This window comes from Triturus cristatus, chromosome 11 (assembly GCF_964204655.1).
Source record: "Triturus cristatus chromosome 11, aTriCri1.1, whole genome shotgun sequence".
Taxonomy (NCBI): domain Eukaryota; kingdom Metazoa; phylum Chordata; class Amphibia; order Caudata; family Salamandridae; genus Triturus; species Triturus cristatus.
The window spans coordinates 886221633-886365811 of NC_140594.1; the positions used below are offsets into that span (position 1 = coordinate 886221633).

General features: G+C 45.2%; 1 protein-coding gene across 2 annotated transcripts; it reads right to left on the reverse strand.

Moving 5' to 3' along the window:
* Positions 1 to 8559: 8559 nt before the first annotated feature.
* On the reverse strand, positions 8560 to 79558 carry TIPARP (TCDD inducible poly(ADP-ribose) polymerase). Of its 2 annotated transcripts, none has more exons than XM_085634765.1 (6): positions 78535 to 79558; positions 67794 to 68776; positions 23784 to 23946; positions 21987 to 22168; positions 10810 to 11088; positions 8560 to 9265 (listed from the first exon to the last, which is right to left on the reverse strand). In XM_085634765.1, exons 2-6 carry the CDS (start codon positions 68741 to 68743, stop codon positions 8818 to 8820), a joined length of 2022 nt encoding a protein of 673 aa, XP_085490891.1. In that variant the 5' UTR covers positions 68744 to 68776; positions 78535 to 79558; the 3' UTR covers positions 8560 to 8817. The 2 variants fall into 2 exon arrangements, with proteins under 2 accessions (XP_085490891.1, XP_085490892.1); XM_085634766.1 differs by lacking the exon at positions 78535 to 79558 and adding an exon at positions 76198 to 76519.
* Between the last annotated feature and the right edge of the window lie 64621 nt (positions 79559 to 144179).

A 144179-nucleotide genomic window follows, 5' to 3' on the forward strand; every position in this document is an offset into this window, starting at 1 on the left:
TCAGTCCCTTTGAGTATTTGAGCTGATAGGCCAAGAAATCATTTGCTAGGATTAGTTACTTACAGTTAAGTATGACAATTCTTAAGTTAAAGCAAAGTTACTTACTTTTCATACAAAACAGTAAGTCAAACAGAAATGTTTTAGGAACAAAACTCGTAACGTTGGTTCCTATGGAAAAAGAAGGTTATTGGTTTGCAGAGAAGTAGACGACCTGCAATAATAGTTTTTGGGGGTTAGAACGAAGGTTCCCCAATGTTCAGGTAGGCACTCAAATTGCACCACCAGCAGCACCAGCGCGGCCGGGTGCAGAGTGCTGGATGTCAATGTTAGCCAATGGGGCTAGGGGGCACCTCGGATGGGGGCTGCTTACGGGCAGGCCACTCAGTCTCAGGAGCCAGCAGTGCAGGGGTGGCTGGATGGAGGTTGCCTTGGAGGAGTCGGCAGCCCAATGCAATCCTAGGGAGGTTGCTGGTTTTGGCTGTAGGCTCAGTCCAGGAAGTCTTCCAGGAGGAACCAACAACTGAACAGGTAAGCTGGAGGGCTCAGGGATAGTAGGTGCACCTCAGGTCCTCTACTCCAGGGTGCATGGTGGCCGGATGCAGGGGTGCCTTTTGAGGTCGGATTTCACCTTACCTTGCCACTCGCGGTTGAGGCGTCTACATGCAGAAGCTGCAGGCGATGTCGGGAAGTCTTAGAGGTATCAAGTCATGGTGGACTCTGAAGTTGGTTCCAGGCGTCGGGTTTCTTTGTCCTCAGCAGGCTCATAGCTTTTCCCTGTGGTTTCTTAACAGAGCTGCTGTTCGCAGGAGATTCAGTTTTTGTTGAAGGCAGTTAGTCCTCCCAGAGATTCTGGAGGTCTCTGTCTGCAGGACAAGTCGACTTTTGGCGCAGGATCTCGGGGAACTGCAGGCGGGTCAGTAGGGCTGGGGCCAAGTCAGTTCTTCCATCCTCCTTCTTTGTAGGTTGCAGGAATCTAGGGATGCAAGGTTCAGGGTTCCCCTAAATACCCACATTAGGTGCTTCTCTGGGGTGTGCAGTTCGGGACCAATGGGTCCCTTCCTTGGGGTGAGTACACCCCCTATTATGCCCCCCTCCAGCAGGAGGGGGGCATGAGCCTCTCTCTAATAGGCTGGTACCCCTCATCTTCAAGATAGAGGACACTGAGATGTGTGCTTCACCTCGCGTCCCCCACCTGAGGGGTGAGGTTAGCAAAGGTGGGCACACCTCTCCTCCTAATTTGATTTTCCATCCGATTCTCCCACCTAAAGTGGGGTGCAGAACTGGTGGGAGCCAATTGCTGTGGAAAGCAAAAGGCAGGGACAGCCTACAAAGGTGGCAGGCCTTTGAAACTTCCCCTTTGTGGATCCAGCCCATCCTGGGGGAGGAGGCATGACACCTCTGCCCAGGATGGGCTTTGTTCCTGGATCCGGAGATTGGAGGCCCTCTAACCACGGGTCCAGAAACCTGTCTCATGGCAGCAAATGGCAGGCAGTCATTTAGGAACCACACCAGGGCTAGCCGTTTTTCAAGGGGCATCTCTAAGATGCCCTCTGTGTGAATTTTACATTGAATCCCACACTGGCATCAGTGTGAGTTTAACGTGCGGAGAGGTTTGCTACCAAACTTCCCAGTTTTCAGTGAAGCCATTATGGAGCTGTGGAGTTTGTAATGACAAACTCCCAGACCATATACTCTTTATGGCCTTACAGCATTTACAATGTCAAAGAATGGACCTAGACACTGTAGGGGTACATTGCGCATGTAACTGTACCCTCACCTGGAACCTAATGCACCCTGGAAGAGGGGCAGCTTACCTAGGCCACAGGCAGTGGTTTGCAGGCATGGCACACATGGATGTGTGCATGTCAACTCTTCACTTTTCTCTGCACCAAAACACGCAGTCTGCAAAGGCAGGGTGTGGATGTTAAATTGCAGGGCCCCTAAGGGTGGCACAATAAGTGCTGTAGCCCTTAGAGGTCTTCCTTTCTCACATTGCCCTTGGTACCCACTGTACCTTTTACAAGGGGCTTACCTGTGGCCAGAAATGTGCCAATGGTGGGTACAAAGGCACAGTTTTGGGAAGGAGCACAGGCCCTGGGAACCCGATTGGCAGGGACCCAGGGCACATCAAGTCCAAGTGCATCAGAAACCTGGCAAAAAAGTGTGGGGGTGTAACTGCAACAGAAACTCACTTTCCTACACAGATGTCATTTCAGATGTCATCGGTGATGTCACTGACCAGGTCATCATTGATGTATTATGTGAGGTCATAAGCAGTGCTTTGCGGGGGCGCAAGTTATAGTTACCTCAGCTAACTAGAACTGCTGAATGACTCTGGTTTTGTTCGAGTGAAACCTCAGCCTAACTATAACTTCTCTATAACCTTTGGTTTTTTCAGTGATTTTCCAAGGTGTATTTTATTCCATTTCCGAATTATAAAGTCCCTGTAACCTTTGTTTTTTTCCAGTAAACTTCTAAGGTTTTTTAATGCTTATTATTAACTATAACGCCCCTGTAACCTTTGTTTTTTTCTGTGAATTTCTATGTTTTTTCACTAATAGTAGCGTTTGCAGAGTGGTGGAGAAAGGGGGCTCGGCCACCGACCAGCTCTCAGGAATCCCACAGTGAAGGACTTACAGAAGGTACCAAGTAGGCTTCTTGGCCCCCAAGGTCCCTCACATAAGTAAAGTGAACTTCAGCCCCCAACCAGTAGGGCACCACGTGCCACGTTTGCAGAATGGTGGAGAAAGGGGATGTGGCCTTCGAAGGCCTCTTAGCAATCCCACTGTGTGGGACTTATTGGAGAGAACAGGAGAGGTAGCTGGCCCGCAAGGATGTCCTTGGGGCCAACTACCCCTCCTATTACCTCCAGTAAGTCCCACACAGCAGGATTGCTGAGACCCGATAGGAGTCCACACACCTTTCTCCACCACTCTGCAAACGTGCCTGCTAGTGCACTACTAGTAGGGGGATGAAGTACCCTTGGCTATCGAGGATCCTAGGGGGGTAACTACCCCTCCTGTTACTACCAGCAAGTCCCACACAGTGTGTTTGCTGAAAGGTTTTTGGTGTCCGCGACCCCTTTCTCCACCATTCTGCAAACGCGCCTCCTGGTGCACTACTTGTTGGGGGATGAAGTCCCCTTGGCTATTGATGGGTCCTAGGGGGCCAACTACCCCTCCTGTTACTAATAGCAGCACGACAGGAAACGTGTTTGCAGAGTGGTGGTGAAAGGGGACAGGGACCCCAGAAAAGTTAACGGCTTTTTTCCCCTACTTTTTAGGAAGGGGGCAGCCTGGATCCGCTTCCCTGGGCCATTTTTGGCCCAGAGGACCCCATCCACCGGGGCCTGCCCCTTTTGAGTTTTTTGGGGAAGAACAGGAGGGGGGCACACAGCCCCTCTTCCGGGAAGATTTCAGCCCCAGGTACCCCATACCCCAGCCTTTTATTTTTCTTTTATATATAATTGTTAAAGAGGGGGCCACGCGGCCCACGTGACCCCATCCCCCGGGGTTTGCCCCCTTTTTAATACATTTTTTAAGAGAAAAGGGAGGGGGCCGCACAGCCACCTTACCAGGCCGATACCGCCCCAGGGACCCCACTCCCAGGGCCAGGCCTTTATTTTATTTTTTTTAATGTGTAGGGGGCCTGCGCAGCACCCCTACCTGGGCCAACTTTGGCCCTGGGGCCCCATCCCCTGAAGCCTGGCCTCTATGTTGGGGACCGCAGGGAGCCTCAAGGCTCCACGGGCCCAGCCAGCTCCCGCTGTCTGCAGGAGCCGGCATTGCTTTGGGATCCATGGAGCTGCTAAACATGCATCTCCCTGGAGCCAAAAGCAATGTCTGCTTCCCTACTTGCTTCACAGCGAGCAGCAAAACGGACAGGCTCTGCTTTCAGCAAGCCAGAGCCTTTTTGCTCTTGCTTGATGAAAGCAGAGCAGGTTTGCTATGGCATGGCGGGAGCGGTGCTACCGCCATGCCATAGCAAACTGGGATGTCCCGTGGTTGGGCACCCTGGGATATTGCTGGGGCCGGCCCTGGCGGTGTGGAGGTCCCCAGGGACATGTAGGGCTCCACGTGGGGGATGCACAGCCCCACTCCTTTGTAAAGTAAGATCCAGGGAGGTGGTGGTTCCCAGGGCCGGGGGTCTGCAACAGAACCCCTTCATTACTGGATTTGTGCTCCGGGGCGGTGTCGGTCCCTAGGACGGCATGGGGGGGCTGGAACTCTCACGCATTTATTTGAGCCCCGGGAAGGTAGCGGTCCCCAGTGCTGCAGGGGAGGCCGTAACCCCACGCATTGTTTAAAAACAAAATATTTAAAATATGTGGCCCGGGGAGGTGACAATTTCCCGGGACAGCGGGGGAACCGTGACACTGCCCCGCATATAATTAATTTACTGCCCCAGGGAGGTGGCAGTCCCCGGGGCTGCGGAAGAGGCCATAGGGCCACCCTCGCAGCTGGCAGTTCCTGGGGCAGCAGGTAAGCTGCGAGGCTCCCCCGAATATATTATTAAGACTGCCCTAGTAAGTTGGTGGTCCCTGGGGCTTTGAATAGCCCTATAAGGGGGCCCTGTTAACCCCCTCCTACATTTGCACAATGACCCTGGTCTGGCCCACTGAGGGATTATTCGAAATAAAGGGCAGAAGTGGCTTTTTTTCCTGCAGATTTGCCTATCCACCTGCAAGTCTGTATCAAAAGGTTTCTTTAAAATGCTGAGGGTCCCCCCACCGTATCTGGGGGGGGGGGGGGGAGCTAGGGTATTCCTATCCTGCTCCCTGTTATCTTTAACTTTTTTCTGGGAATCAGCTTTAAGTGGAGTCCCAAGATGGCTGCCAACACTTCCTGGTTGAAGTGTTGGCCGCCTATTAAATTTGAGTAGGATCCACGAGTCCACTGCAAGGACTCATATCCCCAGATATCTATATTGTTTGAAGTTACATATCTCAAAAACAACTGAACGGATTTACGCCAAATCACAAAAAGCTTGCTTTCTGGGCCAACGTCTAGCTTTCTGTCATATTTGGTGTAATTCCGTTTAGCAGTTCAGGCTGTAGTCATGTTTAAAAATGAAAACTCCTCATAAACTTAAAATGGGGAAAATGAGTTTGGGAACACCCTTTTTCCTGGCCCCCGCTTGAGGGATCACCCTGAAACTTTCAAAATAGCAGCTGAACCAAAGAAGGGACGTTTTGTGAAGATTTCATGAAGATTCGTCAAGCGGCTCCGAAGTTATTGACAAAACAAAAAAATATTTTCTTATGGAAACTTTGGTCCTAACTATAACTACCCACTGGCAAGTAGGAGATATATATATAAATATATATATATATATATATATATATATATTATTTTTTTTTCTTTCAAAGGAGGTAGATGTGGAGTTAAGAATAGTAATAATATATCTCCCTATATTCACTTACTTTTTGATGTTTTTGCCTTCAATACTTTGACTGGGGTATTAAGGTATAAGTATATTCCCTTCTCGATATTCCAGACTAGTCCCTGGATTTAAACACCTCCCTTGATTCACTGTGCTGAAGACAATTCCCATTTAAATCCGAATGCCCTGATCTCAGTCCTTGCTAGAACTTTCACTATACTGCAATTTAGTTTTTCCTACATGTTGCATTTTGTTCACCCGTTTATGAAATAATATTATCTTTGGAATAATTTAAAAAAGCGATCAGCCTCTGGCTAAGAAGCTCACAACGATGCTTGGTTGTCCAATAGTTCCATCTGAGTCCTTTGTTACCTTAAACCCATTATAAAATGGAGAGCTTGACAGTAAGACCCTTCCTGGTGTGATGAACTTAATAAAGAGATATACGGTGTGTGGTTCTCTTGCAGGCACTTGGAAGTCAATTGAGCCATTGCTTCGACAAGCAGGATGAATCCGGTAGCAAATTTGGAAAATCACCCTGGATATTGCAAGAAAGGAAACTCCTCCGCATTAACATGTAACCATCCCAAACAGTACAAAGAACACATCTCAAGATGTGCATGTCTGCCTTTTATGCTTAACTTCCAGCATCATCCATAGATTTAGTAAGTATGACTCATGTTGATGTAAACCACAAGCCCACAATAGCTAAGTATGCAAGGACCATCTTCATTATCTATGGTGGTGGGTTCAGAAGGAAGAAGATGGCCGCCATTGCAGGAACTGGTAGGAGGTACGTGATTCTTTGGAGTTCAAGAACCGCTGAAAATAAACCGTGAAACATGTTCCCGTGACATCAGTAAAAGTTGGTCACATTGCTAACCAGATGAAAAGTTTAAACAAGTATCCACTTGCAGGTAATGCCAGTAGGGTCTAGCTGTAATACACTAAGACTAGCAAAAACAAGCAATGCAAAAAGGTTCACTCCTCCTTGCCTGTTTGGCTCCACCTGAAGAGTGCCATATTTAATGATGATGTCACAACTGGCCTTTTGAGTGACTTTGTTAAATGTAAGTGACATTTTGGAGAAACGTTTTAACATGCAGAAAAACTTATGATGGGATAAAAAAATATCAAAGTTGGTTCGGGGGAAATACTTTGTTATCAGCTGTATGTACATTTGTTACATTAGTCACATAAAATGGACAGAGTGTGGGCAATATTGTAATATTGATCAGGATAAAAAGATAAACACAGGAACAGCTAAGGTTTTACTCCCAAAGAGTGTCATAACCACTCCTTGACCACCTGTTCCAAATGTACCTAATTTCGCTGCTTTTCTGCTGAAACTTGAGGGACAGGTAGGTTTGCGTTCTTGGCCTTCTCTATATACCGTTTATTTGTTCTATGGGCATCGACACTATCAAAATAATTCCTTGCAAATTAAACATATTGTCCTAAATAGGCAGGCCTGGCATGGATTGAGCTCTCAAGAGCAGAGAAGAAAAGCTGCAAACCTGGAGACAGACTCCTAATGCTAATCACAAAGCAGATAGTAAAGCTGTTCACTACTACTGTAAACTGATTGTAAATGGTTAAGAAACTTCAAATAATCAATGGCTTAAGATAGCTGACCCAAAGGAACCAATGGTGTTGACCCAGAGTCACCAATGGCTGAATGGGGCTGATGCAAAGCCCCTTTTCTTCAAGCTGATGACAAAAGGAGCGAGTTGTCACCACACCCAACCATAGCGAGATTTCAAAAAGGAAGCTATAATGTGGGCATTCATTTGTCAATGGAGTGCATAATGTTATGACACAATATACAAATTATTTCTCTTTGTCATATTTTAGAAATAGACACCGATACCAGGAAATTGTGTCTAACCAGTCAGGCTTAATTCTATTGTATGCAAAATTATGTTTACAAAAGTTAAAATTACTGTCAACTCGCCGTTCGGGAGGCCGATATCTCTTTTGCATTCTTCTCTGGGTGGCCAATCCTTTAATTGCAGAGTCGATCATTCAGATGAGACCTAAGACAATGTGTTTTCGTGATTATTCGGGTGTGTCCAACTTATCCTATGAGTTCTGTTTCATCATTTTTAGATTTCCAAACTGGAGGTGAAACAGAGGTCAAACCATTCCTTTCCTTGTATTTACAAATGGGAACAAAGACTGATGCACAAGGGTTGTATCCCCGCTTGACAGGGAAACTTTGTTATCAGCTGTATGTACATTTGTTACATTAGTCACATAAAATGGACAGAGTGTGGGTAAAGAAATACATTGTCTGAAGGCTCCATTGAACATCAGTCAAGTACAGTGTTAACACTGACACCAAAAATGGCGGCTGCATTTTGAGAATACAAACACAAAAGCCAAAATGATTTGTAAATTGAGATCTTGAACAAAGGTCTAGGCTTCACACTGAAATGTGTTGGCACACTGCTACTTGGGCATTGTGAGCATTGCCCGATACTGTTCAGTGGTACTGCTTGAAAGCTTTTTTATTAAGAAAATCTCCTGATTTACCTATGTCAAGCAGCAGAATCTAACAGTGACAAAGCCAATAGTTCTAACATCTGCCATTGAGGCGCAGACTAAATGACTTTCAAATGTATTTTTCCAAGATGGCCACCCAAGTAGGACTGTCGAGAGAGCAATGATATAAGTAAAGAGAGAGATTGAGCAACGGTAGGAAGAGCAAAGTGAGGGAGGGAGCTAAAATAGTCCCCTGTGAATTGAAATGGACACAACTTATCCAATCAAACCAAAGTGAGGTGGAATAGCGCCTCAGATAGGACAACTCCAAGAATAGGATAGAAAGCCATTTAGTCAAGAGAATGGTACTGCGATATAAAAAAAAGCTATTAAATCATTACTAGAGGATGAACTCAAACCTTGCAGTCTATATTGGGCACAATAGCTATGTTGCTAAGAGACAGCTTTACCTTTCTGAAGGCAAAATCTAAAATGTATAGATCTATTAAATTATTTTTTTGCCAATTCTTTTTTTTTCTTTTTCTGACGAAAAGGTAGTGTATGTTGAAATGTTGATATTTGAAATGCTGCTCATTGACATGTTTTTTTGATGGAATTGATGAACAGTAGCCAACCCCATCATCTCGAACCCAGCCAAACGGTGCACGTCAACAGATAAACTTACACCAAAGCTTTTTCTTAAAACATGAATATTTACTAACATAAATAAAAACACTGTTTTATTAACAAAAGGCACACATTAAACGTTAAAACAATGGAAATATATTTACAATATGCACATATTAGAAAAGTGCACCATTGGTCATTGTTAAACTATCATATTGTACTAGCAACAATTTATGAGTTAGATGAACCGTCGCAGGTATCGAACGCCGATTCCACATTCACGAAGCCGTTTTCAACCAAGAATTCAGCCAAATCAACCATTTTTCAAATGGAAACAGTGTTACCAACTTCTTCATATTGAATGACAAAGTAGGGAAAAGTCTGGTCGTCATTGAATATAACGAAAATCTGAGGCTCAAAGAAATTGTCCACACAGGAGTCATAGAGGTCGCTGGTTGTGATACCTGGATTAAGCGGGGGAGGCCTCCGCATCGTATGATTCCCAAGTGTGTACCTTCCAGTCAGTACTTTAGCCAGAAACATGTAATGGATGCCCTTAGAGGAGCGCTTTGAAAAGTTGTGAGAGTAACTCGCTTTTCTAGCAAAGTAACTGCCTTGTCCTAACATGGTGGCGTGTTTGCCACACACTCGAGGATCAAAGTTGTGCTTGCAGATGCTGTCTACTGCGTCCTGGGATGTCCCGTGGAACAAATGCCTTTCGTTCTGCATCTTAACCATTCCCGTCATTTTCCTAGACATGTATTCTTTTTTCCTAAGAAAGGGAAGAAAGGAAAATAATTCGTTCAGACATACAAACGTTTCCACTTACTTTAAAAGTGAACGGAAAAATACGGGGATTCTAGAAACAATTGTTAATTCAAATCCATATATCTTAACAATGTTTTTTTTAATTTCTAAATGTGGAACTTATAATGGACTCCCATATTTTAAAAAGTCGAAATATTATGGTCTGTTGTCTTTTGATAAGTTGAAGTTCTAGACAAAGGAATCTAACCAGAATCAGAGCCTCACAAGGTATCACAAGATAGTCTCTTTAAATATGCCTTGTGAGCATGGGTCTAAAAGCAGTCTTAAGATGTTTTTGTGGCCAGCACTATGGTATTCACTGTTATTTTTCCCTTGCACTGGAGTAATTCATATCTTAAAGCAAGAGTATTAGTTTTCTTACTTCCAATTCCAAAATTCAAATCATAGCATTACATTTATTTTTACTGGCAAGGCAGAAATAAATACTATTTATACACGCATGTACACACACATCTAGTTGTTTGTTTTAGTATGTCATATGTACAACGGAGATGGAACTTTGTTCTAATATATCTTTAGTATTGTTCTTGAATTGTTTTGAAGTTACACTACTGTACCTTTTCTGTATCTATCATTAGGATGTATTTTAGCAAAAAGGGCCTTAGTCAGGCGAGGCTTATTTAAGGGTCGTTTGACATGAATAAACAACGTTTTTAAAAAAGCTTCATTGGTATGACATTTTAAAGTAACTTTATATTGTCTCTCGAAAGTAAATATTGCAAGATATGGTGAAGCTGCATATCTTCTACAGAATAAGAGCACAGTTTTAATTTGAAAATGACATCTAACCCCTTGGGGGTGCTTGTTTCGATGGACTGTTAGACATTGTTTACACAAAACCACCCTAAACAGTTATGAATTATTCCTGAAATTGTTCAAATGTTTTTTGTTTTTTTTAAACCCCCCTTAATGCAAACCTTTATTGGTAGTGGGTATCACAAGTCAAAATAAACTGCCCACTCTTGCCAACTGGTTCTTGTTTATTGTGCAGGCTCGCCAACAGTGTGCACGCCTTGTCTACCCATCCTCTGGGATAGCAATATAAAGGTCAACTCAGAATGCACCGTTAACCTCTGCTTTATAGATCCTGTTGCAGTTGAACAGTGTGGGTGAAAGAAGACTTGGGTCTATGGAATTTAATATTTTCCCAGATACCAGAATGTGACTAATTATCCAGAGGTGAGACACAACCATGTTAAAACGGCTCACTGCAACCTTTCCCATATTTCTACCAAAAGGAAGACCTGTTTTAAAAGGGCCATCTAGGATAAATGAAACAAAACTGTTCTCTTTAAAAAATGGGTATTACAGAATCCTCCTTTGTTTGATGATGTTTGCTTGGGTTTTAAGACCATTTTTTTCTATCTAAAAATAGTACTGTCAATACAGGCTGTGGTTAAAAACACTCTTGAAGGCCACAAACGCTATTACTCCATGGGTAGAGTGTTCCCCTTTAACTGTTTACCTAGTAAGGTTGCAATCGCTCACCTCTTATACTTCTCCCAGAGGAAGAGGTTTTGCACTCGCAGAATCTTCAGAATGCGGTACTTGGTCTCTGGTATGGTCTTGTGGAACAGATTGTAAACCGTCCTAAAGCTCTTATCTTCCTTGGGAACAGGCACTTGAAGGAAATCCAGGTGGGGGTCCACCATAGGGACCCAGGTTTCAGGGTAAACATTTGGTGTTGCGCTGGCAGTGGGTGCTATGGTTTGCAGAGTTGCGGCTTCCACAGTGGGTGAGGCGAGGGGTGGGAGTGCACCAAGGGTCCTATGTTGGGAAAGAGCAAAAAAAAACAAGAGATTTTAAACATGTATCCATAACCATAGGCCAGTGCATCACAGTTCATTGAATCAGATATCTGCTATGTCCTAAAGCAAACAATGAGATTAGCAAATGTGACCTTAATTTATTTTCAATGTACATTTTTAGGCCTTGCTTTGTAAATGTATGCAAGAAAACCAAAGACAAAAATACTGTGCCAAAGAACTATCATATCCAATATTGACTACCAGAATATTGTGAATGAATATATATATATATATATATATATATATATATATATATATATATATATATATATAGTTTTCTCAAAATATGGGTAAGACGTTTTGCGTACAACATTTAAAACTCGATATTGTGGTATATTTTCCATACTTGCAGCTACCTTTTCCAGGCAAACAAGCATTACAGCAACGAGTTCCGCCATTTAGGAGGCAACTGTATGTTAATTCCCACAAATCCCCACCGTCTGGTGCAAACACAGGAGACTGTTACTAAGAATAGCATCGAGGAAGCAAAACATTTGGGAGCAGAGACAATTATGCTGCGCCTTTTTTCCACTTCTCCTCCTTTTCTGCTGCGCCTGGTGGAAAATGTTTCACCGTGCGCACATGGTTTCCGGGGATTATCTGTATATTGTGCATGGGGGGTGGGGGCCTAGATGCGCATCACGGGGGGCCGGCATCCATTTTTAGAACGTACGTATCAGTACGAACAAATACCTACGTTATTCCAAGCCTGCCTCAACAATTCCGTGCCACACATTGCATATATAATGTGACAATAAAACACACCGTGAATCAACCGAGACTCTGGGGAGGCGGCAGGTGGGCAGTGAAACTGCACGCGCTGAGGCACTCGAAGCCTTGTGGGTTTTTTTTCTTTTCTCAACCTGCGCCATTATGTTTTCAGTCACGCTCAACCCATTCCGCGCCCGCTCGCTCCAGGAGCATTTCAACAGTGTGCTGGGTCAGACTAACACGTTCTGAACCTGTGGGCGCCGCGCTACTTCCCCGAAAAGGAAAGAGAAATAACTGCAGCTGTGCGCAGGAAATTGTTTTGCTGAAGTGTACTCGGCGAAATTATCAAAGGTCATTTGAAGATTGGGCACAGAGATTGAGCTTCATAAATATAAATTTAAAAAAGCTGAAGAGAGAAAAATCAAGCAGGCAACCGAAGCCGGCAGGGCCTTCCTGACGACAGTGCCAGAAATATCCCTGTTCAGCAAGGCGGACTGGAAACCAAACTCAGCCCGAACAAAAATGTTCAGGCAAGCCCCACACTGCACGAGGCCTGTGCTAGAATGGGGCCATGATGGTCATGGCAGCCGGTCCTGCCCTGAAAGCCATCCTCTAGTCTGCCTCCCACCGGGACATGGAAGAGTGGTAAAATGGCCACTCTGGACCGGGACATGGAAGAGTGGTAAAATGGCCACTCTGGACCATGACATGGAAGAGTGGTAAAATGGCCACTCTGGACCGGGACATGGAAGAGTGGTAAAATGGCCACTCTGGACCGGGACATGGAAGAGTGGTAAAATGGCCACTCTGGACCGGGACATGGAAGAGTGGTAAAATGGCCACTCTGGACAATGACATGGAAGAGTGGTAAAATGGCCACTCTGGCCCGGGACATGGAAGAGTGGTAAAATGGCCAGTGGTAAAATGGCCACTCTGGACCGGGGCATGGAAGAGTGGTAAAATGGCCACTCTGGACTGGGACATGGAAGAGTGGTAAAATGGCCACTCTGGACCGAGACATGGAAGAGTGGTAAAATGGCCACTCAGGACCAGGAAATGGAAGAGTGGCAAAATGGGCACTCTGGTCCGGGACATTGAAGAGTGGTAAAATGGCCACTCTGGACGGGGACATGAAATACTGGTAAAATGTCCACTCTGGATGGGGACATGGAATGGTGGTAAAATGGCCACTCTGGCCCGGGACATGGAAGAGTGGTAAAATGGCCAGTGGTAAAATGGCCACTCTGGACCGGGGCATGGAAGAGTGGTAAAATGGCCACTCTGGACTGGGACATGGAAGAGTGGTAAAATGGTCACTCTGGACCGGGACATGGAAGAGTGGTAAAATGGCCACTCTGGACTGGGACATGGAAGAGTGGTAAAATGGCCACTCTGGACCGGGACATTGAAGAGTGGTAAAATGGCCACTCTGGACGGGGACATGAAATACTGGTAAAATGTCCACTCTGGATGGGGACATGGAATGGTGGTAAAATAGCCACTCTGGACGGGGACATGGAAAGGTGGTAAAATGGCCACTCAGGACCAGGAAATGGAAGAGTGGCAAAATGGGCACTCTGGTCCGGGACATCGAAGAGTGGTAAAATGGACACTCTGGACGGGGACATGAAATAGTGGTAAAATGGCCACTCTGGATGTGCTCTTAAGGCAGGAGTATTTTCAAGTGGGCCGCCTAAAGGGTGCCTGCACAAGGCCCCCCCTTCCTCGAACCCTCGCACCCACATCCCCACACTTATGATCAGTGTCCTATTTGGGATTAGGGTAGGGTCGCAACATTATCCAAAGGAGAAGCAGATAAGGGGTCGGGTGAAGGAACTCTAAGGATTTTTAGCAGGAATCAGGCAGGGAAAAGTCGAAGTGGGTTATTTAGGGTTTTGTGGAGTTGTAGCCCTGTTCTGAGTCAGCACCATGGTTGACACACCACATTTAGAGGTCAGGGAGCCTCCATGTTTCCAGTGATGGAACCTCAGTTGGCTCCAGAGAGGGAACCCTTCGTTTGAGGATCCATTCAAACTATGAACTCCCCCAGACACCTAGAGGGGACTCAGTTTGCCGTGTGTGCTACGGAATATTGACAATAACTGAATCACTGACTTCATCGTCTTAGGCGTTCTCGCACACACTGTTGATAAAGTGATCAGTGATGTAATCCTTTCTTTGCTCCTGTTGGTGGTCTGGCTGCCACATAGCCAATGGCTTTTATGGTTCCTAAGTTAGTTGTGGGCAAGTTAGTCAGCAAAGCACAATACAAACCCACCTATGACTGCGCTAAACGCTGAACCACAATATTAGGACAAAGGCGGCAATCTCCAACTGCCATGCATTCGTTTCCCCAGTGGGTAGAAAAAAATAAGCTTCCGCTCACCCTCAAGGCAAGATCACTTGTCAGTGAATTCCAGAGAAGGCAACTGCATCCATGCAGTGCTACTATACTCATGCAAGTCGGCTGCCTTGGATATAGCTGAAGTGCTGCTACACTTGTGTAAGAGTGCTGTGTCTGATACAGCTGAAGTGCTGCTACACTCGAGTAAGTGTGCTCTGTCTGATACAGCTGCAGTGATGCTACACTCGTGCAAGTGTGCTGCTTTGGATACAGCTGAAGTGCTGCTACACTCGTGTAAGTGTGCTGTGCCTGATACAGCTGAAGTGCTGCTACACTCATGTAAGTGTGCTGTGTCTGATACAGCGACAGAGCTGCTACACTCGTGCAAGTGTGCTGCTTTGGATACAGCTGAAGTGCTGCTACACTCGTGTAAGTGTGCTGTGCCTGATACAGCTGAAGTGCTGCTACACTCATGTAAGTGTGCTGTGTCTGATACAGCGACAGTTCTGCTACACTCATGTAAGGGTGCTGTGTCTGATACAGCGACAGTGCTGCTACAGTCGTGAAAGTGTGCTGCTTTGGATACAGCTGAAGTGCTGCTACACTCATGTAAGTGTCCTGTGTCTGATACAGCTGCAGTGATGCTACACTCGTGCAAGTGTGCTGCTTTGGATACAGCGGCAGTGCTGCTACACTCGTGCAAGTGTGCTGCTTTGGATACAGCTGAAGTGCTGCTACACTCATGTAAGTGTCCTGTGTCTGATACAGCTGCAGTGATGCTACACTCGTGCAAGTGTGCTGCTTTGGATACAGCGGCAGTGCTGCTACACTCGTGCAAGTGTGCTGCTTTGGATACAGCGGCAGTGCTGCTACATTCGTGCAACTGTACTGCTTTGGATACAGCTGAAGTGCTGCTACACTCGTGTAAGTGTGCTGTGTCTGATACAGCTCCAGTGATGCTGCACTTGTACAATTTTGCTGCTTTGGATACATCGGCAGTGCTACTGCACTCATGCAAGTGTGCAGCGTTGGATAAAGCAGCAGCAGTGCAACACTCGTGCAAGAGTGCTGCTTCGGATATAGCAGCAGTGCTGCTATACTCACGAAAGTGTGCTTCTTTGGACACAGTGGCAGTGCAGCTGCACCCTGGTAACTGTGCTGCTTTGGATACAGCTGTAATGCGGCTACACTTGTGCAAGTGTGCAGCGTTGGATAAAGCAGCAGCGGTGCAACACTCGTGCAAGAGTGCTGCTTCGGATATAGCAGCAGTGCTGCTATACTCACGAAAGTGTGCTTCTTTGGACACAGTGGCAGTGCAGCTGCACCCTGGTAACTGTGCTGCTTTGGATACAGCTGTAATGCGGCTACACTTGTGCAAGTGTGCAGCGTTGGATAAAGCAGCAGCGGTGCAACACTCGTGCAAGAGTGCTGCTTCGGATATAGCAGCAGTGCTGCTATACTCACGAAAGTGTGCTTCTTTGGACACAGTGGCAGTGCAGCTGCACCCTGGTAACTGTGCTGCTTTGGATACAGCTGTAATGCGGCTACACTTGTGCAAGTGTGCAGCATTGGATAAAGCAGCAGTGGTGCTACACTCGTGCAAGAGTGCTGCTTCGGATACAGCAGCAGTGCTGCTATACTCACGAAAGTGTGCTTCTTTGGACATAGTGGCAGTGCAGCTGCACCCTGGTAACTGTGCTGCTTTGGATACAGCTGCTGAGTAAATACACTTGTGCAAGGGAGCTGCTTTGAGTACAGCTGCAATGCGGCTTAACTCATGAAATTGTGCTGATTTGGACACAGCTGCGGTGTGGCTACACTCATCCAAGTGTGCTGCTTTGGAAACAGCTGTAGTGCTGCTACACTCATGCATGTGTGTTGCACTGGATGCAGCTGCGGATGTCGCGCAAACCATGAATCAACCATTGAGGGAGTAAGTTAGGGCCTCTGGAACTGTGCGGGAGGGGTAGACCAAATTCTGTAACAGGGTTGTATTGGCAAAGGTTTCACCTCATTAGTATCAGCTTAAAACTTAGACATCAATAAGCAGCTGCAAGGTGCGCCCAGTCAACCTTTGTTAAGGGCTTGTCACTGTTCGGCAAAAGGTTACTCCGTTTTTAGTCATTTTTAGCCCATATGTGATAAAAACTGTTTTTTGTAAAAAAATTAAAAAAAATCCGCAGGTTGTGCAGCAGCTAATGGATTATGTGTTATGGTATTTCATTTTTTTAACATTTACGTCCGTATTTATCCATATTTTTTGGGGCCATCTTATTGGTATTTATTCATGTTTTAAGAATAAACGGAGATGGAAAATTGTTTATTTCCGCATTTAACTGCTGGACATGCACACAAACATGGAGGCCTGTCACGTTTTAGCAAGTTCAGTAGCCACGCATATCAAAAGACTACACTTACAAGTATATATTAGTTTTCTGCTTTAAATATATGTTAATATACGCCTGTATTTAAGGAAATCTCATACTGGTGTTTAACTCTCCATGCTGTCTATCTGCTCAGCTGTGGCCTCGAATTCATGAAAGACAGCATGGAGAATGTCAGACAAGACGCACCATTTTCAGTATTTTTCTGCTGTTAAAAATAAATACAGACAAGAAACATATTGTTCTCTATCTGTATTTATCTGTAAAAAACATTAAAAACGGAAAACCGTAAACCCTAATTATGTGGCACGAATAAAGACAATGAAATTGATGCATGATCGTATTATTTCAGTGGCCTCGATTTTACCATTTTAAAAATATGGCTACGGCTAAGCATCAAAAAACTACAGCTTTCAAGTATTTTATCCCATTATATAATAATTTAATCCAGCATGAATTATTCACTCTAGTGTACTTCACACTGATGACAGTTTCAGGACATAATTAAACAGCATGAGGCATTAATCAGATTACACATTCCAGTTGGTCTGAGTAAGCCACAGCAGGGCTCTTGGGAAGCCCGGCATCGCTGGTGGGGCGGGGTAGGGAGGGTTGGAGGAGAGGTTGAGGGTGGGCGGAGTGGAAGGCAGTTCGGCAATGGTCTGGGTCATATCGTACAGTCGGCATCGCTGCAGGTAGGGGCTCCAGTGAGGGTGCACCACCAGTTACACTGGAGGGGAGTGTTCTGGCCAGGTGCAGGCTGGGCATCATTACAGTCGCGGGAACTGGTCAGGACTCCCATTGACTGGTCCTGATATGAGTCCACATGGATGATCATAATGACTTAATTGTAGATCAGGGCAGAACAGAATCATTTAAAACAAATTATCAATAAACCCACTGCTAAAGACTGCTGCTGGCTGCAACCGTGCGGGTTGCATGAGCCGCTCCGATTAGGGATTAGGACTATAAATGAACATGGTGGATTGGTGGCCGCCAGACTGTGCCGGCACTGGACTGGTCACATTGCTCTTTTTTCAGGGCTAGGGCATGTGCTGTGGAACATATGAAGAGTTACCAACAAGTTTGCTAATACTGCATCTAATTTTAACCTTAAAACAACTTAAGAGGGCACATTTTGAGAAGCAACAAAATGCATCGAAGACCTTTCTTTTCGCCGACTAAATCAGTCAATTTTATTTACTTCAAAGATACCTTATCATCCTTCCATATTGCGAAAATCAAAGAAGGTCTTAGCAATGTACATAGAGCTGTTTATATATTTTTTTGTAAAGTCTGATTGTAATGAATGAATGGTTTGTGGTACCAGTGTGTTTGGAGTGAAGAACTGTTGTGTGTCACGAATGTTTTGAATGACTGAATAGTGTGTTAAAAGATTGTCTTAAATATATCTCATTGTGGTGAGGTGTAACCTTCTTTGATTTTCGCAATATGGAAGGATGATAAAGTATCTTTGAAGTAAATAAAATTGACTGATTTAGTCGACGAAAAGAAAGGTCTTCGATGCATTTTGTTGCTTCTCAAAATGTGCCCTCTTAAATTGTTTTGAGGTTAAAATTAGATGCAGTATTAGCAAACTTGTTGTTAACTCTTATTACAGGCTCAGCTTTACTGCCTTTGGCCTACCTCCATTTTTGGTTTGGGTGGAACATATGAAGGGCATCCATCTCCTAAATCGAGGCAGAGAAATTAAGACTAAAAAACGATGCACGTACAGAGTGAATATATTAGGTGGTTTGGCCAGTGATCATTACTCCTGTACGTTGAAAATGCGTGACCCGGCAGGCGCACTGTGTTCATTCCCTGAAAACCATATTCAGTGGCTCATGGACTATGCAATGAGGATGTAGTCACAGCAGTAATGCCATAGACAGCTGGATGACTCTGTGAGGTATATGGTGGCGACCGAGCCATGCAGTGTGTGCAGGCCACGAGCTGTCCACGAGCCTTGCAGTCTTCAAGTGTTAGCAACTTGTGAATCATTTACAAATCACATTCGAGTGCCATGCAGCAAAATATGAAAAACAAGCAATTATTTCTCCGTCAAGAAGTTGAAAAGAACGTATTTAGATGGACCACTTAAATGTCGAATCCTTTGACTTCCTGACGTTGCCATTGTGAGTACACACACCTGGGCATTTGTCTGATTTCTGAGGTAACACAAACATCGCTTCCAGCACGCACAAAAAACGCACAAAAACAATCAGTGACATGACCATTGACAAATCTACCTACTCTTGGCGTACGCCATTCACAGTTCTTTATAGAAATAAGGAGGGCATTTATTTTTTCACGCTACAGAGCGTCATATTTACTGAGATCGGCCTGCTGCTACGATCGTCTCCCGGGCAGGCGCTCCAATGCGGCTCTCCTCTGCCCGGCACAGACCCGCGCCATGGGTGCAGAGAGGAGCCTTGTGCCTTCCGGAAGCACATCCCCTTTCAGCATGAATTGCAGTGCCTACTGGAAGTGTGCTGTGCACTTCAGCATTCATGCAAAGCATAGTGTTGGGGGCTTCTTTTTTTTAAATGCCCACATTTCCCCTTGTTCATAATTGCTTTAAGGCTGGGCTTTTTTCTGAAACAAGACCTGGACTGGTTATCTTAGTAGATCGTCACGATTAGAACTTGTAATCGAGCGTGGTGGAAATTCGCTGAAAACCGCGTGGACGTGCCTCCGCGCAGGCCTCCCAGTGCAAGCCTGAAAAGGCACTAGCTGGTAGGAAACGCCATTCCTGAATATGACCGCCATGAAGCAACTCTCGGTTTAACAAAAACACAAGTGAAAGTGGGTTTCCGCGGTGATCGTTTCCCAGGCCCCGCTTCCACATCGCCCAATGTGAAGTAACACTCGCGGACAATCCGCGCTCGGGCCGGGGAGCCCCCAGTGAACTCGCTTTTGATTGGCCCAGCAGGCTGGCCTGCCAGTCACACTAATGACTTCCACCCTTCCTCCTAGGGGGACAATGTGTTCCTAACTACTGGACTCCAACAATAACGCTTCCAGCTGTGCCATGAGATCACAGAAATGGCATTTTTATTGGTTCTAATCAAAAAGGGCTCAAAAGCTGCACTCCGCTCACGCGGCCTTTGATGCGTCAGCGCGCCCCGCGTCGCGGCGAAACGTGGAGGGGCTGCGTACAGACTGTTCACGGGAACGAAGGAAGTGTTTTTGAACTTTCCCTTCATGGATAATTGAAAACTCCTGGGCGGCACGAAACACATCAGGAGAAACTCACAGAGCCCACCAGCCCGATCAAACGGGAATGAAAGTCTGAAACGTGGGTAGTGCTTAATTTGTAAAATAATAACTGCCGGTACCCAAGGTTTTGCTCGCATCCTACATTTCTAAAGTCGGTGGGTTAGATAGTTTTGATTGCATCTAATGTCTCTTTCCTCCACCGGCAGACACTCCGTGCCCTTAATTCACTCTTGCAGGTTCTTTTACATCCATGTATTCTATCTTTGTGTTTGCTTTTCCGTCTTTTTCTTCTTCCTTTCCCCCTCGTGTGTTTTCCGTCTCAAAGTCTGATGAGGTAAAATAAGTCCTGGTGGGACCCACCTGCAGCTACCGGCTCAAATCAAGCGCTGAAACCATCATTCATTTACGCTTTGGCAGCCACACGGGATTAGGTCGCTGGTTTACTTTTCATTTACAATCGGTGTCTCTTTGTTGCAGCCCGTTTCAAAGTTTAATAATTCAAGCGATGTTACGCTCTGCTGGTTTTAGAACATGATCTTCCATGTTCAACAGACGTGCATGGGGAAGGGGGGGATTCATGGGTTTGAGGGTATATTCCATCATGAAGATATTGCTGCATTGATGTCATTTCGCATGAGAAGCCTGGACAAAATGTCAGCCTGTCCAGGCAAATAGAAATCTTTCTTACGCTAGCACCCTCCTGAATCCCTTCTCCTCCCCCCCCCCCCACACACACACTACAGAGCTGAGCTGCAGGGCGACAAAGATGAGGAAGACGCAGTCCTTCTTATGCCAGGCTTCGAGGTTTTAGAACCTTCTAGTGAATGAACTACGTCCACGGTGACTGGAATTATGCAATTTTGCAGCCATTATATTTCTCTCATAAATATGGATTTGCTACATAATCTTCTGCATAATCTGCAGATTGTGCAGAAAAAAGAAACTTACTGAAAGTGCAGCAACACATGCCAAGCAGTGCAACACTCTTTGCTTGGGTTGACCGGTCAGCTTTTGATTTCTTGTTGCTGTAGTTGGGTGTTAAACTGGTACTAATGAGGTGAAATCTTTTTTCCCAGGTAGTGTTAAAGTGTAAGAATGGCAATATAGTGAAGTAATAGGATCACAAATGTGTGCTGCACTATGCCACGTAATGTGGTCAACCCTGCAGAATAATGTGGTCCAACCTTGCCACATAATTCCCAGACTAAAACTCAATCTTAACTTGCTATCCTCCTGGAAAGACCTAAAAAACGGCATCTGTTTAGTATTTTCCTCATTTCCCCGCCCAGTTCTGAGCACCTCCATCAAGATGGCTTCTTGTTACATCAGTCAACTTTTATGTGAAGAGCTCAGTTGCCCTTGTGGCCAGGCCTGTAGTTTACAACATCCGTAAATAAGTAAGAAAAGGCTGCCCAAGCAAAAATGCACCTCAAAGGGATTAAGAGGAACCATCTTTTGGAGCAGTAATAATCCCCAAAAGCTCATCAGTTTGTGATTAAGGCAGAGCTGATCAATCTCACAGCTGTGCAAAAGCACTCCGCATTAACTTGCATGCAAACCTCTATCTGCTAAGACATAGCCTTCACACAAATGGACAGACTGCTGGAGGAAAGGTTTACAGGAGGGGAACAAAGATGGCCCACCAAGCCTCTATGTATACCTTCCCAGGGAGGACTTTCACAAAGAAACCTCTGTCTTATGTTTAACGCTTCCCTGTAGCCACTAAGCAAGTTATTTCAAGTTTCTATGCCCTGAGGTAGAAAAATGGCTGCCACTTGTTGCCACTGGCCTCCACAAACACTTTTCTTGGGAAATCCAAGTGGCTTGCTTGTAAGACGCGAAGCAGCGGGACAGAGACGTGCATCTTCTAATACTAGGCAGAGACTGCCTTGGAAGGATGATTGCAGGTCACCATCTTTCAAGGTGAAGGTCTGTCCTCCAATGGAGCGCATAGAGGAAAAGCGGATTAATGTTTTTATATACGTAAGCACTCAAAATAAAGTATGACCATATTTTGGTTACTTCTTGACCATGTGGCTATTACACTGGCGCTTTGTAACTCAAACCATTTCCAACAAGCATATGAACTAGTTCAAAATCACAACAGCCAGTTTTCTGCAAACGATTCTCATAGACAATGCACAAGCCAACAATCAAGCATCTATTAGTTACATCATCGCGCAGGTGAGTACTTACTGTAGATGGGGTGTCAGCATTACAGAAGAGCGGAAGAGTGGCCGCCTCTTAATCTCTCTCCGGAAGCACGCGTTCTGCTGGAAGCCGTCCTTGATGTTCAGGATGTACTGGTTGTGCCACGTCACAAAGCGGACCTCGTTCAACCCCCGGCAATTGGCCTCCTCGATCAGTCTCACAACAGGCTATTTTGGATACAACAAATGTCGAGATTAAATCATGACGTAGAAAGGAAATGTTTCGTAAACAACATAAAGGCCCTAGTACAAGCACTGCTAAAATAAACTAGCCCTTTGAGCTGTTTATCACATGAAGGCATTGACTTGGTTTATTAATGGTGCGGTCGGTAGTGATTTGACAATGGTGTTGTTGGTTGAATGCTGGGGGACTAAGAGAATTGAAGCTATAATGCCAGCAGGTTGCCTACATCTGTGGTTTTCACATGGAGTCTGTCTAGAAATGCAGTAAAATGCCACAAAATACTGGAAGGACGCGCAAGCTACTATCAATGTTTTTTTCTCTCTGAATTTTGTAAAAAGCAAAAATGAAACTAACCATGCGTTCCTCATATTTGTGTATTGTGTCTATTTTGTACTAGTGAAGTACATGCACTCGATTGGGCCACTTCAAAGATTTGCAAGGAAAACCATCAATAATTTAACCAACTGCAGTTAGATATCTTGTGGAGGTATCTTGAGCAACGGTTGCGGATCAATATGTGCTTCTCATCGTTTTGTCAAATGCAAGTTTTGTCAACTGCAGTATCGGTTGGTTTTGTAGTCAATGATTTCTGTTGCTTTTTGGGCGTAATTTCAAGAAAACGTTCCACAATACTATCCAATCAGCTGTCTGGTTTTTGACACATCATTTCGACCCATAGGATATGTATACTGTGTCATGTTGGTTACGTCCCCAAAGGAACAATTAATAAGAGTCCAACTGGTGCGACGTTATCCAGTCAAATATCCTGTGGACTGCACAGTTGGGCAGGAGACATATGGTGTGGACTAGTAATAGCTATTGTTGCGATTCTTACACAACCGCCTCCGGCATATGGTAGTTGTGCCAGGAATTCAGCAACATGGCAAACATCTATCTAGGGCAGAGGTTGCTGCACCCCTACAGCCTCCTAGGACCGTAGAGAGAGCTTAGTAGTAGGGGTGGTGTACTGCATATCCTATTGGGAAACTGGGGGTAATTGTGGTGGTAATGTATGGATTCCAGGTTTCAAAACAAAACAGGAACATTGTCAGACAGGAGTGGCCTAGTGGCTCCTATCGGCTGCCACTATCTAAATATTCGATTTTCTTAATTTGAATGGATTGGTAAATTCTTGCGGTCCTAATACCTCCAAGAATAGATGTGAGACTGTCTTCCACAGAAAGGCGGTCCATGTTTTTGGATATAGTTTAAAAGACAAAATTAGACATTTTGAGTTCTGTATTTTTTAAACACTGATGGTAAAAGCATGTTTCTACATAGACAAAATTTGGACATTATTTAATAATAGATTTTGTCGCGAGTGTATTTGCACATGTATCACTGTGTTACTGTATGTAGAAATATGCTTAATTCAGGTTCTAGGAAAGTGCCTACATTTTGCTGGAGCAGAATTCTTGTTTCTTTGACTAGTGTAGAGTAGACGTGTAGACGAGTTTGTGGCACACACATATTCATGGCGGAGACAGCAGAACTGAGAAAACTTACGTTTTTAGCTGTAATTCCACAACTGTGGATTGTTTAGTCTCATAGCAAGCAAACTATGTATGGAAATATTGTTGCTGGAGAAGACTGGCTTACCTCTGAATATTCTCTCCAGCCAAAGTGGTCCCTACAGAAGTACTTCCATACAGTGTGGTAAGGGGTGCTGGCACTGGAAGGGGTTGCCAGCCGCCGGATTTGGTCGAACTCATCAGAATTGTAGATGGTCATGAAATTCAAGTCTGCTGAAAGGTCGTGTCCCCTGAAACGAAAGAAAAACAAGATTATATCTCTGTTAATGCAGTGCTACTTGAAAAGCTAAGGTGAGAAATGGACAACAGTGACTCCCCTTTTCTTACTAGCATCATTTCATGGAAGAAAGACTGATTTTCAGACCCTCTTGGGTGAGTAGTGCGCTATATAAACCCCTGATTGATTGATTGATTGATTGATTGAAGTAAATCCCCTATCCTCTCATAATCTGGTCCTTTATCAGGAAACAGAGAACCGCTTTTTGTCCCTATATTAATTCCCGATTTTCCACCCACAACTGCTGGTAAGAAGCAGTAGGATTGCATTTCAGCTCTTTGATAGGCTGATCCGATAGCAGACTGCCTCCAGGGCGCCATCATGTCAGACCTGACACTTCCTGGTACCCACCATGGTAAACTGGTACTTGTAGTTCCATCAGTGACAGTGGAGCGAATGAAAACTTCAAGTCCCATAATGCTTTAGTAAGTTTAGTGAAATCCAAGATTTAGAAGGTTGTGGACACAAACTAGGGTAGTATCATAAGAAACAACTAATGGCTCTCCACCAGAACCACCACTGGAAGGTGCTGGATGATGGCAACGTTGGGCTTCTGGGAAGGGGGGAGGGGTGATTTTGGGGCGGTTCACAGGGGAACTCAGGTTCATATATGGGAACCTTTTCCTGCAAAGGAAGTGTCACAGAGGTGGGAAAAAGCAGTGATCGAAGGGTCACAAGTTTTCATCCACACTTTCCAACCTACTGAAGGCAGTAGGTAAATGAAGTTCCGTGAGTAACAGGTAATATCTCTTATTTACAGCACTTACAAACAGCAGAAGTGTGGTATGAAGTGCTATATAAAAATAATGCATTATTATAGCTCCAGTAACACACAAACAAGGAGTTAAGGGCATGGCTGTTGGAATAAATAAGAAATGGGTGTTGAAAAAGATCTTGGCAAGACAAGGAATTAGGAGGTGCCTACGGTGGGTGATAGGGGGTCCTTTTGTGATAATATACAGAAGAAGTGCAAGAAAATAGCACTCCGTCCTATACCACACGTATCTAAAGGAAAAGTGAAGAAAACATGTCACTGTTTTTCAAGATCAATATTTTTACAGCACATTTTTTATCACAAACCGACATAAAAACTGTAAGCATGTACACTAGAAGAAAAATGCCAGAATATTCAATAAATGCAGGTACTTGAATTTTTCAGTTAAGATTGTGGCAGTTTTTCTCTTTTACGTATGAGGACTACACATCACAAATCACTATTTTAGCTGATGTGGGTGTCATGACAACAGAAAGTGCAGCAATAAGATGGTACAAAACAAACAAAGGTATATACAATACACGTACGAGGGCCTCTTGCACCCAAATTACAAGTTTATTGTTACCCAACACAATTAAACTCTTTTTTATCGACCGTAGAAACATGAAATGCTGAGCATACACCCCTCTGACTAGAAGCTGTGACCATGAGGTCAGGCACAGATCTTTGGAGTGGATACATTAATCCACTGATGCTCAAGAACCGGACGTGACAGATTGTGAAGGGATACGTCCTGTGCAGGATCCTTGAAAACCCAGTTCTCTACTCATTCTCCGCCACAAAAACATTGAGTTCAACTTTTGGGAAACTGAAGAATGCCTTTGCTGCCCTTGGGTGTCCATAGTCTGATCCAGGAAGGACAGATTCATGCCAGATTTTCAGGATTTCAATATAATAACTACATCCAAAGAACCAGGCTTATTTACTTAGACGATGCTTATCCTCAAAATCTGGCATGGACCTAGGCCACCCTCAGGACCTGCAATGATGTTACCAACAGGGGATCAACTTCAAAGAAAACTTCTATTCCAAGCCCAAAGAGAAACTGGAACAAGGGGTGGGATAGAAAACTGTCAAAGGAATTGAGAAATTAAAATGCAAATAAAACAAAGAGAGAAAAATAATATACAAAAAAAAGACCGGATTGAAGATTCCTTGATGATGATCCAATTCTAACTTGCAGTTCCTGAACAATGTGGCCCTTTCAGCTATTGGCTTTCTTTGACCAGGCTTTTTTAGCCAATCGCTTGAGACTCTGTCCATCGCATCTCAGATCAGCCCAGAGGAGTATTCGTCTCTCACTTAAGGTAATGGCTGGTTAGATGCCGCCTTCCACCCCCACTCAAGTGCTTGGTTTGAACTGCATGAGGGATCACTTTCCAACTCGAGCCCTCTCTGCTGTCACTCTCCCTCTTGCTGGCTGCTTGCGTTAGCACAATAAAGTCAGAGCTATAGGCTTTGCCAGTGCTCGTTTGTTTTGTGTTTATTCCCTGATCGCCCCATTCAGTAACGCAATGCCAGGTGTAGTAGGACATTTTGTCCCAGGTTCGAGGCGCTGTTGACTTGGATTATCCATGAGAGACACTCTGAAGCCGGCACAATGTTCCCATCACTCTGCTCAATACTTGTAATCAAGCTGCCCAGCAGATGCAAAAATCAACAATTCCTTCTGATGATGAGGATATTGTGGGGGAAGGGGTGTCGGGGATCAAGACGTGGCCTCATCATTAAACACCTGCCGCTCATCTGCTCGAGAGGTGGTTTATAGCATGACGAATCTGCATATGCAGAAAGGAAAAAAACTGGCAGAATATGAAAGGAAAACTGATTTTATCGTTATGAGCTTTATGGCTCAATTTCTTTTCACAGTTTTTGCCTGAACATTTCCTGCTGTCAAATTAGCACGGTCATGTGCAGTCTTTCACTTTAGCACTTTCAAACAATTTGGAGGAAAGATGAAAAGATTGAATGAGCGTGCACAAAGAGGCGAAATAAAGAATGCAATCACAGTTCCCATTTTTTCAAATACACAAAGTTCCCGGACGCATTTTCAAGCAGGGTGTCAGATATATAAGAAGAGATGCATTGAATAACTAAATGTCAATTCATCAAAGACAGGTGCTTTGTTGGCAGCTTTAAGGCACATGAATCGACTGTTTGTCCATTCTACCCTCGAAGCATCCTTTGAGGGGTTTTTCCCCCACATTCAATGCATAGATAAAGAGACAGATTAGGTATGCCTACAACTTAAAGGAGCACTAGCAAAGCCAATATATCTCGCGTATCGGTTTTTCCAACGCACATCTTGTGGATTTAGGCAAATAGGTAAAAGAATATGTATTGCTGTTGCTCAACAGCATTGGCAAAAGAAAAAAGTGCAATTAGGAGTACACACGTTATCGAGGAAGCGCACCTTAGTTAGGTATCACCATGCTACAGCTTAGCATCATGAAATATTTGCATGCATTCATCACCACGCATGCACGGGCATGCGTCTCGACACAGATGCCGTTTTATTTGCTTGATATTTATTTACCATTCCAAGATGGCGGATGTTGGAGCTGTAAATAAAATTATATAGAATGTGCATGAAAGTGTGTTTTATTTAAAAGGAGTGACCCAGCAGTCAATTGCAGCTGTCAGACCTTTGAGAAAAGGAAGGAAATATAAAACTGAATCTATCAGAAGGATAAGGGAAGGACGGTGGAGCGTGCAGGGGTTGAAAGGTAAGTAAATGCTGCAGAGTGGTGAAAGAAATGGTGAACAGGATGGGGGTGCACTGGAAGAGATGGGGGTTAAATAAAAAACAAATCAAAGAAGCTGAGAGGGGAAATAGGGAGAAGCAACAGACGAACTTTCAACATGGATAGTGTAGGGGGTATGGGGATGGGAAGGGGAGGGAGAAGGATGAAATCAGAACAAAAGGGCAGAAAGTTAGACAACACCTTTACGTACATGGAGTGCTAAAGGTCAAAGACAAAAGGAGCCTCCTGAATTTGACTTGTGACATGATTCAAGTCATCCAGTCAAAAAGATCGCAATAAAGCTATGCACGCTGTACACAATCAGTCACCAACACCAAAGACTACAAGCTGTCTCCAGGCAAGACCTAAAAAGGTATCTTCAGCAGAAGGTTACTCCACTGGTTGATTCAAATCCGTAATAAAATATCGGTCTCTGGCAAAATCTGGTTTGTGCTCTTTTATCAGCATCCTTTTATGTACAGCCAAGGGCAAAATCGAGGTGATCTGAGTGTAGTAAAGGGCCTCTTTTCACCATTATTACCAAACTGTTCCCTGTTCCATAAGGCTCATTCTTGGTGGAACCCCAAAAATCACACTTTCCCCAACTCCCCTTCCGCCTCCTCATTGAACACATCACCTTACTCGACAAATGTTTAAACTGTTTTCAGCACTCCAATGGATTGGCCAAAACAAGGTCAATAGCTCGAAGCAGAGTGCAAGAAACATTGCTTGTCTGCCCCCAACTATGTAGGCCAGGTATGAAAAAGATAAGCAACAAGACCCTGTTCTTCTCGAAGCAGGGAGTGGTGAATTCTGGGGTCTCGGGGTGTCGTTCTCACCTCTGTTGTTGTGGCCTTATATGTGCAAGAAGAGATAGCCTTGCAGTGGGGAATTGAGTTTATGTGGCTTGGTGCACTCCAACTGCACTACAACCTGTGACTGGCTGTAATTGCAAATTATGGAAGGTCAACGATCATGTACCCTCCTCTGACCCAGTGGCTTATGTAATCATCCAAAATCAACAATGCATCAGTATGTCCAATTATTGAATACATACGTTCATTACACTAAACATGACAGGCCTTTACAAGAAGCCCTGTTTTCTTGTTTAAACACAGAGAAGGTTGGCTTTGCAGGGTGAATCTTTTCTGGATTCACATGCTGTGCATTGTTGCACTATATAGTGGTTGGGCCTGGAATACTTCTATACTTTGTACAGTGGCAGGTAAGTATCAATCTAGTTCACAATCTGATTTTGTACCTAGGTATTAATGGTGCCCTGGTACTTACACCATAATCTTTTACTAAAGTCGTCAAAGATTTTTCCCTATTGGCCGCATGGATCTTTGTTGGTTGATCTGAAGCGCTGTAAAGGGAGAAGACCTCAGCGATATGTTTCTGGCTTCTGAAGCCAATGTGACTCCACAAAAAGGACCAAGAATCACCAAATATGATTAAAAGGGATTTTATTGCAGGATACTAATCAATCCAGTATATAAACAGAATAAAAAATAAGTTCCAAAAGTACAACTAAGCAGCAGGTAAGCTGAAACATCTTAGTAGATTGAGACGTTATAAAATGAGATACAGAATAGCGACAGCCACAATAACATTGAAACAAATTAAAGTAAAATGGTGTTCCGTAAAGTAACTTCTGGTCTCTCTTCTGAACATAGATCGACTACAGGACCATCTATCATGCATTTCTATGTGGGGAGATCAGAAGCTGTCAGCATAATGTAGACTTCTGTAGTAGATTTCGAAAAGGAAATACATGTGTAGCCTAAAGCGTCACACTTGCAGGAAAAGGTAAGCAGCGAGCTCTGCCTTTCTCCAAGTCTAGAAGGAGTCTGCCCCCCTAACTGTGGGAACACCTCTTAAAATAACAAGAGTTTCAGAAACATTATCTCCTCCACACCACCAGGAACGAACCAAATTGTTACTTGAGAGGAGCATCCGCGCCCTCCCTTAAGTTTTCCACTGAACAGAAACTGGGACTGTAAACCGTAACCTTGAACACCCCACCCTCCTAGAACATAATGAACAGGCGGCCTTTTTGAGTTCTCAACGTTCAGGGCCAAGTTCCTCACTTCTAGCCTCACTTTCAACAGTCTGATACAAACAATACTCGTTTCTCCAACTAAAGAGAAGCATGATAATGCACCTGCCATAAGAAAGAAAGAAGATACTGATAAGGCTAAACCCTTTTCAATTGAGGCCCATAGGCTGGCTAAGCTAACTTAGCAGTCAACATGAACTTTAAATATATTAAAATACATAGACAAGTATAACTTTAAGACTAAGTGCCAAACGTGAATAAGAGATGATTACATGTTTCAACTGAACATTAGTGCACTCGTATATAAACCTCTAATCCGTACAATGATTCCATTTCATTAATACATTTAAATGCTTCACACAGGCTAAGGAAGTTAAGGCACACAGTGAATGCAATGTCAGATAGGAGTATATAATGGCAAAATTGTGACAAATCAAGGGTGGAACCTAAATTCTGCTGCTCTAGTATCATTATAGGCTACTGCGCAGAAAAGACGTAACGATACATCACCAATATATTCATTATGTACAGTGCATCATTCATTATACACAAAATTCAGATTTTTTTCAGTGCGGTGGAAAGAAAACTTATGTACATTAGCACTTGGCCCCAGGGTACAGCCGCTCAGAATATCAGCACGCCAGGAACAGAGGATATATTATATATATATATATGTTTGTGAACTTATTTCTGGTTAGTGTGTTTTCCTTTCCTAGCAGCTACAGCCTGACGGTGTGCGTTTCCGGTTTGGAGAGGAGCAGTAAAAGCAGAAATGTGAATCCTTTATTTCAGAGTAAAAGTGCTGGCGCTCCCGGCAGCTGTGTTCTGAAGTCCCGGTAATCCCTCAACGATGGCATGAGAGAAACAGCGGGATAAATGTGCTCAGAGGGCACAAAGTCAATCATGACATGATGTAACGTGTCTGAAACGCGCCATCTGCAAAAGGGCAGTGCTGTGCAAAATCTCAATTGCAGGCAGTGACCTGGAACAGGAAGGCCTCCTCTCACGCGATGGACTTTGGCTAATGGCGGTTTCCGTACCTGAGGCTCTATGGGACACAGCATACCTTACGGTGCGAAGTATTATTATGTCCACCACTCAAATTAACTCATATTTCCCTATACTACTCTACCACAAATGCGTTTGGGTTCCGGAGTAGCGTGCTACTCGCCGAAAAGTGCTTTGACGCCTCATCAGAGGTAGTAAGTGCAATATAATTACAATTATTAGTTGGTGAATGTGCCTATATGTGGGTCTCCGACATTTATTCCACTTCAAACCTGCTCGGCCTTGAGTTTCCTTCCCTTGGTGCACGCACTCGCTCCATAACCATGACAAAATGTCCGCCGTACACAGAAATCTCTGCTTTGATTGCAGGGGCTTTGAGTGGGCCCTTTAAATCTCGAGCGCGTGAGGCGTGAGAGTTAAAGGGGGGATTTGCATGAGAGACTCGGAAGGGACACGCGCTCCTTTCATGTGGTGCGCCGTGACCAGAGATTTCACAATTAATTCCGCCCTTGCTATGGCACGACTCCGGCTAACGAATCAATGACAATGCAACGGCTGCGGGGATAATTTGCGAGAACGTACACTTAACTTTGGGGCTGTACGTGTTGGAGGATGGGCTGAACGAAAATGCACGAACTGACTGAACCATGTATTGTAAAAAACATAAAATAAAGAGAATAACGTGCATTGTAAATGATAAATGCTATTACCCACTGTAATGATTACGAATAGATTTAATTCGGGATGAAAGCTTAGTTGACGTTTGCCAGGATTTGAACTCATGACCTACAAACAGGAACTGTGGTGGTTTTCAGTGCTCCAGACAAATGGGAGATTTGCCAGCTGGAGTGCTCTCAGTATTCTGGGAGAAAAAAACAATTTTCTGGCTTTTTTTCAGTAATTTCATAAAACCGCGCCCAAGGCAGAAAGTCTTTGTGCACCCATGCGTGACTCTGTGAGACATCTATCTTGTCAGCCATAGGACTGCATCTCCTGTGTAAACATAAGGGGAGGGTGCCCGGATTTTTTTTTAAATGAAAACATTTAAAAAACCGTAAAAATTCACTGAAAAAACCATAGGTTTCACACACGTTATAGTTAGGAATTAGCATTTAAAAAACCTTGCACGATATGGAGACATTGTCCCAGGACAAAATTAGGATGATTTTGAGCACACACTCCTTGCGTCTTTTAACTTCCCAGTGAAACTGCCCACAAGGGTGTCACAGTGCCAACTCAGTGTCCTGCCGTAGCGCATGGTCACCCAAGATATAGATGTGCTTTACAGTTAAACAATAGTGTGACACAAGTTCTTACACAGAATTGATAATTTGCTGAAGTAATATTTATAAGAAAATCTATTTTAACAGGTCCTTGGAGATGGAGAGAAGAACGAAAGGGGAGAGAGGAAAAGAGAGTGGTAAGGAGAGAGGACAACTTGCAAAGGGAGTAGTAGACCCATCGAAGGGAGGGGGTGGAATTGGAAGCCTATGGTGGGAGAAGAAGAGGGAAGTGGAAAGTGACAAGTGCAGGGGCAGAGTAGGGTGACGATAACAATTTATCTTGAACTCTGTTAGGTTACTAGCTTGGTTTAAGTTTTAGTTCAGTTTAGGTTTTTTTAAAGTTAAGTCTAGTCTTTATTAGATTACTAGTTCTTTAAAGAGAGTTGCATCCAGCAATTACTTGATGACTTAGCATTTCACATGCCTCAAGTGAGTAGTGACTGTTGATAACGCGACTTCAAAGGGAAGGACTCAGGAACATGTTACATATTAACACTACGGATAGAATGGGCCCCTTATTACGCCTCAGTTCACCCACATTTTGTCCTCGGCTATTACAGAGGGAAGTCCCCTCGTTGTGCTGCCTATAAGGGTGAGCGATCAGTAGACCTGGTTTAATGGTCACTTAACCTACATTTGTCTCTTCCAGCACGCCCCTCTGTGCCACCTCTTGAGACCGTCTTAAGGATGGATTTAGGGAACACGCCCTGCTAACCACCTCCTTAATCAGTGGTATCATTGCACTGAACCCACAGCAGTAGTAGGGAGCACACCAGGAACTGCTTTAGAGCTGGTGGCGCCCGGTGCGACAATGTTTGTTGGCGCCCCCAATGACCACCTCCACCACGGATTCCCTCAGCATCACACCTTAACAGTGTCCAAGTCTCCATAACCACTCTCTCTCTTCTATGCATATATAGCACACTCTCTCAGATACATATATATTGCCACTCATACCAGTGTAGGGTGTCGGAGCACTTTGCATTACACACACAATCAATCATACGTGTGTAACTCAGCGTATAGGAAATGTTACATAAGGCAGAGGACTACAAGGTGTAGGAGCCACATGTCATCCATACTGGTAGGCAGTATAGTTTATTATTGCTTGGTCTAGAGAAGCACAAACTCAGAATTAAAAAGGAATACCATAGTTGGGGGTTCTGTTTAATAATGAGAATAGATGTCTGCCTAAATTAATCCTTTTTGTGACACTACTCTGCTCAAATCTATACTTTGCAGGGTGCATGCAGTTCTTTGATAAAAGTTAATAGTGGAGTACAATTACAAAGTGCATAGAATGTAAATAGGTCAGTGGGTTACTGCTTTTAAAAGAGACATCATTTTGTTTCTTGCAATTTATAAATTCAAATCCTATAGTAGGATTTTAACCTATAAATTGCAAGTAACAAAATGATGTCCCTTTTAAAAGGACTAACCCACTGACCTACATACATTCTATGCAGTTTGTAATCTGCTCAGTACTTGTTTTCTGCAACAGGAACATTAACCCTCTGCACTACTTTATAGTGGGTCAAAACCCCAATTAAACCAAACTCAGATCTCTCTTCAGGAAGAACATTAATCCCAGGATTTATGCTGACATATTTTTGTTGCCGGGAAGTTGCTGGAGGAAACCAACGCAGCAGCAGTAGGTGCATTAAAATAACAATAAACTTGCAAACAACAATAAACTTGCAAACACGGCGCCCCCTGGAAGCCAGCACCCGGTGCTGTGGCACCGGTCGCACCGCCCTAGAGCCGGCCCTGGAGCACACTATCGACTCTATCACCCCATTTCCCAAATTACACTGCCCTAAGGGACATATGATCTCTTATCTAGCTCATAGATAGGACCACCTGAGTTGTAAGATTTCCAGACAAAGGATTTTCAGTATAACTATGAATTTACCACACTTGCCACATAATCCACAAACTGCTGGGGAATTTGGGCATTTAAAAAACAAATACATGCTTGCAACGCAAATGGGTTGCGTTGCAAAGTTACTTAACAAATCACCACTTGTGGGGCTGCACAATTGCATCCCCTTTGCAAATTACAACTGGTCTTCGGAGTTGCTTTTTGCTGGTCTGACTTTAAACTGCCACTACTGAGGTAAAACTTTTGTCCAGACAATATTAATGTGGTAGAACGGCAAAACATCATAATGCTGCCACAAAACTGCATAAAACCACACAGCACTCTGCAGTACTGCACAGGAATATTTGAATAGCCCTTCTTTTCGTGACCTTGAGGCTGCAGCATGGTAATAATGTACGGTTGTCTCTTGAATACAGAGCGGAACGCTGACGTTCTTATAAATACCATTCACGAACATTTTCTGTTACTTCTAGGAGCTAACAAAAAAGCAGGCCAGGATGAACATTGTGTGCTAGGCGCCGGCCGATAACGCGCGAGCGGAACTCGGCTGCGTGTAGATCCCAGGCCACGTGAGGGAATTTGCCGTCGGCAAGGCTAAGCCTTCTCGATAGGTCTGTGACCCGGTTTCAACTCTCCGCGTGGCGCTGAAGCACATGACCTCTCGCGCACACCATCACGTTTGGTTGTGACAAGTAAAGTGTTAAGGAAAGGCCAGCCACAAGCTCAAATAAATAAAATAAAACGTGTCTGCTACTCAGTCAACGCCAAACACAAACATGTCCTGCATCCGACCTCTGGCGTTTTAATTCTGCAATCAAAGCCCAAACAGACCTTGGCAAAGGTCGAGCCTTTGCAAGCCAGTTTTTTTTATGTATTATTTTTGAAAACTCATGTAATGCGCTTTAAACAGGTGGAATTAATAAAAAAAATTTTTTAACTGCTGCCGTCTAAAGATGGAATGCGTTTGTTTGCAAAATAAAGTAGGTAAAAATACATATCGCAAAAATAAATAAATAAGAAATGCGAACAGAAATTAAAGGAGAGCTAGGCCTACCAGCAGTGGCACTGAAGTGAGCAACTATCTAGGGGCGTAGGTGTGCATGTGCAAGAGCAATATGCCGTCACGCGCAGTGAAGAGTCCCAATAGCTTTTGTGGGCTGACCCTTGGCTGCATGGTGTAGGCTTTGGTGGGCAGAAGCAAAATGTGACCGACACTTCAACATACCAGTGGACGGTGAGGACACACACACACATATTGTTAAGATTTTTTGGCAAAACTTGAAAGTTGCAAGAACCTAAAACTATCTTTAGGCCAGACCTAAAAATAGCAACAGCAGTGACACAAGCGATCGCATGAACAATCCCCTTCTTCCTTGGTATAAGGAACAGCAGTTTGTGAGGGTGTAATGGGAACCAATAGCCCTTAATAGATGATGGTGGATCCATTCTCATGTTCTCCAGCACAATCTCCTGGTATTAAAAAAAAGTTATAGATATGGACGAGATGGAAAAGCGTAATTTTCAGGCCCTTCCTGCATTCCATGTTGTTGGTCTCTGCCCATTTATTGGTGCAGTATGAAATGAGGTCCCCGACACAGAAAATCCAGCGAGGGTTCCATAATATAGCATCCTGGCTGGTAGGTTCGTTGTTAAACTACTGCACTATATTAAGTAGGGGAACACCCTGTCGGGTGGGTGTCCCCTCCGCGGCCCCTCCTCACTCACACATCCCCAACTCCATAGGAGCTGAAGGGCCTTAGTCGCGCCCAGAATATCTGCAGTGAAGCCCTATTCTGGCAACTTCCAAAAACAAAGAAAATTGATGGCGTTTAATCTTTTTAGCTTCTCAGTATGTATTTGAAGCAGAATCTTATTTTGTGACTGGATGATTTCATAATACGGTTTCTAAATGATGAAGAAAACCTGCCCGTCACAGGATTCTCAACATTTAAAAAAAAATAAGTCCCTAAACACGAACCCTCCTATATATTTGTAGCTTACGAACTTTATCATCCGCCTCTCCCACACGCTGGAAACCTAACAACCAATTAAATCTGACATTATGCGGCGTGTTTAATCAATGCAAAGTGCACAAACTCCCACGCCGATTCCGAGGCATGTTCCACACCATTATTATCTGTCTGTTCCCGAGAAAGCGGAGGCCGCATGCGGAATGCAAGAATAGCACTGCATTCAGGAATAGACTACGCGGAAGCACTAAAAACAGAAACGGCAACTGCTGAAAAACATTTCACCAGAAACCTGTACTTTAAGCTAATGCATCACTTCCGGGGTAGTAACTAGGCTAGAGCAACATTTCTATTACGTCGGCATAATGTCACATAATTTCAGTAATTTTATGTCACCCCTTGTTACATGAAATTCCCAAAATGATGCTATTACGCCATGTCACGCAATAATGCGCCATCTGTGGCAACAATTTAGTCTGAGCATACCGGAACAACGTGTACAACCAGAAAGCGAGAAACTACTGTTTGCGGCACTTGTGTTTTTGTGTTATTTTTTAGTATGAAATGAGTCCTAAATGGACGTGAGGACACACTGCACGATAAAATACATTGCAAAATGCCAGTTTTTCCATGACTTTTAATTACACACGATTTTTCTATAGTTTTTCATAATTTTTCAAATTCAAATTATGCAAATTTCTCACACACCCCCTGTTGTAGCAGCAAGTCTAGCAGATGCCCCTTGGTTTCTCTCACCCACTGTTTGCTTTAACGCGTACTCTTCACCTTTGTTCAGATGGAATAATGGATGGAAATAATCGGTAGCGGTCCATGGAGGGAGTTCCGTGGGGCGGGGGAAGGGCAGGGTGGGGAAATGTAAACACCGGAATATGGATGAACGGAGGTAAGTACACATTTAAATAAATTAAACGAATTTCGTTGCGCGCGCTACATCGCATTTTGCGATGCAGCGCGCGCAAAGGAATTCGTTTTATTTATTTAAATGTGTACTTACCTCCGTTCATCCATATTCCGGTGTTTACATTTCCCCACCCAGCCCTCCCCCGCTCCGCCTCACCGCCCCACGGAACTCCCTCCAGGGGCCGCGCGCTACATCGCATTTTGCGATGCAGCGCGCGTAAAGGAATTCGTTTTATTTATTTAAATGTGTACTTACCTCCGTTCATCCATATTCCGGTGTTTACATTTCCCCACCCGGCCCTCCCCCGCCCGCCTCACCGCCCCACGGAACTCCCTCCAGGGACCGCTACTGGAAATAATGTTATGCGTCACAGTGAGCTAAGCCAGGGGAGTCCCATGTTGGTCCACTTGGGGTTGCCCCTCACCATACAATCGCTATTACACCTGATTACGTTATACATCAGTTGTATATACATTTATCTCATTATGATAACCTGATAATAATTCTTGGTTCTGACCTGGACCAACATTGCACACTCCAAGTCCACGCATATTTACAGTTACCGACCTAGCTGAGAGGCAAGATTTATTTGTTTTCTGCTAGCAGTTTCTACAGTTCCACCACCGCCCCCCCTCTTCCGCATCTTGTCCCTCTCTGGGTCAGCATAGTGAGCAAAAGACTCCCGTCTAGTGACAAAAGGCTGCCTTAATGAGAAGTCTGCACAATCCAACAGAGATGCATCACTTATCTCCATTGATGTCCACATGAAACCTAACCGAGACACCAATGCAAATCTACTCTTACACCCTCCTCCTTTGCGTGAACCACACACTTGAGCTTACCAGCCTCTTTCACCCACCAGGTTACCATTCACCAATTCTCGGCTCGTGAGACCTGCACAAAATAAAATCCTAACAGTCCTATGCCCACTTACTGCTGCAAGTGCAACAAACGTACCCTACCAGTCAATGCGCACTTCCAGCTGAAGAAATATTTCTTAACAGATTTATCCTCAATTCCTGCAGCATATGTAAAAATAAAAGTGCCCAGCCAGCTCTGTTTTCACTTTCTGCTGCCCGTACAAGAATATACCCTACCAGTCATACTCTCACATCATTTTTATATCTACTAGTCACCCACCATTTGGGGAGATCTAAAATAGTTGCATCATTAAATGGCTGTGGTCAAGTCCTCCCGCCTCAGGACACCAAAGACATCTGGCTTCAATGCAGACTACATCCTGGACCTAAAATGGTTTCCGCATGGTGCCTTTGCTTCGACTTGGTCTCCTATAGCACCCCAAAGAGAAGCCATGTAGGTAGCAACTTAGAAATATCAATGCATCTCCAAGCAGCACATATAGACAAGGATAATGAAATGATGGAGTTACTAGGTTATCACACAAAGAGAATCGTGGGGTATCGGTCTGAAATGTAGATAGGACTACAGAGCCAGAAGATCTTCTAAACAACAAGGTCAAAAAGAAATGATGCCAAGGTCAAATATTCTAACTTTCGAGAGGTCTCTTCTAAAAAGTGATCTAGTCAGAGTGAGGAATCAGGCAAATGGAATAACTGTGACCAACTAGTTTGTGTAAGTGTGTAGGGTCAACCCATGAGGGAAGGCAGCTGAATGCTAGGGTGATCCAGTGGCCCAGGGAGGTAGGGTGCTCCCCATACTTGACACGAGATCACAGTTTCTCTCAAACAAATGATTCAACGTGGATGCAAGAAGATTATCTCGACGGCAGGTATGTGGAGAAGCAGAACCACGAAGAGAAGAGGAAAATGGTAGCACTGCATCACTTTGCTCACGGGGCCAGTGAGTGCGTGCTGAGTCACCCCTTTTTAAGAGAAAACTAGAAGCTGAAATGATCGAACCAGAGGAACTGGAAGACTTCAGCACGTGGTTACTGACTCAAAGTAAAATATGTGCTCCCTTGTCCTATTCTAGGAAACACCAACAATGCTTGTCCCTATGCGAATAAAGCCAGTTTCGAAAGCACTACTGGAACATCATTTTGGGATTGATGTTCGTGCTACCTTCTTAAGTTGACTAAATTGCCATCAGATATACAAAAAAATTTCACACACCTCAAACAGTTTGTGCCCAATCTGCGCAAATCTATTTTGTGTGTGTGCGTGCGCGGGGGTCCCTATTGTTCCTACACAACATAAATTTGGCCCCATGCCCAATGGCGAAGTGTCAACATTTAAATTGTCCAAAGCAGCACAGCCTTCTCCAGAACCGGCCTTAACGAATGCTCTTATATCCTATCTAAAGCCCACTCCATAACCTGCTCTCCACCCAGCTGGAAGGAGGGCCCCACCGCCACCCTCCTCCCCACCCCACTGTCGCGAGACTTTGAATTAATCCATGACCACATGGCTGACATCTCTGGCCCCCACATTGCCTAGGACACAGGCACGGAGGTGGACGCCTCGCCCTCACCCCTATGTGTCATGAGGTAATGCAGTCTGCACAAAGCCCATTGTACTTTGGGAAGCTTGTCAGCGGCTTCTCAGAATGCAATTAAGCCGGTGAAGGGTTAATTCTGTGCCTACGCAATGACACCGCGTTAATGGGAGGAAGGCAAGTGCCAGAGTAATGATAAACTTGAACTACCTAAAAACTGGACTTGCACCATACACTTGCTTCTTTTTTGTCCGTAGTAGAACAAGCACTGGCAAAGCCAACAAGTTTGTCCATGGAAAGCCAGCTTTTTTCACAACCTATACAAAATGAAGTACATTTTTATATAGAAAGTCAACATGCACCTGTTTAAAGATGGCATGCAAACATCCTGCAAAACAAATAAGTACAAAAATATCCCACCATAAAACTACATTTTAAAATACATCAGATCAGAAATGAAAGCGGACATTGAACCACCAGCCTTGGCAATAAAGTGGTCTACTTTTAAACGTACATGCACGGTGAGGGAAGTCAATGACTTAATTTCCCCCACGTTGCAATGCATGGTGGGCGGAAGCAAAACGTGAATGACACTTGAACATACCAATGGATGCAGAGGGCTGACTGAAAGCCTGCATGCATGTGTACACAACTTAAACATGCTTTTTATATCAACTTCATAAGGATGAAAGGCAGAATGTATCACGCAGGATTCAAAACTATGACCTGCAGCTTACCAACACTGATCGAAGCAGTAAGTCCTGTGCCGCTGTGCTAATTTAAAAAACCCAAAGAAAACTAATTTCAACTTTTGTCCCATCCCTTCTCTCTACTATGAACCCCTAAACATCCTTCTCAAACTTTCTCTTCCTTTTTTTTTTTTTTTTTTTAGCAGTGTCACCCAACTAACAGGCACACACGACCACTACTTACAAAAACAACTTACACCTTCCCCTTTCAACTCCATTCCATTATTTTATCCCTACTCTAAACTCTACTAAAAACAGGTATTAGGGGCGCAAACCCAACACAACTGAGGCACAAAGGAAAGAAAGTATGAATCTACTACAAATCGCTTCAACGCCTCGTCAATGGTACCAAGCACTATATAAATACAATTTACAATAACAACTTTATGCAGTAGCATGCAGTTTCCAAAAGGTAACTGTCATGCCTTTCACTGTGATGAGGGGCAACGTTGATCGATAAGGTGATAAAACCGCAAAGGGTACCCGCTGCCCCCTGTGCTGCTGTTCTGCTGAGAGGGACCCGCTGCTTCTGTTTTTCCTGAGCAATGACTTGGCGCCCGCATCCTGACAATGGAAAGCTGGCATTGGTCCAAACTGCAGGAAGGATGCTGCTGTCAGCACAACCCTGAGCCGAGCACCTTCAGCCATGATCAGTGACGCACAGTCAAGTCGCTGCCTGCCTGTGCTTCGGGGCTACATCGTGGGAGCGTCCCAACACCAGCAAGGCCGGAAGAGCTGGAAGCCTATTCACAATTACAGGAGTAAGTCAGGGGTAGCACTGACTTACTTGTGGAATTCGGGAGTTAGTAGAGTGCTATTGATCATAATGTAATCCTTAAGGCTTGGCCCTTGGGCTTTCCTCTAAATATCTTTCGTGTATTACTGAGCTTTGCTGGTTTACGGCATGGTCACAAGTCAGGGACACTGGAATTATGTGATTGTGCATCTGCGTTTTCCGCATAGTTATGGATTTGCTGCGTTTGCCACTCAATCCATGATCTGCTGTATTTTCTACAGATTTTAACCAACTAAAATTGTTTTAAGCTCAATCGGTTAAAAAGTTACTAAAAACATGGAAACGCATGCTCCCGAGCAGTGGAAGGCCCTTCACAAAGGTTGACTTGCCATCTTTTAGTAGTTTATTGCTGTATTTTGTTGTAATACTGGTACATTACCCAAACAGTGTTACCAAATGTAAATACAAAATAATGAAGACATACTATTGCAAGTTGTGCGGCATTATGCCTCATAATTTGCCACATCATTTATTTAACCCTGCTGCATATTTTGGTCCTCCCCTGATGCATAATTCCAGTGGCTCTGGTCATAATATGCTGTTTTACTTAAAGTGAAGATGTAACAAACTCACCGTCTAACCTAGGTCGATCTCTGTTCCTTGGACATCCTGACAGGCACCTATGGATTTTGGTAACTATGACCATGCATAAACAGCGCATGGATAAAAACGTGGCTGTCACCAGGCAAACACATCAATTATATGGGTTAGCACCTAGCATACTTATACGCAAGACCGCAGAAGATGAAAAACTGCCTTGTGAATGGAATGTCCTGGTGTGGGTACAGAAGCCATGATCTTTCTTTGACGCTCTGCCTACCCATGCATTTTGCACTGGCCGTCAGTGAACCCATGTATTTTCTTTAACAATAATTAGTCTTAAATCATACAGTGATCTATGCAAAGGACTCACAATTCCTTATTCTACAATTTACTCCTTATAACCTTGGAAGGGCTTTGGGATCCACTAATGAAAGGCACAGAATGGCACCAAAGTGTGCCAGAAACAACAAAAGCCGGGCTTTCTCAGCTCTAGAAATTGAGGCCTGGAATACATACCCATCGACTTACCTGCATGTTTAATGTTCAATGATATTAACCCTCCTAAAACGCATCATACTTCTGTAAACTTCGATAAAGTTACCCTATTTGCAAATCTGCATCACCCTCCCAATTAATTGAATCGCTGACCGTCTTGAACCTCTGGATTCACCCTCAATCGAGAGCCATCAGGTCGACAAGCGGGAGAATACAGGGAAATTAAGAATGTTGATATCTTATCCCATTTACATGATCTCAATTCCAAGAGAGTGTGGTAGTAACCAGTTGTGACTGGTCATCTGGGAATGTTTGACAGAGTACTGTATAGTGTGGATTAACCTCTCAGCACAGAATGAATTTACATAAACATACTACCTCTCGTGCACACTTTACGTAATGACCCTGTATCCATCACAGCACTCATAAAAACAGATGTCCTGCTTTTCACTTTTCTTGAAAAGAGCCACAAAATGGGGCCAGCAACCCTGTGAGTCTTTGAACACCCTTCAGTGCTGACGAACAGATGCTTTTCAAAGGGATCACCTTTTCCCCAGCTCGTGCAGGCTTTACAAGTCACGTGCTGGAGCGGTTACTGAGCAATGAGCAATATCTGCTTCGCGTTTGTGAGATGATAAGACAAAAGCGAGCTATAAAGCGCAGATGTGGCTTTGATGTAATCAGCCACAGGTGCCTTGCAGGTGTTGTTTTCATATGCACCGCATAGCCGAGAACACCCAGCTCACTTCCTCCTCCCACCGTTGCGTGTCGGTCAAACCGGTCACATACTGTCCCGCAGGCTGTCAACCCACACCAAATCTTCAACCGATGTCACAGGGCCTCTTGTTCAAAAACTGAGAGGAAGGGTTGTGGGCAAGCATTGGTGGAAGGAATAAAGATCTAGGGCCAGGGTATTGCCCCCATCATACACTGACTGCTATCAGTCCTGGCCTAACCCGCAGTGCTGATGTGCACTCACCTCTAAGCTGCAGAATGCTTGCACTTGCATCCCTTGGGCTGCACTTGTTCGCAATGTCCTAACCAATCTTTTCGGCTGGTGCATGTGCGGCACCTAAGTCCTGGTCCGAAGAAGTAACAGTCCACCAGCTTCTTCATATGCAACCAGGGCCAGAATGGGAACAAAAATCAGCACTGGCAACATGGTTGAAACAAGCCCTGCAAGGCAGGAGGCCTCAACTGCAATGGGGCCGTGGGTGCATGGCGGAGTCAAGGCAGCCTACCCTTCTCTAAAAGCAGCCCCTTATCCAGCATCGTCCTGGAAAAATTCCAGATTGGCAGAACAGGGATTCTTCAACTTCACACTGTGAGATCACATTGGACACTATTATGAAACCAACTCCTCCATATTTGGGTGAGCCCATTACAGTAGGGTTATCCAACCTAGATCCTGGACGTGCAGAACCATGTTTGGGGATATCCAGTTAAGATAAATTTACAAGCAACTGATCCAAATACAATGAAAAGGATCCAAATGCAAAGAAACTAATTTAAATAGTCAGTGATTTTTCTGAAAATGAGGCTTGGATCCGCACACCTTGGACCTATATTGTAAACCCTGTATTACCTTGGATCCATATTGTAAACCCTGCATTACCGTACGGTGGTCTCAGATCAATGGGGTTTAAGAACCACCAACTAGAAGATTCTAACCAGTATCCCTTAAGACAGTATCACTGAATCCTTATGCCAATCCTGCATGGTAACATTCAGGAAGACATATTGTCTCACCTTATCACCTCTCCTTTGGAAAAGCGAGCCCTGGAATGAAGACTTATAAACACTCCGTGCAGAGTATTATATTTGTATAACTGGTCTCTGAGATTTTTCATGAAGCAAAATGGAGCTGTTTTTGGCTCAAGAGCATCAGGTGTTTTGTTGCGTGATATACGCACCTCTGCTTTAATGAGGAGCTGAGGGACCGGCATGTTACCTACAGTCAGTCGAGGTACCAGCTGCCATCTCAGTCCTAGACTGCAGTAGGCATGACTCAAGGGCAGATCTTCCACGACCTGCATTCTCCTTGGGTGTGAAACCATTTGCATGAAGACATCCTCAGAGATTGTTCCTCTTTGCATGCAACATCCGGGCTCTGTATACCAAGAATGCAGAAGGACCTAATTCCTTTGGTTCAACCTGGTGAGGTGTTGTTCCCCTAGCGTGAGGACTTTGCGGCCGGCGAGGATTCAATGAGAACCAGGCAACACGCCAACCACAGAAAAGCACAAGCACACTGCTGTGTTATTTACCTGGAAAACGGGTGCTTCTACATTCCAATATAGACAACATTGTAATTAACCTGGGTAGTCCCTTTGTGTTCATGGTGACACCGATGTTCGTTTATTTTGTGTACGATTATGCTGTGTATTGCATTTTTTGTCATTCACCTGCGCTGAGCTACTCAACTTAAGATACTTTTAACTAATTTTAGTATGATGGTAATTTTAATATTTTAACTAATTTTAGTATGATGTCAACTATAGTTTAGCAGAATTTGGCGAATTATGAGTAAGGCTTCCACTTTACCATTTTTATAGATTTTTACAGATAAATACAGACAGAAAGCAATATGTTTCTTATTTATATTTATTTTTAAAGGCGGAAAAAATCTGGAAAAATGTGCTTCTTGTGAATTGCTTCTCAATGCTGTTCTTAGTGAATTCCAGGACAGCAGCTGGGCAGACAGACAGCATAGGGAGTTAAAAAACAGGTTGAGATTTCGCTAAATACAGGCATATGTTAACAGATATCTGTAGTATAAAGCTGGTATCTACCTGTGGGTGTAGTGTTTTGCTATATTTGGCTGCTTAATTTGCTATCAAGGGGCAGGCATCAAAGTATGAGCCCATGTTTTTCAGTTAAATAAAGGTGAAAATCTACCATTTTATGACTCCATTTATTCTCAAAACACAAAAAATATATATACAAAAATAGCCATAAAGATGGCAAAAAATTAAATATGGCTAAATACAGATGGAAATGTTAGAAAAAAAAAATACCATAAAACCGGGAGCCTTAATTATAAGATATTATAAGTACACATTTTGTAAATAGATGAGCTGGTATTTTCCCATAAGTCCACGGGAATCCTGAATGACTAAAATAGAAGCGTATCACCACAGTTCTTCTAATGTGATATAAAAAAAACAAAAAGTGCACCTGAAAACATGTGGGTTCGTGCCTGCTCTGATGACAGCACATTTTTTTGTAACAGCACGCAGGGCCTTTGTCTGTGCCTGAAGCAACCAATGAGTGGGCGCCGCAGCACATACCAGGACTGCATGATTGTTTACGCAATATAAGGCTGGGGGAACCTGTAATCAACAGTGTTACTTACTAAAGGCCTCTACTTCTCTTCCAGACCTTGTTTATCAGAACCCCAATCCATACTGAAAGACGTAGCGCTAGTTCACTTTATTCATCCAACTGGACTAATGCACCAGATTGCAATGGTCTGTAAAAGGAAAGCAATGTCTGTAAAAGGAAAGCAATGATCTGTAAAAGGAAAGCACAGGTCCTGGAAATGTGTCTCTGATACCTGCGAGTTCTCAGGTCACAGGAAACGTGAAGGGGCGATGTATCGCGTTCACGGACATGTTGTAATCTGGGACTCACTCCATATTTCATACATAGTGACACTTCTCAACGATTTTGTCATAATATAGGACCAACCAATGAACAGCTAGATCTCAAAAGGGTGCGTCATGCAAATGGCAATTAAACATTTGCAGCGCTGGATTAATGAGCGTGATTTCCAAATAATATTCACAGGAATGCATGGTCTTAACAAAACAGATTAATATTATACTTTTATACGGTTTTGCATTATTTATATAGTGCTTCATTTAGTGTTTGCATGCGCATGACTTTGTTACGATTTTTTGTATGTTATTGCATTTGATGCGCGTGGCCGGAGGTCTCCTTGGGCACGTGGACAACATCCCGCTAACATGTATACAAAGCGCTCCCGTTCTAGAACACCAGGCAACAACCGCCAAAGTCAATGATTACTGTGGAGGGCAAGAGAATCTGCAACTGCAGTTACAGGAAGGACAATGAATCTACGCCGGATCCAAAGCTGAATGTAGGCCTCTCTTTGTTCTTAGGAGACAAAAAGTTTGATAACAGCCAGCAGGCCCGGTGTTCTACTGTAAACCACGGAAAGGAGATCGTTCCTCTATGACCAAGCACATATAAAGCTACCCTGGTACCTTAGGACCTTTTGGCAGCGTCACTGTTTTTACTTAGTCCTGGTCCCATTTTGAATAAAACTGTTCTGGGGCCGGTGCCTATTTTAAGTCACCTTGCACACACAACAATTCACCATTTTTTAGCCCACATGCACCCACCACATACGGCGCCCTCAGATCTGAAGAACTCTGCTAAAGAAGCCACCAGTCAGTCAATATTACTTTTATTTGATTTCGTTAAAAATCATAAAAGATTGGATAAAGCCCATAATACATGATACCTAAAAATAAAAGTCTGTGAAGTACAAAAGCATAAGAACTTTATACAGTCCTATGGTTCAATCTTGAACAATGGTTAAAACAAAATTGTTAAAATTGTAATCAGTACAATTTGTAATAAATACTACATATATAGTGTCAATGCAGATAAAAAATGACCAGGCAGTCATCACATAGCCATACGATTTGCTCATTTTTTGTGTCCAATTCTTTGGCTGCCCTTTTCCAAAAGGTGATGGCTCGACATGACAGTTGAATTGACAGGCCACCAAGGCATTGTATGACTGCGGCTCTGCATGTCCTCAATTGGTTTTTCCTAAAGATCTCACGGAGGACTGTTTTTCGAAATTCTAATAACGAGGGGCAAATGCATAGAAGGTGTAGTAGCGACTCTTCTTGTTCGCACAGGCGCCATTCTTTTGTGGGCCATGTAAACTTCCATTTCGGGGTCAGATCCTTCGTAGGGAATGAACCCAGCCGCACTAGCGTCAAGTAGTGCTTTTTGTGATGAGAGAAGTGCTCAGACAGGTACGTTGGGGTTTCAGAAACTGGTAGAAACCACCAGGCCCGTCACACATTGCAGCGCCGGTCTGACGAGGAGCACCCTATGATGAAGCCTGACACCCTAACAGGTGTGTGAGGGCATTATGATCTGAAATTCAGATCTCAAAGCGACAAAATTCCTAGCCAGATAGCAACCTTGAGTGCATCTGTTACATAGAGGAACAATCTCCTTTCCGTGGTTCACACGAGTACTTGGAGGAGCACAGGAGTAGGACCTCTCAAAATAACTAGCTCTTCCGTCCCCCTTCTGATTCAAAGCCTGTGTTCTACTGGATAGGCACGTTTCTGTGACGAGATCACGACCCATAAGTGCATTTAAAATATTCCACATCTGCTGACCTCTTTTATTTAAATTTAATTTCTAACGCAACTCAATCTGTGTCTGTTTGGTCTAGTGTAAATTACCCATACCCATTTAAAAATACTATTCCGCTTTCTTCTTCTTTTATTTCATTTATAAAAAATACACTCAAAAACCTCTAAAAAACTTTATTTTGGAAAAAAATACTGTTAGTTTGTTGTTTTTACTTTAAACACCCATTGGCACACAATGCACCGATTACATACTGTTCTCCTATGAAAACCTGAGCATTGTCGTCAGAGCAATAAACGGGTACCACCTGCCGCTGGCATGCTGCGGCTTTAATCGCTGGAGACCTTTGCACCTGCCTCGCCCAAGCACAAATGCACCTGCTTATCTGCTGTCTTGGCAGAGAGCTCACCTCAGGACACCGACCTTCCCTGGCACACAGCCTTTCCTCCAGTCACACACTCCGGATTGTGTCATTGTCTTTAGGGGTATTTGCGACAGCGAGTTTGGTTGCGAGCCCCCGTGTCGATGAAGGGTTCATCAGCAGCACAGCGTGTTTTTGTGTGCAACAATGGTGCAATGGAGTGAGTAAGGCGCGACCCGTGTTCTTAGAAACCTTCTAGAGGGAGAAGCTGTGAAGACCTGGCACTCGGCATAAAGGGGAGCAACCAGGACTCACTGTTTTAGTGTATGAAAAAGGCCACTTTATTGAAACCTACGTCATTTACCCCTCCTTTAATCATGCCCCTCTCCCTTGTGTGTGGCGCCGCGGCCAGGGCAAGTGACTCCGGAATCTGAGGATCACGGTTCGATCCCCAGCACTGGCGGCAGATTAGCCCAGCACCATGTGACTCTGGGCAATAGCTTGCTTAATCTTCCCGACGGCCCCCAGCGCCTAGAGACCCTTACGGGCGATTGTTCGCGCTTTACAAATGTGGATATTATTATTATTACATTTTTAACATGCACTTTGAGACGCCTGTCCTGTTATTAAACTTTGACCTTTATTCTCTTTCACTTTAACCTACGTCTATTAACCTCTATCTACTATCCTAAACCTTAACTTTTAACTTCTTACTTCCTCCATATGTTACTTTATTGCCACCCACCATTGCTGATTCACCTATTTTTACAGCAATCTCTTAATCTAGCCACAAGGCAACTGAAACCGCCAACCGCCTTGCACCTGCTTAAAGTGACAACGTATATATAAGCTAGCTCCCCTCGTGGGTATGTGTTCAACAAAACCACCTATAGACCATATTATCAGAGGTAAGCCCTTCCTATTTGGTGGGTGGGAGGGCAAAGAAATCTCCAATCGTGCGCTCTGGCCATTGTGTCACTCTGCTCAAAATGGTGGCCAGTGTGAGCAAAATGGCTGGCTAAATAGCCACCAGCAAGCCCCATCCCACAAAGCCCCAAAACAGCCCAAAGACAGCCTGGGCTGTCCCAAATACCAAAAAACTGTGGTGGCACCTCTCCCTAGGTCTGCTCCTCCCCAAAACCCAATGGCTGTCAAGCAGCTTCACAACAGGTGCGATCCAAACACTCCAGGATTTTTACCCGACCACACTTTGCATGCTGGGAAATCTAGTTTGGTTTACCCCATTATAGAGATAAAGCCATAAGGCTGAGGACCAGCTTATGCTAGGGCTAGCTCTACTAGAGGGCGGAATAAAGAACAGCAGATGAACCCAGAAATGATTCACTTTGCAAAAATAAATAAATACAATTACCTATTTATAGCAATTGTTTTGCAGCTGGATGTTTCCCTGGGATCACATGGGCCACCCTGCCATTTTGGTGAATTGATGTCTTAGCAATCTAAATGCACAAGCGAGTCCCCTGAAATGTTTAAATAGGCCTGGGGGTGAGGTGAGGGGCTGGGGGAAACAGGAGAGAATATGTAGCTACCCCCTGATCTGAAATGGGGGTTACTGGTCGGCATGCACGCAGTTATTTTAAATTAACACGCTAGCAGGTTAGTCTGTCGGGAGAGGTAGTGCCGACTTATTCTTTCTGAATAAATGGGAAATATTAATTTCATTTGATGGAAAATCTGAGTGCTGAATGAAATGCCAAAACCTAATCATATATATTTTATTTTAACATGCTTCTGGATCAAGCGCAAATTACTTTTTTTGAAAAGTAATTCTCTTTGCTAGCTGTAATTTAACAACTGCGGATTCTATCAGTGAACGGAGGACGTATATTAAACAGCACTTCTACCAAATGAAATTATCAATGGTTGATGGAAGAGATAAAAGGATTAAGCTGGAGCAAGAAGTACAGAAAGTTCTGCTAGAAAGGCCACGAATGCTTTCTGGAACGCATGCCCTACCACTACCACTGAAACGCATGTCCAGAACATACACATCCTTTGTGTTACTCATCTGGCGACCGGCATAAGGGCCAGTATTACCATATGTGGCATCCACCGAATAGAGGCAGATGCTGGTGGATGAAGGCAGTGACAGAGAGAGAGAACCCAGCAGAAGTGTGGTACAGTGGACCACTGCCAGAGAGAGCATGTAGTGGTCATTAACAGAGAAAGAGACTGGTGCTAGAGTGCAGTGGCATCAACAAAAACTGATAATCACGCAAAAAAATTGATGAGGGGCCCATCAACTCCCAGATCGCAGAGAAATGTATTGGTCTTGGGCTCAATAGGGACCCTCTGAACGGTTGGGCCCACCTACGCTGCAGGTGGCATGCTCGGGAAAGCAGTAATTTTCTCAAGTGTTTACCAATTTTTTAGTCTTTGTCATTGCATGCATTCTGCAAGGCATGCAATAACATGGCTTTGGGAGAAGGGACCCCTCCAAAACAAGGAGTCCGCCCCCCCACACACACATTGTTGGGGCTGCGAAGCCATAGTTACGCCCCTTCTAGAGTGATACAAGTGCTCACTGACACTCAGAGACCCCTAGTGGAAGCGTGTGGTACTTGTTGTTCCTGAGAGTGAAGCACAATTCTTCTTTTGGTGCTGCGGTTAACGACACAATGAAACACCTATAGGAATGTGGTGCAGGAGGTCACAGAGACCTGTGGGAGTGTGGCATAGGTCGTCAGAAACAGAGGGAAGGTGGAAGGGAGACACCGATACAGGTGGTCATTGAGACAGAGAGACCTGAGGGAGTGCACTATAGACGTTCATTGAAAGACAGAGATAAACCAATGGAAATGTAGTGTAGGTGGCCACTGACAGAGGGGGAAGAGACCTGTGGGAGCGTGCTATAGATGGTCATTGGACGAGAGGGAGGCACAAATAAACCTATGACGTTGTGGTACAGACAATGAGATCTGTGGGAGTGTGGTACAGGTGGTCATTCAGAGAGCGAGGCAGAGATACGGAGACCAGTGGAGTGTGGGAGAGAGGTAGTCACTGACCGAGAGCAATCAGCGGAAGAGTGGCATAGGCTGTGATTGACACAGAGGGACCAGCGGGGCTGTGCAATGTGTGCTCACTGACTGCGCGGCCTGTGGGAGTGTGCTAAGGGTGGGCACTGACAGAGGGACCAGGGGTAGTTTTGTTCAGGAGGTCAATGACAGAATGAAGCTGGGAGAGTGTGGTGCCCGTGGTAGGTGCTGCGTTCAAGGACAAGACAGTGCGTTTTTTATAGTCGATAACACGTGAGTTTCATGGACTTGCAAGCATGAACTATCAACAACTGACCACAGTATAGAGTATTTTCGTTCTTCGTCTGGGTTGCTTGCTTTTTTAATTTTCAAAACGGCTAGCTTAGGGATTGTTTGACTGCTTTCCTGTTCCCCTTGGTCACACCCCATGAGTCATGCCATAGTACACGGTGCTGTTTCACCAAAATGCCAAAAGTAGCAGAAGAGATGGATAGCATGTACCATTTGTCCAAAGATGACTTCACAGGGTTGATCCTTTGTACCAACCTTAACCCCTTAAAATTCCCCTATTTCCTCAGACAAACTGGTGAAAGGGCAAAGAGGGGAGTCTAGTGGAAGTATGGAAGTGGAAAACACAATCTGTGGTCCACTTACATTTGATATCTTCCCAGTGGGAGAACCGGAGTGACCATATTGCCTTGTAATTACGCCGTTATGTTGCACCGCTTTTTGTACAACTCAGAGTGTGCCTTTGGCAGAGTCTCTACGCACTGTTTTTTCGGTGTCAGAGAGCGTAATATATAGGATAATATACAGCCATGGATACATTGTAAGGATATTGCAAGTCACCAAGGAGCTCAGGCCAAATGCATTATTGAACTCGCAGAACTTTTAGTTTGATTTGGAATTGGTGAGCCATGGTTTCTGCACTTTCCGTGAAGGCCCATCTAACATTTTGTTAGTGCTGCCTGTCAGCTGGTCGCAGCAGGCAGCAACCTCCCATGAAGTATGGCCCAAGAGGAAGCAGAAAATGTAGTTTGCCCTGTGAGGAGCAAAAGAATCATGTGCAATGACCATCCACGGACAACAGGACTGCCCTCTCTTCTGAGCGAGTCACACTGAGACAGGCAGCAGCAGAAGGTGGTACATGCACAAACTGTTGTCAGAGCTCTGAAGATGTGTCGGGCTCCCTCGTTCCATGGGTGAGGTCATGGTGAAGGGGGGGGCAAGCAAAAGTAGTGGCAAGGGAGTAAGAGAAGCAGGACTGACGTCACTGCTTGCTTATGATATCTTATTACAACCGAATTGTGACATTTTTCTTATTGCTGGAGCATTCAGAGATCATATAGCACTTGCAATAAGAAAATACCATGTGACAGTTTATAAAAATATTAATATCTCCCACTTATAAGAAGGACTTTTTTTTTTAATTATGGTTATTAATCAAGGGCGACCCCCAGGTCTATGCGTTGTATGGAACAGGGGCTACTATCTCGCTTTTTATTAGCACTGAATGTACTGAATTGTGGCAGGATAGGACACTGAAACAAACTTAGCAGGACTCGAACTTGTGATCTAAAGTTCACCACCAGTTGAAATGAAAACAATTTAGGAACGTTGAGAATACTAATACAGACCAAAAAAGCATACACAATATTCAATACATACACCAATAGGTACAAAAATATGTATTTTTTATTCTTATTTTATACAATAATCATATTTCAATGTAATTAAAGAACAGAAACAGAAAAATTCACCACCGACTTCAGCAGAGAGCGTTTAACTGAGATAGCCCGCTGACATCTCGTTAGAGTGATGTTGCCCGCTCGAAGGTGCGCTTATGGAGGGGACTAAAGGACAGATTACACTAAAAAAACAATCGTTCTAATTGTCACAAAAGGCAGGAAAATGTAAAATTCGTCGACCCGAAAAATGATGTTGCCTAAAATATGATGTAATGTCGTTTTCATTGGGTAGGTACTAATCTGACAATATGTGCCATGAAACAAGTAAAAACGGCCACTTCTGAGGTGGGGGCGTTATTATTCATCACGGCCTGCACTTTGCTTGCCCAACACAACCTTCACGCACGAGCCGATGTGCTTTGCTCAGCAGCGAAGGCGCGTGCAAGGTCCCGTGGCGCGCGGTGAATGTACACAGAAGCAGTGACTCAGGTGTGAGGCACAGGATGTGAAACCGGACGCCCCTCTGCATGCGTAGACAGAAAAAGAGTTTCACAAACCGTAGGTCTTGGGAGCCCAGTACTTATATAGTGAAAAAAAGTATTCGATAATTCAACATGTTCCATCCCACAGAGGCCTGGCAATCAGAAAACACCGGCAGAGCAACCTGGTTGTGCCCCTGAGGCGAAACAAGGTTTGGTTGTCGACACTCGGGGTACAGCAGTCCAGTGGGCCCCTTCCCCACTGTTAATGTGGTTAGTGCAGGCGGACAAAGCCCACAACACAGGACGAGGCTCTCTGCCTGCCCGACACACATGACAACAGAGCAGGGGCTGACAGAGTGAGAAACTCTCCCATATAGCTGCATAAATTGGGCTATCCAGACACCGGAAAGGCACTTCCGCCCAAACAGAGTGGTTGCTATGCCAACACCTGCAGAACTTAGCAAATCTACAAAAAACTACAAAGGCGAATAACTCAGCTTGTTACATTCAGACGGCCGCTCTAATTTATTTTGAGGTCACTCATTTCTCTATTGTGTAGGATAGGTGCTGCAGCATAATTTTACCAATATGTTATCAGCTTCGTAATCCCATTTTATTTGGATTTCTCATCTGTTACCTGACATAACACACACACACGTATGTCAATAATATTCCAAACGTCTTTTATTTATGTATGTATTATGTATGTATTAGGATTGTAAAATGGCGCATCACGTTTCGCCTCGAGTCCACTTCAGAGTGTTAATTATCCAATAAACATCCAATAAACATCAATGCAGGAAAGAACATGAAATAGAACGAGTTCCCAGTCTGAAGTCCACTTAGAGGAATGGTTCATTAAAGAAGTATTTTCTAATGTTTAATAGTAAACAGATAAACCAGGCTACTTAAAAGTATAGTTTAAGATCTGGAGTTGAAATTAAAGACAGCATATGACTGACTACAATGCTAACTTGTTTTACAATAGTGCTTCACACCACCCTTTTGCGATTTCTAAGCACTGTAAACATCAAGTGCTAATATTACCCATTCAATGCCGGGGATAACCCCCAAGATGGTTCACGAGGGAGTACGACCATGGGGAGCAGCATAGTGATTCAAAACGCGTTCAGTGCCATGGCTGGGGGTCAGTATGTCCCCCACAGGGAGTGAGACCATGGGGAGCAGCATACTGATTAAAAACGCGTTCAGTGCCATGGCTGGGGGTCAGTATGTCCCCCACAGGGAGTGAGACCATGGGGAGCAGCATACTGATTAAAAACGCGTTCAGTGCCATGGCTGGGGGTCAGTATGTCCCCCACAGGGAGTGAGACCCCGGGGAGCAGCATACGGATTAAAAACGCGTTCAGTGCCATGGCTGGGGGTCAGTATGTCACCCACAGGGAGGGAGACCCCGGGGAGCAGCATACGGATTAAAAACGCGTTCAGTGCCATGGCTGGGGGTCAGTATGTCCCCCACAGGGAGTGAGACCCTGGGGAGCAGCATACTGATTAAAAACGTGTTCAGTGCCATGGCTGGGGGTCAGTATGTCCCCCACAGGGAGTGAGACCCTGGGGAGCAGCATACTGATTAAAAACGCGTTCAGTGCCATGGCTGTGGGTCAGTATGTCACCCACAGGGAGTGAGACCCCGGGGAGCAGCATACGGATTAAAAACGCGTTCAGTGCCATGGCGGGGGGTCAGTATGTCCCCCACAGGGAGTGAGACCCTGGGGAGCAGCATACTGATTAAAAACGTGTTTAGTGCCATGGCTGGGGGTCAGTATGTCCCCCACAGGGAGTGAGACCCTGGGGAGCAGCATACTGATTAAAAACGTGTTCAGCGCCATGGCTGGGGGTCAGTATGTCCCCCACAGGGAGTGAGACCATGGGGAGCAGCATACTGATTAAAAACGCGTTCAGTGCCATGGCTGGGGGTCAGTATGTCCCCCACAGGGAGTGAGACCCCGGGGAGCAGCATACTGATTAAAAACGTGTTCAGTGCCATGGATGGGGGTCAGTATGTCACCCACAGGGAGTGAGACCCCGGGGAGCAGCATACTGATTAAAAACGTGTTCAGTGCCATGGATGGGGGTCAGTATGTCACCCACAGGGAGTGAGACCCCGGGGAGCAGCATACGGATTAAAAACGCGTTCAGTGCCATGGCTGGGGGTCAGTATGTCCCCCACAGGGAGTGAGACCCTGGGGAGCAGCATACCGATTAAAAACGCGTTCAGTGCCATGGCTGGGGGGTCAGTATGTCCCCCACAGGGAGTGAGACCATGGGGAGCAGCAGGGTAAATAAAAATACATCTAACTCCATGTCTGATCCCTACCACTGTCCCCACCAGGGCCTTTTCTACCATTAGGCAAGACTAGGCGGACGCCTAGGGCGGCAAAAGGGGAGGGCGGCAAAAAACAGGAGTTTGGGAATATCTAATGCATTAATTCTTCTAGCCTGGATGACAGGAGGAGAGAGTGATGGTAGTAAAAGGGAGGGGGCGGCATTTTTCAATTCTCGCCTAGGGAGGCAAAACACCTAGAAATGGACCTGAACCCCAGTGAGGGGAACTGTTGGAGCAGAAAGTTGAAGTACACACCCAGCCACTGTAAGAGGAGGCCACCTGAGCGAAACTCTTCACTGACTCCACCAAGGCCACCTGCCTGCCGGCCCCCGAGGGCATGGTACTTGAAGGTTTTTAATGCGGTTTGGAGAACAGAGGCCATTGTCCCTAGATCTGAAGCCTCGCCGGAAGTCTCCTTCAAAGAGAGGCGAATGGAATCACCCGCACTGCAAAGGTGACATCCCCCTAGCAACCGGGCTGTGGAACAGCACCCGGAGGCAGGCGTCTGAATAGCTGAGGCTAGGGAACACGCTATCCGAGTCCTCGGATGACACCCTGCCTTGCCTCAGACATACACCCTGGCAACCGTAGCTATACACATCAGCAAAATAACCAGGGCTTCACGTAAAGAGGGCATTTACAAGGATTCTTAGCAGTACAGCCCAGGCACCTCCTTCAATCGACAACAATCATCAGCCCTTATTGACTGGACCAGTGCTCTGGGTGTATTTAGCGCACATCAAAGCGCAGGGATGTAATCTTCGTACACCTTGGGCAAACAAGCCTGCAGAGTCGCCTCTGCCTTTGATATACTCAGCTAACCTGGCTGTGAACGAGTCCTGCAGAATCTGTAGAAGTAAACAGCTCTGAGGAAGACCATAAGCCACGGGAGCGCGTCAGAGTAGGTTACCCCCATGTGACATGATATCTTGCAATGCGCGCTACATCCCACGCGATACGTCGTACGACAATCGCATCCGCTACATTGGCTACCACTCCATCGTCAAAGAAAGTAGATGTGGAGTTAAGAAGAGGAAATATATACTTACCGTGACAATGTAGTGGATGTAATAATTTTTTTAGGCCTCGATATAGCGATATGCAACCGGGCTGTGGCATACCATGCTTCCATGAGTATTAAGAAAGCATATCCCACAGTAGCAGCTGCTACCCCGTCAGGACCTTTGGTACTTCTGGCACTGCCCTTGTCAAGCCTGGTCTCAGGGGTCAAGAAGGCAGCAGGAGCAGCTAACTTCCTCCACTGCTTGCCCTTCCCATATCCCTGCAACTCGATACACGAGACAGCGAGAGGCCAATGGCGGGACATGGGTTTAACATGTGATGTCACTCCCACTCCACCACCATTTTGTTCAATTGACATCCATGAATGCTTCAAAGTTGGAGAAAGATAACAGAAGCACACTGGAAGAGGACACATGTCCAGTGTTTCTGAATGACCACGGGGACAGGGTGTTGAACCCCGGCCGCGTGCCCCTGTGCTCAACGAGAACTAGAGTCAAACTACGGTGAGGTCCTATCAGTCACAAAATTCACAGAACGCCCTCGACTTTTTTCTTCTTAAAAACAAACACATGCCACTGACCAAGTCAACGGTGATGGAGTGAATAATGTATTGCCTGGCTGGCGGTGGCATAATGAGTTGCTGGGGTGCCAGGCCCTATTGTCTTACTAGTCAATAACTTCAAATGGTAGCCCAAGAATCTGTCACGCATGAAAGCAGATGCCAATTAAATTGTTGTACACCAGGTGACACAAACCACCATGAATACTGTGGCATTTGGGATATGATGACATCTTTTCAAAATGGGTGTATCAAACCGGAGGGCATTACTAATGTGTGCAATGGATATTACTTAAACATCAGCTGTGGAGTCTACAATATTAAAAAGTTTTCATGTAATTAAAGTTTTCATGTTTTGTGATGAAAGTAAAGCTACAAAGTATCTGAGAGAGGGTTCCAGTGTGGACACATCCCTTGGACTGGAATCTTAAGCCGTTGGTTTATTGCCTGTTCCTTCCTAAATAAAGTCAGGCACTCAGACCAACGGAAGCCCCAGAGGGACAATCCACTGAGAAAATCACGCACATAGCACCACAGAGACACCCTAAATGATTATATGAAGATTCACGTAGATGGATGTCTCTTTATGGCCAAGAGGAAAGGCCAGAGGTACCCAAATCTTTTTTTTTTCTTCTTCTTTTATTGAAAACTTTGCAGCGATGGGGGCACGAGAGAAAATAAAAACAAACAAACATTAATCTGTCTGGTAAACTATAATGATGATAAGTAGAACCATACAAAGGAACAAAAAAAGTGCAGAGAAACAGTTAAACTGAGCAGCCACCACCAGTGTAATAAAGTCCCTTATCTATAGGAGGCTAGAGAACTGATAACGCCAGCATCTGGCAAAGTTCAGTCTCTGACACAAACATTAGGCAGTGTATCCAAGTGAGAATTCCTGGTGTATCTAACTGATTTTAGTGTGTAATGCTTGTGACTCTGGGATGTTGCCAAAGATGCTGCATTAGGGCCCCTGAGGGGGCTTAGCAGAGGCACAATGAACCTAACTGGATGTTGATGGCGATTTCCTTCTTGCATTACTCCATACAGATTTGTTTTTATAGTTTTCAGGATAAAGGACAGTGCTGGACTGGGCATTCCTACAGTCTGGCCCTGCCAGATAGGCCAGCTAAGAGGGAAAGTGTGCGGGATGCTTTTTTGGGGTCCCATTACAAGTCACTGAACCCCCAAAAAATTGCCCCACACACTGGTCCTTCAAGTTGAGCCACCTGGCTGCGCCAGACTGTCAGACTACTGGAAAGGCCGGTCCAACAAGGACCATAAGTCTTGATATTCCAATATCATCACAGATGTGTACTGTACGATTCTAGAGGCGCAAGGTGACTATATTGCAAACGTAATAATGTATCGAGATAATATCACATTCAGAACATCAAAGGAACCACCCCATTGCAGGGTAAGTCTGGGTATTAGTGAATATATACTTTCCTTGCAATGTAGTCACTGGGTCCATGTAGTGGATGCCGCGTTATTGTGGGCCTGTATCACCAACCTTGATATAGCCAAAGACAACTGGAGTAACAGACACGCAATCCACCCCGGGACCACGGTCTAGCAGGAAAGAACCAGATCCTTTACCAAGGACATAAACATCATATATCTTGCTGGGCACTTTGCTTGGCCCAAGGGTAGAGAAACTGGTGCATTCTCAAATATTCTAACTGAGGAAATATTTTTCACATAACAACAATCTGATCTTCAGCCTGACATGCTGGGGGTGCAAATGCTGATGAGAAGTAGTGCTGATTTTATATGAATTAAACAAAGCAAAAAAAGCAATACGATGCTCGCTGGGTATTCAAGCATCACACCCAGAGCCTTCATTCTCCATTTTGTGCTCATGAAGTTTACTCGAGACGTCAAACTCATTTTAAAACCACTTGGCAAGTCCAAATTGCACCAAAGGCTCACTGACACACTCTCCGGGGTTTGGTTAGCATTTTATCAAAGCTCAAAAACAAATAAAATAATTATTTGGTAACTGCTGAGTAGGGCAGTTGTAATTTTTGCTTATTGAAGTCAGAATATGTGCTAGTACAGTAAGTGCTCACACGACTGCAGAAAACTGAAAAATCAGCATTACCGTTGCCAGACGTTTAATATACTGCTTTACCAGCTCCGAACAAACACATGCAAAAGCCCTAATACCATAATATGCTATTACTAGACACCAAGGTTTATGGGGTTAAAGCAAAGAACTGTTCTTGCGAAGAATCAGGATGAGGTTTGAGAGCGCTCTGAGCAAACATTCTAAAGGAATGTGCATTTACAGCAAATAAGCTGCCTGTTCTAATAACTTCAATTTAGTACATGCTTGGCATAGACAGAACCATAAATCAAAAATATACTACACAATAAAAAATTCTGCACCATCTGCATTTCACAGATACTCACAGCTGTATTTTGGGTATGACTAACTCCACATGCACTAGGCCCAACAAGCAATTATGCCAAATGGAAGTGGAAGTAACACATTGTCTTTGCAAACTTGGAGAGTCCCCCAATTTTAGGTCACTGTCTGTTGCAAGACATTGTGGACTTACTGAGAACATACAGGGGCTTGGAGCCAGTCTATTGCTTTACATTGGTTTGCTTTCCTGTCACTCTCATTTGGCTGCTTTTTATTCATCATGACCCAGCATATCACTCTTGTGTTTGTCCCTCCCATAGAGCATAGCCTCTTTACCATCTCTTTTGACTGTCTGGCTTCTATGATTCGACTGCCTGCTTTTCAAGCACTACTTTTTTTAGTTAAGCACTCCATGGGAGTGCATGTGTTTTCCAGCTGTCTCTCTCTAGTACTTCACTCCCCGCACCGTGTTGCTCTCTGTTGCCATCTTTCTTCCAACCACCCTTCATGTTGTACTAGCCATTGTGTACTTTCCCCTTCGCTTTCTCATCCTACTGCTTCCTCCCCACACTCCACGTTGCTCTCTTGCTCATTGCTTCTCCTCCTTTCACCCCCCTGTGTTGCTTCTTGTGTAGCTTAATTATTGACTGCACCCCCGCTCACCCTCCCCGGGCGCTGGCTCTCCACAACACTTCAACCTGAGCTCATCTCACAGGGTACCGAGTCCACACAAAACTTCAACATGAGCTTATTTACACTTCCCACTTGGCCTAAATCCGCAGCCTGTTTTCCAGTCCAGGGAGGAATTGGTCACTTCGGGCTAAACTGTTGCCATGGGGATCAGGGTTGTGACTGATTTGCAAATGGCTAGATCCAAACTGGGGTGGCATGGTGGGTAAAAGAACAATGGATTTAATCCAGATCTCTTGACTGCGGGTGAGTGCTTGAAAAGTTTCAGAACTCCGTCGATCATCTTGTTGTTTTTGCTATGTTCGGCTTAAGTGCGCTGGGTATTCCCAGACGTGGGTCCCTTGCTCGCTGTGCCACTGGATTCAAGCTAGCCTCGCTGAGGAGGTGCGATACCCCGAAATCGGTACCAGGATGCTGGTTTCTGATCCAGGGAGGACCTGTTCTGAAAGTTTGGGCTTGACTGTTCATGGGGAGCAGGGTCAAGACTGATTTGCATATGGCTGGGTCCAGCCGGGGGTGGCACGGTGAGCAAAAGAACAATGGCTTTAACCCAGATTTCTAGAGAGGGAGGTGAGTGTTTGAAAAAGTTTCAGCACCCCGTTCATAATATTGTTGTGTTTGCTATGTTCGCCCTAAGTGGACAAGTGCATGCCCAGACATGCGTCCCTTGCTTGCTGTGCCACTGGATTCAAGCTTGCCTGACTGATTAGGGGTGATATCTTGAAACCGGTCCAGGATGCTTGCTTCCGGTCCATGGAGGAGCTAGCCTGGCAGTTGGGGCTGGACTGTTCCCATGAAGAATAGGTTCAAGACTGATTTGCATATGACTGGGTCTTCACTGGGGTTGAGTGTTTAAAAAGCTTCAGCACTCCGTCCACCATCTTGTTATGTTTGCTGCGCTGCTTCCAAATGCCAATTCAGGGGCACCTACAAGAATAAATACACCAGAGACTGCTGAAACCAGCAGCTTCCCAAAGACCCCGTTCACTTCCTGGGATTTAGAGACCAAAAACCAATTAGTGGTATTTGATATGTAAATAGCAACGCAAAAATGTACAAACGGGAACAAACGGGTTTTTATTCATTATGGCGAAGCTCTACAAATCGAAAAGTCACTTCAAACATTTGTACGGCTCCCACTTTTCCCTCAATGAGCCAAGGGATTTGTTTTACTCTCTAATCTCCAGCTGTGTATATTCAAGGCACACCAATGGTTACCAAGCGCCTTCCCTCATCTAGCGCTGTTAGAGTTATCGCAGGCCTTCTGTCATTGGCGCAGTGCAGAGTGTTTGTTTAATTCCAGCGTTCAAACAAACGAAACAAAAGCTGTCCCCGCGGCACGCAGATCCCATGAACAGCTTCTATATCCCAGGAGAAAGCGCCAATCAATGTCATGATTAAATAGTCCGATCTAGGCCCGGTGACGCAAAGCGGTTCATTGAGCAAAAGTTTTTTCCCCCAATAAAAACTGGCGGACACATTTTGCCGAAATCCAGTATATGATTGCTACCCCTGGCTTACGCCTGAATTCTAGGAGTGAGCCATGAGTACTCTTGACTTACTCCTGTAATTCAGGAGTTCTAGAAGAGTGAGCCATAGCAAAACCTTTGTGAACCCGGCCCAAAGCACTTTGCGTTCGGCATTGGCGTAGCCGCTGAGTCATGGGCGCTACTACAAGGAAGGAAATGGACCCTGGCTGTTGTTTTAAATGTGAAATACATCAATAAACAAGGTTCAGTAGGGCCCTCTTGGTCCAGGAGGTACTGTACCTACTGCACCAATGACCTTGCAGTGACAGCCCACAACTAGGAATGGTCGAACCAACAAAGGGGGTGCGAAGTAGAGAAAAAGTCACTTAGATTTAAAGAAAAAAATGGGCAAACTCGCAAAGTTCAAGCACTTTCCCAAGATTAAAAAAAAAAAAAAAAAAGTTTTGCGAAGCACTCAGCAATATTAGGTACTGTGAAGGGAGAAAACATAGAGAATTCACTAACGGAAGTAGTTTTTTTTTTTTACTAGAAAATTGTTCACCAAAAAGTTTTTTGTTTGTGGGAATGTTCATCCATCCACAACGTATTGCAAAGGTAACACATTTTCAAAGATCACAAAAGTGCTTAGTTTGTAAGAACTGGAAAACTGTTGATGGTATAATTAAAAGTCAACTCATCCTGGTTTTTAACATGCACTATGAATTTGTCACCCTCGGAAATTTATTTTTATAATTTCTTTTATTTACATCTCTAGAACATCTGTGCTTCTGTATCCAGCTGTTTTTGATTAAACGACTGCAGTTAAAAACTGCATAAACTTTTTTTTTTTTTTTTTAAATCCAGGAGTGGCCCAAAACCAGAAAACAGCATCCGGTGGAAGCTTTGCAGCTGGGGGTTACCGCTCCGCCTGCCAAATCCCCCAAGATGCCTTCCTGTTCCGATGGACGCTTAACAAGCGACCCCGTCATCGCCTCTTCCGGGATTCCTTCCTGGCGGGTGGAAACAAACCGCTTGTGTGCATTCTGACACGTACAGTCCTTCCAGCAGCAAGGCCGTGCAGAGAAACAGCCCAGAGGGCCGACCTGCCTGTAAAATCCGACCCCAGCTCTCCAATTAGACCGCTGGCCTGAAAGCATGGCCTCTGCCCCGCGCGCTGCTCCACTCGCATCCGCACAATGCCTACATTATGGCCACACAGTGCAACAATGAGTCACCCTTCTGTGTAAATTGTGTTCACAACAAGAGGCATAAACAGCTCCCACCTGCTGGCGTGGCTGGCCTCCCCAGATCACGCACAGGGCCGAACAGACGCTTGCTTGTGCGCATTTTGCCTAGATAGACCCGTAAAGCTAGTCCGACCACAAGAGATTAACAGCTTCGGCCAAAAATATGCGGTAACCATGCGAACCACGGGCTGCTCCGGCCTGTTTGCGCGCCTCTCAGCAAGGCCCAACATGCCGCTATCTGGATGATCCTGTTGCCTGGAAACACAACATCGCTGTGGAACACAGGGGAGGCCAAGCCGAAGTGACCATGAGTAAACCACATAAAAAGCGCGCTGGCCTACGTCAAAGAGCCCAAAAAACAAACATTTGCTTGTCAAGAATTCAACAACAAAGCAGCCTGCCCGCCAGCAGAGCACGCTTCTGTGAATGGAAGTCTGAATATAGTATGAAACTGCCCATTGATGGAGTCCTTGGCAGTACTCGGTGAGTTCACGCTACAGGTTGACATTTGCTGCGAGCCGCAGTTCGTGAGGGGGAATCCCAACAGGGCCATGCCAACCTATCATCCTTCCGAGGTCAGGAAATTTAGTACTAGTAATTTAGGCAATCGTGACAGCTGGTATTTGACGCGCTTATAAAAGGCAGAATCAGGCACTATTATTTTAAAAATGTTATGATTTCAGGAGGCTGGGATGAACACTTTCAGCATTTTTCAGGAGAATAAAACACTAAAGTGGTGTACCACAAGCACTAAAAATGACATTTTACAACCATTTCTCCAATCCGCACTCTTTTTAGCAAACACTGCCCCACGTAATGCACATATTTTGCAGCAATATTGTTTGGAGTTTCCACATCCTGAACTTTGACCCGACAAAGTGGTAGGTGCATGTGGATTAGGAACGTGATTGTCACAGTCACCCACCCCAACTGTGTTAACTTATACCTCCAAATCAGCACTGTATTAATACACGACACATTTCTGCTTATAGCTGTAAACACTGACCTCCCAATCATTACAGCAAGCTGGCAAGGGCTATAACTTATTTTAAAGGGTTTCTTCTACCCGAGCCAAAGCTGAGGGCCTATAACCGGGAGATGGTATTTAACAGCCGGTATAGCCTGCAGTAGGCTTCTCTATGATCTGATGCTATTAGAATGTTCCTCACCTGGATATGGATCTTCTAAATTAAAGAGGGAGAAACAAAGACATGAGCCTCACACTGACAACAGAGGTTTATACCAGCCATTATTGCCCCCCTTCCACTTCACTGTCCTCCATGGAGGTCTCACCATTCTAGTGCCGTAATCAGGTGTTCTGTGACACGCCAGGGCAGATGATGGAGAAGCTGCTTATTTACAGTGACACCGTATGTGCTCACACCTGATTGGCTACCTGTGAAAAAGAGGATCCGATTCAAGGCACTGGTCTTGGCACATAAAGCCCTACATGGAAAGGGCGCCACTTACCCTAGGAGGAGGCTATCACACTATGCCCCTCCTAGGACATTACGGTCATCTTCTAGTCATCTATTCACCATTCCCAGGGTCCGCCGGGCTAGAACCGGTGGTAGATCTTTCTCTTATCTTGGTGCCCAAGCCTGGAATCAACTCCCGCTGGCACTTCGGAACTGTCCATTTTCAGGAAGCAACTAAAAACTTGGCTATTCAGCAAATTAAGTAATTCCGTTCAGTTAGGTGTGCAGACTTCCTGTCAGCGCTGGGGCACTCTCTGGAGTATCCGTGCACTCTACAAGTGCCGTTTTCATTCATTCATGGACACACATCCCTGAGACGCAACCAAACCCTGACAATTGGCCTCTATGATAGTGTCCAACATGCTACGACTGCCGTCTGAATATATAGCTCTGTGAGCAACACAGGGCAGCTGGAACCACAGGAATAAGGAAAGGAGGGAGTCAGGAAGTGATTCCTGCTGAATGCAAATGGATGAATAAAAGATGAAAGTGTATTTTTTGTTTTCAGCCTCGAATGCCCTGAGTAAGGGATTAACCAGTAAAATTTACCATGCTTCATTTTTGACTCTTTCAAAATGCCTAACTACCCCCTTGAAGCCGCGGCCTAAGGTTAAGATATTCGAGGTACGGAGAGTTTGTAATTGCCGCTGATACAGACGTCTATTACAGGCGAAGTTAAACCTGTGATTGATCATCCCTTCATGGTCTCTAAAATAAATGGAACCAAACTACCTCTGGTTCAGGAAACTTCTGAAATCTTCAAGAAGTAATTTGCCGGAATTCGTTCCTCGGTGTATTGCGATTGTGGAATACAGTTAGACACTGCACTTCATCCTGCTGGTCTCTGCCAACCTGCGTTCTACTTTATATTGTTTTTCCATGCTTTCATATGTGCACAAATTTGCTATAAAATTATAACAAAAACACAACCTGTTTTTTATAAACCACGAAATACATCATAACATTAGCCACTGTTGGTAGTATTTGGGTCTCCTATGTCAGCAACAGTTGAATGGTAGATTGTCTTCCTCTGTAAACCTCTAAGAATGAGGACACATATAACAACCATTGGCAAAGCCAATAGGTCTTACTTATGTGAGAACTATTGGCTTTGACAATGTCTTTTGGCCATGTGGTAGAGCAGCTGCCAACTTTTTTTTCTTATGGTGGATGAGGACAACTCAGGACCAGGGAGAGAAGATGGGAAGAAATAAGCAACAAAGACAACAGGATGGTGGGAGGAAATAAGCAACAAGGACAACAGAAGGGTTGGAGGGAACAAGCAAAATGGGAAATGGGAGGGAAAAAGCAACCCGGACAAAGGGACAGTGGGTGGGAAAAAACAACACAGACTACAGAAGGGAACAAGCTACAAGGACGCAGGACGGGGGAACAAGCAACAATAATAACGATAGGGAACAAAGGAAGAAAAAGAATAGTACCTCGATCGCAGCACGATTAGTGGAAGAACACTAAACAAAATGAAGCAATCAGTACTTGATCCATGCAAGAGAGAAACAAAAGTAGAGGAAGTGAATCTGGCATGCCCTGGCCAATTAGGAGGCAGCAACTTTGAGTGACAATGAAGCCAATGAATGGTAAGCAATGAGCATACTTCAAGCCCCTTTTAGTAAACAAAATGTCTTGCACACAACACAACAGCGCATGCTCTGTTTCAGGTAAGATCTGAAAAGGGAACCTACATGCATATGTCAAATTAAATAGAAAACTATAAAATAATGGATGCCAAATGACTACCACCAGTTCAAAATCAGAGCACAACATGCACAGCTAGTGAAATAACCACAGAAATCATGGCAGGTCACATTTTACTGCAAGCTTTAGTGCCACTTGACTTGCGATCCTCCGAAAAACAATGTTTCAAAAATAAAGAATGTGCTTTAACATTACTTGCTATTTTTTGTTAAAGGACTGTATAATGTATGTGCTATTTTAAGATACCAATGTCTGCTGACTTTGAGAGGGCAGAGCCCATATGTCTTTGAGAGCATTACGTTTACTTCTGGTGACTAAACAGTCCTTAATGGTAGACTGCATAGGGGAGAGCAGAATTTGGCACTAACAATTCCTGACTGAATCGACTGTACTGGTGCCTGTGCATTAACATTAGAACTCTCAAAAAGTCAACCCTGGCCCGACTGGCCAGTGCAACAATTCATTACACATTTTATATCAGTCCAAATGCCTTGTTAACATCAGTGAAACTCTGCAGTGGCTCCCCTGCAACATGTAATCCCAAAATCAGAGCAAACTTGAGGACATACAGGTACAATCTATGCAATCTGTCCCAGCTGATACAAATTGTCAGCAATGAGCAAAGGAAAGTCTTCCTCTTAAAGGGGTGGGGCACCGTTCCCAACATGAGATTTCTAGGTGGAGATTTTCTGTGTGATATTCTGATTTTTGTAGTCTTATTTTGCTTCAATTGAACAAAATAGACAAACATACCTGAAATCATTGATTATTAGATGAAAGGCTCAGGGCTGGAGACAGGTTCCGGAATGTGATGTCCACCCAAAGACCACTACAGCAGGATATACATGCACCCATCTGAGAGCTGCATCGACAGATGCCAATGCACACACACCATGCACCAAGGTCCGCTCTGTACTGGAATAAGCAGGGTCACATCGGCCCTACACCAAAAGCACTCCACTGGCTCCCAGTGGTGCCTAGTATTAAAATCAAATATTCTAATCACCATGCTCGTCATACTCAGAGGTTCTGGCCCAGGATATGTGCAGAATTAGATAGTAAAGTATACCTTAAGAAGGAACCCCCAATCAAGCTTCATGCTAACCTCTTGCAAGCCAACACTCAAAAGGATATAACTCAGGGTAGGCTGCAAAGTAGGGTCATAACCCTTGTAGTACAAATTTCTAAGCTCCTCTCGCAAAAAGGGTAAATCCAAGTATGCATTCTTTGGGAAACTATTGAAAATACAATTTCCTAAAGACGCAACGAGGAACTCCGGAGGCCGCTTGTTGAAAGAAACTTGGCCCACTTAATAATTGAGTCCACCTTATATCTCCACTACCCGCAACAGCAATATTTGTCTCCGATAACCTGCTGTGTGTCATGGCCAGACAAGCCTGAGACTATACTATCCACTTAAGCATATAGGGCATGATTTATAGTTTGCGGAAAGGGTATTCGGTCAGAAAGGTGGCGGAATACCCTGCCCGCTAAACCCCCTACCCGCCCTGTCTTCCAATGGTATTGCTCCCCTGCTTCCCTGTTGGGAAACTCACTCTGATGGGCCGACAGAGTAGGGCCCTTCGGAGTAAGGCCATGAGACCGTCCACCCTGTTTTGAGTGGATTGTTGTGTTTTTTCTTCCCTGCCCGTCACTGCCAAGAAGTGCATCTGGCAGAACCGTTGAGAAAGAGAAAAAAAAAAGAACCTTAACACCCTGGGAAAACTCCAAGAGTGTGGGCATCATTCGTTTTTTGTTTTTCAAAAACAAACTCCCGCTTTGAGAGACAAGCAGAGCCGACAATGACCTATAAATATGATGGCAGTAGTCCATCAGGGTAGTGGACGTAACGTCCTCTAAAGCCCTGACGGTCGGCGGGCCACCTGCCAATCTTCAAGTCAGGCCATTAGAGTTCCAAATGTATTAATGATCAGTCCTTGTTTCCTATCTTTGCATCCACAGCTCTTGGATAGGAGGGAAAGGTTGCATTGTGCTCAATATAAAACACTCAAATAAATTAATAATAGTCTGTGAAAGGGCTTAGGCCTCTCATAACCACCCGGAGTGTGCTCTGCACATGCTAGTTAAACAAAAAAAAGGAGCACATACAGATGAACTTTACAGCAGATTCATCCACGGTGTCTTTAACACCGGCCATAAGCCGAGCATGCCAGAATCATTCATAGTGATGCTAAATATAATGTAGGGAAAAATAAGAGGATTGTTCTGCCTGGATCAAGCACGTTCTGTTCTATTTGAAAAATGTATCTGTGTAGGCAATGGGAGAGTCTGTGATTGAGTGGCGAGTGCTGAGAGGGGATGCTGTACAGGCTGTTCATCACGTAGACAGGACGGAGAGGGTACTTACTGATATTTCAGCTTGATCCTGTCGCTGTCTGGGTTGCAGTAGAGTCGCTCCAGGTGCTCATGTGAGTCGTCGTTCACGCTCTGCCAGGCGCCGGTGGATCTACTTTTGACCTGCCAGTGGTAGGGGAGCACGGTGTGGTGCCTTGGGCAGTCCCTCCCATGGAAACAAGTCCCCTCAAGGAAAGCCACACAGATTTCTATGCCATCCTCCTGATGGATGTGATACTGCAGTTGGTTCAGAAGCTCAAAAAGAAGCAGAAGGGAAGCCTCCTCTGTTTGGCCTTGGAATAGTCCAGTGTTTGTGTTAGTACTGTGGGTTAAACTGCATGGTCCCAGGCAGCTGCCATCTTGGAACAGTCCCGCTGTGCAACTGGCTGTAGTCTTGTCTGGGCAGAATGAACTGGCAGCATTCGTTGGGCTCATTGGCAAGTGGGCATCTTGAAAAGGAGCATTGGTAGCACTAGCAGCAGTCGCATCAGGCGTTTCGGCCTGAAACACTTGGTCAGAAGACTCAATGAGGCCACACTGGTTATTTGAGGAGTCCTGTTCCTGCAACACAGACGATAGGGGGTCTACCAGGGACCCGAGGCCTGGAGGCCCAGAGATCACTGCACTAGTTTGTGGGCAAGGGGATCCCTTTTTCCCAACTGGTTCACATAAATTGTTAGGACTTGTGCCCTGGCTCCTGGGCACAAACACCCCATCAAGTGAACCGGCTCCTAACAAGCTTTTAAAGAATGGTTCTAAAGCCCGAAGGGTCTCCTTGTCCAGCCGTGCTTGGGCTTGCTTCTTTTTAAAGCAGGGCTTCACGGGTGGGATCTTCTCGACCAATCTCCGCTGCTGGGGGAATGCGCCATCCGCAACCTGGGTGCACTTCATCACTGCACAGGGAGTTGTGCTGATGCAGGTGGCTGCTGACTCCGATGCCATCAGGTGCAAGCTTTCCGCCATGACGCTACAAATCCACAGCTGCGTAGAATGAACCTGTGGGGGAGCAAAATCAAAGAATTAAACTTTCAAACATATGCAGACAAATGCAAACAACACGCCCATATAAGGTGATTCACCTCTAGTAGACCTCAACAGGCATACAAGTTGTTAAACAAAGCAAATTTAGGCTACTAACTTCCAACTTTTTACTAAAGTGTACGTTCTTCAGCACCGCCACGTGCACACAGTTGGTGGCCAGTGGATCCCCAAGCACTTCTACAAGATCTCACAAGCACAGCGGTATATCAGGCAACGACGAGTGCTATTTCATGCCAACAAGCTTATATATAAAATTGTTCACTTTTGTGACGTTTCTCCATCTGAAAGGTGTGATGAACAGTTGGCTGGGAAAAGAGGGATACGGAAGCCATGCATGTCCTCAATGCATCTATCCCCATGAGACAGGCTTCAGTTATTGAACATGTCACCCCAAAGGGTCTCACACAACACGTTAGCACCCTCTTTCTTCATTGTTTCAGCTGCAATATTTTTGCATGAGTGTCTGACACTAACAGAAGAACCCCGTGCACTGCCCCTGTGAAGACCAGAATGCCTACTTATTTTGTTTTCTTTATTTCATTTGTTTTGGTCTAGTTTTTAGGGAATTGACAGGGGTTGTTTCAGTGAGTTTAGCAAGGGTAGAGGCCATGACAGGGGATCCCACGGAGCGGGATGTTGTCTATCGAAAGGTGGATAACAGTAGTTCCAATAAGTCAACACTGCAAGAATTGTAAGAGTTGTTTGTGTTACAGTACAAAATAAAGGGTTAAACAAGGAATGCACAGCAAACTGACCGCGGTAGACATCAGTTATCTTTCAAACCAGAAAGTCTATGATCCATGAACGTTTTATAAAAATTAAAATATACTGAAAGAAAGAGACGCAGGCGTGATGTTGTCGGGTGAATACTAAAAACAAAGCAGCAGGCGTGTGACCTTCCACTGACGGCCTCGGGATACACGGGACGGCGCAGCGCTTTGAAGTCACATAAAAAGCCGAGCTCTTGATTTCTGCTGAAAGGGTTAGAATTTAAGGCCCGACAATGTACAAAAAACACTGCAGACGTCTTTGAAAGCACTAAGCTTCTCGCACTACAAAGATGGCCTTCGAGGCGCTCAAAGGGAGCGCATGAGCTACAGAAAGAAGTGCGCCGGACCTTGAAGTGCACATTCATCTTAGAAGGAAAGCCCCCAAGTGTCAATTAAAGGTAGGGGTGAAGTTCAGAGTGCTTTGAAGTTTGTGCTAGGACTGGTGGGAGCTAGATGGGTGCTGACGGTGGGTACACAAAGAACTGCCAGAAATGTATGGTGGTCGCCCGGTGCCCCTTTCACACTCGCAGCGAGGAGGCCTACAAAGTGCAGGGCTTTGATGTGCTACTAGCAGTGAAGCCCTTTCACACACAGACTCCGCGAAGATGATGGGGTCACTCAGAGTGCAGGAAGCCAGGCACAGCTTTGAAGCCACATATTTCTTGCACTAAAGAGGAGGAGCCGTGGGCGTGGCCCAGAGAGGAATGTAGTGGGCTTTCCTCTCTCATAATTAACGCACCACACTTTACGGCGTTCACGCTCCGAGGGGGCTGAAATGCGCAGGAAAATATGCACGAAGCGCTGGAGGTCACATACCTCCTGCACCAGGAGGCGGAGGCATTTTCCGACGCTCCTTAAAGAGGCAGACATTGCACAGAAAAACCGTGAGGGCACTCAAAATGTCTGAGTGCGTATATTTATCAGTGGTGGGGGAGGGAGAGGGAAAAATGCACAAAGATATGTAAAAGTCTTGCTTTAGTCACACACACTAATCTCTCCCTTTTACTGCCCCACCTAGTGCGTCACGGGACTTTCAAAGGAACCATGCTGTCCATCAACCACTGCAAAACCAAAGGGGATGATGGGCGGAGTGTTGAACATTGCAAGCACTCACCCCCAGTCAACAGATCTGGGTTTAATCCATCATCATTCTTTAGCTCAATCCTGCCACCCCAGTTCAGACATGGCCATATGCAAATCAGTTTGACCCTGTGCCTCATGGGAACAGTCCAGCCCGAACTGCCAAGCCATGCCTTCCCTGGACCGGAAACAAGCTTCCTAGGACCGGTTTCTGGCATTTCAGCCGTCTTCAGCCAGGCTTGCTTGAATCCAGTGGCAAAGTGAGCAAGGGACTCACGTCTGAGCATACCCTGCCAACTTATGGCGAACAAAGCGGTACAACAGGGGGTGGTGATGGACGGAGCATCAGAACCAATCAAACACTCACCCCCAGTCAACTGATCTGAGTTTAATCCATCTTCATTCTTTAGCTCACTCCGCCACCCCTGTTCAGACATGGCCATATGCAAATCAGTCTGAGCCTGTGCCTCATGGGAACAATCCAGCCCGAACTGCCAAGCCATGTCTTCCCTGGACCAGAACCACTGCCACTGCCTGGCTATATGTCCATCAATGCGCGCCAACAGGCCTGTGACGCAACAAGCATTTGGCCTTTTTAGTTTTCACAGAGTTGACTCAGGCAGGGCTCGAGTCAACCATTGAGCAAGACGACACTTCAGCCCACAAGCTTATCACTTATGGCCAGATTAGAGGCTAGAACGCCAGGAGAAGTGGTATCCGTAAATTACCACGTCTCCTTCAACAATGGCGAATAATGTTATATTGGATAACCACAGGCTAGAATGCTGGGTTCAACTCTAACATAGCCGATTTAATCTTTCGGTGATCCATTTTTCTCAATTAGTGATGAAAGAAGGCCTGCATTTTTGAAGAGAGGATCCCTCCTTTTTCTCAACATTAAAGAACTGCTTCTACTTGGGAAACTCTGGGGTTCCACCGGCTGAAGATGCATATTCAGCTGGACAAGAACTGGCATGATGTTTGCCACAGGTCCTTGTCACAGCTCAAATTCTTCATCAATACACTTGGCAGGATCCTGTGACTAATCCCTTTGCAAGTCTTCCACTTATATTTTCTCAGTAGCCGGGAAAACCAACAAAAATTTGGTTGAGAGATTGGGCAAATAAATCTCACAACTTTGCGCTACTTGGGAACTAGTCCCTTAATTTGCAACTTTATTCTCATCTCTTATGATATCTTTGGATACAGGATTGAGGATTCAGTTCTGTCACACTGTTAAAGTTAAAAAATTAAAGGAACGACAATTTTGCTGGCACGGTGGTTTGATCCCAGTCTGCCTAGATTTCAATCTGTAGTATGAGCCAATGAAAAATGCTTGTGGGCGACAATAATCTGGCCACACTAACCGTCTATGAATTGCTACGCACTACATACAGGTCTCGATTAAGGCAAACAATGAATAAGATGCGGAAAACTTAAAACTACTGGAACACAAACAAAAGAAGAGCTTTCAAGTTATTTTTGGGACTAACAGTTTTCAAGGCTGCATCCAAGTATATTACCAAGGCACAACAGCTCCATGACCAAACACTGCTTTTCATTCTTCAGAAAGTTGCTTTTATTTGCTGTAATATGAAATGCAGCTGATCCCAGATCCTACTCTTAGACTGGACCCACTGCCGAAATGTATGGTCAAGGTGAAATCTGGCTCACACTTGCACCCATATTCTGGTCAATCTACTAAAAAACGTGCCTGCTACTGGCCTGCCATTTCTTCTGGAGGTTTTCAACCTCAATTTACAGGAAGTGTGTCTGATCAGAGAAGCGGTCACTTGGCACTTAAAAAGCTAACCACAGACCCTGAAAATCTGTCCAGTTGCTTGTCCATTCCTTGGCGAGATTAGAGTGAGGCTGGTGAATTGTTTCACTATCCTAATCAGGTTGGATTCCAACCACACTAAGGGATTTGCATGGTGGAGCTCGAACCACACTTAACTCAGGCTTACAAAGGACAATATAGTCCCAGCACTGTTTTTTACTCAATTAAGTGCCTTTGAAATTGTTGAGTATCCTGTCCTGCTCAAGGTGACTGAAAGAGACAAGATAAATAGTCTCAGACCTGTCTTTGATACAATTGTATTTGTCGGGTTAATCACATTCAGCCACGATCGGCCATTTTTTCCCCTAATCTAGCCGCATTCCATGTGGTGCACCACAAGTTCACTAAGTGTCATCCATCTTCTTTCATATTTCCATCTAGGATGTCATGGTCAGTAAATTGCATTTTTGTGTTGCACTGATGACACGTATGTAATGAACTGATTGACAGCATGACTTCAAGGTGGGTTTGTGTTAATTCTTTTGGGGGCCTGTGACTTGATGGGCAGTCACTGGCTGACTCTCAACTCGGTTAAATCAAACGTGATGGAGTTTGAGGGCAGCAATAACTTGTGATCATATCAGAACGGAGGGAGGAACTGAGGGTTTGCTCCATTTGCTCTTATGCAGCCCAGACCCTGGAGACTGAAATAGCTTTGTCTCTGGCGCATGTTTTCACCAGAAACCATATCCTTATGAATATTACGTCTTCTTCAGCTAAGAAGGTAAAACTTCAGCAGTTACAAGTGTGATACACTAGTGTACTCATTATGCAAGGCCATGACCATATATCTCCTGAACAAATTTCAACTTGTTCAGAATTCTTTAACTGGGCCAGATATGGATGTAAGGAATTCCAAACTAATTTCCATCACCTGTTGAGCTCCGCACAGGTACCTGAAGCTTTTGTAGAGTGTTAGCTATTGCCCTGAAGATTGATATTGGACCTGCAACAGCATTTCTAAACACAAAATTGCAGTTCTGTCACAATACTGGTGTACTTCTTTCTGCTCATCAGAAGCTACTTGTGAGTTCAGGGCCAGGAACAAAATGAGAGACAGCCTTCCCTTTTTCAATGATGGTACTCTCATCCCAGAACTTCCTTCTGCAGAATATTTATGAAGGAGCAACAGCCACTAACTTTTAGAAAGACAATACAATCGTACCCGTGCCCTAAACAGTCATCTGCACATTGGTGTTTTCAGTTACTATAGTGCAAAGAAAACGCCGGGCTGCCAAGGGAGACTTGTGTGTCCACCATCAACCACAGAGCTTGTGTGCCTCTGCAGGCTCCTCGTCACAAAAGTGAAGTGAAGACAATAACACTTTTAAAGTCGAGCCTCACCGAATATTTCCATGCGCAAGGATGTGGTGGTTCCTGATCGGTCAGCAGCAACTGACGAGGTTGAAATTCCACAGATGGAACACAAAACACACACAAAGGGCAATGATAACATAATACAGGTATGTGACCGTGAGAGCCACGTGAGAGACTTTCCCAGAAATATCATTATGTGCTTAATCAGAACAAGACATGAAGGTGCGGATAGAAGGGAACTGATGCTAGCGCACCTCGGTGGCACTTATAAGTGGCGTTGGGCCTTACTTCCGGAGCTACCTCAGTGCGGAGCCACACAATGCATCCTCCCAGTGCTCCAGAGTACTGCTTTTGAGTTTTCTGGATCCAGTCTGATGCCTGGGCGAATATTGACATGGTGGGGAATCTGCAGTTAGCTAGAGTATCCACCAGAAAGAGCGCCACCGAAGACAAGCAACTTGGTCATTATGCCATGGTCATTGTTAGAAAAAAAATAGCAATGAACAAACCTGATCTGCCATTGTTCAGTGGGTGACCAGGTTTTTGCTGGCAGAAAGATGACTTTTTGGTCAAGGTGAATTTCTAACATGCCCACAGACAGTTGGGCATTGAGATCCTGAATCCAAATGCTTTGGTTTTCTCCAAGAGCACTGATTAAATAATGTGAGGCGTGACATGAACTGGATTTGGCCAGAATATCCTTTACACAGAGCGACAAAACGGATGTATGAATAGCATTAGCTCGGGCCACACACCGGCACTTCTTTTCCACAACCCTGGGTTTTGGTCATTGGTCACTTTCCAGACTTTCTTACTCACTCACAGAAATGCAAAGCTCTCTCATTATGGTTTGCATACATTTTCAAATCTTTTGCAAGGCTTAGAGCACACAACACAGGTATTTAAACGTGGCTTCCCATTTGTTTGCATAAGTCACATCCTCAGGCAAAATGGCAGCTCATCGACATTATTTCTGTGTATACAGGGTGGTCTGAATGCAAATGTCTACCTTTTCAGTTATCCTGCATTTGTAAGAATACTAGTTCTCACGTAAAATCCCTTCCTTTTGTGACAGATTCAAATGATCTCTAACAAACGTTGTCACGCACCCTGCTACAAACACCAGTCCCATCTCCTACACACACCCTGCCTCATATGAAATCCTCCTTCTCACTGTTACACAACCTGTCTGACACATAATCGTCTCTCACAGCAGGTCATAAGAATCCTTCTGTCTCGCTCAGTCCAAGACACTGTCCCCTATCTAAGCCCTAGAACATCCCGGCTTATTAAATACAAACAGGTCCGGTCTGTTCCGCAGGGCTTGCGCTGACGTCTCTTGTGACATCAGTGATCTTCCTACAGGCATTTGCCCTGCCTCAGGTTAGTACACACAGCACATTAGCCACACCGGGCACATTTTTTTGCCATCTCACAAACACGCTATCGCATCAGTGGATCTAGCAGTGAGAAAGGCATTATGAAAGGAGAACGGCTTAAGGGGACAGAGTGAAAACATTTTCATATGGCATACCAGGGGTAGAGACGGGTAGCACGTTCACAACGTCCTCTGCAGTGTGCATCAGGAATGTATCAATGTTTTTTTTCTTTCAATACCAGGGGGAACCTATTTTTTGTGCCATTATGTTGTAAATCTCCATTAAAGGTTCACAACTCTTTGAACTATCAATAGAAGCAGCTGCAGGTTGGGAAGGGGGGCTCTATCTACCCATTACAATCTCACATATAGTTTCCTTTGCTCTAAACAATCTCACAACCACACCATGATCTACAACAAAAAATACATAATTTACTAGAGACACTGAGTCACATTACATGTGTGAGTACACAAGGCAACTAAGGTTCTACCCAAGTTATTGTCTATCTGGAGACTCTGCCATTTGCCTTCTACACTGATGAAGAACACATTTAGCTGTGAGAAGTAGTGTTGTCCCTTTCCAAACACACCATCGCAACTTTACCAATGCAAAAACGCACAACCTTTTTTTTTGTTAAAAACACAGTCATGCTATCCAATAGAGACACACAATTATGCAATGTGTTACAGACACAAGATTCTGCTACATGTTATCATCACACAATCACAAACTGCTTTACAGACACACCAGTGAGATGCCTTTTAAACACACACACACACAATTATACTGTGGCATGCTGACGCACATATACTTTAAAGGCACAGCATCACACCATAGCTTCCAAAGCAGAGACTAAAAGTCAGATCTTTACACATGCTAGCCACTTCCCCAGTATTAAACAGGCACAACGATACGGGCTCATTTACAGACAGCAGTTCCGTGCCAGCACATATATCCTTACGGACGTGACGCCAATATACACCCACTTACCTCCACTATCACTCATCAGGCGCAAGTCTCGCCCCACGGGGCACGACACAGCCTCACAAACGGCCAGCTCGAAGCTCTCATTTCCTCTAAAGTACTCGAGGGCGGACAGTAGACACGCTCACTTCCGGGATGAACTCTTGGCCCGCAGCCGTCCCATCTCCAGAGATCCCCTGTGCGGTCACGCTCTGGTGTGCTCGCGCTCTGTGCGCTCCCCAGCTGTCGTGAGAGGTTCACGTGCCACGCTTTTGTTTCCCAGCACGCAGCCGCCTCCGGAGCACGCAGAAGCCCGAGGTCACGCACCCGCGACACCCAGCCCTGCTCTGCACAGTATCACTCTGTCTCCCGAACACACCCATCCTTTCATGCTCACATGCACGCTTCTCTTTCTCAACACACACACACGCACGCACGAAAAGAGCCACAAGGCCACCTCGCTCTCCACCACTGCAGCGCTCCGCGCGCTGGCACGCGAGGAGTTTCACAGACCCGGGTCACGCAAAACCCCGCTCTCGGCCCAGATGTGCACGTGACTCAGGGCAGTTGTCAGGGGCGCACTCGTTACTTCTGGGGCTTGAAGTTTTGCGTCTGCAGTTAGACGTGCAGAACTAACAAGAAAGGTCTGGTTGGCAGCCCTGTCAGATTTTCAGAGAGCCAGGGAGTTGTAATAACTATGGTATATCTCGTCCAGCGCTTCAACGCCTTGTCAGGGGAATTTAGCGCTACATAAATGCAATTACTAAAACTGCCCTGTTTGGGATTTGTCAGTACGTGATATACCGAGTAAATCATTTCAGATTATTGCAATGTGTAGTTTAAAATATGCCTTCCACGTGACATTACATTCTTACACACCCCATGCCCTTCAAGATGTTTCAGGTGCTGTGGTGCCCTTCCTACCAGTACCTGCAACGCTCTGGCTGCACTCAGACCAGGGGTGGGGGCGGTCAGGGATGGGAGCTGTCTCTGTGGGGACCATGCCATCTCTTACCACCCTGATCTCTCACGTAGGTGAAATCCGACTCTCAACAAACACGGCCATCCACCCCTGGCGTGCGAGGGGCCGTCAGCACTCAGGGAATACGACACCCTCTAGGGACAGGAATGACAATGCGAGTGAATCACTAATGCCCCCCATTTGTGGCAGCCCCTAGGGGGAGGGGGCAGTTTACTCTCCGAAACATCTACGTATGATTAGATAATTCATTTTAACAATGTGATATCATCTCCACAATGAGCACACACAACTTATTCTGTACATCTAGATGCCAATAAACATATGTCATCCCCTTATTTTCCAGAGTTCAAGACACACTTAAGTAAATTACAAAGATATGGTCCATACATGCAAACACAGAGAAAACATCAATTTTGCGGTGCGCCCCAATATTTAGTGTGCTTCGCCGCGCAGTGTTAGGTTGTTTGTCTACGAGATGAGAAGTGAACAAAAGAACCAGAACTCACATTTTCTCTTCTAGTCTACACTTAGGTGTGTTCGCTTCGGCAGCACATATACTAACATTGGAGCTGGGACTTAGGTAATATGAATAAATTATAAAGATCGACTTCGTCCAAGGGAGACACACCGTCCAGGTTTCTAAACTGTACAACTTAGAAACTGAAGACTCGGTTAAAGTTGGCACCCCGTTAACCATGTGTGATCCTGAGCAAAACTCTATTGTGAAAATCCACAAAGCTTTTCTGCAAGAGTGGAGCGTGTCTTGGGGAAACTTAGGGTTTACACTCAAGTCAGGAGTACAGACATTTTCGGCAAGGACGCCTCGATCATAAGTGTAGCAGCGCATGCGCAACTAATACGAATAGTAATCTTTTTTTATATAGCGCTCCGTTGACCACTTCTTAGTTTTCTATACGCTTTACATAGCTGATATTCCTATTACACTGTTTTTGCGCTACTCAATTTTTAAGGGTGCTCGAGCACCTAGCCTAGGACGGAATTTGGGATGCAAAGGGTTAACATGTACAGGCGGTTGACGCCGCTAGACACGCACTGGGCTGTAAAGACTCGCAGACTCCAGCCATGGCTCTTTCATTTGGACGTGAATGGAGTGTACAGGAAACATGTGGATTCGCTCATCGCTGGGTTAAAATACAGATGTGCCGAGTCTAGATTGGGGGTGAGGCCCCACAGGAAATGACTGTAATGTTTTTTTTAAAAAAAGTTCTGTCCTAAAATACATTTGTCTACGGTGAATGTGAGGGAAAGATGGGATAATACGAATGTTTAATATATATATATATATATATCAAAAACACAGCCAACACAATAACAATCAGAGCGGTCTGAAACACTGGAGCAAAGGCAGCATCGCACATTACCTGACTACGGGCTCGCTGGGGGCAGAGGGGAAGGCATGCCCCTAGCGCTTAGTAACCCCCAGTATATTTCTCTGGCAAAGCGCCTCCTTCTCCGAGCTGGAGGTGGTGGGGGGCCCTCAGGCCAGACCTCCCCTGAACGGGATATGCAGTGGAGCGGCTCGCCCTGGCCAGCCGCTCTCTTCCCGGGATTTGCGCCGGGAGGTGCTTCGATCCGTCAAGCGCTTCCTTCCCAGGTGTGGGCGCAGGCTGCCCCGGCTCTCTGTGGTATAACTGGTCTCTCCTTGGGTTAGAACTGTAAGGGTGGCATGTGGACAAACGCGTACAAGCTGGAGGTGCCCCTCTCGTGTGGAGCGACCCCCTCTCAGGAGTGTGTGCAGCAGGTTGGATGAGGTCTCTGCCAGTACACTTCTCCTGAGTGGTGTGCAGCAGATCGGAATGGCTTTTGTGCAAGATCGTCGTGCACTAGACTTGTGTGCAGCAGCAGGCTGGGAAGGTTATTTGTGCACTAGCGTCTTGTGCACGGGGAGTGTGCACCAGCAGGCAGGGAAGGTTCTCTGTGCACCAGCTTCTTGTGCACCAGCAGGTCCGGACGGCTCTTTGTGCACCGGCTTCTTGTGCACAGCCGGCCGGGAGAGCTCTCTGCGCACTGGGTTGTGAGCACCAGCGGGCAGGACAGACCCAGGACTCAGTGTGTGACGTGAGGCAGCTGCCTGCTGGGCCAGCTCTCGTCAGTCGCCTCCCTCTGCGAGCCGTGTGCGTCTGCAGGGATGCACTCAGGAAGGTGTCTCGTCTCTCCACGACCTGCTGGTGTGTTCGTGACAAACCACCCATCCTTCCCTCCCTCCCCCACCTCCTCCTCCGCAGCGCACAGTGCCGAGAGAGGGGGCGGGGGCTCCGCTCCCACGTTGCACTGGGTGTTTTAAATGTGGCTTCCAGTAACCACTGCGAGGGCAGCTGCACGACTCGGGGCGGAGCTGGAAACACCTCACGGTACCAGGAAGTGATGCTCCGGCCTGTTAAATGTGGATCGGGAGGGAAGGGCAGTCTGGCTGACATATTTTCCCTCTGCTGTGCCTGCGATAATTCTATGGCCAGTGCGCAGAGCCTCTGCTGCTCCCTAGTGGACGAAGACTGGAAGCAGGGTTGCGTGCTACATAGGGGCCACAGACACACATATATATCACTGTGATTTTAAACAGGGTGGCAGGTATCATCAGTTCAGCAGGTGCAGCTGTACCAGAGCCCAGGAGTCTGAGAGACCATCAGCTGAAGTGGGGTTGTTTTCACTACCAAACCTTGGGGAGACAAGATTCCTTCCTTGCATAAGGGTCCATTGCGTCTTTGCTACTTTTAATTTACATTTTTACAATTTTATATAGTGCAAACTTGACACACAAGTATTGAAGCGCTTTACAATGAGAACCAATTATATTGCACAAGGGCACATTCAGATTTTTAGGTCGAGCCTGGGCAGCACATGCGCTGCGGCATGCTGTGTTGGAGTATGGAATAGAAGCCCCGCCCACTCTCCACCTATATTGGTCATTGGCTTGTCTCATTGCCCTTCGTAAATGCTGGCTTCTGATTCGTTAATTGGCTTGTTAATCCCATCTTTGTACCACCTTGTCACCTCCCATAAGAACTGTCCCTTTTACTTCAGTTGTTACACAGTATGCCTTTTTAGTCTGTAAGCACTATTTTCTTTAATGAATTTCTCCTACTGCAGGCACGACATGCTTTCCTGCAACATTCAGCGCTCCATGCGTGCTTTCACATTCCGAGCAGCCAGGGACCATGGCGCCCGCTTCTTCGAGTAGGTTTTGCATTTATAAGAGTTTGAGCTGTTGCCATCGTAAATGAAAATGCCTTTTATTTATGTGTTAATTAGCAAAACAGATTAATGAAAGGCTTAAACTCTCGCAAATGTGAGACCTTCTGCATTGCAAATACTTGTTTTTTAGGCACCGGTTGATTTATCCAGACTCACAGGATGTTGACCCAACACCCTGCAGACTCAAACCTGCTTCCCCAGTTCCAAAACCGGCAGCTGGCCACAGCCTCTTTCCTTGATTATAAAATCATTTTCATTCAAGATGTGACTGAATTTACTCATGTAATTATACCATAAAGTTCTTACATTATGTTTGCATAGTTTTTCTCCATGCAGCCTGTTTTGGGCATTCCATTGCAGGACTACTCTGTACCTGACTAAGCGCATTAGCACTCACATACATGCAGGTTTCGATCATTATTATTCTTGTGAAGGTCAAGAGTAAATCTATATGCAGAGCAGGGCAGCTGTGCAGGAACGATTTTCAGAGTGGGGGTGCTGTCATCAATTTTACAAAAAGAACAGTTGATGTACAGAATACTGAACAATGTCAAACATTCAACCCAATACAGAGATCTGGGCATACATCCATAGGTTTGTTTTTGCTCCCTGTGCCATTCCAGTTTAAACTCAGCCATATGCCAATCAGTCTTGACCCTGATCCCCATTGGAAGAGTCCAGCTCGAACAGCGAGGCCAGGTCCTCCCTGGCCCGGAAACAAGCATCCTGGGAAAGGTTCTTGGGTATCATCCCTCATCAGCCAAGCCAGCTTGCCTCCAGTGGCATGGAGAGCACAGGACCCACGTCTAGGCATACCCGTCCCCCTTGGGGTGACAAATACAAAAAGAACAATTAATAGACAGAATGCTGAATAATGTCAAACATTCACCCCAGTACAGAGATCTGGGCCTAAATTCATCGTTTTTTTTTGTTTCCCATGTCATTCCACTTTAAATCCAGCCATACGCAAATCAGTCTTGACCCTGCTCCCCATGGGAACAGTTCAGCCTGAACTGCCAGGCGAGGTCCTCCCTGGACCGGAAACAAGCATCCTGTGACCGGTTTTGGGGTATCACTCCTCATCAGCCAGGCTAGTTTGACTCCAGTATCATGGCGAGCAGAGGACCCACGTCTGGGCATATACGGCCCACTCGCGGTGACAATGCAAAAAGAAAATTGATGCAAAATGCTGAACAATGTCAAACATTCACACCAGAACAGCGAGCTGGGCCGAAATCCATCATTTTGTTTGCTCCCCATGCATTCCATCTATCATCTGTGTGTCTTTTGCTTTCTCACCTTAAGTGCGCCGGGTATGCCCAGACGTGGGCCTATGCCTCACTGTGCCACTCAATTCCAGCTAGTCTGGCTGAGGAGGGCTGATACCCCGAAAACGGTCCCAAGATGCTTGTTTCTGCTCCATAGAGGACCTGGTTCGGCAGTTTGGGCTGGACTGTTTCCATGAGGAGCAGGGTCAAGACTGATTTGCATACCATTGGGTCTAAACTAGGGTGAGCAAAAGAACAATGGATTTAATCCAGACCTTTTGACTGGAGGTGAATGTTTGATTTGTTCCACATTCCGTCCATCATCTGTGTGTCTTTTGCCATCAATTTTACATCACTGAAGTCATAGAGATGTGAAAAATCCAACCAGTAGCGGCGGGTGTTGGGGATGAGTGTTGGGGCGGGCGGGGTGTGGGCATAGGGGTCGCGCGGGGAGAGAGGGGCAAAATAAAAAAAATAATAACAAAAAAACGTGCAGCCTGCCATGTCATGCTCATCTGCTCCTCTTCTCCAGGCGGCACAGGCTCCCAGAATGCCCTGCGGCCAATCCTAACTCTACTCTCATACATGAGAGCAGCTTCAGGATTGGCCTGAGCACCCTTGCTATGTGCTCCAGGACAAACTGAGCCTGTGCCTGCTCTCTCCAACCTAGCTGCATTGCTGGGTTGGAGAGAGTTTTCACTGCGCATGATGGTTTGGCCTGCCTGAGACAGCTGGCCAAACCATCATGCGCAGTGAAGGGAGTGCACATACCACTCCCCTCAGTGCCTGGCACTCCCAGGCCCTGCCCCTAAGACACGGCACGAAAAAGGGAAAAAAAGTGTTTAATATTGTTTTATTTTTCCTTTCCTGCCATTATTTGGAGGGGGGGTGACGCTCCTCCGCCATAGCGGAGGAGCCGCCGCTGAATGCCAGCATCACACAAAGAGCAACTGTAGTAAATGAACCACACTTATTCGGAAAGAGGGTGGTAAAGGTGTATTATGTAGTTTGCAATACATTTTGGAGCACACTGTTGCAAATATATTACTGAGGCATGGGATGGTAGCATACTGTCATTTACAGAATGGCTATTCTCCATTGAAATGGCCACTAAATTTGCAAAGGTATATCGTTTTACTGATAACACTATATAGCGCACAAACAATAGTGTGTGGCTATTGGGTTTCAGCAAATGTGTCCTTTGTGCATCACCAAGTGTCTTGATTTGCTTTGATACAATTAAAATCTTTGTTTCCATAATACTTCAGAATTACAATAAAAAAGTGCTTCTTGTGTGCTTTCCTAGCTGCTGATATATTTTGAAATATTTGTACAGTTAATTTATAGGTATTTAATTTTTGTTTTGTGTTTGAAAAAAATGACATCCTGCTGCCTTTCCTTTCACAGCAGCAAGACTGTCACATAGTTCATTTTACAAAAACCCTCTCACTTTTCAGTCAGAGAAAGTAAAGTAACCACCAATTACCCTGTTTTGAAAATAAGCGGGAATCTGTCAGAAGACATAGCCTGACATTTGACCTATGCCTCTGAACCCACTGCAAGCGTTACAAGATTAAAACACAATTTACAAGCATCTTTATTGCTTATTTACCTTCCGAACTTGGCATTGTTATTTTGGGGGTTCTGTAGCACTCCCACACCCTAGTTCCAATGCCTATAGAGCAGGGGTAAGAAGGGAATAGTGACTGGCTGCGTCATAGCGCTGTTTTTTTACTGCGGGACGGGCAGACAGGAGACAACACAGAGGGAGGGAGGGAATGTGACGGGGGCAATACAGATAGCCTAGGTTGTATGTGTATTTGTTAAGCACGACACTCATCCCGAGGGATAGCACGGCGCTAGGTAAGCTATGACCTGAAGTGAGGATGGTATGATACTGGGGACATCTGCGAAAAGAGAAACCTAGGCAATAGTCTGCGGAATGTCAGCAATTACATCCTAGGAAACAGATGTGTTTTCAGCTTTTTTTCTGAATTTCATATAGTCGTCAGTAAGGCGAAGGTCCAAAGGAAGTTCGTTCCAGTGAGCGGCCACCAGATGACAGAAACAGTGGCCCCTGCTCTAGCTTTCTAGGAAAAAGTGCTGTTACATTGCCAGCGCAGTGTCACATTGCTTGTTTAGGTCTCGCCTGACCCAGCGCATGCGCTGGTCTGGCGAGACTTATTGAGAGGGCTCCAAAAAGTGCTACCAGGCCAGCCTAGAGCTACAGTGCATGTGCGCGGGCGCGCGCGCTGCGTTTTACCGCGATTACTTTCACTTTCGCGGCCACACGGTCGCTTTGCATAGCCAATAGGTCTCGCTTTTGTGACTTATAAGTATTTAGTTATGCAACTGTTGCATGGCTAAACACTTATAAGGTCCCAAAGGCGAGACCTATTGGCTATGCCAATGCTTGTTTTTATTGTCACGTGGTGGGAGGCATGAGGTGACATGGAAGGAGGGGGAAGGGAGGTGGCGCGGAATGAAGAAGTTATTGGAGAATCTTTTAATTTTAGAAAATTTTAAGTGTTGGCGCTTCGTAAATCTTTATACTCACCATCTTGTGTTGAGCTCAACTCGATCATCTTGAGCTAGGGTGTGTGCACTTAACATTTTAAAAGAGAGTTTGCATGTATTCATTTTTAACATCTCTAACTTATAAGTAGGGCTCCCGGTTTTATGGTATTTATATTTTTGTCATTTCCGCCTGTATTTATCCATATTTATTTTTTGCTCATTTTACCTGTATTCATCCATATTTATTTTAGGTTTTGTGTGAAAAAGTTAAGCTGAAATATGTATATTTCTGCATTTATTTAACCAGTTAATGTCCACTCGTGCCTCAACGCCTGACAGGTTTCAATGATATATACACAGTCAGATAATAAAATATGCACTTGTAAGAAAATCGTACACTTTAGTATCAAGGTTGTGCTAAACTACTGCTGTTTAAGGCTCGTTACTAAATCCCTATTTTGTTTTGATCCCCTCGCTTGTCAATCCGCACAGCTATTGGCCTGGAAATAAACTGCAATGAGATGGAACAGAACAACACATACATGAAACAAAACTACCCAGAACTGTAAGAGAACCAACATGATCTGAAAACGACCAAAAGAAGTGACCCATAAAATTACCATAGCAGAATCGTCATCATAGATCTGAAACAGAACTGGAACACAACGGACACATAATTAACAATGGCAAAAGCAGAATCAAAATCAGAGTGGAACCGAACCGAACCAACACAATCTGGAAAACAACTTAGAACTGGGACACAACCACCAAAAGTAAGAGTTGGAAGTGCACACAAAAAGCAGAGAGCTACCTTTTACATTTAGTATTGCAGGATCATATAGTGTGTAAGCCAGGCCAATCAGGCATCCGAGTATATTATATGCAAATGATAACACGTGGCAAGCAATACATAAATACAAGCAAAATAAGTCAAGAGCAGGCATTTTAAAGGCAAAAACAACCTATCAGAGTAAAACATACTAAAAAAGTTTCCAGAAGCACTGCAACACAAAAACTTAAAAGGTTTCATTCGTTAGCCGCGGTTTTGTATTTAAAAATGATGTCTTACAGTAGTGAATTGTCAGGTCTTGATTCTGTATATCTAATATTAAAGCAACAGTTGTACAGTCACACTTGTTTCACAGCAAACCAATTCATGCACTGGCATAATATACACAACATCTTTAAAATCAAATAGTATATTATACAATCCTTTTATTTTATTAATGTGTAATGTAAAACACACAGTAAACATCAACCTCATAACAAAAAGTACTAAATATTCAAAGACCATGATGCACATATAGCATCACAGTATACTTACATAGATATACAGATAGAAAATAAGATACAATTACATTCACAATTGCAAACAGAGTCTTAGATTGGTTGCTGGTTGTTTTTATGGATAGTTCGACTTTTAAAAAAAAAAAACTCAGCAAAGGACCCTCGTTTCTGTCTTAAGTCTTAAAGCTCAGCTTTATTTGAAGGGCCTGTCATCTGTTTTATGGGATCAAAGAGTTTTTTTTAAGATGGCTTGTTGAAGAGTTCATCTGTATTCTGTTATAGGAGAATTTAACTATGAACGTGTGCCTTTTGTAAGTTTTGTTCTCCCACCTGAAGTTTCAAGATAAGAATTAGACTGCCACAGTCACCATGTCAATGACTTCTCTCTAAGAGCTTTTCTCCCTTCATTTTGTTCTTTGAAGTACCACTAGGCTGATTGTTTAGATATTGTTATTTAAAGGTGTGAGGCAGTGCTTAATTTGTGAAAGAAAGCGGACCAGGGCCCAAAGCTCTGTGTAGAAGCTTGCCACCGCCATTAGTAAACGTTGGTTTGCCGAATACCAAGGCTGCACAGTCTTAAACCCACCTCAGGGTCCTTAATCCACTACCAGACATCATGCCCCTTTACCTCCTCTTGTTGGTTCCTGCTTTCTACCTTTGTGACGATTTTTCCAGCTTTCTCTGACTCTCAGATCTCTCTCTCTCTCTCTCTCTCTCTCTCTCTCTCTCTCTCTCTCTCTCTCTCTCTCTCTCTCTCTCGCTCTCCCTTTCTCTCTGTCAGTGGCGTAGCTAGGCCTTTTGCCGCCCCTGGTGACCCCTGCATTTGCTGCCAGCGGTAGGCGAATATAAGAGTAGGGGGTGCTGGCGATTATCCTGTGACGGCTGCAGGTATGTAACGCCCTGAACGTCTCAGGATCGTTTAACAGACACGACAATGAGGACGCAACCACTTGTGAAGGGTTAGTTCTTTTAATGAAGGCAAATAAAATACAAAGAACAAACAAAAGTTATAGTCACTGGAATCCTCCAGGCTAAGTACGTTACCAGCCCACAGCACGGATGGTCCTAACCGTCCTCTGCATATACGCCGATCCCGGCGTATGCCAACAGAGGGCAGAAATGAAATGGCCGACAATGCCAATCGGTAGGCTGTGAGGGGCACGAAGAGTGTTGGGGAGAATCGAGGAGTCAGGGAAACACCCAGCCGGGGTCTCTACCTGAAGGGAGCAGCCGCTCAACCTCTTCCTCAGACTGCACCGGGACGCGGAGTCACCTCCTGGTGATGCGTCACCGATACCCCAATCACAAGCAAGAAGACTGAACCGAGAGCAGCCGCTCGATCGATCCTGTGGACTTCCGAGTCTGTAACGCGGCAAACACCTCCTGGTGTGCGTTACAGCTGGCAGTCCCTGTGTCTCTGGTCGGGCTGGGAGTTACGACTCCAACCAGCAAAAGCGCCACTGCGCTTGGACTCAGCCGAGTCAAAAAGCGAAGCTCAATGGTTGACCGGTAGAGCTTCCGGGTCCTTCACAGGTGACGATGGGGCAAGACACGGCCCAGGGAGTAACGACTCGACCTACCTCCGTTCTTGCCTTACTGGAGCACCACTCCGGAACACTGCTCTTCACGAAGCAGGTACGTCGGTGTAAACACAATATCCGACAGCCTTGTACCTCCCGGTTCCTCCCTTTATAGGGCGTGTTTTCCTTGAGTTATGTAACAGCTCTCCTGTTTACATAAGGGCGTGTTTCCCTTGAGTTATGTAACAGCTCTCCTGTTTACATAAGGGCGTGTTTCCCTTGAGTTATGTAACAGCTCTCCTGTTTACATAAGGGCGTGTTTCCCTTGAGTTATGTAACAGCTCTCCTGTTTACATAAGGGCGTGTTTCCCTTGTATGACAGGAATTCTTGACAGTACATCCTCCCTCTCAGCGGCTCCCCACGGGTCCAGTGCTGGCAGGAAAACGCCGATGGAACAAGGAGACCAAGCGCGGAGCATGAACCCCTTCAGCCGGTTCCCATGACTGCTCCTCCGGGCCATAGCCTTTCCACGCAACCAGGTACCACAGCTTCCCCCTGCGCCATTTGGACGCCCGTATGCCCGACACTTCATACTCCACCTCCGACTCCACGCATACCGGCCTAGGTGTCCCAGACGGCTTGGAGGGTGCTGGTTTGAGCAATGATACATGAAAGACAGGGTGTATCCGCAATGACTGGGGCAAGCACACCTTCACGTTCACGGGACCCATACACTTGGTAATTCGATAGGGGCCCATGTACTTGGGATGGAACACACTGTTCTTTCGAAACCTCATGTTTCTTGTGGATATCCAGACGTAGTCTCCAGTGCGGTACAGTGGCCCGGGCCTTCTCTTCCTATCTGCCGCAGCCTTGTATCTTCTCTTGGCCTCTATTAGGACAGCCCTTGAGCGCATCAACGTGTCTTTTATGTGTGCCACCCTGTCCGCTGTGGCGGGAATCCTGTCCTCTCTGAACGGATGTAGAAATGGCAAGAACCTGGGATGTTGGCCATAGTTGCTATAGAACGGAGATGACTGTGTGGAGCTGTGAGTGGCGTTGTTATAGGCTATCTCTGCAACCCATAGCAAGTCGACCCATTCTTCCCTGCCCTGGTCCACAAAACATCGCAGATACTGTTTGAGCGTTTGGTTCAGGCGCTCGGTTTGGCCGTCCGTTTGAGGGTGGTAGCTGGTGGACAGGGCGGTCTTAACATGCAGCGCAGTGCACCAAGTCTTCCAGAATTGCGCAGTAAACTGCGACCCCCGGTCCGACACGATCACCCCAGGTAATCCATGCAGTCGTACCACATTCTTTAGGAGTAGTGACGCCAATTCCCCGGCCGTAGGGACTCTCTTGCAGGGGATGAAGTGCCCCATTTTCGTCAAGTAATCCACCACCACCAGTATTGCCGTCATCCCCTGGTCTACCGGTAGGCCCACCACGAAGTCCAGTGATATGCTATCCCATGGTCTATCCGGGGTCGGAAGTGGATGTAAGAGCCCTTGGGTTCGGCCATGGTCGGCCTTCATGGTAGCACACGTAGGACACTCCTGTCCCCACCTCCTGACATCCACTCTCATGGTTGGCCACCAGAAATGCCGTCCCATGCTAGCCACCGTTTTTTCAAAGCCCAAATGACCTGCGCATGGAGAGTCATGGCACCAGATGAATGCTTGTTTCCTTAGCCTAGGCGTGGGTATCAATAGGCACCTGCCCTTCAGGGGTATCCCGTCCTTCAGCTGCCATTCTCTGTGACTGAGGAGCCACCTCCGCCATGCGAATGACCTGATCCCTCTCTTTATTCCCCTCAGGAAAGTATCCGGTTGGATAACCCCCAATACCATCCTCGGGGAAATGATGGAACGCTCGGTTGCAGGCAATGGTTCCTTAACTGCAGATTGACGGGACAGGGCGTCCGCCTTCCGGTTTTCCGTCCCCGGCCGATATGTGATGCGGAAGTTGAACCCCGCAAAGAAGATCATCCACCGCAGCTGCCTGGGAGAAAGGTGTCTAGTGGCCGTCATGAACTGTAGGTTCCGATGGTCCGTGTACACCGATACCACATGTCTTGCCCCCATCAACCAATGCCTCCATTCGGTGAAGGCGTCCTTGATTGCGAGAAGCTCCTTCTCCGCAATATGGTAGTTGCGTTCGGCGTCGTTGAGTTTGCGGGACATGTACGCAACGGGATGAAGCACCCCTGTGTCGTGGTTGCGTTGGGACAAGATAGCCCCCAGCGCCACATCCGACGCGTCCGCTTCCACCACGTAGGGGAGATCCGGATCGGGGTGAGCCAACACCGGCGCCTTACCAAAGGCGCTTTTCAGGGCCTCAAAGGCTTTGTTCGCTTCAGGGGACCAGACAAACTCCTTGGACTTCCTCAGTAGCTGTGTGATTGGGGCCACCACTCCTGAAAATCCATCTATAAACCGCCTGTAAAAGTTGGCGAAGCCAATGAAACTTTGGACGTCCTTCACGCTTTGGGGCACCGGCCATTCTTTCACCGCCTTGATCTTTCATTCTGCCATCTCCTGTCCCTCTGGACTCAGCATCACTCCGAGGAATTCCACGGATGTGACGTGGAAGTCACACTTGCTGAGTTTACAAAACAGCATGTTTTCCCTCAGCTTTTGGAGCACAGCTTTGACGTGGTGTACGTGCTCCTCCACACTGGACGAATAGATGAGGATGTCGTCGATATATACGACCACGTAGATATCCAACTCCTCTCTGAATACCTCATTCAAAAAGTACTGAAAGGCTGCCGGGGCGTTGCACAGACCGAACGGCATGACGAGGTACTCAAAAAGGCCGAACCTGGTCTTAAAGGCGGTCTTCCACTCGTCTCCGTCCCTCATGCGCACCAGATGGTATGCCCCTTTCAAATCCAACTTGGTGTAGATACGAGCTTTCTTGACCTGTTCCAGAAGTACACTGATGAGAGGCAAGGGGTACCGATTTTTTATGGTTATCGCATTCAATGCCCTAAAGTCCACACAGGCTCTCAGCTCCCCATTAGCCTTCGGGATGAAGAAGAGTGGCGAGGCGGCCGGAGACTTGGACGGGCGGATGAATCCTAGCTTGAGGAGTTTATCCAGGTACCCCCGGAGATGCACGTTTTCAGGCTCCGTCAGGGCATACAGCCTGCCGCTGGGAACGCTGGCCCCTGGCACCAGGTCGATCTGGCAGTCAAACTGTCTATGTGGTGGTAGCACTTCCGCCTTCACCTCATCAAATACATCCTCAAAACTGTGATAAGCCTGGGGGAGAGCCACATCTTTTTCTGCCGCTGTAGCCACCGTCTGACTCCCGCTCTCATCTGCGTCAAGGGATTCCGTTCTTATTCCACAATGCAGGATGCAATACGGTGACGTCATTTCGATGCGATGTGTTGGCCAATCCACAAAGGGGTTGTGTTTCTGTAGCCACGGCAATCCCAATATGACGCCATATTGGGGCGCTCGGATGATGTTAAAATCGATTTGTTCCAAATGGTTCCTCCCATATCTCATCGGAAGGACCCCCGTGTGCTGTCCGATGGGCCCCGTCACCAATCGCCTTCCGTCTACCGCATAGACGTCTTCGGGTACTGCTTTGGGAAGAAGCACTAGCCCTAGCCTGCATGCCTCGTTGTGGTCCATAAACATGCCAGTGGCCCCTGAATCCACCATGGCCACAACGGGTATCCACTGGTCATGCACTCCCACGTGCACCGTGATAAACAGGTGTCGTTGTCCCTTAGTGACCGAGTTGGAAAGTGAAGGGATGGATGAGTGACTCCGAGATGCCCCTTCTCTGGTCTTGGAGTCCTCTAGTTTTCCGCCGGTATGTCCACCACGGCTGTTACCGACCGGTTGGCCCGATAACGTGACGTCTTCGGTTTGGCAGGGCATTCACGTACGTAGTGGCCTTTTTTGCCACAATATAGGCACAATCCTTGTTTACGGCGTGACTCTTTCTCCGTGGCTGTGAGGCTCGCTCGTATTGCGCTGATGTCCATGGGTTCTCCCTTGGATGCGGTGGAAGTTTCAGGACTTCCCACCGTCACATAGGATGGAAGGGATTTTCCTTTTCTCCCATGATCCCCCTTTCTTTCACTTAGCCTATGTTCCAGCCGTAATACCAGGTTGATAAGGCCCTCACATGTCTTGGGTTGAGGGTCAATATGAGCCACGGCGTCCTTGAGCTCATCGCACAGCCCTTGATGGAAGAGCGCCGTCTGTTTAGCAACAGGCCACTTGGTTTCCGCAACCAGCCTTCGGAACGCGTTGAGATACTGCACCAGGTCGTTGGATCCCTGTCTCAACTCAAGCATTTCACGGTCCGCCGTGTACGAGTCAGCCCTTCTGTCGAATACCTTCAGGAATTCCTCGCGAAAAGCACCCCAATCACATAAGAGGGGGTCGTCCCTGCTCACCAGAGGTACGGCCCATTGTGCCGCGTTTCCAGCCAAATAGGATATAAGGAAAGCCACACGAGCCTGACTCGTGGGGAACGCCTTTGGTTTGCACGATAAATGTAGCGCCACTTGTGTGAGGAATACCTGCACTGTGTTAGGATCCCCACTGTACCTCTCTGGGGTTGCCAAGGGGATGGCTACCGGCATTTCCACTACTACCGCAGGGGTCTGGTTCGTGAGGGAGGTGCTGGGCGTGAGCGGGTCCAATTGGATAGCATCCAGTCTGGCTTTTACATCGGCTGTTTCTTGCCTAGAGGCAGCCACTTCAACTTGCATGGCCGCTAAAGCAGCCAGCACATCATCAAGTGTTGCCATGTCTGTTATCGACCGGGAGACAGTTAGTGTTATTAAGGTCGGATATTTTGTAACGCCCTGAACGTCTCAGGATCGTTTAACAGACACGACAATGAGGGCGCAACCACTTGTGAAGGGTTAGTTCTTTTAATGAAGGCAAATAAAATACAAAGAACAAACAAAAGTTATAGTCACTGGAATCCTCCAGGCTAAGTACGTTACCAGCCCACAGCACGGATGGTCCTAACCGTCCTCTGCATATACGCCGATCTCGGCGTATGCCAACAGAGGGCAGAAATGAAATGGCCGACAATGCCAATCGGTAGGCTGTGAGGGGCACGAAGAGTGTTGGGGAGAATCGAGGAGTCAGGGAAACACCCAGCCGGGGTCTCTACCTGAAGGGAGCAGCCGCTCAACCTCTTCCTCAGACTGCACCGGGACGCGGAGTCACCTCCTGGTGATGCGTCACCGATACCCCAATCACAAGCAAGAAGACTGAACCGAGAGCAGCCGCTCGATCGATCCTGTGGACTTCCGAGTCTGTAACGCGGCAAACACCTCCTGGTGTGCGTTACAGCTGGCAGTCCCTGTGTCTCTGGTCGGGCTGGGAGTTACGACTCCAACCAGCAAAAGCGCCACTGCGCTTGGACTCAGCCGAGTCAAAAAGCAAAGCTCAATGGTTGACCGGTAGAGCTTCCGGGTCCTTCACAGGTGACGATGGGGCAAGACACGGCCCAGGGAGTAACGACTCGACCTACCTCCGTTCTTGCCTTACTGGAGCACCACTCCGGAACACTGCTCTTCACGAAGCAGGTACGTCGGTGTAAACACAATATCCGACAGCCTTGTACCTCCCGGTTCCTCCCTTTATAGGGCGTGTTTTCCTTGAGTTATGTAACAGCTCTCCTGTTTACATAAGGGCGTGTTTCCCTTGAGTTATGTAACAGCTCTCCTGTTTACATAAGGGCGTGTTTCCCTTGAGTTATGTAACAGCTCTCCTGTTTACATAAGGGCGTGTTTCCCTTGAGTTATGTAACAGCTCTCCTGTTTACATAAGGGCGTGTTTCCCTTGTATGACAGGAATTCTTGACAAGGTAAGAGTACGGGAGAGAGGCCGCTGTCCCAAAACCTGTGCCACCTTTGGTGGACCGCCTCCCGCTTGCTACCCCACTGCTCTCTCTCTCTCTCCCTCTCTCTTTTGTTTTTAATCTGTATTTATTGGCATTTGCTAGAATGAGGTCTAATGTAGCTCCTTTCATATGTGTAGCAGGTGGTCACTGCTCAACTGGGTCATTAGTTAAAAAGAAGGTGGTAAGATTTGACACCGCATTGTCAACAAATGAGATTAGAGCAGACTCACAATGAATGCAAACCAAATGCAAATCATGCAGCTTGGGGACAAAAAAGGTTATTCAATTGATCCCTAAATGTTGTACGTCTTGAGTCTGTGGTCTTCCATAAATATCTGAGAATGATAATGAAATTAGTAATAAACAACATTTCTGAAATCATGTACAGCACACCTTGACTCAAAGCAGATTATCGCTTATAGGCTTACTCTGATTTAAAATTTACTACGGTGGCCATTTTTAAAAGCTTACTCCTCAAAAATTGAATCAATTTTGTATTGTGGCATGCCCATGTTACTAATAGGAGAATCTTCTGATTTTATAATATTTGAAGGGTAGGTGATTAGTTAACTTTATGCTTACCATGATGTGTGCACTTAATATTTTAAAAGAAAGGCTGCAGGTATTCATTTTGTACTATCTCTAATATATGAGGGGAAAGCTACTAAAGTGAAACATTGTCTACGTACTAGTTTGAGCACTTATGCCCGCAAAAGGAGAAGTGAAGTTGCAACCTTATTTAAAGGCTAAAACATGCATAATACTTAAATAAACAAGCATTTGCACTGCAATCGATCTCGCCTTTGGGAACTTATATGTATTTAGCTATGCAGCACATTAGCCTGGGTGCTGAAACATCTACTGTTCTTTAACATGGAGGGAAAGTAAGCACCAAAATGCGTGACACGCCAGGTATGGGAACACATGGAAAGAAATATTGCCTTTCAGCAGGAAATGGTATAGTTCAAAGCTCGGTTTTTAATATAAAATCAGGGCCTTCGGTGGTCTTATCACTGAAAATACAAGATTTAAAAAAAATATTATTGTGTACAGGTGCTCGTGGAAGACAATTTCTCTGGACTGCAATCTAGATAATATTACAGTGATTCTGGTATTTTACTGACCTCTGCTGGTCGTTTTCTGTCAAGAAGGTTAAATAAAGGCAGTTGCCAGAAACATTTAAAAAAGAAAGTCCCTCAGCAGAAAGCACTTCTGGTATTTTACTGACCTCAAATGGTTCTATCAAGACAGTTAAATACAAGCAGTTGAACAGAAAAAAAGTCCCTAAGCGGAAGCAAATGTGAAAGAAAAAATCCTCTTGGACATACGCATAAATCTACCTATAATTAAATATTCACTCATTCAAGTTCACACCAAATATACATTATTATATCCTGCATGCAAATACACCCATCTAAATAAAGACACAAATCTGAACCCAAAGAGGCAACCACATAGTACACAAAGATAAAAAAAACTCAAATATATAGCACAATCAGAATTTATTTTAAGAGATAATATTAAAATAGCTATGCAAAAGGACAATAATAAAATACATAGATGTACACAGAGAAAGGGTTTAAAAAAATTGAGAGACAAAGACATGTATGTGAAACACTTAAATTCATCAAAAAAGGTTATTTCCAACAAGAATCAAATACATAAACACCATCAGTCTATTCATTCATGTTTATATTAGACATGAGGCTGTTCCTGGATATAACCCAATACGGAAGTTGGCGTCGCCGCGTTTCAGTGGTAGAAAATTATTGCAGTAGCACCTTCATCAGGACATAAGGAATACTTGTCTCTTTCGTTACAAATTCAAATTTAATACACTGCTGATCGTGTAGGGAGGCGGGATGCTGATAACATCACCAGTCCTTTCACAAATAATGTAAAAGTTGCACATAGTCTGTTTAGATCCAACTGTGTTTACACCATATCGGTGACTTTAGGCCTTAGGTGGTTCGATAAATGCATATAATGCTGCAAGTTAAACGTCCGGGGTAGTTCAAAACGGATTTACATTAATGATATCCGTTATAATGTTCCCATAGAAAGGCCACAGGTTTCGCACCTTAAAATACAGTGAAAACAGATAACCGCGTGTCGGTGAATCGTCTTCCCGGCGTCTCGTGTTTGGAGTTAAAATCAAAGCGGAAGCAGACAAGTCCTAGGGATGATCTCCAGAGCCCACAAAGTACATACACATATAAATATATATACTAAAGTATATACAAGAGGTCTCGAATGCTCGACCTAAAAATGATCACCTAGTAACCATTTAACTATGAACAAAAATGTTCTTAGACATCAAATTAAGGAAAAATCATTTCATGCTGACAGGCAGTCTATAGAATTAAAAAGTACAGAAGCTCACTTGTATATGATTAAGCTGCATTTTAAAATAGTTTATTATTTGGACACCATTTTAAATTCTATACAGTGCTGTAATTTCCTTTATTTTGTTATTGTTACGATTGCCTGTGTACAATAATATTTATTGTAAGTGTAACAATGATATTAATTTCTGCCTGTGTTATCACAACCCGCTTCACTATTTTACCTATATGAAGATACAATATACCCTGGCTTTCAGGATGAGGAGAAATTATATTTACCTAGTGAGCTGGTTTGCAGATGGTTAGTTCTATATTTGATTAGTTTACAACTGGATCAAGTTGTGGTAGCAGCTGATTTATTTCTTGATGGTATTTTACACATATGTTTTTCAATGTTTCAATTTCAATTATATATTTGCTTTTTCTATTGATTGAAACCTTAGTTTTATCTTGTCTGATTTTAGTGTATGTTTCCATGGAAAAACAAAGTCTGATAAGTTATTAGAACTGAGATCAGAAATAATGGAAATAAATATACTAGGGCTGGAAAATATCCAGAACAGATTGTGAAAAGAAGCACCTCAAAGTTAGAAAAGAGTCAACAAAGAATTGAAAACAGAGGCAGCACATAGAAGAGAACCAGTAAAAATGTAAAATAAACCACATTGATCTGGAACAGAACCGACATACATTGGAAAAAACTCCTCAGAGTTGAAACAGAAAAAAACCTAAATTTGATCAAAATCAACATAAAGCTATAAAAGAACTAGGAAATAACAAACGACTGAAATAAAACAAGCAAAGTGCTGGAACAGAACTAACCAAGAGCTGGCGCAGAGCCATAATATTACTAGAAAGAATTGCAAACCTGGAACAGAATAATTACAATACTGGATGAAAATCAGCACACTACACGTAGATGTAACAGAACCAGCATATTATTGGGACAGCTATAACAAAGGTATGAACAGTACTAGCACAGAGCCAAACCAGCACAGGACTGGTTTACAACTAAGCCTGGGCAAAGCACTACGCAACGCTCACGTAGTTTGCGAAGTTCGCGCTACTTCGCACTACGCGAACTGCACGTAGCACAGTGCGAACACGCGTAGCGTAGTGTTGCGTAGTGCTGCGGTCTTTTTTTGCTTGCTCGCGGTCCTCAACGTCAAGTTGGCGACCGCGAGCAAGCAAAATGACATCCCGGCGAGACTTTTTCCTTGTTCGCGATCAGCAACATCAAGTTGGCGATCGCGAGCATGGAAAATAAACCTCCCGGCGAGATTCCCAACGCGAGGAGGTCAGGTTTCTCATTGCGAGTGGTCGCGCATGCTCGCGACCGCTCGCGATGAGAAACTACCAGTTCGCGTTGAGAAAGCTGCCGCTCGAGTAAAAATCTACTCGAGCAGCAGAAAACTACAGCTCGCACTGTGCAAGATGCCATTTTCAATGATTGCACAGTGCCGGTTGCTTGTCCGCACTGTGCAATCATTGAAAACGACATCTGGCACAGTGCGAACAAGGCACTACGCAGTTCGCGAAGTGCTACGCGTAGCTCGCGTAGTGCGAACTGCACTTTGTGTAGCTTCGCAAAGTGCTACTTCGCGAACTACGCCCAGGGTTATTTACAACTAGCAGTCAAAGGAAACAGAACCAGAACAGAGCAGGAAGAGAATGTGGACAGAGCAGCAGCAGAACGAAAGGAAACAAAGAAACAGGAGTCATAAAGCACTGTAAGAAAATCACCCATGAACTGGGAGAGAGTTAGCTCAGAACTGGAAAAGAGGCAATCATGAATCTAGAGCTGGATAGAAAATTATGGCAATATAGTTAGCACAGAACTGAATGCTCAACACAATAGTGCCAGAATAAACTAAGAAAGAGCTGAAAAACAACTACAAAAGATGCAGCACCAATCCTACTTGAAAATAGACAACACACAGAGGTAGAAAAGAGCCAGTACAAGCCTAGAAGAGAGGCAGAAAATATGAAACAGAAACAGAAGAGGGATTGGACAAAAAACAGTAAAGAAATTGACAGAATCCACACAGAGCTGGAACAGAACTCGCAAAAACTGGAGCAGACCAAACAGAACCGAAACGGAATCAAAATTCAGTCGAAAAAAAGTGGCACATAACCACCACAAAACCGGAATAGAACTAGCATTCAACAATAACATAGCCTTTACAGAGCTGCAGCACAACTATAATAACAATGAAATAGAACCAACACAAAGCCAGACGGAACCAGAAATTGATTGGAAAAGAACCAACAGCTAACCGGAGGAGTATCTGAAGAACGCTGGAACAGAATCTGTAATGGGCATAAAACAAATTAACAATTGGGGAACAATTACGATGGCGGTCAGATCGCAACCTATGGCTCGTCGGTTGAAGCTCGACCGCCATCTGCTGTGGTCCGACCGCCGCATTACAATGCGTGCGGTTAGAGGCAGCAGGCAGAGAGACCGTCCGACACTTTCCGACGGGATCAAGGAGCCCATCGGTGCACTGGAACACACCTTAATCCCCTTATGAGGGCGGAGCCAGGCTCAGGTCTGCCTTCGAGATTATGATGGCAGTTTCCTACAGCCTTTCCATGTCAGCCTTTCCAACATGAAAAGGCTGTCGGAAAGTGACTTTGGGGGTCCCTAGCAGGGCTGCCTTCCCCCCTGGCCCTCCTCAATGGGGCCTGGGGGCACCTATGGTACAGCCGTAAACATCCATGCACCACGTGGCAGGCACCACATGGTTCCTGCCACAAAGTGCAGGGATGTTTGAAAACATAATTTTTTTAATGGAAGCTTGTGTTGCGGGCCTTTTCCGCCCGCCGCATAAACTATAATTGAAAAATTGATGTTTCCGACCTCTCTATAGGCGGTCGCATCCATATGCTGGGGTCAGAACCGCCGATCTAACGTCGGGCGGTTCCCAATCCGCACGTCTGCCCGATGTCGTAATTAGGCCCGATTTGGAACAGGGTCAGTACATGGAACATCCTCAGCACAGAGCTTGACCACAGCCAACACAGAACTGGAATGGAGTCTGCATAGGATTGGGTAAGAACTAGATTTAACCTAGAACACTGCAGATGGTAAACTGGAAAAGAGGGAGAAATTAGCTAGATTGATTCAGCATAGAACCCAGACTAAGCTCAATTTTAACTAGTCTACAACACTTCTTTCTCTCACTTTCCCATCTAAAAACGTAACACCTGAAAGCATCTAACGCTAAATTGCTTCTATGCTCTTATCTTTGCCATTTCTCCATAACTCTATGATATGGTCATTAGTGGCCATGGTGCTCTGAGTTTCTCAACTTTTAAAGATGGCTGACTTGACTCTACTAAGCAATAGGACCTTACCTAAGAGTGTGTGCACCTTTGCTGTGAATATATTAATAGTGTCTCAACTTCTGCTTACTATCATGCGATAAGGCCCCCACAAGAATCCTTATAACGGACATGTTTTATGCGCATTCCGAGCATGTTTCATTACATGTAGGTTCTTATTTAGAGGTTGCTTTATCCTGACAGGCAGATAAGGAACTCTGCCATTAATGTGCCAAACCCTCTCTTCATTTAATTAGAGTTGAGGAAACCATCATGTTTCTGCCTGCTGGGACCTCACTGACTCTTCTAGTGGAAATCATAGCCCGACAGCCACACGGACATTGGGCCCTCTGTCTAGGTACCACAGAAAGGTATGCCATAGTGTAGGCAGATGTTCTGACATACTTTTTTCCTGTTCGGACCTTCCAGGGATAGCCAAGTGTCTGGGGGTGTACAGAACATAAAACTGTAGATGAAATAGCTTGCCATAATGGGGGGTTTCGTACTTCTGGGTTCCAAGTGACATAAAACAACTCGAGTTTCAGTACCTTGCTGAAAAGTAACCCCATTGAAATCCACCAATGTATAGTTTTACACAGTGATTTAAATGGGCCTGTACTGTCCGGTACTGAGTACCAGCCCTTTTTTATTTTGAGAGGGAGAGTACCTGCACTTCTCAGAAGGAAGCAGGTACTCTGGTACCTGCACTTCTATGTTTCCATTTCAAGCACTAGTTTTATATATTGCAGGCATATACCAGATTCACTTCACAGAAAGCAATTACACCACCTACAATAATTTATGACCGGCAACTAATGATGCCATAATAGCAACATAGTTAGTTCCCTCCTGACTTCTCAGCAACCCAAACCGAGAACACAGGGAGCTTGCCGCTTGTTCTCTGGGACCAACACAGGTATGTAGGTTGGGCGGGTGAGACGCGAAGAGGGGGTGCTTTGTGCACGTTTCTCCGGTAGTGTACAGGAAGAAACTGGCAGTCACAGTCATGAATACGAGAATGGCACAGGCACTAGGTAGACACGGATGCAGGTCACTCACTCAATAATTAACATCCCTCCCACTTACTAACTAAAACCTCTCCCTTGTCCAGTAGCTCAAGTCATACACTCATTCACCCAACTACCTCCTCACCCACCTACTGACTCATCAAGTTGCTCATTTACTCTCCTCACCACTACTCACTAAACTCATTAATTCAAGCACTATTACAATCACTCATTCAACCACTTTCTACTCACACTTCCTCTCAGCCCACTCAAACACCTACTCACTCTTTCAACTCAACGCATTCATCTACCCCCTCACTTTCTCACTCACTCCATGTTTTCTGTTTGTTTTTATTAATTTTAAAGTCCATCATGCTTACAGGCTCAAGTGAAACAACAACAAATAACTACCCAATATAAAACAGTGCATATAATTCTAATGACTAAAAGTTGTCCAAATAAAACAATTATTAAACCGCCTACTAGTTTGCCCCCAGAAAGATATGCAACAACAGACTCCCATTCAGTCACCCACTAAATTGCATGGTCACTTGTGCACTCACCCAAGTATCCATTCTCTCACTGACTCATTTATCCAACACCACGATGAAACATATGAAATTGTATTTTTGTGATTACTACTTTGCTCCATTGGGGATGAACAATCAAGAGAAACAACAAAATGCACCCAGAAAGAAAACACAACATACACCCCACCATCAATACCAACTCTCCCCCACACACAACAGGAAAGTGCAAAACATGGAAATTAAATTAGCACATATCAACTGTGCACCATTGTGTTTGCAAACAGTTATCATAAAACAGTCTCACGTGCACATACACACAACACACTCACACTAAATATAAAAATACACAACCCATCATTAATACAAATCTCTTCACACACACAACATGACAGTGCCACAAATGGAATTTTAACTGTCACATGCAAAGTTTGAACCATCCTTTATGTTCTCAAACACTTATCAGAAAATAAAACGCAGATAAACTGACAAGTACACACAAAATACATACAACACACACCTTACCATCAATTTTAATGCACTCACACCTACAAGTCTACAGTGGAACATATGCAATTTTGATGTTCACATTACAACGTTGCACCATGCACCATTGTTTGTGTTATGGAGTACACACACAAGCTACATATAAAACATACTCCAAGTCAGTGTCTTGTTTTAACAAACAATTGGCACAGAAGGCACATGAAAGACACACACACACATGCACAACAACACAGAAAACACACACACAACAAAAATTGGTGAGGCCTAGGACTACAGGATGGCAGAACATGAATACTCACATCAGTTTTCAGCGAAAGCTGTTTCTATTTTCAACAACAGACACACTCCTATTAAGGGAAATCCTCTCAAATCTATAACACCACATCTATTTACATGTTCACAAACTTTGGATTAACTGTGCACACAAAAGCAAATAACACACAATCTAAGCTATTTACTAATATAGATGTTCACAAACAATGAAAACATGCAATATATGACATTGTAAAACAATAACATATTTCATTGATTTCTAAACAAATCTTTTGTTTCTCAAGGCACTTTTGACCCTAGGGGATCAGGTAGGAGCTGTACTAGAAGAGGGATATGGAAAATGTCTCTTTCATTCTGGGTCACCTGTCCAGGGCCGTAAGAGATGAGGGTTGAAGCTAATATTTTCCCACTCATAGTCATGTTTAGGATCTAAGCAGAGTGTAGCTCGACAGAAGTTACAGACGTCAGACACAGTGAAATTAAAGTTTTCTGCACAGCTGTTTAGGGCACAAAAAAGATTACCACTCAGGTACACCATCTGGGTAGGTGCACTCATGGGGGCTGCACCAGGAGCAGACAATCTAGCACCAGCCTCTTCATATACTCTATTTTGTTGGAGATAAAAACCAACAAGCCACTTCCAAGTGTTTGTACATTTCGAAACCAAGGGCTAGATGTACAAACAGTAGTAATAGTGATGACCAAATATCGTTTTTTTTCCAATTGTTTGGTAATCGCCATTACTAATGTACAAAGGTGTGTTCTAGTTCCTATTGCCTAAATATCATGTCGTAGTGGGTCACAAATAGACCTAACTCATGAATATTAATGAGGTAAGAAGCAATGTGCGACCCTCTAGGATTTGCTGCCATTACTGGAATGGTGGACTGCTGGGGTCAGCAGACCATCATGTATGTGACAGTTGTTTTAATAAAGCCAACTTTTTTTTCTTATTTCCAAATGCAAAGAAAAACGGGATGAGTTTAAAAATAAAAATGAAACATTTCATTTTTAAGAGTATGCAGTGGTCTGAGAGGCCATTGCCTGCTCTTAAAAAATATATTTTAAACACCCTTAAAGGGGAAGGGGTCCCTTTGGGACCCCTTACCATCTGCCAATGGGTTACCACCATCTCTGAGTTGGTGGCTAAGTGTGAATGTTTTGTAACCACATTTTGGTCGCAAAACATTCCATCCAGTTTCCCTATTTTGAAGGGGGGCCCTGAACACGCCCCTTCCAAATATTGATTACTTTTGTGTTCGCAAACCCACACTGCGATTCAGTAACAAGTTACTGAATTGCAATGGTGTTTGTAAATGACAAAAAGCAATTTTGTGGTCGCAAATGGCCCGATTCTGCGAATAGTGCCGGTGACGACAACAAAAATGCTTTGCACATCTATCCCCAAGTGCGTAAATGCTGATGTAAACTGCATTTAATACACTCTCAATGCTGTAATTGTATACATTTCTGTAGAGTTGTGAAGTCTTAATGGTATTTAGCCAAAATGGCATGATTAAAAAATCATCACATGTGATGCAACCAACACAATCCATTAAATGACGGTCAACATTTGTGCATGGTGGTAAATGCAACCCTAGCCATGAGTCATGGGGTCCTCTTCATCCAACAGTGGTGACACCAGGTCCAGCACCTCAGTCCACAGCTACCATATCATTGGGTCCATTTTGGTCAGACGCTACCGCTGTGACTCGCAGGTGGGGGGCAGGGGGGTAGGTTTAATTTAAAAATATATATAAGTTAAGTTAACTTACCTTTGCCAGCCCGTCCCGCGTGGTCGGTCTGCGTCATCCTCTCTACAACAGGAAGCAGCTGCAGGCATCCTCCACCCCTCCCCTCCCCTAAGCCAATCACAACACTGGAATGGCAGCGTTGTGATTGACTGGGATGCCGACCCCACCAGCTTCTATTGGGAGGCCACTTTCTCTATCTAGGCTGCATGGTTTGGTCGGCCCTGGAGCCGACCAAACATTCAGCGCCCACAAAAGTGGGCAAGCCACTCCTTCCCTGTACTCGAGCAGGACCGCCCACCCGCCCCCAACCAAACCCTGCCTTCTGCATTTTCGTAGTGCGAGAAGCACAAACATAAAATGTTTCTGCCTCTGGCATTGCGAGAAAGCAGAGGGGCGACGCTCCTTTGCCCGCATGGCGGAGCCGCTGCTGGATTTGGTACCCACTCCCAGTTCTAAGAGCCTCTTGTCCAGTGACTTTGTCACAGTACAAGGCACAAGGAAATCGGTACAAAGCCTTTGCTATGTACTCATGCCTGCTCATTGGAATTACCAGCAAGCAATGATAACTACAGGAAAGTTCAGAATTCTAAATTACACTATCCTAACCTGCTGTTAAAGTGACAACATTTTAAATTGTCTACATATGTAGCTTCTAAGGCAACACATTTCGTAAAAAGTACACATTAAAGAGATTCAATAACTTAAGGTTGAAGAACACTTTTACTTCACTGAAGATATTTTTGAAATGGAATGCAATAAAACGTGTTCAAATATTTTTGGGCTGAAATTAAAAATGTACTGAATTAAATATTTAAGGGGAGGAATCTTTCTTGAACAGGTATGTAAAAAATACTTTATTTTAAGTAAAAGAACACTTTAGTTCTTCCCCACGCAGATTTGCTAAATATATTTCACCCCACCTTCTGACCGACGTTTCACTTCCTAAGTCACATAGCTCAATGGCAAGGACGTGCTAGGAAACAATCCTGTTTCACCTTCATACTTGTCACTAATTGTGGCTTGGGTTCAGCTTCCTAAGCACTGTGGAAATGTAATTCTAATGTTCCAAACTCACTGTCACTGAGTGCATTCTTGGGAAAGAAAGGGTGACAGTGCTCCCAGAATGTTGGCACTGCTTGGCGAAGGGCTTTCCATCTTTGGAGGATACACTTCCGAATACAAACTACATTTCCCATGAGTGCGCAGAACTCTCGAATCATTTGGAAATGTCAACCACCATTTTGCAGATTCAAGTTTAAGTTTTCTTCTGGTTCAGAGCCTCCTTGCTAAGCAATCAAGATACATTGTTGCTGCTGCAAGGACCCTGCTACTAGAACTTATGAAAACGTTTAGATTGCTTTGTTCTCTTTTCAAAGTGTGTTTTGAAACTGAAGCTGAATACAGATAATTATTCAAAAGGATATAAGTTGTGTTTTGGAAACAAACCTAAAAGATTGAAGTACTGATTGTGAGTTTATGTTGAAGAAATATAGAACCAGGTTTTGTTGCACATTTATGGATCTTATATTACATGAGGGGGTGGAACGGATATACTTCACCTTTAAAGTTGGTTGAAATATTCATGATGCATATGTTGTATTTAAAGGTAGTAGTGGTGGTGTGAAGGAAATGGATAATGGGAATCAGTGAGAACAATACAGTTCTGTTTCCTTCTGATTCAGAACTCCATTGATAGAATTGCTCCTGCAGTCAGGACCTTGCTACCAGAACTTGAGAAAACCTTATGGGTTGCTCTGTTCTCTTTTCAAAGTGTCCCTGGGAACTGAAGCTGAATAGAGATAAGTATTCTTAGGGATATAAATTGTGTTGTGGAACCCAACAATAGATTTAAGTACTGATGCAGAGTTTAAGTTGCATGAATATAGAAGTACATTTTGGTTGCTCATTTTTATTACACACTAAGATGGAAACTATACACTTCACCTTTAGAGACTATTGAAATATTCACCGTGCATATGTTGTATTTAAGATATTGGTGGTGTTAAGGGAAGTGTTTAATTGGAATCAGCAAGAACTATATAGTTCTGATGACTATTTTATATTTACAGTTTTACGAAAGTACAACATTGAATGTATATAAGAACCTCAGAGAGTGTACTTAAAAAACAGAAGGTAGTTGTCTTATTCATCAAAGAGAGTGAGATTATGTTAAAGACTGACCCAATGTTAATTACAAAATATTGTTTAGATTCCTTTTTCAGGAATGTGAGCGCTCCGCTAAAACATGTAAGAGTATGAGACATAGAGATAACTTGAAGATCTATAATTTCTATATCAAGTAATAGAGGACTCACGAAATCAATATTAATCTAAAGATTAAATCTGGGTGGTGAACTCCGCTCCTATCGCGGAGTTTGCAGAGTTTTACGCACTCCAAACCACTCACTTGTGTTCGTCATCTTCAAGTTGGCGAGCTCAAGCGTGGAAAATTAACCTCCCTGCGACATTTCTCAATGCAGGTGGTCAGATTTCTCATTACGACTGTCCGTTCGCATTGAGAAAGCTGCAGCTCGAGTAAAAATCTATTCGAGTGGCAGAAAGGAAGCAGCGCCCGCTTGTGCTGTGCATGGTGCCATTCGTGATGATTGCACATTGTGGACAAGCACATGGCACTGAAAATCATTTAATTAATGTAAATGTAAAATGTAAATTTGATACTTGTATAGCGCACTACTCACCCGCAAGGGTCTCAAGGCGCTTGTACGAATACCGCTGTGGACCCCATCCTGGCTTTCCCTGTGAGGCGTCCACTCCTGGGCACCCCCAAGGTGGAGGCCAGGCATCCTTAGCGTTGTGGGGGCCGTTGTGGAGATTAAGCAAGCTATTGCCCAGAGTTGCAGAGTGGGACTCCATGATTGGAATAGGCACCGAGGCGAGAATTATCAGGTCCGTGGAATTTTTGAGCCCAAGACCCGCCGAGGCGGGGAATTGAACCCTGGTCCCGGGCTAGATCTCTGCATCAGGGTCTGCCGCTCTAATCATTGAGCCACACTTCACAATTAACACAATTCGCCTCACGCGGAGCTCCGCGTAGCACGGCAGAGTTTTTTTTGCACTTCGCGGACGCGGAACTCCGCAAACTCTGCCCAGGTTTACTAAAGATTCATCTTGTCTTCAGGCATCCTCTACGACTTGTAGACGTCAGCGCCTAGACTAGTGATAAGTCAGAGTGTCAATATACAGTGTCTTTGTTTTCTCTTTTATCCCATTCCGATTTCCCTGAGCCTACTTCTAGCCAACATATTGCTGTTGTGTACGGTTGGCTGTGGATACAGGGATACAGGGAAGAGCAGTAAGATCCATCGCTCCCTTTGGATCTGGACTTCAAGGTTAATGTATTTGACGTTATTTGCCAATACAACAACTTATATTTTCTAACCTTTTTTTTTCTCTCATTACTGATCACAAGGCATCAGTCACACCTTCTTGTGAAAGCTGGCTTTCATTTAGATTTTAGTCTAACATTGGTTGATGGCTAATGCTGGTTAAGTTCTACAGTACATGCAAGCAGAAGAGAGTAACATTGCAAAATCTGCACCTTTGGTATTTGGTCCACAGAACAACATAGTACCCAGCCAAGTAGTGATAATTGATTGTTCTGAGCCACCACAATGTTGGGTGTGGCAGTTTTTTGAACCTTTGAATGGTGCTGTTCATAATCATGTAAAAGGATTAATCTAATGTTAATATTGAAAAATATGAAGTTGATGTATGCCATGATATATGTATGTACAACAACAAACTCACATCACTGTTGTAAAATCCACCCAATATGACCTCCCCATCAACCCCAACTCAAAAATATGTGGTCAGGCAGACCCTGCGACCTAAGCCTGAAGCAAACGATTGACAGATCACAGGTGGGGTGACATGTAACCCTTAGACTAACGCGCGAACAAGAAAACCCATATCAATCCCACAGATACGTAGCGACAACACGATGGACTTAGGAGATTGGCCCCAATAAAACACGTTTGGCTGGAGGAGCACGCGTTCCTAAAACACCATTAAGTCAGATACCACACTAAGTTAGGAGTACTCAGCCAATCAGAACCCTGCATGCACATTACACGCAGTGATTATGCGCTCCCCATGTCAGACATCTGGACACATACCCACAGATTGGCAAACTCAGACAATACCGGCCTCATCCCAGTTTGTGCCATGATTCCCCAAAGTTCGACCCCCCCATCCATCGTATGCAACCCACCAAGCCCCAATAATGTGGGGAGCCTGCACTCCATCCCGTCCGGTGGAGCGCTCTCAGGTAACTGGGAGGTTTGTAGCAATACTGAATAGTTATAACACCAGTGGGGAGACGAAAAGAGGTTGCAGCCCTCCGGGGACCGACATTGAGGGGTGAGCCACAGGGTACACTTCCCCAGTGTGTGCTCAGGCAGCAGAAGAAATGCCAGAAAGTGAGCTGGAGCACAAGTCCCTACCAAGGAGAACTGCGCCCAGCACAGAGCGAAGGAGGCAGCCTAGGTGGGAGTTAGAATAGAGGGGCCTGTTGAGAATAGAGAGAGAAAGAACTCTCGCCTGGGAAGGACAGATGGAGAGCAGAGCAACGCACCCTTCCCCAGAGAAAAGCTGAGATAGGCCCTGGGTTCCACATGAAGAGGAGCCCAAAATAAAATCAGAAGGGAGGCCCCTACCGGGAGCGAAAATGCCACCAGGTCATCAAAGTGAGGGAGGGGCTGACCAAGAAATAAGAGATCTGGGTAGCGTTGCCCAAATTCAATTAAGATATATAAGAAACAACATGGCACCTCTGCATGAGCGTGAGGAGAGCAGCGACGAGGACATCTGCCAGCCCCCCTGAACATGCTGGTCAAACAAGCGGACCCCTAGAGAGATGGTATCTAGAGAAGAAGGTGAGGTCTTCGTGCAGCCATTTTGCCACCTGCTTGCCCCTGGACCGAAAGGGAGGACCCTGGCAGGTGGCGGTATTCTTCGAACCAGAAAACATGGCCATCGCGGAGGACTGCCTCCGGCACGCAGGATAGAACTTCCTTTACATGCAGTAATGCCTGAGAAGATGGGAGTACTATATTGGAGAAAATTCAGTGGAGCTGCTCCAAGCCAAAATATGCCTGTTGTTACAGAAAGACACATTAGGAACCATCTTTGTGCCATGGGCGCAGATGGACAAACAAGGGCTCGGAACCAAACTGCCCCCATTGATGGACGGGTTAGGAAAATGAATCTCCTGTTTTGAGAAAAACACAGTGGGACTAAACCTAGCAATATGCAATATCAAGAGTCTGCTGAGCAGCCTCTTCGGAGAGCAGACCCACATGGTGTTTTCCTGATCCTGCATCCCAGCAGTCATGCTGAGCAACACCAAGCATGACAGCCGCATTCAATCCATTCACACATCAGATCTGGATGGCCCAGAAGAAAATGTTCCTTAAACAACATCCTTAAAAAGGGACTGCCCACCGAAATAGAGTGGACTGGACATCTGTAGTAGGATTAGACACCAAATCTTGGCAGGAAATACAGGCCCACAAATTGCATTACTACAGGAAGGAACAGGAAAAAGACTGGTAAAAACAGGAGCAAGACCAAAGAGACACCTCTAGCTGGTACAACCTAAGTTAAAATAGACCACCCTTGAGGGGGCCGCGTTGGTCCCAAGCATGCAAATAGCACCAGTTTTGAAGGGAGCTCTGCCGCCGAACCCCAAATGGTTTCCACTGAGTGCTAATGGCAGAGGTCAGGGGGGATGGCAGCCACCAGACCTCAGACAGCGCTACTACTGTCACCGAAAGGAAGGCGTACCAAGAGCAAAGAACAATTGGCCTGGGCCAGTCCTCGCAAAATTCCCATCCACAAAACCAAGCCCAGCTCAACTCGAACATGTCACACAATCAGCCACAAATAATTCAGTCAGCAAACACACCACCACAACAAGCACTGGGTGGTTGGCCAAACACATGGTAGCAGAAGCAGGCAGGGAACCACAGCCATGACAGGGAGGGGTGACTGTCTGGGGAGGTACTGCCCTCATGCAATCACCCAATCCAAATACGCAGTACATCTAAACCCCCAATACGACACTTTCACTTCATACACACTTCAGACAACTCACCACAACAATAAAGACTAGTGTCACAGCATTAGTAGTAAACTCAATCCTTCACTTGCATTCAGGAAGAACTCAGGGCTGTCATTTGTTCTGTAAACCAGAAAACCTATGCTAAGATCCGCTATTTGGGTGACTGCAGGGTGCCTAGGCCCCACTCTGCTGCTGGTCCCCCAGGGCGGAGTTGACTAGCCACACACCCAAGGAAAGCCCCATCTAATGAGGGGGAGAGGCGACCCCTAACAGTGTATTAAAACAGGAAGCCAGGTCCCTTCCTCTAAGTCCAAATGGGACAGGTTCCTATTACGAGATCCCATTCTCCACCATCTTTTGGCCTCCAAAACGAGGCAATGCTCCAGTGCCAGAAGCCATGTTTTGCATGTACTTGGGATGACTGTAGTCCACATACGAACAGCAACAATTTGGCATCAAACTTAGCAGGGAAATACACCAGGGCAATCCGTCGTCCCAATCAGTTTCCCGCAGCACGGCAAATCTCTGCCACACACTTGACTCCTGTCTTAAGCAAGATATTTGGTCTCCTTCTCTCCCCAAATGCTGCCAAACATCCAAAGTCTGCTCATCGGGTCATGTCCCTCCAAAACAGCAGGAGTAATGTGTCACCGGGTAGGTAGTCCCTGATTCCCACCGAGGGCGGCAGACTCCTAGCATTCTGCATCTGAGAGAGAAAAGGATGACAGAAGGGAAAGGGGTTTATGTTTATGACCATCACAGCCTCCACACAAGGTACACGGATACGCTCACCAAAGCACCAAACTTGTCGAATCAAATAACACAGGTCCTCATGAACATCATCCAATGAAGCAATAGGCCCAATCCCAGTCATTGGCACATCCGAATCACACGGGGCCACAGAGCAGCTTCTCAACCCCCACCGGTAGGCCACAATGAAAACAACACTACATGAGACCTTAGCAAGGTGCCCAAAAGCAAAGCTTCCAGAAAAAGTGCGTAGTCAAAACACCTAACTCCATTACAGAAACCCTCATTACACGCCATGTAAAGGAACTAGTAAGTAGACAAAAAAACTCTGCTGTGCTATGTGGAGTTCTGCAAGTGGCGTAGTGCGTTTGGTCGCACCATTCATGCTGATTTTTGGCGCTGGGTGTTTGTCCCACGCTGGAAAATCAGCACAAATGGCACTATGAGAGCGCAAGAGAGTGCTGCTTCTTTCGGCCGCTCGAGTTTTGAGTAGCAGCTTCCTCAACGCAAACGTAAGGTTTCTCATCGCGAATGGCAGCGGCCATTTGTGACCGCCCGCTTTAAGATAAATTTGAAGTAAGATTTTCCTTGCTCGCGCTCGCCAACTTAAAGTTGGCGAGCACGAGCGAGGAAAAAACTACTCTCCGCTCTGCGGAGGGGAGTTTTTTGAAACTCCGCACGCTGCATGGAGTTGGAAAAATTTAGCGAGCAGAGCAGAATTTCATGCCCAGTCCTAGCAGGGACCAGAGTGTCATACAGGTGTCCTCAGGACACTTTGCAATTACTCACAACCCCCAAACTGAGACATGCCCTCTTCCTTTCACAGCACATGCATGTGTAGGTCAAAAGGTACCATTCTGTACTAATAAAACTACACACATACACACACAAACACAGACACATTAGGGAAAATAGGGTATTAGAGGACCGACAACGCCCATACAAACGATAGGAAAAAGAGTCATCCGTGCACCCACGAAGACCTCTGTCATGGCAAGGGGGAGGGCCAAATGACCCACAAAATAAAACTCATGCGACCCATGACCAAAAACGTCCGATTCCTAAAATGCTGCCCAAACTTGGCCCCCCATCCAGTACCTCGCCAAAGATTGTGCAAAATGGATGCACAGAAATGTCCCAAAAGGACAGGTACAGGAATTTCTGAGACCGAATAATGGTGAATGTTGTTCTTAAAGCTAACCGACAGCCCACAGCTCTTATCCAACAGGTCTGCAATTGAGCCGTAAGTGGACCACTTTTACTGGGGCCCGTCACCTCTTCAGTAGCAACCTCCAAAGTCCTAACAGGGCCCAAGAGTTCAACCCAACAAACACCATGGGCTATTTTATATGGACATTTAAAATAAAAAAGACTATTTACACTGTGCCAAGCGAATTCACCCCTGGATGCCAGAAATCTGCAGATGACCCATCCAGACACCTTCCCAAGACCTGAAATGCTCCAAATGTTATGTATTATTGCATTTTTGTACACCATCTGCTTAGCATGGGTGTAGCCGCATCCACCCGAAGCAAGAAATCTGCCTAATAATATGGAGCCTACCTCAACATTTCTACAGCACTTGTGTAGGAACCTCAACCACCTCACTTACACTTACACTGAACCAAACACTAGTATTTTACACGCACTACACAGCGCACTCTTGCACAACTAATGGTACCACCACATGACTGCCGCGGGCGGCGAGATGTCAGCTACGTCGTGCTATGTCTGCTCACTGATAACGCACGCTGTGGGCAAAGACAGACCCTATTTATCCTAAGAAATAGCCCTTGAAAAAGAAAATGTCTCACCCACCTGTACCTCGGTAGGATTAGGGACAAGATACAACCTAGTAGAGTAGAAACCCATAAAGTAATAGTAAATGCCAACCGGTATGAGACCAATCCCACCGCACTGTGCCTTCTCTCTGAGTCTAGCGATATTCAAACTGAGCTAGACAGGATGCACAGGCAGGTCACCTTCGGGAAACACTCTGCTAGCCCTGAGCTTTTCAGAAAAGAGATTCTTGGAAGTAGCTAAACCACTGCACCAGTGCACAAATACGTCCACTCCAGCCTCTGCCTGTGGTCCCAAGGTGGCCCTTAGCATGTCTGGGGCAGTCTTCTTTAATAACAAATGGACCCCGGCCATGGAGTTCCAGTGCAAGGCCATCCACCCTATGATACAAGGGGAAATGAGTCTAGAAGGGAAGGGTTGAATGCCAGCATAGATACCCTATGTCAGGAAATATGGGACACAGAGATAGATAGGTACACATGACTAGAAGGGAAGGGGCAACCTCTAATTGTACAGAAACTTACGCTCAGCTCATCCCCGGATGGTAGGGCCTCTGCACGCTCGTAACCATACACACCCCGGCCCTGGTCATCCCTGGAGAAGCCCTGTCCAAGTTGTTCAAACATCCATTACAGAAGAAAGCAACTCTATTGCAAAAGGCTAAAAAAAAGAACAACTGATTATTGTGGCCGGGCTCAGTACAAGGATATTACAGAAGAATTGAGATTGTTTTCTTACACTCAAGTAAATGTGGGAGGGTCCTTACCTTTCTTCACCTTGTAAACAAAAGCGAACACCCGCTGGTTGCAAATAACCAGGTGGGAATAACTGAAGATGTTCAACAATACTGAACTTGGCCTAAATGCTATAAAGGACGAAATAAGAGCCGCCTGCCTCGTGGTGATGCAACAACGGTATGTGTTGGACTTAATGACTGCGATGGAGGGTGGGTTGTGTGCCAAGATCGGTGCGTCCTGATGTGCTTTTATCCATGGAAATGACATGGATAATGGGACACTGACTCTTGCCATCCAAGCATTGCATCGCCTACAATCTAACATGAGGAATGAGGGGAATGCCCCTAAGCATGATTGGTTTATTGATTTGTTTTCCTGGTTCCCCCAGTGGGTGACCAGACTATGTACGTCATTGATTTTGATTATCATTTTTGGGCTGTTTTTGTGTAGTTTTATACATATGATGGTTTCCTGCTGTAAAACGCAGTCCTCAAATTAGGTAGAATGCAAGTAACTAGGGAGATAGTAACAGACAGAGGATACAATTTAAATCACTCTGCATTGTCTTCAAGGCACTGCATGGGATGGGACTGATACCGCTGCAGTCTAAGTTCAACTGGTATAACCCCACCCGTAGCCTTCGGTCCTCCTCGAATAATCTGGTGAATATACCCAAGATTAAGAACGTTAAATCAGGCGGAATAGCTTTTAGCTATACGGCAGCACGCCTTTGGAATAGTCTGCCAGTTGAGCTAAGACAGATGCAGGATTTGCTGAAGTTCAGGGGAAAAATTAAAACTTGGCTTTTCCCTAGAGTACAGGCTTAGCCTAGCAACCTGCTAGCCCGGAAGCATGGTGATAGAGTATATGTACTACAGCGCCAGGATGCCCGTAGGGTTACAGTGCGCTATATAAGTCTGAAATACAATACAATACAATACAAGACACAACAGAAACACACCAAACCTCAAATAATGTCACTGTCATGAAATGTGGGACAATTGATGTAGTTTTAAATTCAAATAGAGGGGGAATGTTCATATATATATATATTTCTTTTTTATTAAATGTTTTTATTGATTAATAACATAATCATAATAAGCACAACACTGTTTGACATATACAGATTCCAGAGCTGGACATTTAGTAAAGAAAATTGATACGTTACATACAATCTGCACTTTCTGTACGTTTACGCATTTCCAATTCAACCACTGGGGACACCACAGGATCACCTCGAAAATCGAAATGTATTCCACTTTGACCATTTCTGGTCCCATTTTTTGGGGCACCCCCTTGCTACATAGACTTCTGTTTCCGCCAGCATGCATCTGTCAAGCTCATTCACCCACTTGTGGACGCGTGGTGTGAATGCTCCCCCTCACCCTCTCGCTATCTCCTGTTTGACTAGTATGTAGCCTAGCGTCGTGAACTGTTTTTCCACTTCCGTAAGGTCAGTTGCCTCCCAAATATTCAATAATCCCAGGTGTGGCATTAAGTCAATTTCCTTTTTTAGGGCCTTGTGCATTTGTTCCGATGCCTCCTCCCACAGGACACGTATCTTTGGGCAGTTCCACAGAGCGTGGTAAAATGTGGCCTATTGGCCACATCCCCTTAGGCAGAGATCGTCAACTCTGGAACCTATTTTCTCTAGGGTCTGTCCCGTCATATATGATCGGTGTAGTATCCTAAGTTGGATCAACCTAAATTTTAGTTTTATAGCTGCCTCTCGAGGGGACATCAGGGCCTCCTGACAATCCTCATCGCTAATCATTCCCACATCATCTTGCCACCTCTTCCTGAGTCTCGGAAAAGTATCTGGGAAGTTGTTGCATAATTTCTTATATGTGAGAGATATTGCTTTCGAATTCAAGGGCCCATCTAATAGCCGATCCTCTAGTGGTGAAGGTTCTGGTATGTCCGTAAAGGACGAGAAAGCCTTCATAAGAGCATGTCGAATTTGCAGATATCTATATGTTTCTCCCCGAGCCAGGTGATATTGTTGCTGGAGTTCCTCAAATGTGAGTATGGCCCCTTTTTTAACCAGATCTTTAACAACTGAGATACCTATAAGGTCCCACTTATAAAACCCGGGTTGGTAGCACAGCATACCAATTTTCTGCGTATACCAAAGAGGATCTACCTTTGTGAGGATGCCAGCCCATGCCAGGCGAGAGTGTACTGTACACCAAATCTCTAATGTGTGTAGGGTGGGCCCAAAGAATCACCCCTTGTTTTTCTTATCACTACCGTACAGGCCCCCCAAGTAGCCGGATCGGTCAGTTTGGTGTTGGTCTAGAGCATATGCAGGGTGCCTGGGAGGGCGGTACATCCAATGATTAACTGTCACTAACTGTGATGCCCAATAGTAAAGTTGCAGGTCGGGAAGTGCGACGCCCCCATCATACCAGCTATTGGTCAGTTTCTTAAGCGTGGGGGGTTTTTCCATCCCACAGTAACGTACGGACCTCTCCTTCCACCGCTTTGAAATATGAATCAGGGACTTTGTACGGGCAATTGTGAAGGATATACAAAAACCGAGCAAGTGCCAGCATCTTGAAAAGTGCAGCCCGTCCAAGCAGCGAGAGCGGAAGGGACCGCCAGTGGTTCACATCTGCTCGCAGTCTAGCTAACAGAGGGGCTAAGTTGGAGTTATAGAACAGATTTGGATCCGACGTGATATAAACCCATCCTCCGCCACCTCTATGGAGCAGTTTGCCGGGAGCCTAGGAACCTGTCCCTGCAACATGAACAATACGGACTTATGCCAGTGAATCGCATATCCTGAGTGTTTGCAGAAGTTTGTGAAAATGTCAAGCACCACCAATATAGATTTATATGGGGAAGCCAGGTATAGCAATATATCATCCGCATATAGGGATATGCGATCTTCCACGCCTTCCGCCCACCTCAGCCCTCGTACCATAACAACTCGGCGTATCCATGCCGCAAGGGGTTCCAACAAAAGGGAGAATAGCAACGGGGACAGAGGGCATCCCTGTCTAGTACCACGTTTCAATTGAAATGTCCTGGATGTGTAACCATGTCCCAAAAGATCTGTGTATAGTAACCTAACCCAGGCTATAAACTTGGGACAAAGTCCCACCCATTCTAGGACTTCAAACATGTATGGCCATTCTATGGAATCAAAGGCCACAGAGGCATCAAGAGACAACAGCGCGGCATCCTCCTCTATGTACCCCCTACGGGCCATTACGTTATGTAGGCGTCTTAAATCGAGGGCTGTATTTCTTCCAGGCATAAACCCAGACTGATCTGGGTGGACTAATGTTGTGATAACCTCCACCAACGTGTTGGCTAGGACTTTTGCTAATACCTTTGCCTCTACGTTAATCAGTGAAATTGGTCTATAAGAGCCACATTTATTCGACGGTTTGCCTGACTTGTGAATCACCACTATAGTGGCCAACCTTTGCTCCACTGGTAGCCGGCCCACCTCCAGGCTCTCCTCGTACATGGCTTTCAAGTGTGGTATCGTGTGGGAAGCAGTGGCTTTTAGGAATTTAACCGGAATGCATTTGAGCCCCATCGCCTTTCCTGCTTTAATCTGTCCTATAGCTTTGCCGATTTCCTCATTGGAGAGATCTTCTTCTAGGATCTCCCTTTCTGCCTCTGAGAGGGCCGGAACGTCACTGTCTCGGAGAAGCAAGCGGGATTCCTCAGCCGTGTAATGAGTAGCGGGGGAATATACCTTTTCTAGGTGAGCAGCGAATTCCTCTGCCATTTCCCGCGGATGCGTCACATTGTCCCCTCCTGAGGTTGTCAACGTCTGTACCCATCTTGAATCCTGTTGTCGCCTTTCTAGCCAGGCCAGTGTCCTGCCCGCTCTATCTCCCATTTCGTATATTCTATGCTGGGTGTGGCGGTACTTCGCCAACATGTGTTCCCTGGTTTTTATCCGATACTCATCCTGCCTCAGCTGAAGCGTATGAGCGGTGGCAGGCGAAGGATTCAGTGCATGTTCATCTTCAAGGTCCTGAAGGTCCATTTCCGCCTCCACTAGAAGCTTGCGTTTCTTAGCAATGTACCCCATCTTTAAAGACAAAGGGCCCGATTCACAGAACTAACTTAAGACAAAATCCTAAACTTACTACCATTTTGGTATTCACAGAAAAAGGTGAAGAGTTTGTCCGTGGGCCGGAGCATCCGGCCCACATCCACCAACCCCAATGCCTTTGTAAACTCAGCCATCAATGTAGTGGATTTCACCTTTGACCTCGGTGGATAGCGGTCGACTGTATCATCTAGCGTCATATTATAGTCGCCACCAATAATCAATGTGCCCTCCTGTAATCCCGTCAGCTTCCCACCTAAGTCTTCCAAGGCTATTTTACCCAGAGCCAGCGGTAGATAAACCGAAATTATGTTGAGGTCCCTGCCATCCCATTGGGCCTCCACTCCCGCAAACCTCCCCGCTGAGTCCGCCATACCCTGCGAACCATGAGTGGTGCGGACTTCTTTACCAGAATTTCCGTCCCCCTCGATCCGGAAGTGTAATCAGCATGGATCAAGAGTCTATACCCCCATCTAGTGAGGGCCTTAGTCTTCTGCCCCACCAGGTGTGTTTCTTGTAGCAGTACTACGTCAGGAGAATGACGCTTCAGATACTGTTGCACTATCCCTCTCTTAATTTTATCCCCCATCCCGTTGACATTCCAAGTCAGTACAGAAAGTGTCCGATCTCTATTTATTTTTATTTATTTATTTATAAAGCGCAACACTCATCCCAGGGGACATCACGGCGCTAAAACATGACTGAGTGTAGGCGGGGAAAGATTCCAGTTAGCAGTTTAGTAACCAGCAAATAAGTGAGTTTTTAATTTTTTTCTGAACATTAGGTATTCTTCAGTCAGACGTAGTTCTGGAGGGAGTTTATTCCAAATGACCGCTGCTAATTTTGAGACCGATCGATCGCCCATCCTAGCTTTGGTCGTACGCTTGACTGATGCCAGTGCCTGATGGCGGGATCTCAGATTACACAGAGGTGCGTGAGATTTTAATTTTCCATGTAGGATTTGAGGGCCAGTGTGGTATAGCGTTCTATGTGCAAAACACATGAGCTTAAAGTTGGCTCTTTGACGTACAGGTAGCCAGTGTAGTTCTTTCATATAGAGGGAGGCAGAACTATATCTACTCTTATTGCATATAAGTTTAGCAGCGGCATTTTGGACTACCTGTAATCTAGTGAAGAGATAATCGGCCATGCCCATGTACAATGCATTACCATAGTCCAGATTACTCACAAGAAGTGCCTGTGTCACGGTTTTCCTACAGTTTAAAGGAATCCATGGGAAATGTCTTCTAAGAAGTTTTAATATGGCAAAACTTTTTCCACATAGTGATCGTACTTGGTTCTGCATAGACAGAGCATTATCAAAGATAAATCCCAAATTCTTGGCAGCCTGCCTAGGTTCAGGAGCAGTTCCCAGAGCCTGGGGCCACCAACTATTGTCCCAAATTGTCTGAGCTCTTCCGAAAAGTAAAATCTCTGATTTTCCGGCATTGAGTTTTAAGCAATGTCCAGACATCCAATTTGCTATTTCAGTAAGACAATTGATAAGATTGTCCTTAGTATCTACTTTTGTCAGCCTGTCAGACAAAACGATTATCAATTGTGTATCGTCAGCATAGGAGCATATATCAAAGCCCCATTTCCTGCTGATATCTGCCAAAGAACAGACATATATATTGAAAAGAGTAGGGCTCAGAGTAGCTCCCTGTGGCACTCCATAGTCAATGCTCTTAGCAGTGGAGGAATAAGGTCCCATTAGAATTATCTGGGTTCGGTTTTTAAGAAAAGACACGAACAATGCTAAAGCGGTTGACCATAGTCCTTTTTCGTGCAGAATTCGCAATAGTTTGTCATGGGATACGGTATCAAAAGCCGCTGTAAGATCCAAAAGGATCAGTGCCACTGCTTTACCCTGATCGACTAGAGACCTGATGTTATCTGACACAGCTAGTAAAGTAGCCTCAGTGCTGTTGTTAGCCCTAAATCCGGTTTGTGAAGAGTCAAGTAAGTTATTGGATTCGATAAAAGCCGTAACTTGTTTATTAACCAATTTCTCTAGGACCTTCGATAAATACGGTAGTTCCGATATTGGTCTATAATTGGCTGGATCATAGATTTTGAGACCTGGCTTTTTTAAAAGGGGAAAAACAACAGTTTTTTTTCCAGATATCTGGAAAGGAAGCAAGCTCTAATGATTGATTAAGAGCTTTAGTAACTTGGGGACATAGTACTGAGACTAGACGTGAAAAGATGAAATGTGGCATGTGTCCAACGGGGAACCTGCCTTAACTTCTGTCATGGCTTTAGCCACTTGTTCTTCAGAAAATGATGACATCCTATCTAGGTGGTTGTGAGCTGCGGATGAGGAGCTAAGTTTTCCCAAACCTTGGAGTCTTCATTATTTAAAGGAATAATAGTTGTGTAAGTTTTATGTTGTCTATCCCCCCCCATCCCAAGTCACTACAGGAACAAAAATTAAACGGATCAGTACGGACAACGAGAAAATTGTAAACATCCTGTCCAGTATTAATCATCCCAGCTGCACAATTAAACAGTAAACCTTCAAACCCCCCCGTCCCCCCCTCCCTGCCCCCCTGCCCGTGGATTTAGAACTACCCACTCCCAAACTCGGCAGAGTGCCTCTCTCCCCCCCTGAAATGCTGAAAATGCACGGGGTGTCCCAGACCTCCTTCCTGCATGTACACATTACAATTAACTTGTAAATTAGCCATCCACTTATGTATAGTGTCTACTCCTGATCAGATCATAACAATAAGACCCATCAGTCTGCTTCAGTGCAATAGGTCCCCACTTTTAAGTAAGTCTCGTTATGTTGGGGATTTCCATCCCCCCTCATTCCCCCTACTTGCGCTTTCAGTTGGGCATGAGTTCTCTCTTCCAGGAGCCCCCCCCGATCGATCAGTCCTGTTCTCTCATCTGACTATCTTCCTCTGCTGCGCCACTGTTTCCCGCCTCCTTACGGGGACCTCTGTGCTGACCAGGTCTGTTCGATCTGCCTCGTCTTTGGCTGCCCACCGTGTTCCAGCCCTCCATCCATTCCCATACTGCCTCTGGAGAGTCAAAGAGCCACGACTTGCCGTCCGACTCCACTCTCAGCCGTGCAGGAAAGAGCATTGCATATTTTACTTCCCGATCTCGTAGTTCCCTCTTCACCGCCTGAAAGCTGCGACGCTGGGCCTGGACCTTGGCCGTGAAATCAGGAAAGAAAGCCACCTCGTAGTTGTCCAACTTTAGGGGGGGATTGGAGTGTGCAGTCTGCAGTATAGCGTCTCTATCCCGGTAGTTGAACACCCTAGCAATCAGGGGCCTCGAAGGTGCTCCTGGTTTTGGTCTGCCACCTGGTACCCTGTGCGCTCTTTCAATAGAAAAGTAGGTTGACAGAGTCTTAGGTTTAGATGCTTTTTAATGAGATCTTCCACATATAGGTCTGCTGCCGGCCCTTCCGTTTTCTCCGGAATCCCTAAAATACGAATGTTATTTCAACTGGCCTGGCCTTCGTAATCATCGACCTGCTGTGACATCCTCTCCTGCTTCTTCTGCATTTCGAGCATTTGAGACTGGAGCTCCGACGTATCCGTCTGTAGGGCGGTAGTGACTATCTTGAGCTCCTTGACCTTCTCGTCCATCTTCCGGAGATCGGCCCTGATTAGGGAGACTTCTACTGTAACCGAGTCTACAGAGGCCCTTACTCCATTTATTGCCGCCATGACATCATGCAAAGTTGGCTCCGGGCCCTGCTTGACGGCGGCCTCCCCACCATCTTTGTCCGATTGCGGCGAATCCCCACTTTCACCCGTCTTGGACCATGCAAATTTAGACAGCTGCTTCTGGGCATTGGCCTTAGGACCTCTCCCTCCCGTCGCCATGGCTGCGTATCAGCAGGTTGTCTGCTAGGTGAGGTTCTAGGGCAGCCCCGCACAGAATGTTGCAGCACGTTGGTAGGAGTGGAACCGCCGCTCCTTTATCTCTGTCCTCAGGCTCTGATTGTGCAGGCCAGACTTGACTCCTCCACCTGCAGCAATGTCCATAAATTTGGCGTATGCAGCTGCCCCACCTCCCCACGTGAGGCGTCTCTGTCCTCTCTCCGTGGTGTTCAAGTGCAATAGTCTCTTGGGAGGCTAAAACTCTCGACCACTCTCCCTATAAAATCCGGGCACTCGAGCGCCTTTGTGGCTCTAACCCCAGCTCCCGCAGCACCGATCCGACCGCAGTTAGAACTTGAGGATCAGTAATCAAGGCGCTGCTCCACCATTTGGGACCTGCAAAACACACTGCTCCGCCACCGTACCTCCAGAGAAATTAGCTGTTCTCCCCAGCACCAACACATTTAAATGATATGAAGCCGTCAGGGCTGGCCGCCGTCAATCTAGAGCGCCCCTTACAGCCTCTACCTGCCACAGCGTGAAAGGTTCCTGCGCTCAGTGCGGGCTCCACTGCCGCTGGGCGATGCCCTTATCGGCCATCATGCCAGGTCTCTACCATTAGGTCTCCACCATGTTTTTGTTCACATTCTACCATCTATTCACAGCCCCACCTTTGTGAACTTGCCCAGGCGCCGGCCTCCGTTCCTCTACTCGACACCGCCTTGTCCGCCGGGCCGCGGGTACGGCAAGGCTGCCGAAGTGCACTCCTCCAGTGAGCTGAAGCCTGTATCGAATCCCCGGGCCTCAGCACTCCATAAGGATCTCTGGGTTCTCTTCTCCACTGTAGGCACCCATGAACAGTCGCGATCGGCGCTTCCGCCACAGCGCCCGCTTATGTGCTCTGTTGAAGGAGGAGCGTCAGCCAGGCCTCTCCAGGCTCCTCCCTCCGCGGGTCTGCCTAACCGGCCGCGGGAGTCTGAAATATGTAAGCCGCCCAGTCGTGTCTGCCTCCGCACTTGACTCACTTCCAGTGTATCTGTGTGGGGCCTCCGCACTGTTATCTCCCGGTCCCGGAGTCCGCAACAATGCTTCCCCATACCTAGGCCCCAAAGCCTGGGCCTCTGGTAGACTCGCCCCCCGCCAGAGCACCGTACCGCTATCCTTGATGTCGGCGGCTCCCTTCTGTGTCGCTGCCTCGGGCACTCCTCACCCACTCCTTGCGTTAGGGCAGCCCTCAATTGGCCGTGAAGCCCCCCTGGCCCGATCTCAGCCGCACCCCCGGTCCCCGCTCACTCCGATCCACTCCAGGGAGCCGCCATTGGAGTTCAGGAACGACCAGCAGAAGGGACGATATCGAGCAGCAATACCGCCGCCGGAGGCTCAGAATTTTCCCTGGGGGGCCAGGAGTGAAATGTGTCCGGTACCGTTCATTTTCTTGTCGCGGATGGCAGAGGATGGGACAGGATAGATGTCGGGAAGGTAGGAGCTCGATTAGGCAGCGGCCATTCTCAACGGCAGCTAGCCGGGGAATGTTAATATTGAAAAATAAAATGTAGATGTACTCCATGATATATGTATGAATAACAATGAACTCGCATCACTGTTGTTGAATCCACCTGATGTGACCTCCCCATCAACTTTAAGTCAAAAATACGTGGTCAGGCAGGCCATGCAAGTTAGGCCTAAGGCAACTGATTGACAGATCACAGGTAGAGTGACACGTAACCCTCAGACAAATGTGCAAACAGGAAAACCCAGATCAATCCCACAAATAAGCAGTGACACCACAATGGTCTTAGGAGATTGGCCCTAATAAACACTTTTCGCCGGAGGGGCGCACGTTCCCAAAACCCCGTAAAGTCAGATGTCACACTAAGCTAAGAACATTCAGCCAATCAGAGCCCCGCATGCACACTATACACAGTGATTACAGGCTCCTCATGTCGGACATCTGGACACATACCCATTGGCCCCACATTGTGTCCATGCAAGATCAAGACCCACCTGCACTTCTTATCAAATTACCAGATTTATGGCCCTGTGACTAGGCCCAGATTATTGTTCTAATAGAATTTACAAATTGCTTTATGACACTTTGTAAAATGTATAAAATAATGGCCAAAACCAATGTACTTTGAGACAGTCTTCAGATCCCAACAGAGTCGCCTGTTTTCCCGGTGGGTGCATTTAATTAAACTGATTATTCCTGTTTTGTGAAACACCTCTTGTCTATTATTTTTTCAAGGATAATTCATATTCGAGCAACACTGTTAATAATGTGGTGATGTCCTTAATAATGATAAACATCATCATTGTCACAATCTATGTAAAATGACATAAAAAATCTGCAAAAATTCCACTACATGTCTGTCATTTGAATAGCAGCATGTGCTAGATGGGAACCACTATGTTGCGCTTTTGCCGTAAGTGGGATGATTCTACTTCACAAACATCATTAGTACCAATCCTCAGAGGCAGATACTCGAACTGTGCTTGTACAAAATAAGCACAACACATATAGGTACACTTCATTGCGATCTGTGAGGAAACAGCACTTGCATAATTCATCACCTCTTTGTGCCCCCCCCCCCCCCCCCTTTGACTACCGAAATTTTCATTTTAACTGTGCCACATTGGCAAGTGCAGATTTACAGGTTGACACCTCAGCCCTGCTAACATCTGACTGGAACTTCTAGAGTTGGGACTGTATGGTTTCAAAAGAATCACTTTGCCCACTAGTGACATTAAATTTGATTTAGCCATTAAATCAGATTTAATGGCTAAATCAAATTTAATGTCACTAGTGGGCAAAGTGCAAGTTTAAAAGATGTCACTTTAGTTGCCCAAGGTATCCAGTGCCCATTTATGGTTATACCCTCCTGTGTAGACATGTGGACAACTCCCAGAGAAGGATACCATAGGAGCCTTCATGGTGGAGAGGTGTTACCTCTCCATGGCAGGAAGCCATAAGGATGTTATCCCAAAAGGTGAGTTTCATAGGAGAATCTGCCTTTGAAAGGAAAATAGGAAACACTAGGGGGGGGGGGGCTACTCTATTGTTTACACAAACGGGCTGGCACTAGCGATAGAAAAGGAAAACTCATCATCAAACTGTTATTCCAGGTGTGTGTAGCCACCATGGTAGTCACACCACTGGGTTGGGCTAGGGGGCATTGCATGCCGAGAGAGGGGTTCTGTCATCTTGAGAGTGGGCATGACAGGGACTTCTGGAAAAACTAGATGCCTCACTTCACAGGAAGTTGTCATTAGGGCAGAGGGACCTTTTCTGAGAGCATTTTCTGGCCATAAAGAGGGCACCCCCTGGCACAGAGAACTCAGATCTTGTTGGACTGGAGAAGAGGACTGAAGAAAGACTGCCCTGCTGCACCAAAGACCCGGTTGCACCTATGAAGACTGCATTGGCTAAGCTTGGTGGCTAGAAAAGGAGAAGGGTACTGTACCTGCTGTGTCCTGCTTGTGGAGAAGTCGACTCCTGAGAGCAACTGAAGCAAGAGACTCAAGGGTCAGTTGGCTGACCTCTTGTTCACAGCACAGGGCCACAAAAGCTGAATAAGCCTGCTGGGGTGAGTTGGTAGCCCAGATCTTGGCATTGCCGTTCCACGCTGTCATGCAGCACCAAATACCAAGACCCAATGCTCAAAGTTGCCCCAACATCTGTTGGACCCAGGAGAGTCATTGGAGTGCAAACTGGTCACTCAGAAGGCAAGTTTTTGCCCAAGGAAGGCTTCCAGTGTAACAGCGATAGCAGGCGAATGTGTGCCCAGGGGTAAATGGACTTCTGACAGGCTGAGAGGACTTTGAGGGACGTCAACCTCTTGTCCAGGACTACCTCACCAAGCCTGTGGATCGAGGTTTAGCCCTAGGAAGCCCCTGTCGACTATATCACATGCACAGCATCCTTGAGCATTTTCAGCATCCTCTATCCCTTAAATAAGGATGACTTTCACAGGTCTCCATGGTAAGAGGATACAAAGCCTGGAACTGACTGAAGCCGGGACCACATCCCTGGGGCAGAATTTAAAATTTAAAGGGAAGAGGCATGTGGCCTCTCTCCCCAAGCTGGTTACCAGCTCCAGGGACCCATCTCTTAGGGTCCGATGTGTGTCCCAGGGAACCCAACCCCAGGGACAGTGCTGTTTCCTGCCCAGTAGAGTGCGGGCATTCCCGTCACCCACCGGCACCCTGTATAGGTGCTGGCTGGGGAGCTATCCAGTCTCGGATCCAACCGCACATCGTGCATTGCCACCTTGCCGTGAGTTAGCTCAATCATTATCCTAATCGCCATCAGATCATCGTCAAAATTGTTAAGATCTGTCCATTGTGCGGCTCTCTAGCTCGATCTGAGCATCCATGAGCTTCGTGTGAGTCCACACGGTTCTCCGAAGCACTTTATAATTCAGACTTGTAACTTAACTGTCCTGATGATGATCCTACTGTTGTTTTAAAAGGATTTAAACGTCGTCGACTAATGTAATCAGTATGCACATTAATCCATTGTGTTAAAAGAAGTGCATTAACTGTTTTTTCTAAGCTTGTTACAATTATTCTTAAATTCCACAAGCTACTTCTGTCTTGATTGAAATGTTTTTGTCTAAATGTACTTGTCATGTGTTTGTGTAGGATGCAGGACTATGTCCCACTATATTGATGTGCTCCTATTTGTGTTTTTGACTTTATTGATTCATTAAATTGAATGCCCGGCTGGACATTCTCAATATAGCACTGATTCTAGTCTATATTTATCCTGTCTACTCTGCCTTGTTTAAGGACCACTGTTTCAATATAAAACTGATACCCAAGGTCCTTATCTACCTTGTGGGTTCCCTTGTTCTTTTGAAAATATGGGGCGCTAAAGGGAGCAGCGGAAACCATGGGTGCCCTTCCTGGCCCTCAATACTGGCACATGTTATGGGTGCCTCGGGTGAACATCAGGGCACTCACTGAAAAAAAATGGCAGCTCATGCCGGCACCCAGTATAGGTGCTGTCCGTGGAGACGGCAGTGGCCACAGGAGCCTTGGGCTTCCCCAGGGCCCCAAGTTGTAAAACAACATTTTCAAAAGTGTTATTGCCCCGGGTGGGTAGGGGGAATCCCTTAAATCATCAAATTTGTCTATGGAAATGATATATTAATGATAGTTTTATGGTATGAAAGGGTCTCGTTGAAGAACTAATATATTTTCGTGACTGGCTTGACTCCAGAAGTATAGACGTCCAGTTTTCCATGACTCATAGTGACACAGAAATAAACTTCTTGGATTTGACAATCAAACATGAGGACGGACGGATATATAGTATCCTCTAAACAAAAGAAACCAACCACAACATAATTCGATATGATTCTTGCTTCCATCAGAGAGATCTGAAGGATAATCTACCCTATAAAGCAAACACAAGGAGATGATGGAAGGAGCGCTGAAACTTTTTAGACACTCGCCTCAGTCACAAATCTGAATTGAATCCATCAGCTCACTTCACCAACCAAGTTCAGACCCAGCTATATGTCAATCAGTCTTGCCCCTGTGCCTCATGGGAACAGTCCAGCCCGAACTGCCAAGCCAGGTCTTCCCTGGTCTGGAAACAAGCATCCTGAGACCGGTTTCGGGGTAACACCTGTCATCAGCCTGGCTAGTTTGAATCCAGTGACAAGGTGAGCAAGGGGCCCACATCTGGGCATACGCTGCCAATTTAGGGCGAACAAAGCAAACACAAAGAGATGATGGACTGAGCGCTGAAACTTTTTAGACACTCACTCCCTTAGTCACAGATCTGGGTTGAACCCATCATCGTTCTTTAGCTCAGGGTATGCCCAGACGTGGCTGGGCAGTTCGGGCTGGACTGGTCTCATGAGGTGCAGGGTCAAGACTGATTTGCATATAGCTGGGTCTGAACTGGGGTGGCGAAGTGAGTTAAAGAACGATGATGGATTCAACCCAGATCTGTGACTGGGGGTGAGTGTCTGAAAAGTTTCAAAACACCGTCCATCATCTCCTTGTGTTTGCTTAATTCACCCTATAGCCAGTTTCTGTGGATCAGAAGGAACTGCTAAAGAAATGAGGACTATCTTAGAAATGCTGATATCCTTATTGAGTAATTAGAAAAAAGAAGGTTTCCTAAGAAACTTTGACAGAACACCAAAATGTGTTGTGCCTGGTACATGCCAAGGGACAGCCTACTGGAACCTAAAACTAAGATGAAAATTAACCGTATTGTTTGTGTCACTACCTGTCAAGCCCAATACCTGAATCTAGATTCTTCCACAGGAGCCGAACGGCTGAAGTTCCTCGATGATTTTTACCCAACTCCCCAATGCCGCTAAACCAGAATCTCTCTGATATCAGAAGCAGGGGGGAAAGGGGAATGGGACGGAAAGAGAGACTGCCACACCGGTGTCTTCGTTGGATGCTACCCAGGTAGGGACCTTCTGCACCTGCAACATTTAGCACAAAATTATTACAGCTCTGAACGCCTAACGTACCCTCTAATGCTTGCAATTCTACACTTCTAGTACAGTATGGTTACCTCGTCTTGTGTGGAACCTTGCCTCTCTCTGGTAATATGTGCTTTCCAAAGTAATACTCTTTAATATCAAAAATGTCTTAAAATGGTAACTAATGCAGTATAATTAAAGTGTCATTTTCACTTTCATTCAGCAGGAGACAAAGTTCCAGAGATGGCACTGCAGAGTTGGTGATGTCGGTAAGTATAATATATATATATATATTCCTGCTTACTTGTTGAGTTAAGTGCTGGTAAAACCCCAACTGCAAGAGATGAGGAGTACTCCGGAGATTTTAAGTAAAAGGTCGTCTTTAAGAATCACAGCTACTGCTAATGAATTGCATCTTCTCATAAGCAAATGTCTCTAGTGAGTTTCCAAAAAGAATTGTCTTTAATTTTGACTGAAAAAATGACAAGCTCCCAAAAAGAAGTAGGAACACTGGAACGATAATTCTGGGACAACTGATAGTCTCAAGTGACTGACTATCGAATGCCCACTGAAGGTTTTATCTGACTAAACTATAATGCACTAACGAGTGCTGCCTCACATAAAAGGATACGTTCTCTGGAAACTGGTGCATTGAGGGAAGCGGAAACTCTCTCTCAGGAATTATAGAAAAAAATACCTCACCAAGGCGACACTGTATGATGCGAGCGTTAGAACCTCGCAGAAAATGTAGTCAGGAGATTCAAATGAGTCTGGAATCAAACAGGAAAAAACGGCGCGTTCTGAGGAGAAAAAGAACGCATAGCAGCCGGCGAAGGTAATCAGTTGAAGTGCGCCGGTAATCAGGTGAGCGCGCTCGATACAGCTGAGCTGTCAAAACAAGGGTGCAACACTAGAGCGCTAACCCAATAACCAGGGCCGCCATGTTGGAACAGTGTGAGGTGCTTGATGTTCTCTAACTATAAATTTGCAATTAGCCTCGCCACTAACTGAGACCAATTAATGGGGGAGTGCAACAGGGAATAACCTTGCTTAAGTTTGAATGTTGGACCCAATCGCTTAGGTTCTAAACAACCTTGACTTATCCTGACACTACCTTTCATGGAAGTAGAAATGCTATGAAAAATGATGTTAAAAAATTTGTATATCATCTCCGGGCTAGCATAGTTTCATGGACCAGCACGTTTTGCCCTCAAGCATAATAACTATATCAAAGACAGTCTAGTTTGATCAAATACAGCATGAAAGTAAAAAACCAATGACTTAAGAGCGCTTCTGAATCTCCCACATGTGAAAGGACCCCTTAGATGTGAAAACTGTTCTACGTGTGGCAATACCATTTAAGGCGATGACTTCAGATATAATAATGAAATAATCAAACACATGAAATTCATGAATTGCAATACAAAGAATTCTGCATACTGCATAATATGCTCTTGTGGCAAAGCATATATAGAGAAAAACAATCTGGAAATAAAAAAACGGATTGTACAGCATAAATCCAGAATCTGATAGAAAACTATGAAGTGTCTGAAATTTGCAACATCTTTGGATAAAACCTTCTGCAGTATGCCCACGTTCCTAGAAAATGTTGAGCCCCACATTTGAAAAATACAGGGGCCAGGCAATGAATTAACATCAAACGATGAATGAACTTAAGGCCCCACAGCTCTTGAAGTTATGGATTTAAAAATCCTTCAAATGATGTGCAATCCATGATCCAGGAGAGTTTATCATGTAGGTTTTTAAAGCACTCTGAGCTGGAGTTGCATGCTTCTCTGCTGGAACCCTTGTGGTGGGCTCTATGGCTGCACTTTGTGACCTGGAAAATGCTAAACATTACTCAAATACTTTTTTAATGTATTTTTAATAAATATTGAAAATGTGCTGTGTCAATTACTATTCTATAACATTGTAATGTGAGAATGTATAAATTACACGTTTAATTATAGTGAGTGGTGCCTTTTTCACAAAACCAATAGTTCCGCTTTATATATGTCTATGTGCTGATCCTGTGATACAGCCAGTAGGCTCCCTGCTTTTTATATTTTTATGTTTTGATCCTTTGACAAAGCCAGTAGGATTTCCTTACATAACATGACACACTAATATTTTGTTAAGTGACATAGTCAGTTGTGGCCTGGACCTGCTCCCAAGACTCTGGTGCCCACGACCGTAGGCTGGTCCAGCGGGGCTTGGGCACATGCAGGGTGTTGGGCACACACAGGGGGTTGGGTGAACACAGGCCCTGCACCCAACCCAACACCGCAAGCGATGATGAACATCTTACTTTATGTTAAAAAAAACAATAGAAATTTTCTGAAAGAATCAAAGATTAAAGTGATGTTATACTTAGGAATTGTAATACTATCTTACGAGTCATTAAAGAAAACCTTAGAAAACCACTGAAAAAAACAAAGGTTAAAGGGATGTTACAGTTTGGTGAAAATGTCAGTTAAAATTTAATATTTTAAACAAAATGACTGAAATCCACCAGTTATAGTTATCTCAAGTAACTTTAACTTCTGCCCTAAAGCAACTATAACTCATGCCCTTGCCATGCACTACTAATTGCCTCTTATTTCATATCTACTATATCGCTGATGACATGTTCTAGAACACCATTGATAACATTACTGCAACATCTGAAATGACACCTGTTAGATTTGGGGGTCTCTAGTTGGCAGAGGTAGATACCTTTGACCAAATAGGGGCCCTGGCGTCTAGTCAGGGTAAGGGGGTACACTCCCAAACTAACCCCTGCTCACCCCCTTGGTAGCTTGGCATGAGCAGACAGGCTTATCTAAGAGGCAGTGTGTAAAGCATTTGTGAACACATACAGTAATACATTGACAACACTACAGATAGATACCACACAGGTTGTATTATAAAAAACAAGTATCTTTATATAGGCTTAACACAAGACCACAAATGACAAACATCCACAATACTGTACTTTAGAATGGTATAAATAGCTTAGTTCGCTTTAGATGGTAAATGCGATACTTAGCGTTCAATGTACCTTTGGATGCGTAACGCGATACAAACAAAAGAGTTGCAGGGAAGGTGATGCGTCGGTTCCTTACACGCAAGAACGGTGATGCGTCGGTTCCTTGCTTTGGGGGAGGTGATGCATCGGTTCCCTGGAACCGGAGAGGACGTGATGCGTCAGTTCTTCACCGTGTATGGAGGTGATGCGTCAGTTTCTTTCTGCACTTCTGTGGCGATGCAACTAGCAAAGCCGCAATGCAATGACAACCCGGTGCAATGAACAAAAATGGCGTCTTCTTGATGTTGCGATAACGAAGGGGTGATGTATGCATGCCCGACGGCCGTGCCGCGACTCGGTGAATCTTCTTGAGCCACGACAGGCCCTGCGACACGCTTCTCTGGTAATGCGACGGTGTCTGCTGCGACGGCGACACTCTTCTCCAGTGATGCGGGGCGCTTCTGCGATGCGATGGTGGCAGCGGTGGCACGCTTCCTCAGCGATGCGACGACAGCTGCTGTGGCAGTGACATGCCTCTCCAGTGATGCGACAGCATCTGCTGCAACGGCGACACTCTTCTCCGGTGATGCGAGGCGCTTCAGCGATGCGATGGCGACCACGGCAACGGCGGCACGCTTCCTCAGCGATGTGACAACTGTTGCGGAAGCGACATGCGTCTTCGTCTTGAGTCGTGCTTCCAGCTCCCAGCGAGACGCAGTCTCTCAGAAGGCCCAGCTCAACAGCAGGCACTTCAGATTCCCAGCAAGGGAATTCAGGGGAGCTGGTTGGTGAAGTCTTGTATCCCTGAGACTTCTGGCAGGAGGCCAGCTCTAGTTCAAGCCCTTGGAGATCTTCTTACAAGTTGATGAAAGTAGCACAAAGTCCTTTCTTCTTTCTTTGGCAATCAGGTAACCACTGCAGGCCAATCCTCAAACAGCACACAGCATAGGGATAGCCTCCTCCTGCCATCTCTCTCTCCTCAGCAAAGGTAGTTCTTGTTTCCCAGAAGTGATCTAAAGTCTTGGGGTCTGGGCCCCAGTATTTATACTCATATTCTCTTTGTTCTCTGAAGGCAGAGAGGCCTTTGCCTAGTCCAAACCAGTTCTGGTCAGTCTTGGAGCACTTTGTTTACAGGACTCCTTCTTTCCTTTGACAGCGTGGGCCAGGGACATCAGACGCACCACAGGAGGTGGAGCCAGCATTGTGGAAGGCAGGCACAGCCCCATTCAGGTCCCAGGTGCAACACCTCCCACCACTCTACATGCAGATCTCTCTATTCAGCCTTGTGCTGACTCACCATGTCTCCTGGAATCCCCCAGCCCCTGTCACTCACAAACTAGACATGGAATATACAACCTAGCAGAGGCAGGCTTGGACAGTTAGGCAAGAAAATACCTACATTCTAAAAGTGGTATTTTCTAACACAGAATGTTAAAACCAACTTCACTAAAAGATGTATTTTATCATTCTGAGTTCAGGCATACTAACCTCGAATTTCTACAATGTTCCCTGGGTCAGTTAGGGTTATAAGGTGTTATAATCAAACTGCCCATTCTGGCCTATGGGGAACAGGTAGCCTTCCAATAGTGAAAAACGAAAATGGCTGTAATTCACTATTAAGACATGCCACACTCATCAGGGCTTGTCCTACCTTTTACTTACAATGCACCCTGCCCTTGGGCCTATCTTAGGGGTGTCTGATATGAAGATAATGGAAGGTTTATGGACTGGCAAGTGGGTGCACTTGGCCATTCATCGTGGCAGTACCAGACTGCACATAGGCCCTGCAATGGCAGGCCTGAGACACACTTTACAGGCTGCTTTGGTGGGTGGCACAACCAGTGCTGCAAGCCCACCAGCAGCATTTGGTTTACAAGTCCTGGGCACATACAGTGCACTGTACTAGGGTCTGACAAGTAAACCAAATAAGCCAATCATGGAATCACTAATCCAAAGATCAATTTACAATAGGGAGCACTTGTACTGTGGTACTGATTAGCAGTGGCACAGTGCCCAAAGCATCTAAAACCAGCAAAAACAAATGAGGCAACAGCAAAAAATGGAAGGGAGACCCACGCCAATGATGCCAGGTCTAACAACACCATTGGTGACAACACTCTGCATGGTGGGGACGTGAGTTATAGTTAATTGAATTATCTATAACTGCTGCTTTAACTCGTTAACCGCGGTGTAAAATACGCCGCAGTGCGGGTCTTTTTCGTGTGCGGGAGCGTCCGCGTCGACCAACAGACGTGCGCAGCACTACGGAGGTAGTGCTTGCAACGGCCATTGGCCGACAAACGCAGCGAACGGGTTAAAGGGATTTTGCTTGTTTAAAACAGTATGTTTTGACTGCCATTTTCACCTAACCATAACGTCCCTCTAAACTGTTTTTTTGAGTGAATACACATATTAGGAGAGGGTGGAATTTTGATTATGCCAGGGTAATCGGAGTAATTTTGTTGATTCCGCTTACTATTTGATGCTGAATTACTGATAATAACATGATTACCCCAGCTTGCATAATTAAGAGTAACTTTAGTGAGAAAAAAATCCTACAGCGAAAGAACATTTAGCCAGTTTGAGAGGATGTTCATACTTCCTCCTCGTGTTCTGTTGAACTTAGCACGATTTTTTAGCGTAAAATGCATCTTCACATCCATTTTGGAAATAATAACACTAAATACAGAATTACGCCTCTCACGTAATTCTGTGTAAGCATTTGGCTTACTTGGCCCGCTCAATCGGTTTAAGACAACTACTTAGAATAGAAACAGCTCTATTGTCTCTCAGTGATGATTTACAGTGGATGCTAGGTTCAAGAAACTGAGTTAATATTTGGGCTGGATGGTAGTACACCAGAAGTAATAATGTCCCTAACCCCTGAAGTCCAGGCAAAAGACTGAACAATTCATTACTGAACTCAAACCCTGGTAGCTATGGCACAAAGTAGACAGGCTTAACTTAGTGAAAATGTGTAAAGCGTTTAGAAGTACCAAAACAGTTAAAAAGTCAATGACACAACACAATACAAATCCCACTCCAATTTATCATAAATAGAGGAATATTTACTTAACAAAATGAGAAGAATCCAATAAGGGAAACCAGTGATATGAATGATAAAAGTATAGTGTCAATAGAATGACTAGTTAGCATGTGACAGGGACCTAGGAGTGATTTCAAGCCAACCCCGATGAGGCGTGGGTCGCATACACCATGCAGGCTGATCCTGGTTGAAGATTTCACTTTATGACTTATTCTCTGCAATGGAACTCAAAATCCTCCAGCGGGGCAAGGTTGCGGACTGTTTCTGAGGAAGTCCTCTTGAAGCTGGAGAGCCTTTGGACGAGGTCCTACTGAAGCAATTGGTTTTAGCAGGAAAAACTCCAAACAGGAATCGTTTGAATTTCATACCCAGAAAAGTCCTGTGTTAGCCTGATACTTTTCTTGCCTTCACCAGGTCAGGATTTCTTTATCGGACATAGATTCTTTGTTCAGCTCAAAATCCTGTGTGGGCGCATAGGAGGTTGACCCACTGACCCTTCGGGTCCACCTCTTTGCCCTGTTTACAAATAGGAGCAGGTCAAGCCCTTCAGGTCTCCTTACCCATCTCAAACCACAGGTAAAGTCTGCCGTCTGTTCGTAAACTGGTCCAGAAAGTGTTCTGAGGAGTGTGGGTCAGGTACTAGCTTTGTAGGTTTCACTAGCCAGTGGGCAGGGGTAATTCTTGAACACTCCCTCACCAATAGAGAAAAAGTTCCAGGGGCAACCGTACTCACCTTTGAAGCACATGCTGTTTGTTTTACTGTAAACTGGCCCATAATTTCTAAGGGGAAACCACGAAGGCACAGGCCTTCTGCCCTTAGAAGGGGCTTGAGTGTCAGTGTTTAGGGAGATGAGCAGACCCCTCCTGCTAAGCTACACCAAACTGGCTGTGGGACCGGCACCCTATCCCATTGGGCTAGTGGCCAATTATCTTGCAGAAGGCCTAAAGATCTAAGGCTTCCCCTTGTAATAAACTATGAATAGGCAGGCTTCACTTCTGTCCCTTCAAAGTTAATGAAGTTCCTAAAACATCCCTGGCTGCTCTTCGTGAGCTGATATGGCTCACCTGCTTCACACCAAGTCCATCCCTGTCACCAGGTCTAAGCTATTGTTTTGCCCTGGGAGCTGTTTTCACATTTCATTAAGGTGAAGCCTGACAAGGTAGCTGCTGTCAGACTAATACCATTTTACGTCAAGCAGGTTCACACAGAGAAACTGTTACTTTTTCAAAGTCACTTTTTCTAAATATGTAGTAATCCTACTTTGACACTGAATTGGATTTTTAATAAACATTAAAAATAATGGTTGAACTATTTTTCTAGCTTACCCCAAAACTGAGATAACAGAATTAACATTTTAATCTGCACTCTAGTTTTTCTCGTAGGACACCTAGAGCATTGATCAGTGAAAATAGCTTTTGGAGGCTTGTCACTGCAGGGGCAAGGTAATATTAAGTTTCTATATGTCACCCTTAAATACCATGCACCCTACCTTGTGGGCTACAAGGACTACATTTAGGTGACTTATTAATGTTTAAAAGAAATATTTTTCTGCTGTAAAAAGGGTTATTTTGTGAGGACAGGCTACAGGCTTGAACTACAGCAGTCAGGCTACAATGGTTGGTTTGAAGAGAAATGTTTTCCTTTGTCACACTAGTGTAGGGAACAATAAGTGCTGCAGTCCCCAGGTGATATTTAATTTTCCATGCCATGGGTGTATTTCTGCACCATATACTATGCTCTTATGGGAAGGTAAAACATTTCAATTGGGAGTAAGGCAATTTTTTCAGATTTTGTGGGGTCAGAGCACATGCACTGGGTCTGATTAGCACTGTCCCAATGCTCAAAATACCAGCAGCATCAGTCCAAAGAAACTGGAGTGATCACAACAAAAAGGACACTTTTTCACTCCTTGTGAAGAGGCAGAAGGTATTTGTTTCACTAAAGCTCTCTGCAAACTTCATACGATTTTTCATGATATTCTTTTTTCGATTACATGAGACTGGCATCAGAGACAATGCAATAGCCTGAATTAAATCCTATCTGGAAGATATCTGTCAGTGAGTGAAAATATCCTCCTGTCAGTCTACATTGCCATTCAAGGCAGTGAAGTAAGGAGTATCACAGAGACCATCATTGAGCCCCGAATTATTTAACATTTATGTCGCTCAGCTAGCCTCTTTAATTGATCCTATGGCTTCACCTTTGTCTGATTGAGGATTCTCATGTTTTCTCTACGGAAAAGCTCAAAAATGGCATCGTAGCTGTAGCTTCTTGGATGTCTGACAATGCTTTAATGCTAAATTCGGAATAAGTGGAAATTTTGATTCTGGGTATCCTCTCCATGATATGTAGAAGCCAAGGACTAACGGCGGACTCCAAGTGCCGCACCTCTTTGCTATGTTCCCATAGAGTATAATTAACGATAAAGTTGTAGTTGGTGTGCACAAACTGCTCCTACATCCGCCGTTAAAGGATGCAAACTGCCAAGCAGATAAACAAAGTTTGAAAGAAAATGGAGCGGTGTACTACCAGATTATTCAGTTAAGATCACACCAAGTGGTCAATGTTCTTTCAATAGAAATAGTCTTTTTTGTGATCATCCAACAAAAATATATGAAGACAGTCTCAGCCAGACTTCGTCAGGGTATACGCGAAGATAAGAATTAACTCCACAATGGGGCAATAGTCTGTGTTAAAGACAAACAGTCTCTCAAGAGCAACCAATATTGATCACGTAGCATTTCTTTATCATTTGGCGGGTCTAAGGCAAATGCAGGTGCCTCCTTGATAAGGGCACATTAATAGATTCTGGAGCCGTCAGAGGTCCGTGCTCCCTTCTTGAACCGCCACCGGATGTTTGGTCAGGATATGGTTGAGAAATTGGTATCTGGAAGAACTTGGCAACTCCCTCTGCCAAAGTTTGGAAGATAAAAACCTCAAAATAATATTTGATGCCTCCCTTTCTTTTAAATCACACATCAACATAATGCCATACTTTTGTTTTGAAATACTTGAATTTTTCTGTTAAAATGTTTTCACTTCTATCGTTAGTATCAGTCAAAACAGTTGTCTAAACTGTTATCCTTTCTAGATTGAATTATTGTAATGCCATGTTGAATTATTGTAATGCCATGGTGAATTATTGTAATGCCATGGTTTTGGGAATGTCCAAATATGTATTTGCCACATTCCAACTCCTACAAAATCGATCTGCACAGATGCTGTGCCCCACCAACAAGCATTGGCAAAGCACTATGGCATGCCTACCTGGCTAATTTATGCACAAGGGTTACTTCTGCATTTCCCAGTTCAAACCCCGGCTTTGGGTCCTCTCCTTCCTTGCTTTAGGGCCCATGACACAACAGCTACGCCACTGGAAGAACAGATTTAAAAATTGCACATTTTGCACTAGATTCTTGTACCTTTCGTTTGGTGCAAATGTTGGTGCAAAAGTGCACTGCATCAGTAGTGTCTGTGTGTCGGCTCCGGGTTTTGTTTCGCGAACCATTGACCCTTAGAAATAAATTCGATGAAGATTTGACTTTCCAGTAATAAGCTGAAATGTTTCTGCCGCTCACCGCTACTGCAGTTTTTTTCTTGAAGAACGTTGTGGTGCAACATCCTGAAACTACACTCAAGCGTGTTATCAGCAAAGGAAAACAGCGCAGAGAAAAACATCGAGGTTTCCGGCGTTTTATCGTAAAGTTCCCCCAGGTGAAAGTAGAAACCGGCAGCTTCTGAACTGTTAAAAACTGTTTAACCGACTGAGAACCAAACGCTGTTCAAATCAAAAAAGTTCAAACCGCCCGCTGCCTTCCTCCTTTCTCATCTCTCTATTTTTCCCTTTTTGTCCTTCTTCTCTCTCGCTGTCTCTCCTAAAGCACCTGCTCTGCTAGCTGTAATCAACCTGGAGTAGCTGTAGAAAACAGCAGATGTGCGCGTGGCGACCTTCTGCCTACAAAACCAGCCTCCACTGGCTCCAGCCCACTAGGGAAATGCCAATGCCCGCTGGACTAAATGGGCAGTCTGGTGCTACTTACCTAGGGTGACCAACTGGCATGGGTGCAAATTCAGGACGGAAAGAGTAAAAATTCAGGACAAAGGGTCAAAATTCCGGACAAAAATTCAGGACAGAAGGTCAAAATTCAGGGAAAAACTTCTGGACAAAAGGCAAGCTTTACAGACAGAGGAAGTTGCACAATAGTATAAAAGTGTGTAAATAGACAACCACTTAAGTACAAGTCAAAAAAAGATTATATTAAGTTGAGGCAATCGTGCACTTCCTGGTTTTTTGGTATGTGTGCAGTTTTGAGCAACTGTGCAGGTCTTTTTGGGGTATTTCATATGATAATAATCTATTTATATGGTTACTGCACTGGGTTGCCCAGTCTGATATTTTGTTTACAACTTCTGGTCCTACGCAGGCATGTTTGGTGAGAGAAGCCGTTAGGAAGATCTACTCGGATGGACTTTGTTACCAGCATCTCATATCTGCCTGCCATTGTGAGACGTAAAGCGGCATGCATAGGTGAACTAAAGGGAGGATTGCTGTGATGAACCCACTATAGGGAACGCATTATGGGTGTTTCAGCAAGGGGAACTTAAAATATGGAATCGGACTTTGCTTATGGGGGCTTTGCAGAGAGTTGTACTAGCTAACGGAAGTCACAAAAGTGCTTTTCCCTGCAGCTTTCTTAAAAAAGGCACTGTCGATACACTATCACATAATTTATTTTTGACGCTTTGCCCATTGCTTCAAACACAATATACATCTGAAGCACAGCTCATGGCACTATGAGGCTCTCCCTAAAACCTTACACCTAAAACAAAACATGCAAACATTTACAATTACGAGTGTAACATTCAGATAGCAGTTGGATGTCACTCAAAATGTCATATGCATGATGTATAGATCCCACACGTAAGCACACAGCAAATCCAGAATAGGAACACATTGGAAAGGGAGTAGCCAGAAAATGTAAATACCTCCCACTTTGAAATAAAGCTCTTATGGCACCAAGAAAGCAAAGTAAGTCATCACAACCCTCCCCAGAAGAGCTCTCTTGTCCAAGGATCTAGACATTCATCCTTCCATCAAACCCTTGATATCCACCATTTCAAATGTACATTCTGTCATCTTTTAACCCCTTCGCTGCTAGGCCTTTTCCCCTCCTGTGCTAAGCCTTTTTTGGGCTGTTTTGGGTAGTGCGCTCTTAGGCCCCTGTAACTCTTTGACCACATTAGGTATCCACGCCAAGTTTGCGTCCTTTTCTTCCAACATCATGGGGATTCTAAAGGTACCTAGGGTTTGTGGATTCTCCTAGAGGGTTCCCAGAAATTAGTCAAAATACAGCAAAATTTAGTTTTTTTGTGAAAAATGGGAAAAACTGGCTGCAAATGAAAGCGTCTGGGTTTTCCTCTGCAAATGGTATCAAAAAAGGGTTTGTGGGGCTGAAATCACCATTTCTCCAGCTTTTAGGGAATGACAGATTTTTGTCAGAAATTCAACATTTTTTACACAGTTTTGGCATTTTTCTGTGACATACCCATTTTTTGCTATTGTTTGTGCTTCCATCCTCCTTCCAGTTAATGGTAGAAATGAGTACAAAAGCAATAATGGATCCTGGAAAGCTATACATTTTTGAAAAGTAGACAAAATTCTGAATTCAGTAAGGGGTCATTTGTGTAGATCCATCAAGGTTTCTTTATAGAAACTAACAGTTAAATATAGGAAAAATTTTAAACTAGTTGAAAAAAGCAGCCTTTTGTGTCAACGTTTTCACCTGTAACTTCTTCTAATTATGACATCTCTTTGAAAGCAATGTACCGTTACATCCGCTGGACCTTCCTGGTTGTGGGGATATATAGGACTTGTAGGTTCACCAAGAGCCCAACGAACCCAGAGTAAAAAACTGAGCAGCATTTTGTAATGGTTTTTTATTATGTTCCGGGTATATAGCAATTATTGTGGGAAAATGTATACATGGAAAAATCGGTATGAAAGACACCTATGTATTTCTGAAATGGGAACAAATTACAGAGTTTAGAAACAGTGCATATTTGTACATTTTCGAAATTGGGAATACTCATACATGAGAATTATTGGTCATTTTTCAAAATGACTTTTTTTTACACAATGTCTTTCATTTGGAAGGGTGAAATGCATCAAAAATCAATAGGTAATAACAGTTGCTTTACAAATCTGAACTACCCTAAGTCTCCCGATAAAAATGGTACCTCACTTGTGTGGGTAGGCATAGTGCTCATGACAGGAAGTGGCTCAAAACCTAACGTGAACACACCACATTTTCACAAGGAAAATGTACACATTTTTTGCGAAGAGTCTAGCTGTAGTTTTTGAATCCTAGCTCTGCCGGCACCTAGGGAAACCTAGCAAACCTATACATTTTTGAAAAGTAGACACCCAGGGGAATCCAGGATGGGGTGACTTGACTGCCTCCCACCATGATCTGTTACCCAGAATCTCTTGCAAACCTAAAAATTGACAAAATAAACACTTTTTCCCCACATTTCTGTGGTGGAAAGTTCTGGAATCTGCGTGGATCCACAAATTTCCACCCACCCCGCGTTCCCCAAAGTCCTACGAGAAAAATGGTACCTCACTTGTGCGGGTCGGCCTAGTGCCCGCGACAGGAAACGGCGTAAAACGCAAAGTGGTCACACCTCAATTTTGCAGTGAAAAATGACCCTTTTTTGGCAAAGTGCCTAGCTGTAGTTTTTTAACCCTAGCCCTGCCAGCACCTAGGGAAACCTAGAAAAACTATACATTTTTGAAAAGTAGACACCCAGGGGAATCCAGGATGGGGTGACTTGACTGCCTCCCACCATGGTCTGTTACCCAGAATCCCTTGCAAACGTAAAAAACTTGACAAACAAAACACATTTTCCCCACATTTCTGTGATGGAAAGTTCTGGAATCTGCGTGGATCCACAAATTTCCACCCACCCCGCGTTCCCCAAAGTCCTACAAGAAAAATGGTACCTCACTTGTGCGGGTCGGCCTAGTGCCCGTGACAGGAAACGGCGTAAAACGCAAAGTGGTCACACCTCAATTTTGCAGTGAAAAATGACCCTTTTTTGGCAAAGTGCCTAGCTGTAGTTTTTTTAACCCTAGCCCTGCCAGCACCTAGGGAAACCTAGCAAACCTATACATTTTTGAAAAGTAGACACCCAGGGGAATCCAGGATGGGGTGACTTGACTGCCTCCCACCATGATCTGTTACCCAGAATCCCTTGCAAACCTAAAGATTGACAAAATAAACACTTTTCCCCCACATTTCTGTGGTGGAAAGTTCTGGAATCTGCGTGGATCCATAAATTTCCCCCCACCCCGTGTTGCCCAAAGTCTTACGAGAAAAATGGTACCTCACTTGTGCAGGTTGTCCTACTGCCCGCGACAACAAATTGCACAAAATGCAATGTGGTCACACCTCAATTTCGTAGTGAAAAATGACCCTTTTTTGGCAAAGTGCCTAGCTGTAGTTTTTGAACCCTAGCTCTGCCGGCACCTAGTGAAACCTAGCAAACCTATACATTTTTGAAAGCTAGACACCCAGGGGAATCCAGGATGGGGTGACTTGACTGCCTCCCACCATGATCTGTTACCCAGAATCCCTTGCAAACCTAAAAAATTGACCAAAAAAACACATTTCCCCACATTTCTGTGGTGGAAAGTTCTGGAATCTGCGTGGATCCACAAATTTCCACCCACCCCGCGTTCCCCAAAGTCCTACGAGAAAAATGGTACCTCACTTGTGCGGGTCGCCCTAGTGCCCGCGACAGGAAACGGCGCAAAACGCAACGTGGTCACACCTCAATTTTGCAGTGAAAAATGACCCTTTTTTGGCAAAGTGACTAGCTGTAGCTTTTGAACCCTAGCTCTGCCGGCACTTATGGAAACCTAGCAAACCTATATATTTTTGAAAACTAGACACCCAGGGGAATCCAGGATGCGGTGACTTGAGTGCCTCCCACCGGGGTCTGTTACCCAGAATCCCTTGCAAACCTAAAAAATTGACAAAAAAACACATTTTCCCCACATTTCTGTGATGGAAAGTTCTGGAATCTGCGTGGATCCACAAATTTCCACCCACCCCGCGTTCCCCAAAGTCCTACGAGAAAAATGGTACCTCACTTGTATGGGTCGGCCTGGTGCCCGCGAGAGAAAACGGCGCAAAACGCAACATGGTCACACCTCAATTTTGCAGTGAAAAATGACCCTTTTATGGCAAAGTGACTAGCTGTAGTTTTTTAACCCTAGCCCTGCCAGCACCTAGGGAAACCTAGCAAGCCTATATATTTATGAAAACTAGACACCCAGGGGAATCCAGGATGGGGTTACTTGAGTGCCTCCCACCATGGTCTGTTACCCAGAATCCCTTGCAAACCTAAACAATTGACAAAAAAAACCACATTTTCCCCACATTTCTGTGATGGAACGTTCTGGAATCTGCGTGGATCCACAAATTTCCACCCCCGCGTTCCCCAAAGTCCTACGAGAAAAATGGTACCTCACTTGTGCGGGTCGGCCTAGTGCCCGCGACAGGAAACGGCGCAAAACGCAAAGTGGTCACACCTCAATTTTGCAGTGAAAAATGACCCTTTTTTGGCAAAGTGCCTAGCTGTAGTTTTTGAACCCTAGCTCTGCCGGCACCTAGGGAAACCTAGCAAACCTATATATTTTTGAAAACTAGACACCCAGGGGAATCCAGGATGGGGTGACTTGAGTGCCTCCCACCCTGGTCTGTTACCCAGAATCCCTTGCAAACCTAAACAATTGACAAAAAAACACATTTTCCCCACATTTCTGTGATGGAAAGTTCTGGAATCTGCGTGGATCTACGAGTTTCCACCCACCCCGCGTTCCCCAAAGTCCTACGAGAAAAATGGTACCTCACTTGTGTGGGTCGGCCTAGTGCCCGCGACAGAAAACAGCGCAAAACGCAACGTGGTCAAACCTCAATTTTGCTGTGAAAAATGACCCTTTTTTGTCAAAGTGCCTAGCTGTCGTTTTTGAACCCTAGCCCTGCCGGCACCTAGGGAAACCTAGCAAACCTATATATTTTTGAAAACTAGACTCCCAGGGGAATCCAGGATGGGGTGACTTGAGTGCCTCCCACCAGGGTCTGTTACCCAGAATCCCTTGCAAACCTAAAAAATTGACAACAAAAACACATTTTCCCCACATTTCTGTGATGGAAAGTTCTGGAATCTGCTTGGATCCACAAATTTCCACCCACCCCGCGTCCCCCAGAGTCCTACGAGAAAAATGGTACCTCACTTGTGCGGGTCGGCCTAGTTCCCGCGACAGAAAACGGCGCAAAACGCAACGTGGTCACACCTCAATTTTGCAGTGAAAAATGACCCTTTTTTGGCAAAGTGCCTAGCTGTAGTTTTTGAACCCTAGCTCTGCCGGCACCTAGGGAAACCAAGCAAACTTATATATGTTTGAAAACTAGACACCCAGGGGAATCCAGGATGGGGTGACTTGAGTGCCTCCCACCATGGTCTGTTACCCAGAATCCCTTGCAAACGTAAAAAATTGACAAAAAAAACAAATTTTTCCCACATTTCTGTGATGGAAAGTTCTGGAATCTGCGTGGATCCACAAATTTCCACCCACCCCGCATTCCCCAAAGTCTTACAAGAAAAATGGTACCTCACTTGTTCGGGTCGGCCTAGTGCCCGTGACAGGAAACGGCGCAAAACGCAAAGTGGTCACACCTCAATTTTGCAGTGAAAAATGACCCTTTTTTGTCAAAATGCCTAGCTGTAGTTTTTTAACCCTAGCTCTGCCGGCACCTAGGGAAACCTAGCAAACCTATATATTTTTGAAAACTAGACACCTAGGGGAACCTAGGATGGGGTGACTTGAGTGCCTCCCACCAAGGTCTGTTACCCAGAATCCCTTGCAAACGTAAAAAATTGACAAAAAAACCCATTTTTCCCACATTTCTGTGATGGAAATTTCTGGAATCTGCATGGATCCACAAATTTCCACCCACCCGTGTCCCCCAAAGTCCTACGAGAAAAATGGAACCTCACTTGTGCGGGTCGGCCTAGTGCCCGTGACAGACAACGGTGCAAAACGCAACGTGGTCACACCTCAATTTTGCAGCGAAAAATGACCCTTTTTTGGCAAAGTTACTAGCTGTAGTTTTTGAACCCTAGTTCTGCCAGCACATAGGAAAACCTACCAAACCCATGCATTTCTGAAAACTAGACACCCGGGGGCTTCCAGAGAGGTATGGCTTGCGTGGATCCCCCAACGTTTCCTTACCCACTATCCCCGGCAAACCTCAATTTTAGCTGAAAAAATCACTTTTTTCACACATTTTGGTGTGGGAAAGTTGTGGCATCACCGGGCTCACACAAATTTACCACCACCCAGCGTTCCCCCAGGTCTCCCGGTAAAAATGGTGCCTCACTTGTGTGGGAGGTCCAAGTACCCGCGGCAGGCAAGGGCCCAAAACGTAGTGAGGCGACATCAAAATGGCCTGTCGCAAAACCACCTGGTTTTGCAAGGGGGGTCACTTGGGTTTTTGGCCCGGTGCTCAGTGGCCTTTTAGGGAAACCTACCAAACCCATAAATTTCTGAAATTTAGACAACCTGCGGCTTCCAGGGAGGTATGGCTTGCGTGGATCCCCCAACGTTTCCTTACCCTGAATCCCCTGCAAACCTCACTTTTAGCTGAAAAAATCACTTTTTTCACATATTTTGGTGTGGGAAAGTTGTGGTATCACTGGGCTCACACAAATTTACCACCACCCAGCGTTCCCTCAGGTCTCCCGGTAAAAATGGTGCCTCACTTGTGTGGGAGGCCCAAGTACCCGCGGCAGGCAAGGGCCCAAAACGTAGTGAGGCGACATCAAAATGGCCTATCGCAAAACCACCTGGTTTTGCAAGGGGGGGTCACTTGGGTTTTTGGCCCGGTGCTCGGCGACCATCTAGGGAAACCTACCAAACCCATACATTTCTGGAAACTAGACACCCGGCGGCTTCCAGGGAGGTATGGCTTGCGTGGATCCTCCAACGTTTCCTTACCCAGAATCCCCTGCAAACCTCACTTTTAGCTGAAAAAATCACTTTTTTCACACATTTTGGTGTGGGAAAGTTGTGGCATCACCGGGCCCGGTGATGCCATAACTTTCCCACACCAAAATGTGTGAAAAAAAGTGATTTTTTCAGCTAAAATTGAGGTTTGCAGGGGATTCTGGGTAAGGAAACGTTGGGGGATCCACACAAGCCATACCTCCCTGGAAGCCACCGGGTGTCTAGTTTTCAGAAATGTATGGGTTTGGTAGGTTTCCCTAGATGGCCGCCGAGCACCGGGCCAAAAACCCAAGTGACCCCCTTGCAAAACCAGGTGGATTTGCGATAGGCCATTTTGATGTCGCCTCACTATGTTTTGGGCCCTTGCCTGTCGCGGGTACTTGGGCCTCCCACACAAGTGAGGCACCATTTGTACCGGGAGACCTGGGGGAACGCTGGGTGGTGGTAAATTTGTGCACACTGCCAGCCAAGCTCCAGTCCACACACACCACCAGCCAAGCACCAGTCCATGCACACCACCAATCCACGCACACCGCCAGCCAAGTACCAGTCCATGCACACCGCCAGCCAAGCACCATTCCACCCACACCGCCAACCAAGTGCCAGTCCACACACACCAACAGCCAAGCGCCAGCCTACACACACCGCCATCACATTTAGGATTTTTTTAGACGAAAATAAAAACACAAACAAATCGCAAACAGATACAAATCTACAAACACAAAATCAGAA

Excerpts from the sequence above, each read along its gene's own strand:
- TIPARP (XM_085634765.1), bottom strand. The coding sequence starts at position 68,743 with ATGGCGGAAAGCTTGCACCTGATGGCATCGGAGTCAGCAGCCACCTGC. Across the intron at positions 23,947-67,793 it reads AGGATCAAGCTGAAATATCA|GGGACACGACCTTTCAGCAG; the intron begins GTAAGTACCCTC and ends CTTTCGTTTCAG. Across the intron at positions 9,266-10,809 it reads CTCTGGGAGAAGTATAAGAG|GAAAAAAGAATACATGTCTA; the intron begins GTGAGCGATTGC and ends TCCCTTTCTTAG.